The 144,179-nt window shown below is 40.0% G+C and overlaps 2 protein-coding genes and 1 long non-coding RNA gene across 3 annotated transcripts; 2 read left to right on the forward strand and 1 right to left on the reverse strand.

Moving 5' to 3' along the window:
• The first annotated feature begins 10,645 nt into the window (after positions 1 to 10,645).
• LOC138378137 (uncharacterized) lies at positions 10,646 to 106,619 on the forward strand. The gene is made up of 3 exons (XR_011231932.1): positions 10,646 to 10,709; positions 103,853 to 104,007; positions 106,028 to 106,619. It is a non-coding gene; the product is annotated as an uncharacterized lncRNA (long non-coding RNA).
• Positions 68,238 to 70,299, forward strand: LOC138378136 (testis-specific Y-encoded-like protein 1). The gene has a single exon (XM_069463438.1). The coding sequence runs from the start codon at positions 68,314 to 68,316 to the stop codon at positions 69,367 to 69,369; it is 1,056 nt and encodes a 351-aa protein (XP_069319539.1). The 5' UTR covers positions 68,238 to 68,313; the 3' UTR covers positions 69,370 to 70,299.
• An 851-nt stretch (positions 106,620 to 107,470) lies between the features above and the next one.
• Positions 107,471 to 109,003, reverse strand: LOC138378394 (testis-specific Y-encoded-like protein 1). Its single transcript, XM_069463744.1, has one exon. The coding sequence runs from the start codon at positions 108,948 to 108,950 to the stop codon at positions 107,751 to 107,753; it is 1,200 nt and encodes a 399-aa protein (XP_069319845.1). The 5' UTR covers positions 108,951 to 109,003; the 3' UTR covers positions 107,471 to 107,750.
• Between the last annotated feature and the right edge of the window lie 35,176 nt (positions 109,004 to 144,179).

Genomic DNA, 144,179 nt, shown 5'->3' on the forward strand with positions numbered 1-144,179 from the left:
TTTTAAAATCCTTAAATATGTATGAAGTACTCATCACAATATGAAATCTCCATTTAGGAACTACAAAAGCAACTCTATTCGACACACTTTTTGCACAGAAATCCTTGAACCATTATCTAAATACCACAGTTATCATTGCTTTCATGTAATATCTTTCCTGAATATAGGACAATTTTCAATTTTTAATTTTTTATTGATATATGATAGCTGTGATATTTCCCTAAAAACATACAGCAAAAGAGGAATAATTTCAGAACCAAAGCTAATGCTGAAACTGGTGGGCCTTAGCTATTCTCAGTGGTTTGCAACTTTGTAGTAAACCAGTCTTACATATACTCATACAAACACAACCCTCATAATTACACATTTCACCTAGGATTAGGTATCTTGGTATATCAGAACGTGTGTTACTCACTTCTGAAAACTTCCCAGGAAAGCTTAATCACACACAAACAAACACTTCTTTTCTTTAGATGTCAGGATTTCCAGCCTCGCCAAATTCTGGTGTTAGTCCTGGACCCATGGAAACGTCTTGTAACCTGTCTTCCTCTTCTGAGAATGTCTTGTTGTTACTGCCAAGTTTACTCCAAGATATTTTTAGGCAGGGAGAGAAAGTAAAACAAATTTGACACCCTTTATTATGCTCCATATCTGTAATGCTATCCACCTAACCCACACATGATTCCATTGGGATACAAGTCTCTAATAAGAGTGATTATGATTCACTTATAACTTCTGAATAGAAATCAATTGATTTTATTTTTATTTTTTTTTAAATTTTAGAATAGTATGAGGTTACAAACATTTTGGTTACAGATAATGCCTTTGCCTCACCCAAGCCAGCGCTATAAGCGTGTCCTTCTCCCATACAGTGCACTCCGCACCCATTAGTTGTGAGTTTACCCATCTCCACCACCCCCTCCCACCTGACCAGCAACCCATGAATATTACTTCCATGTGAGCACCTTAGTGTTTGCCAGTTAGTAACAATTTGATGGCGAGTACATGTGGTGCTTGTTTTTCCATTCTTGTGATACTTCACTTTGAAGGATGGGCTCCAACTCTATCCAAATATAAGAAATCAATTGATTTTAGATTAATGATCATCCACCACATTAGTTATTTATTGCCACATAACAAATTACTCTAAAACTTAGCAGCTTAAAACAAGAAACGTTTATTATTTCCCAATTTCTGTGCTTCAGGAATCCAGGTGTGACTTAGCTGGGTGCCTCTGACTCAGGGTCTTCCATGAGGCTGCAATCAAGGTGTCAGCCAGGATCACAGTCATCTCAAGGCTCTACTGGAGGAGAAGCCAATTCCAAATTCACTTATGTGGTTGCTGTCAGGATTCAGTTCCTTGTGGGCTATTGGACTGAAGGCCTCAGTTCCTTGGTGGCTGTTGGCTAGAGGCCATTCTCAGTTCCCTGTCATATGGTCCTCTCCATAGGGCAGCTCATGACATGGTGGCTGGCATCATGAGGGCAAGTAAGCAAGAAGAGCCAGAGAGAAAGTGTGAGCAAAGTGGAAGACACAATCTTTTTGCTCTAATTTCTGAGATTTCCTCATCTATATTTCCCAAACCTTCTACTGATTTTTAAAATTTTTGCTATTATGTTTTTGGGTTCCAATAACTTTTCATTATTGTTGTTTTCTTTCTTTTTTTTTTATTTCATCTTATTGTTATGGGGGATACAGAATTGCAGGTTACATACGTTGCCCATGTACCGCCTTTCCCCCCAAGTCAGAGCTCCAGGCGTGTCCGTTCCCCAGGTGGTGCACGTTGCACCCATCATGTAGGTATATGTCCCTCCCCCCCACCCCCCCCCCTTATTGTTGTTTTCTGAATGTTTCTTCTGTTATAGTATCCAAGTATGTTGTTTCATGGATACAATATTTTCTGCGGCAGAAAATGCCCATTTATGGTAGTCCCCATAAAAAGCCCAACACTTCTTTTCTATTCCCTCAGACCAATCAGTTGTCTGAGTAGTGACGACCCCCATCTCAGGTCCCATCCTTCTTCCTTGCTCTGTATTTTCTCTATAGTGCTTACAACCTTCTGACACATTATTTGTTTCACTGAATTATAATATTTGTCTTTATCCATTAGAATGTAAGCTTTAAGTGAGCAGGGAATTTTTCTGTTATGATCATTGTTATATCTCTAGAGGAAGCTGACTCACATATAATATATGTTCACTAAATATTTGTTGATTGAAGGTATAAATAAATCATCTACTCATTTCAAGGAGGCCACTTGTCTGCTAATAAATCATAGTTTTATTGAATTGAGTAAGGGAGAGAATGAATAAGATATTCAGGTGCTGTATTTATCCATGAGTTTAGATGTCATGAATGTTCTGAAACATTCTGTGTATTCATATTTTTTAAAAGAAATAATCCACAGAAACAACCCCAAGAAGCTTATTTTATTTCCAAGGGAAAACATAGAAGAATGCTTAGCTTGCTCGTTGGTGTTTTAACAGAGCACCAGTCCTCTATTGATTCTGGTTTTCTTAAAATTGTGAAAACTATTTCTAAAATATTATTTGAATCTGAACATACTAACATGTTTTTTTCAATTTTACTCATCATTTTTATGTTCCAACAGTTTCAAGGTTTATAAATAAGCTAAGGCAATAATCTCTGGGTACTAATTTGTATGAAAAGTGTAATTTAATGTCCTTTTCCCAAAAGCAGTTGTTCTGTGTTGCCAGCATGTGGTTCCAAATATGGGATTATTTAACCCACATAAAAGTAAGAACAACTGAGAAGGGGGCTTTAAGATTCACTAGGCTTTTCTGCAGAATCAAACAGCCCGCTGTTCCTCACTGTGCTAGAGACAATGCTATATGCTCACCAAATCCCATTTCATTTTACACTATCTGGATACATAGGAAGTTTATAGTCCTCAGATTCCCTTGCCTTGAAGTTGCAGCCATGTAACAGGATGCTGGATAATGAGCTGTGCACGTAAGTGGGTGGAGGTCATGTTTTCTGAATGGTATATAGCTTTAAGATGGTGGAGTTTCCATGACTTGGGTGACTGTAGTGCATTCTGTGCTGATTGTATAATGCGAGTCCCATTGTCTGTGCTGATTGTATAATGTGAGTCAAAAATTATCTTTGACAACAAGATTCTCAGTCACTGAGAATTTAGGGTTTCATTTATTATTGTTTCCTGACTAATCCATCCATCATTGATAAGAACCTGTGACTGAACTTAAAAATTCAGAACTTAGGTTAGAATTATATTCTGGTTCCTAGGCAAATATTTCAGAAAAAGCTACTTTAGGGCTGGGTGCCATGGGTCATGCCTGTAATCCTAGCACTTTGGGAGGCCAAGACAGGAGGATTGCTTGAAGCCAGGAGTTTGAGACCAGCCTGAGCAAGAGTGAGACCCTGTGTTTATGAAAATAGAAAAATTAGCTGGACCTGGTGGCATGCACCTGAAGTCCCAGCTAGTCGGGAGGCTGAGGCAGGAGGATGGCTTGAGCCCAGTAGTTTGAGGTTGTAGTGAGCTATGATGAGGCCACTGCACTCTAGCCCAGATGACAGAGTGAGACCCTGTCTCAAAAATAAACAAACAAACAAACAAACAAAAAACAAAAAGAACCCATAAAGAAATAGCTACTTTACTCCATAAAGTAGTAAATCAGGAGTGTGAATAAATAAATTCACTCCTGTGAATAAATCAGGAGTTTTCTAGGGTTTCTCCTCTCTTCCTTAGGAATCATCATTTGCTAATCAATAAACGTAGCCACAAAGGTTGGTCTTTTTTGTGTATGTTCTCTCCGGAACAATTGTCTTATAATCTTCGTTTTTCCTGCTGCCTCTGGCTTAACTGTGGGAAGCATTCCAGGACTGGAAATCATCACTCTGCTCTCTCTCAGAGATGTGGCCCATTTAATTGGCAGATGTACCTCCCCATCCTCCTTGGGAGCTGGGGCAAGGAATGGAGGGTAGTGGACAATAGATCCCTTTCCTCTGGCTACCCTGTCTCTGCACCCTGTTCCTAAACGGATAAACCATTTTTAGAAAAGAGGAATAGAGAGGGAGATACAAACAAAATTTCTAGCTACATTTGACTTCTCTTTCCATCTTCCTAGATATATGCCCAAAGACATAGATCTTCTCTTGGAGAGAGCCATTCTCTCAACTGCCCTGGACTCTTAATTGGCTTTTTCACCCTCAGGTTTGGCTTTTATTTGCCAATAATCCTTTCTTTCAAATCTCTCAGTCTGAACATTCTTTCCTCCCTGTCAGGGAAACTGCACACCATCCCACAGGGAAATAAATATCTATCTGGCTCTGTGTTAGACACAGAGGTACACTACCTGGATCCTCTTTCAAGGAAGGATTCACTACCCAGCTATGAGAAGTATAGTCAGCAGGCAGCCTCCAGCTGTCAGTTCTTCAGGGTCTGCCTCATCTTCAAACAGCAACCTTGTTGGAGGTCAGTCTCTTCCAGGGAAGCCCATATCTGATGACTGAGTGAGGCAGAGGTAAAAAGGCCCTGTTATTTTGGCCTGATGAGAACAATTCTCATGGGTGATCCTATCATCAGAGGTCCCCATTGAATTGAACTAGGCTGTATTGAGCCTGCACTGTAGTTCACCTTCTCTCTCCGCTTCCCCTTCCTTACAGATATGTTGGTCCCTAATAAGCATCTTGTACCCCAAACTCTATCACAGCATCTTCTTCCAGAGAGCCCAACCTGCAAGAGGGTCTCTATATCCTGTTTGGTTCCTGAAGTCATTACTAGGTCTCCTGCAGTTCCTGGGTAGACTTTGACATTTGTCACTGGTTGTTCAGAACAGTGGTGGGGGTAGACTATGTGTGGATGGGGATCTCCTATTGTCCAAGCAGGCCGCCAGCCATCTAGCTCCTTTACTAAACTACCTAATCACCTCTTTTAAATGCTAACATTCATTCCTTTTAGAGATTATACAATTCAAATGCATAATGATAAAAAATATTTCCCAAATTAGTGAAGGGCTGTCTCTATTTTTAGAGACAGTGTGAAATGTGGTTTTGCTGTATTATTTGAGAATAATACAACTGCTATAATTCATATTTCTTCTATAATTCAATAATTTAATTCTACTATAGAAAAGAGAATTAAATAGGATAGATTAAAGTCATAGGAAGTGTTAAGTATGAATAGCAAGTAAGCTAGAAGCTTATAAGATACAGGCAAAATTCATAGGATGTGTTAAGTTAGATAATGAGTATGTATGTAGCTTCTGAGACAGGCAGAATATATAAGAGGTTTTAAATGTACATAGTAAATTAGTGACCTATGAAATATATTAAAATATAGAAAGAATAAATGAAATATATAATAGAATAGAGTGTTAGTGTAGATCGAAAGTGATGAATAGAACAAGACCAAGTCATGATCATGTTACCTCTGGGCTGAAAATTATGTAGCCCCTAATTGGTCACCCTTTGGTGACATCCAGTAGGGTACAATTTGGATTTACATGTGTTCTTTCCAAGAAAAACAAATGAATCTTATAGTTTTTCAGCAGACCTATCAGCAAGCTACATCTATGTCCAGGTGTGCTTGTCCCTGCATCTCTCCAACAGAGCAAGTGTGTGCCATTGGTCCCAGGAATCTCTCATTTGTGGGCTGAGAGCTCACAATACATAGTTTTATAACTACTCCACCAGTGTGGCATAATGTGGCAGTGGGGGGTGGGCAGGAGAGATAAATAGAGAACAGAAGAACATCCTAAGCATTCAGGTGTGTCGTACTTCCATCCTGCTTGTACCCTATGTTAAGTATGTTAAGCTATCCCATCTCTTTCTTCTTGTTTCTCACTCTGTGTTCTAAATTGATTTAATAAACTGTGTGTGATCCAAACATCATAATTTGGTTTATGAACATTTCTGTTTCATAACCTCTGGGATAGCTTGCCTGATAGTGATCTGGATGACCACCATTGCATAAAAATGGTTTCCCACATAATACAGCAGGTTATCACAATTTTGTTTTCCTGCTAAGCAACTCATAACTCTTAGCTGGCAATCACAAGAAAGCACCACTAGCATTTAAAAGGAATTTTCTCTGTCTCATGGGGAAATGCACTAGTTTTTCAATTCAATGGTAATGGTGGTTTTAAAATAAGTTCACAAATTCTTTGCTGCTCCTCCTTTCAACAGGTAGAGCTTAATTTCCTTCTCTTTGAGTGTGGGCTAGACTTAGAGGCTCAGTTCTTATGAATAGCATATGGCAGAAGTGATGGTTTATAACTTCTAAGACTAAGTCGTATTGGCATTGTGGCTTCCTCCTTCCTTCTCTTTGTCTTGGATCATTTCCTCTGGGTGGGGGAAGAACTGTCATGTAAGGACACTCAAGCAGCCCTAGGTGAAATGACCCATCTGGTGAAGAACGGAGGCCTCTGGCCAAAAGGCACATGAGTGAGTTTGGAGTTGGATCCTCCAGCCCCAAGCAAGCCTTCAGATGACTACAGCCCTGGCCAACATCTTGATTATAACCTCATGGCACACCCTGAATCAGAATCATCCATTAAGCCATTCTCAAATATTTGAACCACAGAAACTATTAGATAAATATTTGTTGTTTTAGGCTGTTAAGTTTTGGGATAAATTGTTATTTAGTCATAGGCAATGAATGCAGTGATCCACCATGATGGGCAGGCAAGAGTGAGGGGTTCTTTTATATGAATATTCATGGAAAAAGGTCTTTCACTTCCTTCTGAAAGTCTGGTTTTATCTTGTGGCCCACAGAGAGCAAGGAAACCAGTAATTTGTAGAGAATAAAGAATCAACATTTCTAGGTTTTGTGGAAAGCGTTACAGGAAATCTTGCACTTAAAACTGTTTAATTTTCAGAAGGCTGTGCCACATTCATGATGTTAAAAAACCTTGGAAAAATTTGCTTTGCCCTTTCTGTGTTTGCATGATGAATGATATCTCCAAGGGCATCAGTGCCTCATCAGAGGCAAAAATCTCATATGGATTTAATGCCTTATCATTGCTCCTCAAATTTATGTTTAACCTAAAGTTGTATTTAATTTACCAAAATCCAAACCGACCCCTCCTTTCTCATGGAAAAAATATGTTTACTTAATTTATATTAGGCTTAAGCCAAGCTTCAGGAAACCTCAAGGATTCAATACTTAGAGCCAGAACTGTGATTCACATAGCTGCAGCAGAGTGATTATACAACACAATTAAATACACTTCCTGTTACCGTGCCTGTTTGTCTTGTGCTCATGCCAAAGTCATATTTATTCCTGGTGGATTTGATCCAACATATTAGGAGGAAGAAATATTTCAGCTTTCAGCAATTCTTTCACAGTCCTACATTTCAATCAAGGATTAGCTGAAAATTTGGGGGGATGATTGTATGATTTGATTTTCTCTACCAATGTACCCACAAAAACAGCACAGACAGGCTTTAGAACCAGACATATATGGTTTACATTCTAGTTCTACTGCTTACTAACAGCAGAATTCAGTCTGGTACATAATGTCCTTGAGCTTCAGTGTCCTCATCTCTAAAATGAACATGATGACTTCAGTCTCACAGTGGTCTTATAAGGACTCAGAAAAATAATGTGTGCTACAAACTTGTCACGTGCTAGACACACTTTCCCTTTCCACCTTTATTCATCACGGCAAACCATCACTCATGCCTCCCACCCTTATGTACTCAACATTCCATGGTGCCTTCTATAGTGCTTTTCAGTGAATATTTACTGAATTCATTATTATTTTCTTAATAGTATCAATAACACTTTGGAGTTCTATAAACTTTGGCAAAAATATCTGTTATTATCGACTACCCAAATGACTCTGTGTGTGTCTATATTAATAATTATACTACCTGGTATATCCTTACCAACACAAAACAAGTCAGTTCAAATAGAGAACCATGGGAGTAGAGATAATTCTTTCCTTTAGAAACTGCTACTTGCCTTTCTTCTTTCTCAGTCATTCAACTGATCTTTCAGAAACACATTTTGTTAGAGTATTCATGAGTTCTTTATCATTGTTATTTGACTACTATTTTTGTGTTAACCAGAAACAGTAGTTTCAATGAACTTGTAGGTAAATCTGATTCATTATCTATTCTTTAGACAAATTGCTATGTCTGTACATCTCATGTTTTTCTCCTTAAACAAATGGTTCCCAAACTTGACATCAGAACCCTGCATGCCCTGTTGTAAGAACAGATGCCTGGGCCCTATGTCTTCCCAACAGGGTTCAGAACTGGGATGGGGCCTAGGCATCTGTATCTCAAGGAAAAAAAAGTCTGTAACGGGTTCTAAAATACACGAAACTCTAAAAACCAAAAATATAAACCTTTATTTTTAAGAATTGAGATTGTAATCTGTTAAAAAATCCAATTTTTAAAAACTTAACTTTGTAATGACAACCCTATTGACCCTGTTATTAAAGTCATATTTGGTAGTTATCTTAGTCTCCTTCCTTTCCCTCACCCCATACATTTAATCCATGGGAGAGTCTAGCACTTTCTTTTTCCAAGATATATCCTGAATCTGCCCACTTTTACTACTCTCCATTGGTATATTCCTCATGCTGCAGCACTGCAACAGCTTCAAACTGGCTTTCCTATTTTACTCTTGCTCTGCTTTTGCGCATGATTCCAAATAGCAGCAAAAGTAATCTTAAAGTCTAAGACAGGTTATGTAACTCCCTGGCTTAAAGCTTTTCCATGGCTTCTCTCTACACCTGGGACAAAATACAACTTCCTTCCCATGACCTACAAGGCCCTATATCACTTGGCCCCTGCTCATCTTTCCAGTCCAATCTTGGACCACTTTCCCCTTGCTCAGTGTGCTCCAGCCCCACTAGTTTTCACTTGCTCCAACATACCCAGCTTCCCTACCCCAGGGATTTATAGAAACTGCTTCTTCTACCTGTTAGGCGCTTCCTTTCCAATCTTTGTGGGGCTGATTCTTTCCTTCTTTAGGTTTCAGCTCAAATGTTATCTTTCCAGAGAAGCCTCCCCTGACAACCCATTCCAAGGTAGCGTTCCCCTTCCTTTCCACTTTATTCCCTATCTCAGCCCCTACTTGTCTCCTGCATAGCATCTATGACAACTTATAACTATTTCATCAATGTGTATGTTTAATTGATTTTTATCTTTCTCCTCTAAGAGCAGGTAAGCTCCATGAAGGCAGGAAGCTTGCCTCTTTCCTCATTATAGTCCCAGAGCTCTTTGAATCTTACAGCAAATGATACAAAACATTAACTTGCTTGTTTCCCACCCCCTGGCCCCCATTCAACATATATTCATATTATCTTTCTTTCACCTAAATATAGTGGACAAAGAATGATACAAAGTTTTTGATAGACTGAGAAAAAGCAGTTGATTGAGTTGGTTTGAGATGTTTGCTTTTTCAGTGTAAAGCTTTCACTGAGTCACCTGGGCAGCTTAGTAATGGAGCTTGCAAATAAATAAAGCTTAACCTAGAGGCTTTAAAGCTCCTTGAAACATCAAGAAAAGCTGTAGAATATATTGAGGAAAAAGCACAGAGAATGTTAGCTTTAATACATACCAAACTTGAGGCAGAAGTCCTACAACAAAGAGAGGGTAAATAATCTATCATCTACAAGGAAGTAACTAGCTAAAAGGTCATCTAGCACAAAACACTCACACTGAGTAAAATACCCAGCAAGGTCTTTTACAGGGCTCCTGTGGTTATATTACCATTATGAATCCTCAGTAGGAGTGCCTCAATATGAGGTTGTCAAGGATGTTGCTAATCACCACTAGATTTGCCTAAGCAGACACTCCAGCCATCAAATCAGACTGCCAATGTGTGTCTATGGAGAACTCCCTGCCTACAAATTAAACTGGCAACATTTATCCCACATGCCAATGGAGTAGCAAACAAGCATTCTTGAAGACAGCACTTGCAAGAGTAAAGTGCCAACAGTCTGTCCAGTAGTGAAAGTTTTCCTGACAGTCACATTTTTTGTGAGGCCTTCTAGATGGACTCCAGAATCCAGTTGCTACCAGTGAAGGGGTGAGATGGGAAGGCAGTGACAAGTTCTGTGGAGTCCCTCATTCCCTCCCATCATGGACAGATCTCTGTTTCTAGAAATATCCCTCTTCTTTATCAAAGAAGTCACTGCTGCATGCTGCCTGGCAAGCTCCCTTATATTCCTGAATTAACTATGGAAGTTGTACAGCTGACAGAGTAAGAATATATCCACTTGTCAGAGGCCAGCCATTGCCTTATGGAGCACAATGCTGGCAATACAGTAGGATTTTTGGTTAACAAATTTTTTTATTTTGAAATAATTTAAGAATTAGAGAAAAGGATAATACAGAGAATTCCTGTATGACCTTTACCTGGCTACCCCTAATGTTAACATCTTATACACCATGGTACATTTATCAAAACTAAGAAGTCAAATAAAGTCTATTAAAAACAAACAAAAAAACCTAAGAAATCAACATTGGTATAATACTATTTATTAAGCCACAGATTTTGTTAGAATTTCATCAATTTTTTCCCCACATTAGGCTTTTGATGGCTATGATTTCCTAATAGGAATATCTCTGAGCCAAAAGATAAAAGGGAACACATGTTTGATAAGGTCAAAAATGAATCTCAAGTGTCAGTATTCAACCAGCAGTTCAGGAAGTCAGTCTATACAAAGAAAGTAGCCAAACATCATTTAAGTTTTCTGAATGTTGTCAAGGTACGTGCTCATTACTTCTTAATTGCTTTGGTTTTTTGGTTAAAAACTATAGATTTTTCTGTATTTTTTTTTCTGTTTGTTGTTTTCTTCCCTTGTCATCCCCTGGTCTTTGGAAATTGGCAGTACAACTGGGTAACGACGTGATTTGTTAACCATGGGATAGAGCAGAGGGCTGATTTTATTTTGTCCTTGGTCAAGATGAAACATGTAAATTTTGAAGTGTAGTCAATGCATGGGAGTTGTACAAATAACTGCAAGTACTAGCACAATAATTTAGCAGAGAGAACACTTAATACAGGCACTTTTGACTTTCTCCTACTCTAATCCATTTTATTCTTAAATGGGATTAAGTTTATATGTCTAAGTCTGGTGTTTGCCATTTAGCTCTAAACTAGAAAGCTCTGCCTAATTAACTCAGCTCCTTGGGCCAGAAGAGAAACCAGACATTAAAATTTTATTTGAGGTACCTTGTCTTTTAGAGACTATCACTGTATGAGACAAACATAGATCAAGGATTTGAGACACTTTTTACGTTCTTGTTTGTCTCTCTTTTTGGTTCCCTCCTATGTCAATTCTCTTTAGAATACAATTATATTTCAGTGCTGGAGCTGTGAGTTTAATCAAGAGGATTTTTCACAAAACACTCTAACAACTTCAGAAAGTGATTTCCTACTATATGCTTAGAGAGCTAAGGTGGAAATCTTAGGGATCCACCATCGGATTATCTCTGTCACAGTAGGGTTAATCTTGAAATTGGTGTTCTCTGGCTTTCTTCTTGGCATTAAAACTTGCCTCAAATGGACCAGAATCTTGGTCCATCAGAACTACTACTTTACATTGTGTGGTGCTCTGCAACTCACAAAGCATTTCCACTTTTGTTCTCACTTTGTCTTTAGGCATCTCCATGAGATCTGTGCTCCATGACTAACATAACTGACGCTTTGTATGTGTAGTTTCCCAAGGACACAAAGTTAGTGGGTGATTGAGTTGGGATGAGACTGTAACCATGGGACCAGCTCAAACTGATTAACCATTGCTTAAGTTGTTACAGGTGACCCAAGTCAAGATTTCCTGGGCATGCGCCGTAGAAAGAGCTTTAATCTCCTAATTGTTACCACCACCAGCCTGGCAGATTGGCTGCACTGGTATTACCTGGGAGTAATTAGAAAGTTTGACCCAACCCCAGGTCAGGGAGACAGATTTGAGGGTTGCCTCTGGTCTCCTTACCAGTTGACTAGAAATAAAGCTTTTTCTTTTCTCAAAAGCTGGTACCATAGTACTAGCTTCTATGTGCATCTGGCAGTGAGTCCATTGCTCAGTAACAATTTTGGCAGCCCAGATGGGACAAAGCCTGTCCGAGGTACTGTAGTCCCTTGACAGGGCACAGGTCCCTCTTCACTGACCCTGAGTGGCCATATAGATTGGTTTGTCTAGAGGCTCGGCTGTGAGGTCCTTGCTACTTCATTGTGATGCTCCAGGTTCCTCAGTGCTAATCTCACTTTTGAGAAAAGGAACAGCTTCTGGATCTGTTTGTGTCAGACACTTGGGTGAGTAACCTCATTAATATGTACTTACACCTTAAACTGACTTTGATCTCATCATAAGGATTATGGGTTAGAGTCCTACCCTTTCTGTCCAGGATTGTGGGTTAGAGTCCCAAAGGATAAGGGCAATATTAAAAAGCTGTAACCACTGCGGTACTCAAGTTTGATTCTGGTTTCTGCTTGCCTTTGATCTGTGTAACAATATTTGGCCTCTAGGTTGTGTTCTCTGGAATTGGGCAATATTTAGCTATGAGCCAAGGAATAGAGATAACAAATGAATATTCATAAATCAAGCAAATAAGCCCAAATGTTTTTTCAAGTTCATGCAATTTAGTAATCTTTTGGCAAATAGGACTAACATAATATTGTTGGTTTAAAATGCTGTGTTTTCTGAGTTATCAACAAAATATGAATGTATTTAAGATTCTTACTTTCATGACACTTGCCTGGAATGTAGTAATATAAAATTGGTTGATAGAAAATTTAGCTTGGGATGATGGCTGGATTTGTCTCTCATGAAAATGAATGAATTAGGTGGATGTGGACAGGATAAGTTTGTAAACGAACTTTAAGCCTATGTCTCTGGAAACTGTAAAATGTGTATTTGTGGATGGTTGGTTCATTGAAAATTAGAGTTGCTCTTTTTGACCTCAAACTATTTGGATATTAGGGCCTCTGGAAGCCTAAGAGACATATTATGCTTGTTTAGTATATTAAAATCATGTGGGAAGCATTGCCAAATATGAAATGGTGTTTAACTATTTGGGGTTATATTTGTACTATTTTACAGTGACCTGTGATAGCAAGTGTTTTAAACCTTTGATATCTGACGAACATTCCAAAATCAAAATCTCAAATTCTAAATTGAGAGATAACATTGTAACGTGCAGAAGCTTTTTAATTTAATCAAGCCCCATTTATTTCATTTATTTATTTTTGTTGCTGTGATTGCCCTTGATTAAACTAAAAAGCCAAGAGGCTTCATGAATTACAAGTTAAAAATCCAATCAGAGCTCTGGTGGTACAGGCCATATGTAGGGCTGAGCCAGGCTAGGATCACAATGACCATGGAGACTGGGCAAAGTTAAACCATTACAAAGAATACTTAATAACTGGAATGCAGAAGGGGGTCCCAAAACCTGAATAAGGTCCAGGAAGTATAACATGGACCAAAGAAGAATACTTCTGTCTTTCTTGAAGGGGTTTTTGAAGTCTATAGATAGCATATTGACATTGACTTGGAATACCCAGAAAGCATGAAACTGGTTGGTGTGACTTTCATCAGAGTGCTCCCAACATAAAAAAAATTATAGAGAGTGGAGAGGGGATTGGGGGTGTCAATGTCTTGGCTAAGATTAGCTTTAGGGCATCTGGTAGCTGTGACCAAGTCCAGGAAGAGACTAAGCAGTGTGATACAAAACAAGCTGCACTACTTACTGCCTCTTTCAGCTGTGATCAATCAAAACCCAGTTAAGGTGCTTACTGGAGAAAACAGTCATGGGTAAGACCTCCTGAGGCTCCACTGCTTGGCCAGAAGTGCTGTCCATCCTTAGGGCCACAACAGTGTATGTATTGTAAACAAGAGGGCCATTAGAAATGGAAGTGTCCTTAACTGTCCACGATGGGTGGAGGAAGGAAAGCCCCATAAATCAGCCCACCAGATGTCACAAGTTGTTGATAGTGATCAGGAATGATGGGACCTGGGGCTCCTCTAACTACTCATAGACTTTTTATAACCCAAGAGTGGCCAGTTTGTCTTTGAGCAGTAGTTGCAACCTGTGATCTCTCAAAAGAAGCTGAAAAATTCACTTTGGGCCAACCTACCATAGTGCATATCTTGCACTGTGTATGGCCTCCTCTTGAATAAAAAGGATATTGACTGGCTTCTGGGAGATGAGGCTACTCTATTTAACAACTCAAACATAAAATTAAAGGCAGTATCCACATTAAACCCAGCCACCCTGCTTCCAAACACTGCAGAAGACTGTATAACTTTATTCTAGCAGGCCTGACTTGACCGATCAGCCTTTGGAAAACCCAGACCTAGAGATGCTTACAGATGGGAGTAGCTTCATGGATCAGGGTCTCTGGAAAGCTGGATATGCAGTGGTAACTCACCAGCTTTCAGAAAACTTTGGAAGCTGAGGCTGTACCACCAGGTATATCTGCTCAAAAGGCAGAAGTTTTTGTGCTCACACAGGCTTTACATCTCAGAACAAAAACAGATAATCAATTGTTCTGATTGTGAGTATGCTTTTATGGTAGTATTAGTATATGCACATGGGGCCATATGGAAGGAGAGAGGCTTGCTGACTTCAGGGGAGATTAAATCAAGAAACCAACTTAACCTGGGACAAGGTCTTGGCTGTTATCCTGCTTAAAAGAAGAATGAGCCCTAGGAGCAAGCTCCAATTGAAACCCCTGTAAAATGCTATATGGGAGACCCTTAAGACTAACTATTGTGCTCTTAAACGATCATGTTGTAGGAGAGTTGGATACTATGGGGTGTGTGCCATCCCTGGGTGTGGCTTTGTCTGTTGTACATGAGTGTGCTTCTGGTCATCTGTTTCCTACACAAATATGGCCCAAATGGAATAGACCCTATGAAGTTCTCCTGGTGACTCATCCATCCGTGGAATTTAAAGGAGTTAAGCCCTAGGTTCACCATTCATGAGTAAAGATAGTACCTGTTAATAGTCAAGACGCTCCTTGCACCCTTTATAATCCCCACACAGGTTAAGCTTATTATGGGCAACAAGAAGTAGGAGGGCTAAGTCATTCAAATACCAGATGGCTGTGTAAGCCTACAGCTGATTTCTCCACCAAGGAATAAGTTTGTGAACTGCGAAATGATCACAAATTACTTTTCAAGAAAAAATAAGACAGGGCTCCTGGATCTCTGAATGATAAAGCCACTCCTGTATGTAAAAACCAGCCTCTGCCTGATCACACTTGGGAGGACAGAGGCAGATGGCAACTGAAGGAGACAGCTTAGTCAAGATACTGGACCAGGCCTACATTAATGCCACCTGATCTTTAAGCCTTTGGGAATAAGATCTATTTTTGAGGGTCTGGTTAAGTTAGGAATTACAGTTCTATGTATGTTGGGTTTTTTTTTTTTTGGTCAAGGTACAGATGGCACAGAGTTATCTCATATTTCAATACCCCCTGATCCAGTACAACTCATTTTTCAAAACCAGACCTGTTCCCCTTGAAAGCAGGAAGCAGCTGGACAGTAATTGCCCCATTTCCTTCACAATTGAATCCACAAGAAAAGGGGGGACTTTTAACCATGGGACCAGCTAAAACTGATTAACCATTGCTTAAGTTGTTACAGGTGATGAAGAGCCAAAATTGCCCATGCATGTGTAATAGAAAGGGTTTTAACCTCCTAATTGTTAACACCACCAGCCTGGCAGACTGGCTACGTCAGTATCACCAGGGACTGGTTAGAAAGGATGTAGAAGTTTGACCCACTTCCAGATCTGGGAGATAGATTTGAGCATTGCCTTCTATTTCCTTGCCAGTTGACTAGCAATAAAGCTTTTAAAAACTGATGCCATCATACTGGCTTCTGGGTGTGTCAGGTAGCAAGCCTATTGCTTGGTAACAACACTGCTTCTTTATTTTTCCTAGCCAAGCAATTTCTTGGTCTTAACTCAAAATCAGCCTAAGATACAACGGTACTGCCCTACATGTTCTGCGGAGTCTTGCATGCGTTCTCATCTCTGACAGTAGAAATGGCCTCACGTTTCAATCACATTCAAATATCAGTAACTTTCAAATGTAACTTGTTTTTGTCCCTGAAATCAGTTGGCCAAAATTCATAGTATGGGGCTTGCTTTCTTTAATGAAATCGTAAGAAGCAATAACAAAAGACTTTCTCATTGTTAGCAAGGGATTAACTTTTTCTTAATAACAGCTGTTTCTACTGGAAGTTCTTGCTACTGTAGAATAACTAGAAAATCTAGTTCTTTCTATTCTGGCTAACCTTACCTTTTCTAGACTCTTGCTCAATCAGTTGCCTTCATAGCTTTTCCCTAATCTAACTTTTATTCACATGAGTTCGCCTTTCTATTATAATATGGTTAGGACTCGAGAAAGCTCTTTATCCTGTTTCCTCATTTGCAAATCACTAGTGACCTTAGTTTTTCCTGCTTGTAGTACTACTAGAACTTCTTAGACCTAATGAGAGTTGAACAAAGACTTCATTTTATAAAGACACTTGGCAGATAAATCATGGGCAGTGGAAATGCCTTGCTTAGATGTGATATAGTAAAAATTAGCTTACATTAAGAAGGTAAAAATCTGCCTTGCCATTCATCAAGTTGGTACAACAGATACAGATAAGCCAGCTGCAAGTTATCAGGAAAGAACATTTCTTTCCAGGTTACCGCAGCTGTGAAGTGTCATGTGCACCACCTTCTTTCAGTAACTACTGTACTTTTTTTACTGAGAAACTTGTTCTCTAAAATCAGATTATCAGAAATGTAAGTGTTTGAAATTAGATCAGTAACATGAAATTCCTTATTGTTGCCTAGAGCATCTGAGTCACCGACAGAAGCAACCTGGGGGTTCCAACTCAGGTGCAGAAAAAGGGTTTCACTATACAATGTTCCACATCTATCTTAGCTTTGTAATCCCTAAGGACACAGGAGCTTGAGACTACTTTGCAATCTAGTCCTGATGTTGACCCCTTTAAACACTGAACTGCTTTGCTTTGAGCTCATCATTTACCTAAACTCCACCCTCCCCAAATCCTATAATAACTACATTGTTCTTTGGTGATAGTTGCTCCATAATTCCTCTGTTGTCCAGTCGCCCTTATTGTAATGGGTTAACACACCTGACTTTAGTTTTGTCCCTGGAGGTTTTAGGCTGTTGAACTAAGATGTGTGGCCAATGGTTTGGTTAGTTTCTCATGAAAAATTGTTTGTTCAAAAAGCACCAGTGTAAGATTTCTGAGGGGAAAAGAGCTGAGTTTGTTGGATATTGTTTTTTAAGTTGCTCATCCCTGTACACAACTGGCTCAGCCTTCCAGCTGAGAATAAGGAAGAAATTCATATACCTTTATGCTAGCTTCTAAACATAGTTTTCTCTTGGAAAATGGAATTAAACAAACTGCTCAGTCTTGGCTATAACCCGATAAGGATCTTCAGTAATCAAACGGGGTTAATCTTTGGAGGGACAGCTTTGTTCCTGACATAGAGGACTTATATAAAGCAGCCTGGCCTTTTTAAATTTTTGATGCAACAGCCTTACAGCCTTTCCTTGGCCACACACTCTTATTCCCCATGCCTGTGACTGTTAAAAGCTGACGTTACTGCTGGCAATCCCTCTGGTTTTCTATCTCTGTTCTGCCTTATTTCTCTTTTTCTTTTTTTTTTTTTATTTCATCTTATTATGGGGGATACAGAATTTGAGGTTACATACGTTGCCCATGTACCGCCTATCTCCCCAAGTCAAAGCTCCAGGCGTGTCCGTTCCCCAGACAGTGCGCGTTGCACCCATCATGTAGGTATATATCCCTCCCCTCCCCACCCCCCCTTCCCGAGTCAGCACCTTCAAGCGTGACCATTCCCCAAATGGTGCACAATGCACTCATTATGTGGGCATACACCCATTCCCTCCCCCCACCCTCCACCCCCCACCTCAGTCTGATATCCGATTGGTATCGTTCCTAGATGTGTATTTAGGTGATGATCAGGGAAACCAATTTTCTGGTGAGTACATGTGATGCTTGTTTTTCCATTCTTGGGATACTTCACTTAATATAATGGGTTCCAACTCTCTCCAGGAGAACCATAGAGATGTCGTATCTTCATCATTCCTTATAGCTGAGTAATATTCCATGGTATACATATACCACAGCTTACTAATCCAATCATGTATTGATGGGCATTTGGGTTGTTTCCACATCTTTGCAATTGTGAATTGTGCTGCTATAAACATTCGGGTACATGTGTCTTTGTTACAGAATGACCTTTTTTCCTTTGGGTATATGCCCAATAATGGGATTGCTGGATCAAATGGCAGGTCTACTTGAATCTGTTTAAGATATCTCCATAATGCTTTCCACAGGGGTTGCACTAGTTTGCAGTCCCACCAGCAGTGTATGAGTGTTCCTGTCTCTCCACATCCACTCCAACATGTGTTGTTTTGGGATTTTTTTGATAAAGGCCATTCTCACTGGGGTTAAGTGATATCTCATTGTGGTTTTGATTTGCATTTCCCTGATGATTAGGGATGTTGAGCATTTTTTCATATGTTTGTTAGCCATTCTTATATCTTCTGTTGAGAAATTTCTATTCATGTCATTTGCCCACTTTTTGATAGGGTTGTTTGATTTTTTTCTTGCTGATTTTCCTGAGTTCTAAATAGATTCTTGTTATCAGTCCTTTATCTGATGTGTAGTATGCAAAAATTTTTTCCCATTCTGTAGGTGGTCTGTTTATTCTCGTGACTGTTTCTTTGGCTGTGCAGAAGCTTTTTAATTTAATCAGGTCCCATTCATTTATTTTTGTTGTTGCTGTGATTGCCTTAGGGGTCTTCTTCATAAATTCTTTGCCTAGGCCAATGTCTGTAAGAGTCTTTCCTACATTTTCTTCTGGAATTCTAATCATTTCACACCTAAAGTTTAAGTCTGTTATCCACCGTGATTTGACTTTTGTGAGAGGTGAAAGCTGTGGGTCCTGTTTCAGTCTTCTACAAGTGGCTAACCAATTCTCCCAGCACCATTTATTGAATAGGGATTCTTGTCCCCAGAGTATGTTCTTTCCTGCTTTGTCAAAAATTAGGTGTCTATATAAGGATGGTTTTATATTTGGATTTTCTGTTGTGTTCCACTGGTCTGTGTCCCTACACTTGTGCCAGTATCTTATGGTAATGCTGATGAGGTTAATAGCTGGAAGAACCCAAATGCCAAGGCTCAGTAAAATAATCTGCTTATTGCTGGGTAGCTTGACAGGGGTGGTCTTGTGAGATATTGCTCCACCCCTAGAAGAGGCTATCCATCAACAGGTGGCTTACAGTTGCTGCTGGCCTGCTAAACCAAGGCTTTGTTCCACAGATATGCTAATTCTCTTTAATAGACCATCTTGTCAACTTGGAGACAGGTTTACTCCTCCACACTTCTCAGAAGGATGAAACCAGAGGATGAGGATGGGAGATAGAATGTATGGTCCTGCTGCTTAATGCCTACTACTGGGCCAGGTGCCTCCTAGCAGCAGGGGCGAAAGCTTTCTGGTCCTTGGGTGTAGCTGTGTGGCATCCCCCTTTGTATCTGCTGGTATAAACACAATTGGCTGCAGGGCCCCATCTCCTGTTCAGTGGAGGTAGATGGCAAATGTGTATGGAGAGGTGAAGGTAGCTGACCTCTAGTCATTCTCAAGTCTACTTATTTGAGAATGACCAGAGGTCAGCTACTTGGACATGTGCCATTGGGTTGGGTCACTGCCTCTTCCATCCCCACACACAGCAGGTCCTCAAATAACGTCATTTCATTTATTGTTGTTTCATTATAATGTTGCAGGGGAACAAAATCAATGCCAGGGCCACTGTCTGTGTTTACACACTTCTTCCCATGTCTTTGTGGGTTTTCTTAAGGCACTCTGTTTTCTTCCCACATCCCAAAGATGTGCACATTAGATAAATTGGTACATCTACATGGTGTGTGAGTGAGTGTGCCCTGTGACGGGATGGTGTCCTGTCCAGGGCTGGTTCCTGCCTTGAGCCCTGAGCTGCGGGGACAGGCTCCAACCACCTGCAACCCTGAACTAGAATCAGTGGGCAAATAATTCTTACTTGTCTTTATTAATCTTTAAGTGTATATATAGCTCACATTTAATTTCAGTGTTTAGTATTAGAAGTTTTTTTGGTCTCTAGTTTGTTTCTGAGACCAGAAATATGCCATAGGAACTCTTGTTTATATCAGTTAGCTTGTGGTAAGATTGGTTTCATTATACATCAATTTGCTTTAAGTTGCAGTTTCTACGAGCCTTTTGACGTTGAGTGAGGACTTACTCTACCTCTCTCTGGACTTAATAATTGGGCCAATGCCAATATGTTTGGATTCTTTCATCCATTCCACCAATCTATATCTTTCAAGTTGGGCATTTAGTCCATTTATGTTCAAAGTTAGGGCCGGGCGCGGTGGCTCACGCCTGTAATCCTAGCACTCTGGGAGGCCGAGGGGGGTGGATCGCTCAAGGTCAGGAGTTCGAGACAAAGTTAGTATTGATATGTGAGGTTCTATTCCTGTCATGTTAATTGTTACCTGTTTGCTTTGTATTCTCAATTGTATAACTGTTCTATAAGACCTGTGAGTCTTATGGTTTCATGTGTTTTTATAATGATAGTAAGTATTGACCTCTTGTTTCCATATTTTAGAATTCCCTTAAGCATTTCTTGTGGGCCAATCTAGTGATTATGAATTTCCTTAGCGTTTGCTTATCTGGGAAAGACTTTATTTCTCCTTCACTTATGCTTAGTTTAGTAGGATACAAAATTTGTGGCTGACAGTTCTTTCCTTTGAGAATATTGAAAATAGGACCCCAATCTCTCCTGGCTTGTAAGTTTTCTGCTGAGAAGTCTGCTGTTAGTCTGATGGGCTTTCCTTTATAGGTGATTCTATCTTTCTCTTTTACTACTTTAAAATTTTTTCCTTCATGTTGACTTTAGATAGTCTGACTATATGCCTTGGTGAAGTCTGTCTTGCCATGTATCTCCCTAGTGTTCACTGAGCCTCTTGTATCTAGGTGTCTAAATCTCTTGTAAGACCAGGGAAGTTTTTCTCCATTATCTCCTCAAATAATCTTTTCATACTTTCTATGTTTTCTTTTACTCCCTCAGGAATACCTATCATTCATAGGTTTAGACACTTCGCATATTCCTATATTTCTCAAAGACTTTGTTCATTTTTTAAATTGTTTTTTCTTTATTTGACTGGGATAATTTGAAAGATCTGTCTTCAAGCTCTGACATTTTCTTCTGCTTGGTCTATTGTGTAAGCTTTCAAGTGAATTTTGTAATTACTTCAACAAGCCTTTCATTTGCATAAGTTGTTTGGTTTTTTGTTAAATCTCTTCAGTGAATTTTTTCATTTATGTCCTGAGTTGTTTTTCTAGTTTGTGTTTTCAACTTTCTTTTGGATCTCATGGAGCATTCCTTACAATCCATATCTTAAATTCTTTACCTGTCATTTTGGAATTTTCATTTTAATCCATTGCTAAAGAGCTGGTGTGCTCCTTGGGGGTTGGTTTGTTATACTATTTATTCATACTGCCGGAGTTCTTATGCTAATTCCTTTTCATCTGGAGAAGCTGTCACTTATTTTTACATTTACTTTTGTTTGGATGTGACTTTTTCCCCTCTTGAGGGTGTAACTGTAGTGTATGTTGTGTAGGGTCTTTTGGCTTTGCTTCTGGGTGCTTTTAGGGGGCCAAGGCTTTGTATGAATTCCTTGATTATAGATAGCCATAGTGTAGTTTTCTCAAATGCTAGTTATTTGTAGGTTGTAGTAGCAATGTACAAGGTATGTGAGCAGACTTACTGCCTCCTGCAAAGATGGGGAGTTAAAGGTCTCTGGAAGTTTATCTCATTCCCGAGCACCATGTACTTCTACCAGCATGAATTGTATTGGGTTGTGCATTTCACCTTCCAGACAAGTAGGTGGTGCTTGCAGGTAAGAGCTGGCTGAGCGCTGTACAACTGTGTCAGCAAATGTTGTAATGAGCTGTGCATGTTGACCTCCTAACCAGTAGGTGGTGCTTTTAGGAGAGGCAGCAGCAGTGGTACCAGTGGGATCTATGCTTGGCCTTTGTTAATCAGAAGAAGTACTGGGACATCCCAGGCAATGAGTGTGGCCTTGGAACTCCCAGGGGTCTCTGTCTTATGTTTTGCCATCAAGAAAGGTGAATGGGAAAAGCCTGGTAGGGCTAGGTTGGGCAAGCCTGCAACTAGGCTCCCCAAAAGCAGGCATAAGGACTAACCCCCATGGGGCTTGAGGGGGCAGCTGCCAAACTGATGGAGTAAGCTTCTAGGGAGGGGCAGAGTCTCTTTCACCACACCAAAGAGTCTGCATGGGGACAGGGGAGAGGGGCATCCTGGAATCCACAGTTCAGACAGTAGTGAGGCCAACTCAGCTCCTACACCACTTACCTGGCAGATCTCCCCCAGCATCTGGCTGCCAGCAGCAGGCCAAAACAGGCCAGTCACAAACAGTCTATGTTCAGGTCAGGAAGCGCTGCTCCAGGTTGTAAGACTCCCTGCCTCAGGCAGAGAATGTGGCCTTCAGGAGACAGCCTTCCCTGGCCAGTCCTGCAAAGAGAAAGGGGTACCCAGCTACCACACTGCAGCATGAACTCATGCCACATTCTCCTTTCAGTTCTCACCACTGGGGGCTCCTTCCCCACTCAAGATCAGATCACAAATCTCACCCCTATGTCCCCGAATGGCATGATTAAGTCCTGGGGGCATGGGACCAGGCAAGCAGACCTGTCCTCAGGCCCCCTGAATTCAAACACTAGCTGTGATAGGGAGAGGCGGGCTGGTCTCAGGAAAGTCAAGGGAAGTTGCACTGTGGGCCTGCCATGGGAAAGGGCATGCCCCTGTACATGGGAGCAGCCAGGTGGGCTGGCAGACATGGGGCATGTGGTCAGAACATACTTTGGTCCTGCAGTAGATTGCAGCTGCAGCAGCAGGACTTATCTTTTGGTTGCATGAGAATGCCTAGGTTCCCATCTCCTTTCCTGGCATGGCAGTCTGCAGTGGCAGCAGTAGCTTCAGGGCAGGACTCAGAGCCTTGGGTTCCCAGAATGGTGCCATGCTGCAGTTGCCCAGTGCTCAAGGCCTGTGGAACTCCATGTGAGTTTGAGTAGTGCCTTTGCATGATCTCCAGGCAGCTCCCCATGCCATTCTGGAGGTCTGTGGATGTCAGGAAGATTTCCTGTAGCTAGGATTGTAAAGGTCCCTGTGAGGAGTATGGAGCACTGGGAGTCTCTCACTTACCTCTTACCTGGGTCCAGGGGCTTCTCACAGCTCCCAGCAATCCCAAGCAGGCAGCCCTGCTTCCCCTGCCTTTACCCTCGGTATTTCCTGTCATGCCTGTTATATTACAGCATTCTTTCCCAGATATACTCAAAGTCCTGGATATCTTCTTGATATTTTGGTTCCTCTCTGAAGAAGAGGCATGCCCCACCTGCAGCCAGGCAGCCATCTTTAAACCCCTCCTGACAATACATTTTAAGCACAGGCAAGTTAAAGTTCAAAGACATCAGTGTGAAGACTACTTAGCTTGAATCAGAACATTAAATTGGGGGTGGTCTTTGGAGAAGGCATCATTGGATACCTGATTAGATGTCTAAGTTCTGATTTTTTTTGTTGTTGTTTAATGGATGTAAGGGTTGAAAGATCTCAATTTCAACATATTGTTTCAAAATGAATTAAAACTTCCCTAATTCACATTGCAAGGCAAAAACACTTGAAATTCACCAAGGTTTTGAGTTAAATTCTAGTAGTTGTAAAGCATCCATCCTAAGATCAATAGGCCCTTTTATAACTCAACAGTAGAGAAATTAACCCAACTTAAAAATGTGCGAAGGATTTGAATAGACACTTCTCCAAAGAAGATATACAAATGGCTAATAAATACATAAAAAGATACTCTATCATTAGTCATTAGAGAAATGAAAATCAAAACCACAACGAGATACCATTTCATACCTACTTGAATGGCTAAAATACAGACAATGAATGTTAGCAAGGATGTGGAGAACTGGACCTTCACATGTTGTTGCCGGGAATGTAAAATGGCACCACTGCCATAGAAAACAATTTGGCAGTTCCTTAAAATCTTAAATATGGAATTACCACACAACCCAGCAACTCCACTCTTACGTTTTAAATTCTCTTGTGTATATACCTGTCTACATAAAAACCTTTATGTAAATGTTCATAGCAGCATTATTCCTAATAGCCAAAAAAGTAGAAACTACTCAAATGCCCATCAACTGAATAAACAAAATTTGACATACCTATACAATGGAATATTATTCAGCTATAAAAGGGGTGAACTTTGAAAACATTAAGTGAAAGAAGCCAGTTACAAAAGGCCACATGTTATGATTCCATCCATGTGAAATGCCTAAACACTCATTTTGTTTCTATGAATTTGTTTCCCCAGTTTCCAGGGACTGGGGAAAAGGTAATAACTGCTAATGGGTATGGGATTTCTTTTGGGGGTGATGAAATGTTTGGAAATCAGATAGTGGTGATGATTGCTCAACCTTGTGAATATACTAAAAAACTGAGTTGCACATCATAAGTGGGTTAACTTTTCAAGTATTAATTATATCACAAAGCCATTAAGAAAACCCTAATAGGTCATCTTTGGCGAGGCCAAGATCTTTTATACAGTTTTACGTTTCAGAAGATTATGAATCCACGGCTGAACTTTGCCATTAAAGAAAAAAAACTTTTTGAAAGACTTCTAAGTTATTTTCGGGTGTTAATAGCTATCTTTTGTCAAAGAAATGGGCAAAATTTTGACTTACAGCTTCATCTTGATAGAGCATTCCTTCCAGCATTGCAGTTATAGCTTTCTGTACCTTCCTAGAAAAATTATTTTCAAGTGTGACTGGCTTTTTTTCAAATAATAAATGTAAGGTGTTTTCACAGAATGCATAAATACTCCTCATAAAATAACCTTGTATATGCCTTTTTGCATGTCTTTATTTCCTAACATGGTACAAAGAATATAAGTAGAAAAACACCTAATCACATTTATACTATGCATGACCTACATCATTGTTCAATCTTTCAGTAGTAACTATTAAAACATATCATTTAAAGTTATTTCAACTGTCAGATGTGTCTGAACATGCCTGGTTCACCCTTCTAGTTCATGTTGTGTTACAAAAGTCATACTGCCTTATGGAGAGTTAAGAGCTCTTATTTGAGGGTGCTAGTTTTGCAAAAACTTAACAGGAATGACTCACCACCTTCGATGTGTGGGTTGAAAAACAACTTTAGACAGGGAGTACTGGAAAGCAACGTACAGAGGTGTCTTTGTTACCCATGAAATAACTTCATACTTCATTATTTAGTAGCTAAATATCCACATGACTCAGAGTTGGGCAACTGCCTTGTGCTAATACCTGTAGCACAAAGAACAGTCATGTGAAATCTAGTGGCTAGTCTACTTACTACTATAATCTTGAAATAGTGATAAACACGTTATAATTTGAGATATGAAACAAGGTAATTTGAAATGAAAATAGGTGACTTCTGTTGTGACAAAGTTGATGATTCTGCTAATGGTGCTGTGTCTTGAATGTGTTACTGTTAGTTGAAGGAAGTACTAAATTTAAGTTAGAGTCAGTAAAAATAAAGATGAGTGCTTTCTCAAGGAAGTTCAAAAGCTCATAGATGTTAGGCACCCACAACTTAAGCAGTATACTACATTAGGGGTTCTTTTGGCCTGTAGCTCATGGGTTGGGGTGATCCCTACTGTGGTAGCATATTTCATAAGGCTAGATAAACAAGTTATTCTCTCAGACCTGGGATCTAATTACAAGTTTTTAAAAGATCTATGACTTTGGGCAAGATCTCTGATACTCTTACATAAGTTTTACTTTGAAGCAATTACAGACTCCTGGGAAATTGCAAAAATAGTACAGAGTGTCCCTCGTACACTTTATTCATTTCCCCTGATGGTAACATCTTGCATAACTCTAGTACAATGTCAAAACCAGCAAATTGGCATTGGTACTTTTTTCATTTTTAAATTGGGATATTGGGCTGCGTTTATCTAAGGAAATCAATCGCTTAAGTTGAAGGTACACTGTTAATCCTAAGTACACTTCAATGGTTGCTTCTCACTCTGAATGAAGGAGTACTTGGGATTTGATATCATGGGCCAAGCCTTAATCTCCTGAGAAGGAATAGGATCCCAAAGTTAGGGGTGTTAAACTAAGGTACCCCACTTTTCAAGAGCCACACTGTGTCCACCTGCTGTAGCCTTGAGCTTTCCCAATCTATTGTGCAGTAACTTCACCCTCACCAAATGGCCTTCATGTGTTCTCCTTAAGTAGTTTTTCACTTTAAACAGAGGTCCATGGGGGCCTGGGAAAACCTGCTTCACACTCCTAAGATGTAATATGGAAACTGCTTAAATTTCTAGCTTTTCTGACTTAAGTTCTGGTTCCTATGATAGCCTGTGCCCCTATCTTGAGTATAAGTAGCCCGGTGAAACTTTAATACCTGGCAGCCTATCAAGAAATTCCCTCTGCTTCATGCAGCACCATCAAACATTTGTTTTGTATTGGCAAATATTTGATGTTCCAACACTTAAAATCCAATATAATAGAATGTGTCCTAGCTACTAGACACAATTCTTAAGATGCAGGGGACTGTCTTAGTCATCTCTTCCTAGTAAGTGAAAGCTACTTGAAGTCTGTGGAACGAGGAACTGTGTATTAGCAGAAAGCCAGAGTTTGACATTTTTTTTTGTCTCTAATATATTCCTATTTATAATAACTTCTTAAAAATATCTTCTGTGGCTGTTTGTTTGACCTCATTTTCCAGATACTCACCATCTGGAATCCAGTCTGTGGCAAAGTCTGTCACGTCCCCTTAGTGTGAAATATGGCTTTTTACCCAGCTGGAGAAACTGAAGTGTGGGGCTCAAAGTGTCAGAGTGGTGGCAACATAGTCACGATGTTTGAAAATAGCTGTACAGTTGTACTATGATAAATAGAACACCTGAGCACCACCTAGGACTAGTCTACCAAATGAGCCCTCATGTGATGACAGAGATTGGAATGATGGACCTGCAAACCAAGGAATACCAAGGATTGCAGGCAACACCAGAAGTTAAGAAAAAGGCATGGAACAGCCGGGCGCGGTGGCTCACGCCTGTAATCCTAGCACTCTGGGAGGCCAAGGTGGGCGGATTGTTTGAGCTCAGGAGTTCGAGACCAGCCTGAGCAAGAGTGAGACCCCTGTCTCTACTAAAAATAGAAAGAAATTATATGGACAGCTAAAATATATATAGAAAAGTTAGCCGGGCATGGTGGCACATGCCTGTAGTCCCAGCTACTCGGCAGGCTGAGGCAGAAGGATTGCTTGAGCCCAGGAGTTTGAGGTTGCTGTGAGCTAGGCTGACACTACGGCACTCTAGCCTGGGCACCAGAGTAAGACTCTGTCTCAAAAAAAAAAAAAAAAAAAAAAAAGGCATGGAACAGATTCTCCACTAGAGCCTTCAGAGAGAGCCTGGCCCTGCTGACACCTTTATTTCAGATTTCTGACACCTTTATTTCAGATTTCTGGCCTCCAGAGCTGAGAGAGAATACATTTCTGCTATTGAAAACCATCCAGTTTGTAGTAATTTGTTATAGCAGTCCTGGGAAGCTAATGGTTTCACTTAACGTAGGAAAGATAATGACCTTAATGCAGAACATGCCTTTTTCTGGTTTTGGTATCAAATAATATTGGCTTCATAAAATGAGTCAAAAAGTGGTCTTTCTGCTTTGATTTTTTTTCTGGAAGAGATTGTGAAATATCAGTGATAATTCTTTAAATTTTTGACTTCTTTAGTGAACCATTTGGTCCTGGAGATCTCTTCTTTGTGAGCTTTTAAATTATGAATTTAATTTCTTTCATTATCATAGAGTTATTTGCATTATCTATTCCATCTTGACTTTTAGTAGTTTTTGGTTTTTGAAGAATTGGTCCATTTCTTTTAAGTTGACAAATTTGTTAACGAGAAGTTTTTTGTAATATTTCCTCATCTTTTTGGTGGCTGTGTGATTAATATTGATATCACTTGTTTCATTTCTGATATTGGTGACTTGTATCTTTATTTTTATCAGTTTTGATAAAAGTTCACTTTTCATTTCTTTCAAAGAATCAGATTTGTTTCATCAACTATTTTCTCTATTTCTAACTTTTTCAATTTCATTGACTTCTGTCCTGAGGTTTATTATTTCCTTCCTTCTGCTTGCTTTGGTTTTACTTTTTCTAGTTTCTCGAAGTAGGAACTTAGGTTAGTGTTTTGAGACCTTTTCTCATTTCTGATGTAAACATCTAGTGCTATAAATTTCTCTTAGCATTTTAACATGTTACATTTTTATTTTTCACTAACTTCTGTATTTTATTTGCCTTAACTTCATATTTAACCCATGGTTTATTTAGAAGTATGTTTATTTTTCACATATTTAGAAACATTTGTGTTTTCTTTCTTTTTTTTGAGTTTTATTCCACTATGGTTGGAGAAAAACACTCTGTATGGCTTTGATTCTTTTAAATTTGTTCTATGGCCAAACATATGGTCTATTTTGGTGAATACTGTTTGAGCATTTGAGGATGGGGCGAGTACATTCCACTGCCGAGTGGTGGAGTAGTGTGTTTTATATTAGACATTATATTAGACCCTGTTGGTTGACTGTGCTGTTCAGCTCTTCCATATCTTTGCTGATTTCTGTCTAGTTCTATCAGTTTCTGAGAGAGGAGTGTTGAAGTCCACAACTATAGTTGTGAGTTTGTCTATTTTTCACTTTATCAGTTATTGCTTTATGTATTTTGAGGCTCCGTTGCTTGGGACAGGATTGTTATAGCTTCTGGATGGATTGATCCTTTTATTCTGCCTTTGCAGCAGCAGATGTTGCTGGAACAAATAAACAGTCACCAAGTCTACGTGGATTCCAATTTCATGTAGGTGCAACCTAATAACACCTCTATACACAAGCCACAGAGCTCTTTTTTAACTTTTGTTATTATTACTATTTTATTTCAAAATATTAAGGGGGTACAAATATTTTGTTTTACATGGATCATTTTTGTAATGCTTGAGTCCTGGCTATAGGTGTGTCTGTCACCCAAATCGTGTTCATAATACTCATTAGGTTGGTTTATTCCCCTTCCCTCCTCTCCACTCCCCCTGGTTGCTTTCCACTGAATCTTATTTCCTTCTCTGCACATGTGTGCTCATCAGTTAGTTCCAATTTCGTAGTGAGTACATGTGGCATTTGGTTTTTCATTTTTTAGGTACTTAGGAGAATGGTCTCAATCTATCCAGATTGTTGCAAAAGGTATCAATTCATCTTTTTTATGGCTGGGTAATACTCCATGGTCTACATATACCACATTTTATTAATCCACTCATGAACTGATGGGCATGTGGGTTGATTCCACATCTTTGCGATTGTGAAATGTGCTGCAATAAACATTCAAGTGTAGGTGTCTTTTTGATAAAATGACTTTTTTTTTTCCTTTGGGTAAATACCTAGTAGTGGGATTGCTGGATCAAATGGTAGATCTACTTTTAGTTCTTTGAGTAATCTCCATACTGTTTTCCATAGAGGCTGTACTAGTTTGCAGTCCCACCAACAGTGCATAAGCATTCCTTTCTTTGCATCCATGCCAGCATCTATTGTTTTTGGACTTTTAAATAAAAGCCATTTTAACTGGGTAAGGTGATATCTCATTGTGGTTTTAATTTGCATTATTTCTTATCTCTTGTTTTCAGGGCATACCTCTTGATGCTGAGGCATAGGAGAATCAGAATAATACAGGGGAGATGACACAGTGTGGGCTAAAATCTTAACCAATGAAAGACAGTTGGTAGACAAATTCTTCCTCTTTCCCCCATGAGCACACTATCCTGAGAAGCAGCTTTTTGTACAGCCTCTGAGAATACAGTTGCCCTTGATACCAAATAGGACAATCTCATAGAACTGATGGCTCAAATTCAGTAATAAGCCTTCCTTTTGGCTTTCCCTCCTTACCTGTCTTGCTGTGGTATGATACTTTCTTTAGAAGTGTGGCACAAGCCTTTGCCTTAAGTTTTTTTTTTTTTTTTTTTTTAAATGGATCTCTCTTAGCTTGGGTTTCCCAGAAAGAAAACTAATAAACCTTAGAATATCATCTTTCCCTTTTTCTTTCCTATTCATTCCCTCCAAACCCTTGAAGAGTCTTCTTTAGAACCACTTTTTTTATTTTTTGGAAAGTGACCTTTTCAGGCCTGTACAACTTAGATAGACAAGGTACTTTCTTCTTCTCCAAATATGGTATAAAGTGTAAAGGTCCTGCATGGTGATTGAATTTAGTTTGGAAACCAGAAACCCTGGGGAACCCAGGTTCTTATACTTCCCAACATGGTATCCCTCTAGGGGCCGACTGTTTCCATTATAATAGGGTACAGCCCCCACAACAGCCTGCGGTATCACTGAATGCTGAGACATGGCAGTCAGTAGTACAGTAATCTTTCTCTCTTCTTCCCGCCCCTTCTTTGGATAGGAAAAATTTCCCAAGAATGTAATCTCATCAGGTGTTGGAGATGTATGATTCAGAGTTGCAAAGATATACAGAATTTTTAGTGAGGCTAAGTGTGTTAAATGGAGAGAGGTGTCCATGGATTCCCTGCCCCAAGCTAACTCTGAACAATTGGCTTCCTCAAGATCTTTAAAAGAAATATACACACCAAAGAAAAATTCTTTATTCAAAAGCATGGCCGGGCCGGGCGCGGTGGCTCACGCCTGTAATCCTAGCACTCTGGGAGGCCGAGGCGGGTGGATCGCTGGAGGTCAGGAGTTCAAGACCAGCCTGAGCAAGAGCGGGACCCCGTCTCTACTAAAAATAGAATGAAATTATCTGGCCAACTAAAAATATATGTAGAAAAAATTAGCCAGGCATGGTGGCGCATGTCTGTAGTCCCAGCTACTCGGGAGGCTGAGGCAGAAGGACCGCTTGAGCCCAGGAGTTTGAGGTTGCTGTGAGCTAGGCTGATGCCACGGCACTATAGCCAGGGTGACAGAGTGAGACTCTGTCTTAAAAAAAAAAGAGCTTTCTACAAAAAAAAGACTAGGTAGCTGAGGAGCAGCACAGCTGCTGGCCCTCGGGCTCCCCTACTACATTGTTCTAATGTATGCTGGTTCCTGGGAGGTGCTGCTGGCTCCTCCAACTGGCAACTCTGGCTCCAGGACTCCCCACTGGCCTAGGACAGCCTTTCTTGGAACTGCACTGAGGTCTGAGACTCTTCTTAACCAATCTTTGCTTCCCCCTTTCCTTCACAGCTGTCAGATTTTTATTCCCGTCTGAATCCTTCCCATTTCCTGCTTCCTTCTTTATCCTTCACAGATGTTTCTCCCGGTAAATCTCTTGCATACTAAAAAAAAAAAAAAGCCTGCCTTCATTCCTCAATATTCACCGCCTTTTAAAGAGTGGTTGCTGCACATAAAATTCTTGGGTTCTACTTTATTTCCTTGAGTACGTGCCCTTTTTTAAATAGAATTTTGGAGAAATACCTATAAATATTTTTAAATGAACATTGTAGATCTCAGGGAATGAGCCCTTTCCTTAGAAACTATTAAATTCAATCAGATAAAATTACTGGGAAAAAGCTATGGTAAAGAAAAGAAATCTCATGAAAATCAAATGTCCTTACATATGATTGACTACAATACATTTGGGCATCCACATTCTGTTTTATAACTAAATAGAAGGAAAAGAAAGATACTGGAAGCAATATCATTCTATATTGTTAGAGTTTATAACTGTGCTGACTTCCTCATCTTTTATCACAGAGAGGTCACATTAATTGTTATTATAGTTTATATTTAATTTATACTGTTAAAGCTAAGAACAAGGTAATCGATAAATATCAGGTTCTTGGAGGAAAGGAAAGGAAAGAGGAAAGAACAGTAAATATACTAATTTGAGAAGTAAAATGTTAAACCATTTGTATTTCAAAATACAAGTCTAAATTAAAACAATCTTACTCAATAAAAGCTCACAAAACCTAAGAACATGGAAGGTAGATATATGCTTAATCACATTGGATTGGAAATGTTTGTCTTTGGGGGTTAATACTTTTTAAGGAATTCTTATTTTAATTTGGTTCTTTAAAGAAACAGGGAGAAAGAAGATGGGAGATGAGACAGCAGTGGAAAACTATCAACACATCTTTGGAATCTAGGAAACAAATATTACTAGCTCCTCTGTCTTCTTTCTAATAGCAAGTGCTGGCAGAGGGGGATGCCATGAAAAGTATTGTGACTTGAGCTGCTGACAAAATGCTCAGGACAAGGTACTGCACCTCAGATGAGCTGAGTGGTGGTGCTGAAAATAAAGGGATTGTTTAAAAAGTCTTGTACAATGAACTATTCAGCCCCAGTCCCCTTCCTTCCCTTATGAATCCTGGAGGCCAATCATCCCAGATCGATACTGGAAACTAGAGTCTTGTTGAGGATACTAGGGAAGCTCTAAATTCCAGGTCATCAAACACAGCAGGAGTTGAGGGAGACTACCATATTGAGAAGAATGATGAAGTGAATGTCATCCTAACTGAATCAGGAGACTCAAAATCCCTTCTCGTGCTCACCCTAATAATGCTGGCCATTGGGCTTATTTCTCTACCTTTCTATCTCACACTGGAGATTGGGCCAGTTCAATGTCTCTGAAGACAAAATTTCTAAAGAAACCTATTGAGGTGACACTTGGTGGGACTCTAACAAGCTCGCATGACCTTACCACATCAATGTCCAGTGAACTATAGAAGAAAAAGAGGGCTCCAGGAGAGATGGCTTCAAGAAAACCACAAGAATTTTTTTTTGCGATCATTTTTTAAAAATTTATTTGACAATTGCATATGTGGGGTATAATGTGATGTTTTGATATATATGCATTGTGGAATGATTAAATCAAGCTATTTTTTGTGTGAAGTGAATTGCTTTAATCCATGCATTCCTTTGCTTAAAAATATACTTTTAATTCTGAAATTCATTGGTTGTCAGAGTTAAATGCCTATCCTTTGTCTTAGAACCCTATTACACTATGGAGAGCTGTAATAAGTAGAAGATGCTTATGTTATAGCAGCCTTCTAAATTATTGTGTATTTTCTGCCAGCTCCTTTTTTTAAAACAACTTTTTTCCTCTCTAAATCATGAAAAGTATTTTTGGTGATCATTTGCCAGAATACAACATTATAATTACTATATATCTTTAGTCTGATAGATTACTCACTTGCTTATTGAAAATGACATGAAAGACCCTTCGTAGTCCAGGACTATGCCTTATTCATCTCTGTATCCTCTGCTCTGTGACCATAATTCTTTATACATGGTAGACACTTAATGGCTTTCTGGAATTGAAAAAAAAGTCATTTGAGTTTATCATTGAAGGATATTTTTAGTTTTTAAAATTTAACAAGATATGCATAAATTACTTTTTATTTTTTATTTCAGCATATTATGGGGTACAAATGTTTAGGTTGCATATATTGCCTTTGCCCTACCCAAATCAGAGCTTGAAGCATGTCCATCTCCCAGACAGTGCGCACTGCACCCATTAGGTGTGAACATACCCATCCCCTCCTCCCCCTCCCACCTGCCCCACACCCGATGAATGTTATTACTATATGTGCACTTAAGTGTTGATCAGTTAATACCAATTTGATGGTGAGTACTTGTTTTTTCCCTGTAATATGTTGGGGAAAAAAACCTGGAAAAAAATATGTATGCTTTGGCTTGAAGATCAGGCTAGAAGATTGCAAAACGAAGGGAAGGAGAAGGAAAGCACACAATTTAAATCTCAAAAGCAAAAGGAGCAGTATTGATGCCACAGGCTGGCATAAAGATGCTGTGAAGATATTTGCAAATGGCAAAGATGAAAAGTTATGGAAAGATCACAAATGGAAAAATGTGCTGGAAGTAAAGCAAAGAGTGGATCAAGTAGTTGCTAGTGTGGTTCAAAAACTGAAGATCCACTTGTGGTATATACACAAAAAGATGTATAAAAAGGCTTCAGATTCCCTTAGTATTTTGGCACTTGGATTCTGAGACTGTTAATAAGGAAAACCCAGAATATACTGGTATACTCAAGGAAGTGACACTGACCCAATACTCAGTAATGAGCAGTTATGGCAAACATCCACATTTGGAGAGCCAGGGAAACTGACATTTTCACTTGGGCACTTAGGACTATTGCTCAGAACGTCCACATCGGTCTTGATGGAAAAGTGAATGTAAGAAATATTTCAGATAGCAAAGAAGCATTGAAAATTATGAACTCCAGCAAAAAAAAAAAGCCTTTCCTTCCTTCTGTTCTTCCTCCTTGTTGACAATGAGCACACCATCAATATCTTCTGAAGATGTCTAGATTTGTACATTTGACATAAGAGAAATAACTTTGAAGTGTGATACATCAAAGAAAACTTTTGGGGACTTGGCAATTCTGGAAAGAATTGAATGTATAGGGATCTGTTCAAGACAAGGCTGAAACAATATAATAGTGTCTTAGTTCAAAAGTTTTCCTGACTAATGACTAATAACTAAATTGTATGTCTTACAAGATACTAGATTTCCAGAAATTATTTCCTTTGAAACTATGGAAATATTTAACTGATGATGAAAAAGAAAATGCAAATTCTAGGAATGGGGTAGAAGAGTATCAATAAGGAATGATATATATTACTTGGCTTAGCAGTGACTCATAGTAATCATAGTAAGGTAAATATTAAATAGTGGTTTAACCAGAAACTAAGAGAGGAGGGAAACTGGCATTATGTAAGAATGCTAAATACTCATCTTCTATAATAAGTAAACTTATGAAATATTAAAGTTTAGAAATATGGAGGAAAACCTATTTTCACTATAAGTCTTGCAGCCTATGTTCAGTTTTAATCATGTAAAATACGTCATAAAATATTTAGAATTCAAATATACATGCATGATACTCTTGTATATTCCAATTAAAAAAATATGAGAGGAAACCCAATACAAATTATTGAGCTGAGGGGTTGTGGGTGACTTGACTTTACCTCTAGTGCTTATTTTTGTTTGCTTTCCAAGTCTATCAAATATTTACTCCTATGTTTTAAAACAAAACAAGTTAGCTTGCTTTCTTCCAAGGTAGGGCAAGGCTGGGTGCAGCATTCTCTCTAGAGTCTTGCATGTTCCTTTTCATATAGGATTAGCCTGGTCCCTAATAGTTTGTGTTTTCCTGAGTTGGTCTCCGTGTTCTGTAAGATTCTGATTCTCTCTAGGTGTCTTATGCTACCTCTAAAGCCATAACTGGCTGCTGAATTGGTTTTGAATGGACAGAGCTAAGATTCTCTGGTCACTTAACATCTGATTCCTAAAGCCAGGACACAACAGGTGTTGGCTTTCCTCAGTGGGTCTTCTTTTTCTTTTGATTTTTTTCATTTGATTTTTCCCCTCCCCCATGTTTTGGTCTAAGAAGTTGCCTTCCTTAGGCTCATGTTCTTTATTTATGGATTAATTATACCATTTCAGAGATTGGATCTACACTATAAACCTCTTAAAATTTTCAGAGGAGAAGTAAGCCCATTTGTCTATTGGACAGCCCTGGTACAGCCCTAGCCACAAGCTGGTTAAGCAGCAAGTGCTTCAGTAACTCTAGTGATTCCAGCATGGGTGTGTAAACTTCCCTGCCTGCCTGAAATTTGAGAGTGGGATGTTCCTCTTACCAGAAGGGTCTTGTTCTGCCTGTGAGTTCAAGGACTTTCAATTAACATAAGACTGGTTGGTTATTCCCCCTGTCTCCTCTAGACTTCCTTATAAACATGTGGAGTGTCAGGGGAGCAGCTCGCTCTCCTGGGGCACATCCCATGGTGCATCCGATCATATCCATCCCAATAGCACATTTCTCTGGAGGTGAATTCAAAACAGTCTCTCAAGCTCCTATCAAAGCAGTAAGCAAGATTATAGCTTGGAAAGGTGACTTTATACATAATCAAGTTGGATCTGATATTAATGGGACCAGGGATATAAGTTGGGTCCCAGCAGACTGTTGCTAGCCGTGAAAACTGATCAAGAAAATAAATAAAATTAAAAAAAAGAAAAGAATCAGAAAAAAATAAATGTAACTGGATAATGGGCTTGGGGATACCTCTATTGCTCTTAGCTACCATACTAATGGAGAGGAATAGAGGTATCTTCACATTTAGATGTTGAGCCTAGGGGAAGGGAAACTCACAAATGGTACCTGCTAACTGTAACTTTCTACAATAAGTTTGCTTTAGACCTTCAGAGTCCCTGATTGAGGACAATCTGTAGTGCAGGTCAAAGAGTGAGGCCAAGCACATAATGGCCTTACTATGTTCATGCACACATACACACGTGTACATAGTTTTAAAGCTATAACAATTTAGGCAGACAAGACACTTGGGGAGTGGCTGATATACCTTATCTCACCTTCTCCCCCCAATAAGTCTAGTCCTCAAATGACTATTCTTACCTGCAGGGTACCCCAAAATTTGTGCACAGAAGATAACTACCACCAAGAAACGTATTACTCAGAGGCTTCTATTAGATCACGTAAAGCCTTTTGCCTAACTCTTCAGAAGGATCCCTTGAATTTTGTACAGAAGTTGGTTAGGCATCAGTAACCACCTGCCCTATAGGACCTTGCTACTGAACTGGGATCCATGGACTGATAGCATAGGCATCACTTGGGTGCTTCCTAGAAACGCAAATTCTCAGGCCTTACCTAGGACTTACTAAATCAGAATCTTCTGACAAGGTCCCCAGGTGATTCAAATACATGTTTGTTTGAGAAGAAGTGGTTCTCAAGCAGAAAGCCACTCAGGGTTCCTTGTTGCCTTATAAGGTGGAATGAGTCCAGAGATGGTAAAACCTCTCTTTGAGAGGATAGTGCCCTGAACTATGACTTGACTTTGCAAGGACCAGATGTGGAGGAGCTGGCCCTGTCTTCCATGAATCCCTTTAGAGAGAGAGTCTCTTCTTTTCCCTTAGAGTTCTGATGGCCAGTCAAGGGAAACCTTAATGGTCCTATCATTAGAGTTGTCATCATCACTAGATTCAAAATTATAAGCAACAGAAAACTGGTTCTCCATTTCCTGGATGGAGAGCAGGATAATGGGATGGGGGTGTGTGGGTGGTATAAGCTTGACTAATGTCTACTCCCTGCTGTGAAGGATCTCCCTTGTAGGAAAGATTTTTTCTGCCTGAAAAAAGGTTATTTTACTTCTTTAAATAGTAGAAAGCATGAGGGATAAATGTCTATAGTATTCAGCGTTCTTTAGAGAAAGAGAAACCAAAGGATGTGTATATAGAGAGATTTAAGGAATAGATTCATATGATTCAGGCTGGCAAGTCCAAAATCTGCAGTTCAAGTCCAAAGGCCATCAGGCTAGAGACCCGGGAAAGCGCTGATGTTGCATTTCAAGTCTGAAGGCTGTCTGCTGGCTGGTTTCTTCCTTGGTTGAAGGAGGGGAATCATTCTTTTGTTCAATTCAGTCCTTCAGTGGATCAGATGAGGCTCACTCACATGGAGGGAAATCTACTTTACTCAAAGTCCATCAATTTAAACGTTAATCTCATCCAAAAATGCCTTCAAAGAAACATCCAGAATAATGTCTGACCAAATATCTGGGCATTGTTTGCCCAGCCAAGTTGATACAAAATTAACTGTCACAGTATTTCTTTTTCCACTATCATCCTCTCTTCATGTTCTTCTTGAATGATGCTGCCTCCCATCTAAACTACCCCCAGCTGACTCTAAGAACTGTCTCGAGCCTTGCTTCAGAGCACTGTATTTTGCAGACTTGTCCATCCCACTGGTACTTCAGATTCACTATGGCCTTGATGTCTGTCTTTCTCCGTACCTGCTCCAATTCAAAAAATTGACTATAATGTTTTGTATTCAGGATCACAATCAATGATATCCTTATCCAACTCATCATGCAAGCCAGTAACTTGAGAGGATCTTCAACTTTTTCATCACCTCCCCTACCCTCCTCCTGCCCCTACCACCAAAGGAAAATGTTCCCCTCATAGCAGCACTTGCCTAGGAACTATCATAACTAAGTGTTGTGTGCCTTTACAACTGGCTGTAACTTGCCAAAGCTGGTTTTTTAAAAAACATGCTTTTTGAGCATGTTTTTAGTAGTGTTGTTAGTAAGCCAGCCATTCATTGGGCCTAACTGATGATGCTTTCCTCACCAATGAATGGTAGGAATTGAGGAAACTGACCTTGTCAGACCTATGGATCCATTCTATGTTATCTAGAGTGCTAGTTTGTAATCCTCAGTTACCATAACCACTATGAAACCCCCTTTCGGGCACTTAAAAATTCTCTATATTTTTTCTCTCAGTGAATAAATCAGTGCATTTCTTCACTGGGATGCTTTCCTTTGCCTGGGAAGTTAATAGATTCAACATCTTAGTTCGTTTTCTGTTGCTATAGCAGAATACCTGAGACTGAGTAATTTATAAACAGTAGAAATTTATTTGGCTCATGATTCTGAAGGCTGGGAAGCCCAAGATCAAGGGATCACCTCTAGCAAAGGCTTTCTTGCTGCATCATCCTATGGTGGAAGGCATCACATGGCGAGGAGAGGGTGAGAGTGCACAAGATAGAGAAAAAGAGGGCTGAAATCCCAGGATAACTGACCCACTCCTGTGATAATGACAGTAATCCATTCCTGAGGGCAAAGTCCTTATGACCTAATTTCCTCTTAAAGGTCCTGCCTCTTAACACCATCACAATGGCATTTCAATTTCAACATGAGTTTTGGAGGGGTTATTCAAACCATAGCACTCAAGTTTGTAGTTTTTTAACCTGTGTTGGTTTTATTCTTTGACATCCCTAATATTTGAATATCTGGTTCTATTGATTTTTACCTCCTAAATATTTATCAAATGCATCCCAAATGCCATTAACCTGGTTCAAATCCTCATCTTTTTAGGTCATGGTAAATTTTCCCTAACTGGTTTCAATATTGCTAACTCTCTGCCTTAACCACTGTCCCAACTCTCTAGGTTGAGTGGAAGCTATATCCAAAATTCTAAAACACTAAATTAATCAGTGCCTTTCAAAAACTACCTTTCTTCCTCTAACAAGAGTTTAAGATGCTGGGTGCCAGATCAAGAGAGTTTTATGTCTCATACTAACTCCCTTTCAGCTTCAACTGAACTGCCATGTCTAGTCTTATAAAATTTTCGGATGGTACTGAATTACTCATAGTCCTCCATGAAAGCATGTGAATAGCCTTCATGTAAACCGCTCCTGTTATTCTTCATTTTTATCTGAGCTTAGTTGTAGAGGATGAATATGATTTAGCTAGGTGTTGTATCAGGCAGGAAACAGATGGCACACATAAAATAGGATATTTTAAGGAGGGTTTATTTACAAAAGGTTTAATTAAAGCATAGGTGGGGTGGAGAAGGCTACAAGAGATAGTGCAGAACCCAAGACTAGAGGCAGCTGCCACTACAACTAGAGCAGAACAGATGAGAGGGAAAGAGTGGTGACTGGAAACTAGAATGAGAGAGAATCCTGTAGGGCAGGCTCCTTGAGAGGCATGGGGGCCTTCTGCAAAAGGGCCAGGTCAAGGCAACCTTGAAGGGAAAGAGTCACGGGAATAAAACCTGAGTGCACTCGCCTATTTCCTTCTGATCTCCCCACCACATTTATAGCTGCCTTTGTCCTCTGGCTTTCAAGCTACACAGATCAGCCTCTTCAGGCAGGTAGCAGTAAGAAAAAAGGGTAGAAAGTGGATCTGGAGGGCAAAGGAAAATACCCAGCGCAGGCATTATTCCGAAAACCTTGAGACTTGGTCTTTTTCTTTTTATCCTCATATAAGCACATGGGTCTTATCTCTCCCACTAGACTGTGTCTCAAGGGAAGAGATTGCTATCCCCAGCTTTGGGTCCACGGAGCCTAGAACATAGGTAGTGTTCAGGGAATTTAACTGGTCATGTTCACCTCTTTCTCTATCCTTCCCCTCCCTTTGGAAGTACCCTTACTTGAATTATTGATTCTTGACTGCCTTGTGCCTGGTGTGTTTCTCTTGGCCCCAGGCATGGTGTTACTACACTAGGCTCAGTACTGAATTGAGGAGGGGACCTAGCAGTCAAAGCCAACTTCTGCTGCCACCTCTCTTCTCTCCTGGGCATGTGGCAGGGCTTTCTCACTAGATGATCCTTTGCTGCCACCTTCTGGCATCCTGTCACCACAACCCAGACTCTTCAGGAAATTGAAGTTGGACCTCTTCTGCGCAGGTAGGTCCAGGGGGAGTGGAAGAAGTAGACCTTGCTCAAAAAATGCTCAAGTCCAGCTGGCCCCAGTCCACTGTTGGTCAGGAAACAGGCAAAGCTAGTATTTCAAGAAGAAATAAAATTGTTCTGGTCTTTAATTACCAAACCCTAAACTTTGGTTTTATCCTATTACTACAGCTCTAATGAAACAAATGCCAGTTCCAGCCATCTCCTTGCCTCTCCACTGACTTCTGTACTACAACTGGAAGCACAGATATGGACATATCATACTTCTCTGTCATACTTGAATGGTTGCCCAAAGTGCAGGAGCTGGCTTACGGGTTTTTTAAATTTTTTTTTTTTTGTGGTAAAGTACCATTGTAAACATTTTAACTGTGCAATTCAATGGCATTAAGCACATTCACATTCTTGTGCAACTGTAACCACTACCATCTCTAGAACTTTTTCATCATCCCAAACAGAAACTCTGTACCCATTTAATAATAATTCCTCATTCTTTCTGCCTGCCCTCCATGCCCTGGTAACTTCTGGACTACTTTCTGTCCCTCTGAATTTGCCTATTCTAGGTACTAAATATAAGTGGAATCATACAATATTTGTCCTTTTGTGACTGGTTTGTTTCACTTGGCATAGTGTCCTCAAGGTTCATTCATTTTGTAGCATGTGTCAGAATTTCATTCCTTTTTAAGGCTGAATGATATTCCATTGTATGTATATAAATATACAGAAAATTATTGAAGAACACAATTAACATCACTCTGTATAAAAATGCCAGAGAGAACAGGCAATTTTAAGAAATGAAATTGTAGATGTAGCTAATCTCCCTTTATTCCCCCTGCCAATCCTATCATCTTTCCTCCCTCCCCAAAAGGCAAACACTGTCCTAAAGTTGGTGAGTTTCCTTCCATTTTATATTTTCATATTATATACTTAGTTTTCTAAAAATAATACAGTATTCTTTTGTGTTTTTATGTTCACATAAATAGTATACTGTATGTGTCATTCTGAAGTTTGTATCTTTCACTCTGTTGTTTTCAAGATTTATCCATGTTGATATATGTAGTTCTAGTTCATTCAGTTTTACTGCTTTATGCTTTTAAGCACATGCATGACAAATTAGCCATCTTCCTATTACTGAGCATTTAGGATGTTTCCAGTCTTTTTTTCTATTATAAATAATACTGCCATGTATTGTTTATATCCTTATAACACATCTCCTTGAGCACAGACATTTCCTGAAGTCTAGAATATATACCCTGAATTAGAATTGCTGAGCTGCAGGCCATGCACATCTTCACTTTTACTAGATACTGCTAAATTTCTATTGGTGCAGTAAAACAGCACTTCAAATTTGGACAGCAGTGTTTGGGAGTCCCCATTTTTTCCACATTCTCGTCACCGATTGATATTATCAGATTTTTCACTATTTGGTAATCTGTTGGGTATAAAATAGCACAATGGTATCTGTTTGTTTTAGTTTTCATTTCTTTGGTTTTAGGGGTGATAAGCATCTCTTCATATGTTTATTAATCATTTGGGGTTTATTTTCTATAAAAAGCCTAAGACTGATTTATATTTTAGAACTTGAAGGGATTCTAAAACATAGCAGACCAATGAAGCCTTCACCTTCCAGAAGCGTTAAATGAGAAAACTGCAATGCCATGTTTCAGGGCTGTTTGCCACCAGATGTCAGCACTGTACTACAATCTTAGAGTCCTGCTTTGCTGGGAACTTGTTTTCCATATGATTCAAAATGGTGGGTCTTAATTACATTTGGTAATACAACTATGGGTTTTTGCACATTTGTGTAAGCAATTGTAAAAGTTACAATGTACTTAAGTAAATGATATTATTCTTTAGAACAAAATCTCAAAGCCAGATAAGTTCTGAGTCTAAGTATCTGAGTAAATATTAGATTTCTGATTTCTGTGGTGCCGATCTTAAAATTAAATGGTAATAAAATGTTAGAACATCTTTTGAGTGATTATGTCCCAAGAACTGTGCTAAGCACTTTCACCTATGGCTATGTAATTCTTAACACAGTTGTGTGAGGTAGGCATCCTTACCTCATCTGTCAAATAGGGATAACTGAGACCTAGAGAGTTTAAGTCAATTGCCCACTAGCACACAGCTAGTTAAATGTCACAGCCATGGTCTTTCAACACAGGCAGACTGGCTCCGAAGTCTGTATTCCCCACTATTATGCTACTCTGGTTCTCAACATATGCAATTCTGCAATCATCCCTCTTCCAAATCCCCTCGGCAGTTTGTGCTTAAGGATAAGAATAAACTTGAGCTAACAAGGGGGAATCCTTTCTAAAACTGTCTCCTGGTGGTGGAAACGCATCTGCTTATTTCTGAGGTCAGCTGTATCTTCTAGTAACAAGCCTTTTTTTTAAAAAAATCTTCCTTCTTTCAAAATCAGTTTCTAAAATAATAATCCAAATTTTCTTTCACTCTGCCTCTTTGCAAACTTTCTTTGAATTTTACAGTGCCCAACGAGAAAATACCTGTTTGCTAATGCTGCATGTGTCAGCGTATTTTCCAATATATCTGCCACCTTCCCATTAGTACCTATGCTCACAATATACTGTCACCTGGAAAGAAGGCATTGCCCTGTCTCTCTGCCTCTTACCTTTTGTAGTCACAACAGATTAGTGCTCTGCAGATAACAGATATGAGAGAATATAGTCTAAATGCTAGGGAGAAATAGAGACATGTAATCCCTGCCCTCGACTGGGATGCTTGCTCCTTATCCACGTTGTCCGGCCACTGTGTTTCATTAAACATGGGGCAATATAATCTCTACATGTGTAGTGACAGTCTCTCTGTGAGCTTCTTGCCTCTGCTTGGTGGAGCTGGGAGTCACCAAGTTTCTCCTTCAATGAGGGACCAAGAAGTCTCTTGGGAAATAGCTTCCTAAAACAAATTGGATTGTCTCAACTATCCTTTCTAATAACAATGCCCATGTTGATTGAAGTTGGGATAAATTTGAGAATATATTGACATGGCCTACTGCTCAGCCAATCCTCTGGTCCAATCCCCACTGACCAATGCGTAAGTTCTGGGGTGAGAAAACACAGGAGAAAACTGACAGAATGGTTATATTGAAGTGCCTGGACTCAGGATCTAAAATAGTGCAGCTTTATTTTCAAAGTAACATTTAAAATGCCAAGATGAGAGGAGAGGAACTGTCCCTGCTTCTGAGGAAAATGTAGCCCAGCTAAGTTGGGGCAAAGGCTCTGAATAACCCAGCGAGTGACCCTGTTAAGTTCTCTCAAGGGGTGGCAGTGCCAGAACCCTCACTTATGATGACAGGTTGTTATAAACTGAAGGACATTGGCTCTCGAGGGCATGAGTGGGCTGACAGCTCGGCTACAGAGAAGCACAGCAGGAGAAGAGAGAAATGGCTGATGCTGTGGAGTGGCAAAAGGAAATATTCCTGTGAGCTCAGACGAAGTGTCCCCTAGAGACTTTCAGAAATAGCGCTTCCCTCCTCTCCTCTCCGCTCCTTTCCCTCCGCCCCAGCCTGAAGATCTTGCTTTAGCAGGTGTGCGGAGAAATATTACCGATGATTGTGATGTGTACAATTCCATATTCAAACGGGATCTCCATGAATCAGGATAGGTCATATAAAAGCAAATTACAGTAATTTGCCCTCAGGGGTTCTTGTTGGGGGTATTAAAACACAGTTTTGTATATTAACGTTTTCTGAATCACATTAGATTCAGGGAAAAATAATGTCCCAAAGTACAATGCCTCAAGCTACTCTTGTCTTCCTACATTCATATTAGCAGTGAGTTTAGCCTGGTTCTCTGGGTTCCCCTCTTTGTAATGAGTACAAGAACAGTGCTTTAGCTAGCTCTATGGGTCCACCTTGCTGCACCTCGAAGAGGGGAAAAGTAAAGAACTTGTTTGGAACTCCAAAGAGTTGCACTTGTCTTCACGTGTAATTCAATAGCGTCTCTATTAAATGACCTGGCATGGTTGAGGTGCTGTTGTTGATCTGATGTTAGGATTTCCTGTGTTAGCCATAATTACAGATTATCCCAGACTTGCCTGGGTCTCTGAGTTACAGTTCTTTACCTACAAGGCTTTGTTAGTATCTCCACTCACAGGTACTTCTCTGGGGCTAAATCCCATGACCAGCAGGAGCTTTGGAGGAGAATCTTCAGTTGGTCTTTTCACAAACCCAAAGCCGTATTCCCCTTTAGCAATGTAAATCCTGGTGAGGAAGCCAGCATCCTGGTCCAGTCTCTTTCTACTTTCAGGAAGATTTCTTCATCAAAATGTGGCTATTTTTTCTAATACCATGCCTTAACCAGAAACATTTTCAACCACAAAAATTGGTTTCAGTAACTTTGATTATCAGGACATAGTTTGTGGTCTCAACTTCTTCCCTCACAGCAGAATTTCTTACCACTTTCTCAGAAAGCTTAGAGTTTTACTATTAGTGGAAATGGGCAGGGGTCGGGGTGCTGGTTGATTTTTCTGCCAACTATCACAAGAGCTGGAACTCCAATGCTGCTTCTCCAAATGGTGAGTTTCTATTTTTCTTGCTTCCAAATAACCAAAAGGGAGCATTGGATTTATTTCTTACAAAATAAAAAGATTTAATGTCTTCACTGCTATAAATAAAAAGGGTTCTTCAAGAAATTATTACTTATAAGTTATCTGGGAAAAAAACAATGCAAATGTTTGGCCTTATTGAGTGCCTACAAATTCTTTTATTGAGTAGAATGTGAAGGAGACTTTGGGAGTTAACTAATTTGTTCACTGTTGTTGGTGTTGCTTGTTTTAGGCTCTCCACTTTCCAAGTACATAGTAGGATTAAACTTCCTGTCCCTCTGTGGTTGGATGGGACCATGTGACCCATTTTGGCCAATGAATTGTGTGCTCTTATTAGTGTGAAACCTACAGAGCTCTTTTTCTACCACAGCTACTGGCAATGCTTCAAATGGTGGCTGCTCTCTTAGCTTGGGTCCTGAATTTGAGGACAACATAGAATCGAACCACAGTCAATCCACAAAGAACATGTAACGTTACTAAGAAATAAGCTTTTGCTATTTGTATTACGGTTGGGTTATTGTAGTGGCCGTGGAGGTGTGCTGCTTGGAACTCCTTTCAATAAAGAACTTGTCAGTTGCGAGATGAGAACGGCAGCTAGCTGACAGCCTCTATCTATAGCACCTTTGGGATCCAGTGCAGTGTTTGAGCAAAGGCCATGCTTTCCTTGGGCAGTCCCTACACAATCAATGAGACTGAGCATGGTGGTCCTATACTAGAGCCTGGCTGTTTCTGCCCAGTGTGTGACTCTGCTAATGGACACCCTTCTCTTCCATGCTCTCCATTGTGCTGTCCACACTTGTCACATCTGCATTGCGTTCTGAGGGCTCTGCCTGCCAGATTTTGTTTCCTTCCTCCTTTCCTTTTATAGGAATCTGGTTAGCATTGTGATATGAAGTCTTTCTATGCTGAATCCTGCTTTCTCCCCATTTACCTTTCACAGACATTACTCCCCAGTACATGTCTTGTACTCCTAACTTGTCCTTGGTGTCTGGTTACCAGAGGACCCAAACTGTTACCATTATGTTATGGTAAAAGTCATCTATTTTGTGTACACAGTGAGTGGAGCACATGTACTGTAGCATAGAGGATAAGGAGATGAAACTATAAGAAATAAGTAGAGATGAAATAACATCCATCTGGGAGTAATGGACAGTTACATATAAACCATCAGTGATTGAAACTAGCAGAGCGGTTGAGGGAGACTCTAAAACTGCTGGTTGAATAGTTGCCTTGTCCCTGAACATGTTTCCCCTTTTATTTGAAGGGTGATGCTGCAGCTTTTCTTTTCAAGGTCAAACCCAACCTCTGTTCCTTTCCAATGCATGCTCTGTCTGTGGATTGTGCTGTGCATTTGTCCACTACTTTCCACTAACTCCAAAGTAAGAAGGAGAATCATTTTCATAATTAACACAGAAAATTAACTCACGAGGGAAAGGAGAAAAACGCCTACACTGCAAGTTTCCTATTTAGAAAAACATACTGTGGACATATAACATTCCTTAATAATGAGGAGAATCATTTGTTTCCTCCACTCCAGAATGGTGGTTATTTAGCTGGAAAAGGAAGCACAAAATAGGTTAAAAGGACATAATCTACAGCTCCTGCACATGGCAATAAAAATAATATGCTTTGGGCTTTTATAATCATCTTAGGTAGCTACTGACTCATTAAGTATGATATGCCCTACAGGTTGTCCTTACTGACACTGAGCCAAAAGTTATAGCCCCATGCTTAAGTGTTTCACAATTACCTTCCTCAGGATGTTAATTATCAACTTGGATTTCTCTCCTGGATGACTCAGTGGGCTATAATGGCCTTGATGGTAAATACCTATGGCAAGGCTGCAAAGCAATCATCCTCATAAAGAGGGAGTGGGTCACTAAGATAGAAATGGTCCCATAAATACTAGTGCCTGACAGGTCTCAGGGAGGCATTCCCTCCAGCTAAGAGAAGCCATTTGGCATATTCAGCACAATCTGCTTTACTAAACTAGAATTACATAGCTCTACCACAGCTGCCTTATCTGTAGGAAAATATGTCTTGCAAAAAACTATTTTTCCTTGAATCCTGCTTCTCTTGCTCTTTCACTCACTGTTTAGTGTGCCAGTTGGGTCTTCCAGGAAACAGAAGCTGAGATGGAATCAAAAGTGCAAGTGGTTTATTGAGGGGTAAGTGTAGGTGAGAGGGAAAACAGAGAGGAAGCAGGATTGGGCAGGCAAAGCTTCAACCCATGATGCTGATCTGACACCCAAGGAAAGGGGGGACAGAGCAGGACTGGGCAAAAGAGCTTCAGACTGTCATAAAAATATGACAAAGTCTTGGCCAACCCAGTGGGGAGCCCCAGAGCAAAGATAACTCATTAGAGGAGTCCCACGGTGCACAGGAAATCACTGGCCTCTAGGAGCCCTGCTGTACTCAGGCATCAGCTGGGGCTTCCCAGGAAGCTGTAGCCTTGACTCAAAAGCTGGAAACTGTCAGATCATTGTGTTTCTTACAGCCAAATGACAAGTACTTTCTTGAAGAGAGAACTGAGTGATGCACTGCCATGGTTGCTACACGTAGTGTTTTCTTTCTGTGAGCACAGGATGGATTCGTTTTAGGGCTATTCTTGGGGAATATGTAAATGCAAAAATAACAAGATGGTAAATATTACCTCACGGAGTTTTAAGAATCAGAGTTTGAGATCAATGACACCTGGAGGAAGTTGAAGGCCTGGGTCTTTCTCCTTTTCCAGCCTAGTGTTTTGAGACCAGCTGTAGACCTAATGCTACTAGTTGCGCAAACTTTGACAAGTCTTTCCTAACTTTTCTGAGCCTTGGTTTCCCGATATATGATATGAGAATATCATTAAAAAATAATTGTGAGAGTTAAAGTGACAGTTTTTAAATTTCTCTCTTTAAAGCACCTGCCATATATTTTTTTAGTGTATCCTTTTTCTTTTTAGGTGAAAGTTGACCTTTAAATTAAGCTCAATTAGCCTGATTAAGACCAGTTTGGGAGCTGGAGGTTCAAGAAGAGAAATGTCTGATTATTTCAGGATTATTAAAATAAGATGTATTAATCAGTATTCACATGTTGGGTTTCTTTCACTTGTAACTCAAAATTAGATAAGCCAAAAGAAGAATTTGTTGGCTTATGTAAGCAATCTGTAAGAGGGCCAGAGATATTAATGAATTCAGGAATAATTGGAACCAGGCCTTAACATGCCAGTGGACCCTTGTTCTTCCCCTTCCTTCTCTGCTTTTCTCTTTGTTTCAGCTTTTTTCTCTCAGGATTTCTCCCCAAGGCAAAAATCAGGCCCATATGTTTCTGTTGGTAAAGCTGGGAAGGTGTGTATTTGTGAATCCTGGTGTTGCTAGAGAACTATATTTCTTTAATTCCAATTGAGAAAATCTTATTACGGGCAATCCTGACCCAAACCAATTTGAATGGGGGAGGATAGAGCTGTTTATATAAAGAATGTTTACTCAGAGCCACTTTCTTCAAGATCAACACCCCAAACTAATGAGCTCCACTATACCAGATTGGAGATGAAGCAACTATACCTTCTGTGTCTTCAGCCCTCTTATTCTTTCTCTATCCTAATCTTTAGCAGTCAGCTGTAGAATTTATAGTGGTGAGAGGCACAGTTGCACAAAAAGCTATTATATGATCAAGAATAGTCATTTTGTATTTTAAAAAAAGAAGAACATTTTTCTTAATTCCTTACTGTATATATATTTTTTGAGACAGGGTGTCACTCTGTTGCCCAGGCTGGAGTGCAGTACCTCATCATAGCTCACTGTAACTTCAAACTCCTAGGCTCAAGTGATCCTCCTGCCTCAGCCTCCTGAGAAGCTGGGACTACAAGTATGTGCCACCACACCCAGCTAATTTTTCTATTTTGGGTAGACATGGGGTCTTGCTGTTGCTCAGGCTGGTCTTGGACTCCTGGCCTCAAGCAATCCTCCCTCCTCAGCCTCCCAGAGTGCTAGGATTATAGGTATGAGTCACAGCACCCAGCCTCCTTACTGTATATTTTTTTTCTCCCATAATTTTATATTGTTTTAATAGAAAGGCTATCACTCAATTGTCTTGTGGTGTCTCAGGTTGGGTTACCCCAAAAGCAGACCCTGAGGGAAGGATTTGAGTAGTAGTATTTTGTTTGGGAGATGATGCCAGTAGTTATGGGTAGGGGAGTGCGGAAGTAAGATGGACATGGAATGGAAGCCAATAAAGTGTGCTTAAATGAGCAGGTTACTTACCTGTGAGCACCTGGGCCTCTGTTCTGTTGGGGACCTCTGGAAGATGGTGCTGTACATTTAGGGATAAGATGGCTGAAATGTTTATCCAAAAAACTCTCTCTGTCATTGACTGAGGGTTGTTTCTGGGGATGTTGACTCCCTGGTACTTCTTGCCTGACCCTACATGCTAGATGAGTAGGTTCCAGCAACTGGAGAACGCCCCTCAGGCACATAGTTACAAGTGCCTTCAGTGGGTAGCTGTTGGGTTGGCATGCACTAGAATAGTGAATATAATAATTATGTATTGGATAACAAGTAGATAACAAATTACCCCCATATTTTATGAGATAATGTTTGTTGTTTCTAAGCCACTGTTTCTGTGGATCAGGAAATCAGCTTAATTGGGTAGTTCTGGATTGAGGTTTCTGATGAAGTTGCATTCAAGATGTCAGTCAGGCTGCAGTCATCTGAAGGCTTGACTGGGCTGGAGGACCCACTTCTAAGATGGCTCACTTGTACAGCTGTTAGCAGGAGGGCTCATGTTCTTACCACGTGGGCCCCTCTTTAGGGCTGCTTGAGTATACAAGGCATAGCAACTGGTTTCTTCAGAGTGAGAAATCCAAGAGAGAGAGCAAGAAGGAAACCACAATGCCTTTTACAACCTGGTCTTGGCAGTCACATATCATTATCTAATTCTGCCATATTCTATTTTGGTTAGAAGCAGATCACTAATTCCAAGCCATATTCGGGGAGTGGGGGGAAGTTATCAGTCTCCATCTTGTGAAAGGAGGTGTATCAAAGAATTTGTGAACATATTTTAAAACTACCACATTGAATATGAGAAGGATATAGGTTGGGTACCACCAGCATTGCTAATGGTGGATCTATATATCCTTGTTCTACCTGTGGCTATTCTGGGTTCTTAGAGTTCCTGACAAAAGGAATAAAGGATCAATTTGTCAACTGCTTTTTAACACTCGATTTATCCCTTCCCAAATACATACACATTCTCTCTTGACTCTCTCCTCTTCATTACCCCATCCCCACCAAAAAGTTATTTTTTTACTACTAGAGAAGTTAAAAAAAAGTTTTTTTTGGTTTTTTTTTTTTTTTTACCACTAGACTAATGGATCTTAAACAAATTACTTCTCCATGTCAGAGTTTCTATATTGTACTACTCTGAAGGCACAATCATATTTTAAGCTAACAACTATGATGCTGAGCAGCTTGGTGGCACACTACCCCCCATATACCTTTGGCTAAGAGCTCTAAGTTGTATATGTGGTCTGCCTGAGGATTGGCCATTTAACTCAAAGAATATTGGCAACCTGGGTCTTAGAATATTTTGTCTGCGTATATAATTCCTTGTTGTCCCTTAGCATCACCACTTCTCTATTTTAATACTACCTTTATTCCCTCTGCCTCATAGATCTCTATACACCTTCTTTCTTTCTCTTAAATGTTATATATTGCTTGGCATTTTCTGGAAATAAAATAATTTAGGGGATAGAATAAAACATGCTACATGACTACCTTAGATTCTGCCTTGGGGAAACCCAAACTGAGACAAAGACTTCAATGCAAATGGTTTATTTGGGAAATGATCTCATGAAGCAAGAGAGAAAAAGGGAAAGTGAGACAAGGAAGGTGGAAAACCCAATATAAGGCTATGTAGTTGAGGTCATTGCTGTGATAAACAGGGTCTTTATGGCACTGGGGCCTCCTAAGAAATGTGAAGAAACTGACGGGAGGCTAGAGCTTTCATCTATTTATTCATTACTGCCTAACTGCTATTGTTTAAAAACCACCCTGGGGACATTGCTTTGCCACAATTTCAGGCTGTGCTTCTGTGTAGGCAGACTAAACTGCTAATACAAGAGGACTTCAAAAAGCTCATGGAAATTGCTTATTATGAAAAAGCTATACATGAATTTCAAATTTTTTTGCATCAAAATAAACTAGTACTAACTTATTATAACATGTCTGAACAGGATCTAGTTTGAGGCACTAAGAAGGATAAGACATTAGTTTGAAGAGTACCTATCAGAGCAATATGAATTCTGCTAAAATTGAAGCAAGAATGAACATCAAATTTATGGTAAAGTTGGGTGGAAGAATGATGAAATCATAGGTGCTTTACAAAAACTTTATGGGGACAATGTTTCAAAGAAATCAGCAGTTTATAAATGGATAACTTGTAAGAAGGGATGAGAGATGAGATGATATTGAAGACAAGGCCCACAGCAGCAGACATCCACATCAATTTGCAATGCAGAAATTAATCTTGTTCATGCCCTAATTGAAGAGGACTGACAATTAACAGCAGAAACAATAGCCAACACCATAGATATCACAATTGGTTCAGCTTACACAATTCTGACTGAAAAATAAAAGTTGAGCAAACTTTCCAGTCAATGACTTTCAAAACCATTGCACCCAGATAAGCTGCAGATAAGAGCAGAGCTTTCAACAGAAATTTTAAACAAGTGGGCTCAAGATCCTTAAAGCATTTCTTTGAAGAAGTGTAATGGGAGATGAAACATGAATTTACCAGTATGATCCCAAAGACAAAGCACAATAAAAACAATGGCTACCAAGAGGTGAACTGGTCCAGTCAAAGCAAAAGCAGAGTGGTCAAGAGCAAAGGTCATGGCAACAGTTTTTTGGGGTACTCAAGAAATTTTGCTTGTTGACTTTCTGGAGGCCTAACAAATGATAACATCTGCTTGTCATGACAATGTTTTGAGAAAGTTAGCCAAAGCTTTAACAGAAAAACATCCAGGAAAGCCTCACCAGAGAGTCCTTCTCTACCACAACAATGCCCTTGCACATTCCTCTCACCAAACAAGGGCAATTTTGTGAGCTTTTTGATGAGAATCATTAGGCATGTACCTTACAGTCCTGATTTGGCTCCTTCTGACTTCTTTCTGTTTCCTAATCTTAAAAAATCTTTAAAGGGCACCTATTTTGCTTCATTTAATAATGTAAAAAGGACTACATTGACATGGTTAAATTCTCAGGACCCTCACTTTTTTAGGGATGGATAAAATGGGTGGTATTATCCCTTATAAAAGTGTCTTGAACTTGATGGAGCTTATACTGAGAAATAAATTTTATATTTTTTATTTTTATCTTTTACTTCCATTTTTTTCGCAAACTTTTTGAAGTCTTCTTGTGTATTGGAGAAGGTCCTGGGGAAAAAGCTAAAAGAGGTGTGGCTTGAGGTAGGATAAAGACAGAAGTGAGTCTTTCCACAGAACTATCCACCATAGCTTTGGCTAAAATCAGAGGTGAGCCTAGGATATATGACTAGGGTACCAGAGACATCTGTTATAATGGCCAAATAGTGGCTATTGAGATACTCCTTGGGCTAAATAGAAATACACTAATGGCAGATAACTTCCAGAGGTGGAAGTTGCTGAAACAGATTGGGCTGTGAATTTACCTGATAGCCAGAAGTCTTGATTCAGAAAGAAAAATCATGACTCTATTGAAATAAAAGCATGAGTATACTGGCAGGGGTAACTAGAAGGCATACCTTAGCAAGATACAGATAAGCAAAGATGTAAGTACATAAATGCAAGTAGCTCTTGGCTAGGAGAATTGATGTATACAGATGGTTCCCCATGTCAATGGAAAAAAAGCCAAACTCTGTAAAATAATTTTAAAAAGATGTGCTCTGAGCTAAATTTGAGGATCATGACCCGGAGCCACGCCCAAGAAGCCTTGAGCAAGTGCACTCACTGTGGCTGGGTTATAGTTTGGTTTTATACGTTTCAGGGAGACAGGGGTTACAGGTAAAGTCACAAATCAATATGTGGGAGGCATACATTGGTTTGGCCCGAAAAGGTGGGCCATCTCGAAGCGGTGGTGGTGGTGGTGGTGGGGGGCTTATAGGTTATAGGTAGGTTTAAAGATTCTTTGACTTGTAATTGTCTAAAGGAGGCTTGGAATGTTTTAACATAAGGAGCTGTTTATCAGAGATAAGCCACTGGACATATATTTATTGTGTAAATTGAGGGCCTGCAGGTTTGTCTTGCATACCCTTAGGCCTGTTAATGGGTTACAAAGGATGTCCCTAAGAAGGGAGGGGGGCATGCTGAGACATGTCTGACTTCCCTCCTTGTAGCAGGCAATTCAGTTTTAGGATATTCCTTTGGCCATGAGGGGGTCCATTCAGTCAGCCGGTGGTGGGGGTGAGCCTTAAGATTTTATTTTAGTTCATATCCAGGAGGCCAGGTACCAGTCAAATGTACAGTGGGGCTGCTGACAGAGTTTGTACCTGGGGGAAGGAAGCAGGGCCAGGGAATATACTGGGGGTTACATAAAAGTGACATAGTCCATGAGGAGTCCTGTTCAATTGGGATTGTTGAAAACAAGAGTATTGAAGTGACACTGTGGTCATTTCTAGAGGAATCAGTAGAATTGAAGGAAAAAATATTGTGGTTAAAGGAAACGAAAATATATTTCTTTGACCTATTTTGAGATGACTCATCTCAAAGGGCTTACAAACAGAAGTAGCTCTGAAAAGCTGTCTTTTGTGGTAAAGGTTTGCATTTGTAGAGAAAATCTGCATTGTTGCAGCCATGCTTTTTCTGAGGGCCTTCCCTTGTCCAAATCTAGGAAAGATTAACTGAGAATCTGATGCCTTTAAAGGTCTAAAAGAAACATTTACCCTTTATTCTCTCTGAGGGCTGCTTCCTGAGGTTTCATCTACATAACAAGACCACCTTTGCTAGCCCAGATTCCTCTTCTCCCTCTCCCATAACCTGTTTTGCCAAGACCCAACCCCCATTCTTTCTGTTAACCTCAAGATAGTATATAAAGTTCTGTAGCCCCGTTGGAGTATTGAGGTAATCACTCTGTGGTTCTTTCAAGTGCACATTAATATATTTGGATGCCTTTTCTCTTATTAATTTGTCTTTGTCAGTTGATTTTCCATGAATCATCAGAGGGTGAAGGGAAAGTTTTGCCTTCATCTCTGCATGGTGATAGTAGAGCATCGAAATAAGATGAAGCTCTCTTCAGAAGGCAGGTCTAAATGGGCTGTGGCCACACTTCTGGGTATCATCCTTGAGAGGCATGACTCTGCATGAAGATAATGTATGGCTAGAATTATTAAGACCTGATAAGTCTATGTCTTTAATATCTCCTAACTGTCCATCTCTCCTGTCCTCCACTGTCATTTTCTAGTTTAGGTCTCCTCTCCATAGACCACTGCAACCATCTTTTTACCAGTCTCTGTCCCAAGTCTTGACTCTTTCAATCCTTTCTTCACAAGACTGCCAGTATAATAGTCCCAGTAAGTATATTTATCATGTTACTCCCTGCTTAAGGTAACTCCTGATCATTATTTAGTAATCACATTAGCCATTGTGAAGAAGTTTAAAGTTTTTGTCTGAAGGCTCAATAATTTGAGTCTATAAAACAAATTGATAATAGATTAACGAGAAAAAAGGCATGCAAATTTATTATGTGCATGTGTGTGCACAGGAGTCATGCAGAATATAAAAACTCTAAGGCAAGATGGTTGCTGCTTTGATACCATCCTGAGGTTACAGAAAGAGTAGGATTTCAGAGCATGGCAAAACAGGTTGTGGGAAGGAGAGAAGTGGAAAAGCTTGGCTAGCAAAGATGGCCTTGTTGTACAGATAAAACCTCACAAGTAGCAGCCCTCAGAGAGAATAGATGGTAAATGTTTCTTTCAGACCTTTAAAGGTGTCAGACTCTCAATTAATCTTTCCTAGATCCAGACAAGGTTGGGCTTCAGAGAAAGCATGGCTGTATCAGTGCAGATTTTCTCTACAGATACAAATCTCCCCCACAAAAGACAGCTTTTCAGGCCTCTTCTGTTGCAGGCTTTCTGAACAGCCATCTCAAAATATGTCAAAAAAGTATATTTTGGGGTGAAATACTTTAGTCCCCTTTTCTATCCCTTATTCCGGGAAGCCCTCCTAACCTCTGGGATGAATTAGTCTCCCTTCTCTTTTTATGGCACCTGGTTCATACCTGTACTATATTATCCAAAATATCCTGCAATTACATGTTTAGATCTAGAAACCATGCCTTATTTGCCTTTCTGTCTCTAGAGCTCATTATAGTCCCTGAAATAAAGAAAGCTTCACATTTTAAAATAAGGCAAATAACCTACTTGTCTCCTAAAGATGTTGAAAGACAGCTCCCCCCTTAATTTTCAGGTAGGTTTTTTTTTTTTTCCTTCAATTTTATGATAAAGGGGACCTCCCTGGCAGAGTGACTCATGCCTTGCTGGCACTATTTGCAGAAGCCACTCATGGCCCTGTTGGTATGGCTAAGACAGAGCAGGTACCCCTTTAGGGGCCTGCCAGGCCCCCTAATCTTGGATATAAAGGAAAATCTTGAGTCCCTTCAGGGGACGTTCTGGGTATCTAGCTAGTCGTGAAAAGGGAATGGGAATACCAAAGGCCCTCCAAACAAGCCAGTGTCAGGAAGTGTTTTTGTTCCCCATGGAAACTAAAAGATGACATCTGAACATATGTTCTTGAGTTGTTTTTTAGAAACACCCACCATATGGAAAATTCAGATAAGGGGGAACTGAGGAATTGAATTCTGACCTCTGTTCTTTGTTCTAAATTTCTCCCTGAAGTAACTGGGAAGAGTCACACCCATCTTAACATTCTTTTCTGCTTGCTATCCAAGAATCCATGAATTCACCTATGACCATGTAGGCCTCCACTTCAGAATATCCTGTCTTCTTGGTTTAGGCTAATGTATTAATATTCATATAATATCCCGGTATTGATTTATAATTTTGCCTGACTGAAATGCACCCCTGCCTTTAAAATCCCTGGCTTGTAAGCCATCAGGGAGTTTAGTTCTTAGGCGTTAGCTACCTGTTCTCCTTTCATGGCGTCATGCAATAAAAATGCCTCTTTCTCCTGCTTTAACTCTTGGTTTCAGTGTCTGGCTTGGCTGTGCTGGGCGAGTGGACCCCAGTTTGGCTCAATAACAGGGGCAAGGGAGGCAACCATCTAGGTGATGGTACTTGGGGCACATGGCATGGCTCTGCCTACCCCTAAACAACCCCCAATCCTCAACACATAAACTCTTATTTTTATTTTTTTTTTATTTTTTTTTTTTAAATTTCAGCTTATTATGGGGGTACAAAAGTTCAGGTTATGTATATTGTCCATGCCCCCCAATCCCCTGAGTCAGAGCTTCAAGCGTGTCCATTCCCCAGACAGTGCATATCATCTTTAGATAATTGAAGACAATATATTCTTGGGAGTTCCTCATAAAATATTTGTAAAGCTTCTGTTCTTTTGAATATAACAGGTTAAAGAGCTAATATCTGCTACCACATTAAGCTACTACCCCTCACTTTGCAGAGAACAAGGTTCAAACAAAGATAGAGGACAATGTCTTTATATGAGGGAGTGGAGTAGGGGAAGGATAGAGACCAGTGGTTCTCAAAGTATGATCCCTCGATCAATAGTATCAGCATTTAGAAGGAGTTAGAAATGCAAATTCTCAGGCCCCACCCCAGGCCTACTGATTCAGAAACTCAGCTGCTAGGTTTCAGCAATCTCCATTTTAGCAAGTCCTCCAGGTGAGTCTGATGCATGCTAAAGCTTGGGGACCTCTGATAAAGAGACATGCATGCATGAGTGCACGCAAAAGCTAAGCCAGATAGCCACCCCATTACTTTTTACCTTCACAATTCAGGACAGTGCTCCTGATGCACACTACTGATTACTCAGTTAGGTTTGTCTGCCCTTGGCTGTGAGGTGGGGAAGAGGATGGAAGTTACAAAAAGTCAATTACAAGAGCACACCCAGGTAAGCACAAGGATCTCAGACAGAACAAAGGCCTCCAATAGCTAGATACTTGAAATGTTAGCATGCCATTTTTCTGTTAACCGGGACTACTCAAACTTTCATCTGCATATGAATCTCCTGGGGATTTTATTAATATGCAGATTCTGATTCAGTCTGCCTAGGTGGGGCCCACATTCTGCATTTCTAACCAGCTCCCAGCTGCTGCTGCTGTTGCTGCTGCTGCTGGTGGTGATGGTCCTCAAACCATGATTTTAGTACCAAGCCTCTACACTTTGCCCACCTTACTTTTGTGAGTCCCTGCCAAAATATTTTTAGCAAAAATAAACCAAATATTAATATCATTTTACACAAAAAATACTGAAAGAAATGCCACCTGGTAAAACCTTATGAAGTGCAACTAACTGCAGTTGTGAGTATGCTTTTTCTGCAGCACTCAGTGACTGTCCCTGGGCCCCTGGTACACTCAGTGACGTGTACCGCAGCACTGCCAGAAAGAAACCCTTGGAAGCTTCTCACCTTTATGTCTGCTTGTTCTACCCATTGATTTCAACCTTTGCTTTAATGCAAGGTGGGAGCCAAAATGGTTAACAGCAATTGATGACTAATGACTTTTTCTTCTCTCTTCTCCCTTTTAAATAAAATCTACCTGTTATCAATTACTGAGTGTTTCCAGGCAGGATTAGAAATGTCACTAAAATCGGGTCAGCACCACTCTGGAACCTGTTCTACCTGGGATTCCCTTATATCTTAGCAATAATAATAAGTTTAAAGCCTCATCATCCTTTCTTCACCAACCTTCCTTTTCCTCTGTGTGTCTCTTCTTTCCCCCAGGGTTGCTTAAGTTATTCTATTAGTTCTTTTTCTTAAAAAAAAAAAAAAATGTTCTGTCACCATGGAGTATAGCCAGCTGTGGCAGCGGCAATCAAAATCCTCTTTGCATTAAGAAACAACAAACAAAACCTTTATGCTATTGTTTTTCTTCCCCTAAAATTCCAACTCATAAGGTATATAATAGAACATATTTCTATTTCTCTTCTTTTTTCCCTTCCCCCTCACTTTTTTTTCCTCTCGATCTCTGCCTTGGCCTCCTGTTCTTTTTTTCCCTTCCTCTTACCCTCTCTAGTTTTCCCCTCCCCTTTCCCTTTCTCTCTTTGTCCCTCTCTCTTTGCCCTCTGCTCTCTTATCTTTCCTCATAATTGTTCCTGGAATGTGTACGTATTGTAAAAAGCTCTCTGACAATGAGGTCAATGCACGTATCCAAAGTCTGTCATTGTGGAGTCACCTGATACTAAATACAATGAAGTCTGAAAGGGGTTATTTCAGGCTCCCCATCTAGTCATCACCTTTCAAATGAATGCTCCAATTGTTTGTTTTAAATTAATGAATTGTTATTAACCAATGACCTGAAATCAATACTTGTAGCTAGAACATAGAGTTTCTATTAATGTGGAACAAAAACGATATGTTTAAGGTAGCAGAATGTTTATTGCTTTTCATCTGAAGGAATTAGGTAATGAGGTGGGACATACAGCGTCTGCCATTTCTGTTTACAGCTTGTGTCCCATGATGTGAGACCAAGTGGTTCTGTCCAAGTGAGGGGTGCAGACATTAGCCTCATGCTCACCACCTGGAATGTCTTCTTGATATGATGGAAGTGTGGACTGTAGCTTCCTTGATGAGCAAATCCTGAGCCTCTGGTTGCTGCATGGATATGTGCATGACATCAGTCACAGCCCAACTAAATACTTCCACCAGGTCAGGAGCCTTTGGGTGATATTTTATCAATACAGTGGGGTAGCAGGAAATAGAGTTGTCAGAAACACTCAGTGCCTTGCCTTCCCACAGCAGCCTTGCTGGGAGGAACCCTCCCTGAGGTTCTCTCTCTTCCCTCTATCCTCCTGGCTGTACTTTTTCCTACTGAGCTCAGTAGAAGCACTGCCCCGCACCTTTCCAATTGCAGGAGGCTTCAGAGCTGCCTGCTGTTGACCAGCAGAAATTGTGTTTTGTAATTACCTACTGCATAGTCACAGCTGATTAGAAGCAACACACAGGCAGGGAAGTTGACCAGTGTACAGGCTTTAGGTCATTCTTATCCATTTCCTTTGTCATCATATTTCTGAGTACGTTGGAAATCCATAGACTTTGCCTTCTTTTACAAACAGTGGCCTGGCCTCATGTGCACGTTTAACATACATGAATTTTCCTGTATATATGCAGCAAACTGGGATGGAAAAGTGTTATGTAGCTTGGAAATTATTTTAAACATGTACATAGTTTGCTATGTGAGAGACATGACATCTTATCTGACCCCATATGTGAGAGAGTGTATGCTGTGACTGGGCTGCATTCTGTTGGCCACTTCTCCAACAGCTTGAGTTCACCCTATTAGCCTTTGAGCTTTGAAACCTTGCCCCCAACACCAGCACCACTCTCTAGCATCGTGGATCTCCATTGTCATGGATCTCTACTGCGCTGGATACCATCTCTCCCAAGATACACTTGTAAAAAAGAAAATAAAAAGTATACCTTAAACTTTGACTTTACTTTCCACAGAGGCCTGCCTCCTTCCTAATTGAGCAACTAGACATTAATAATTTTGGAACTCGTTTACTATGTGGTTAATTTACCTCATCTATTGAGTGTATTCCCTGTAAGATTTGTTCATGTTATTCTCCCCCTTTTTAAGCATTGTGAACCTAAGGGAAAAAAATCTCTTTGTATGGCAATAAACTGTGTGGATTTGTAAAATTCTACTTTGATCATCATCTTGTTGTAATCATACACAACACAAGGGATTTAAACACTTCAATAGATTCTACCCATCCTTTGCTCAATGGGCATGTGCCACAGGTTGACACATTCTGAGGGGATGGCAAATGCCAGGCTTTCATCTCATGCTCCCTGAAATTTTTTTTTTTGCTTCACTGAGTATGATTCTAGTATTTAATGATTCAGTATGTATTTTGAATATAGTGTAGCCCCTGTGCATTACTGGGCTATATGAAAGAATTCTGTTCCTCCAAAGTGAAGTTGTAGTGGAGTAGTTAAGAAAGAGCATAGAGACTGGAATTAGACTGACTGGTTCCAAATTCTGGCACAGACTACCAGCTGTTTTAGCCTCAATCTCTCTGGCTCAGTTTCCCTTCTGTAAAGTGGTGTTAGTGTTGTAGGGGACAAAAAACTTTTTCTCTACCCTCCTAGGTTCAGTGGCTGGGCCTGCAAATTAAACTGACAAAAGACAGGTTAACAGAAGAAAAGGTTTATTATGCATGCACACAAGAGTTTCACAGAAAAGAAGTTAAAAACTCAAAGAAATGGTTAGACTTGAATAGTTTATATACCATTTTAACAAAGGACAACAAATTATGGAGGAGTGACTAGACAAAGGAAGAGTGGCTTAGATTTTTAGAGGTAATAAATTGTAGAAAGGTAAATATATGGGGGAAACTAATGGAAGATAAGAGTTATTTAGTAAGGTTTGTTATGCAGACTCAAGCCAGTGCCATCTCCAGTGTCGTCTCTGGTGATTAGTAGTTCTCTTCTTTCTGGTACCAGAAAGTGTGGGGGGGGGGATACCTTCACAGAGGAAAATTTATGCCCTGCTTTAGGCAGAAAGGAGGAGGGCAGACAGTTCCTTTTGCCCTCTTGCTGTTTCTTAATTGCCTTTAGTTCAAAATAATTCTTATGCCAAAGTAGCATATTTGGGGGTAGCATATTCTGATCCTCTTCTGTGTAAATTGTAAAGAATAAGAAATTAATAGGGTTGTTATGAGGATTAACTATAGTAAACATTTTATAAATGTTCTTTTTCCCTTTCACTGTGATAGGGGAACAGGCTCTAAACCATGTAGCAGGAGAATTATGTACAGGCTCTTTGCGGGCCACTAGGGAAGTGAAGTACCTTCTCCAACCAGTTCCCCACAGAAGCCAAGGTGGGCAATCAAATAAACAGTCATAAGGAGCAAGGTCTGGCCTTACTAAAGGCCTTTCATTTACCATATGGCTTAGAGTGGGTTGGTGGTGAGAGGGCTTGGCTGGTGATCAGAAGGGGTTAGGCTGGACACATGAGGAATGATAATTCACTAAGTAATCTCTAGTAGCCACTCATTTTTCCCCCAATGCAAGCATTTAATCATAATATTCCTATGTTCTAAAGACTTCTACCCATAATCAGCTAATGAGCTAGTCAAGTTAACGGTCAGGGTCAGCTATAGGTAAAGTTGGTTTTCTTTTCTTTTTTTTTTTTTTTTTGAGACAGAGTCTCAACTCTGTTGCCTGGGCTAGAGTGCCGTGGTGTCAGCCTAGCTCACAGCAACCTCAAGTGATCCTCCTGCCTCAGCCTCCCGAGAAGCTGGGACTACAGGCATGTGCCACCATGCCCAGCTAATTTTTCTATATATATTTTTAGTTGTACACATAATTTCTTTCTATTTTTACTAGAGATGGGGGTCTCGCTCTTGCTCAGGCTGGTCTCGAACTCCTGAGCTCAAACAATCTACCCTTCTTGGCCTCCCAGAGTCCTAGGATTACAGGCGGGAGCAACCACGCCCAGCCTAAAGTATGATTTTAACCTACTCTGTTTAGCACAAAAATTTGGAGAATTTCTCAAAGATTGGTCCATGAGACACTCATACCAAGATAATGTGGGAACCTTGGATCTTAAGTCAGGGTTCCACGTAAGCACAGCCTAACATAAAAGATGTTCTTGTTTGTTTGTTTGTTTTTGAGGCAGTCTTGCTCTGTCACCCTGGCTAGAGTGCAGTGGTATCATCATAGCCTCAAATTCCTGGGCTGAAGTGATCTTCCTGCCTCAGCTGCCCAAGTAGCTGGGACTACAGGTATGTGTCACCACAGCTGGCTAACTTTTCTATTTTTAATAGAGATGGGGTCTCACTCTTGCTCAGGCTGTCCTCAAATTCCTGATGTCAAGCGATCCTCCTGCCTCAGCCTCCCAGAGTGCTAGGATTACAGGCATGAGCCACTGTGCTCAGCCGAGACAAAGGTTTTGATACAGATAGTTTCTTAGGGACGTGAACTCAGGGAGCAGGAGTGAGCACTTAAAAATATAGAAGGCAGATAAAAAAACACAAAGATGCATTCTCAAGTTGGCCCCTTCTACTGATGACTGGTGTTTAAATTTGAAGAGATCTCTAAAGACCTTAATGGAATGGGGTCTCAGACCTGTTCACCTGAAGATGAGAGAAAGAAGCTTTAATCCATTGGATCTCATCTTTTATTGGTCCAGGGTCACGTAGGGAGCGTTAACTTTTCCATCTTCTGAATTACTCATTTGTCACTGCTGAGTGGGCTCCAGCAGCCATTCCAGGCTATTGTGTCAGAGAAACCTGGGGTAAGAAGCAAGAAATATGAGGTGCTGACTTGGGGTGAGGTGCTATCCAGGTGCACCTATGTGAAACAGACCAAAATCTACTTAGAACTGTTTCACATCAAGGCTACTGGAGCCCAAGATGGGTCCAAAATTATAGGCAGAAGCTTCAGGGATTTTGATACAGCATTTGAAAATGCCAGTTCCTGGTTATTATCCATTGTTATGGGTGGAATTGTGCCCCCTTAAAGTTCATATGTTGAAGTCCTAAACACCCAGTACCTCAGAATGTGATGCTATTTAGAAATAAGGTCGTTGCAGATAGAATTAGTTAAGTAATTCTTAACTTACTTAAATTGGAGTAGGGTGGGCTCCTCATCCAATATGACTAGTATCCTTATAAAAAGGGGAAATTTGGACACGCACGCACACAGGGAGAATACCACATGAATGCTGGAGTTACACTGCCAGAAGCCAAGGAACTACTGCACATTAGGAAGGAGATCTGGAACAAATCTTTCTCTAGCACTTTCAGAGGGAGAGTGACCCTGCCAACACCTTGATCTTAGGCTTCCAGCCTCCACAACTGTGAAACAATAATTTCTGTTGTTTAAGCTGCCTAGTTTATGGTGATTTGTTAGAGCAACCGTGGAAAAGTAATACACCGGTGATCTATTGGATCCCAGTCCCTGGGGGTATGGTCTATACTTCCACACTCCTAACAAAGTTTGCAGGCAGTTCTATGTGCCCTCCAAGTTTCAGAAACCTGGTCTAGAGTGAAATAAATATTGTCGTATCTGAGCCCCAGGGAGAGTGACTCCAGAAAGGCATGCTTTTGTCCAAATACTCTTCTGAAAATCCAAAGCAACACATTGGATGCAGAACAACACCTTACATGTAGGGAAGGAATTCTCTTTCCGAAAGTCAACTCACGTAGCACACTTCAGGTTATGGTTGTTACGTAAAATCAGAAGCTGGAAAAGTGGTAGAGGAACAGGCTACAACTTCACCCCCACCCCAAAACATCTGTACAGAACACAGTGGATAAATGTAGAGAGACAATGCCCCTGTACTTTCTCAACCCCTATCAAAATATGGATATGTACATGCACATGTGATGCCTTATTGTGAAACAAATAGGAACAAAATGAAAACCAGGCTAGGAAAAGGTAGCACATTATTAACCTGTTATTTCAAAATGGAACAGAAGTGTTCAGTACACGTCAATGTTAAAGAAAATACAGAGGAAAGAAGATACAGTCGGGAACACTGAAAACGAAGCCATTGAAACCATCAACACCTGCCTATGCCACCTTTGCAAAGAGTGAAACCACTTAAGAGCAGGCAGCGGGTCTCTACCCCTCTCTAAGAGTAGACACATGGTAAGTGTTTGCTGAGTACAGAAACACTGAACAATTTCTGAGACACAGAGTTCCTGCTCTTAGTGGACCCAGATTCTTGCACCAGGCTAGTGATTCCTCTATTATTTTTCAATCACTCTGCACATTGATTGGTGTATGCTCCCATCTCTCGGGCGCTATGCTTAGAGCTGAGATACAACTTGAAAGGATGTGACTTTCAGCTTTGACTTTGGAAGCAGTCACCTGCTAGTGACTACTTCCAACAGTCTGTAGTTCCTGATATGCCAGCCTAGCCCAGCACCAATGCCAACTGCAGTGAATGAAGTATCTACCATTCCTTGGCAATTTTCCCTTGATCTCTGGTGTGAGAAGGCACTCAGTAAATATTCAAATGAACTTTCAAAGAATGAACAAATGGGTGAATGGATATGGCATAGGAGAGCACCTGTCATGTGAACTATCATTTTTAGAGTGGGGGTAATGTAGACTAGAAGAACATGACCACAGCTTGAGAGTTTTCAAAGCAATTTCATATACAGTACTGGAAACAGAGTAAATACCAAAGCATATACAAACTGAAAATATGGGGAAGCAGAAAACAAGAGCCTGCCTACAAGAGGAGAGGGGAACAGATTTGGAGGGATATGTAGACAAGCAAAACTACTTTTTTTTTTTTTTTTTTGGTGGGCAGGAGTTGTGGGGAGAGACATTGAGAGAGAGAAAGAGGAGACAAAGAAGAGAGAGGTGTAAGAGAGAGCCCACAGAGTAGTTGCTTGACAGATTTACAACAATTGAGAAGGATTTCTTACAAGCAATAGGTGTTTGGCCGGGCGCGGTGGCTCACGCCTGTAATCCTAGCACTCTGGGAGGCCGAGGCAGGCGGATCGTTTGAGCTCAGGAGTTCAAGACCAGTCTGAGCAAGAACGAGACCCCATCTCTACTAAAAAAAATACAGAAAGAAATTAACTGGGCAACTAAAAAAAAAACATATATAAAATTAGCCTGGCATGGTGGCGCATGCCTGTAGTCCCAGCTACTCGGCAGGCTGAGGCAGAAGGATTGCTTGAGCCCAGGAGTTTGAGGCTGCTGTGAGCTAGGCTGATACCACAGCACTCTAGCTTGGGCAACAGAGCAAGACTCTGTCTCAAAAAAAAAAAAAAAAAGAACAAATAGGTTTTTAATTCCTAACTTGAGTGATTTTCTCTTGCAACTAAATGACTCCTGACTAAGCTAAATGGCCACCAACAGAATGTAGGCTCAGAGAGGGCAGGGATTTTAGTCTGTTTTATTTATACAAAACAGAGCCTCATGCAAAATAGGGGCTAAATAGAGGCATACATAAAAGCACAAAGTTGGAGACACGACCCAAGCAAAAGGATGATTTTGTAATCTGCTTGCCCTCCAGCTTAAGGCTAAGGGGTTTCTAACTAATAGGGAAGGTGTACCAGGATATCATCCATTTGCCCCTCTAGACCTGTGCTTCATCTTTCTCCATCCTACTCTCTGCCATAAAAGCCTAATCTGTGTAAACCATATCAATGTCTTCCTTGACCTTTAGTTTTCAGTTAGGTCTGGCTTATGAAGGCTCTGGGTAGGAGACCAGGAAGAAAATAAAGTGAGGTCAGGGTATTTATTGCCATATCTCCCTCCCTGCCAGTTTGTCTTGAGCTGGATGGGTTCCTCAACCAAAGACAACCTTCTCTATGAGACTCTTGCCTTTTGCATTTCAGCAAGTGCTTTCTCATCTCCCTTCAGGCTGAGCAGTAGTAACATCTTTGCAGTTACCAGCACTAAGCTTTGAGGTTCCTGCAATATCTTTTAGGGTTCCCCTGTATCCCACTCACATCTTTATAAAATAGTGCCTTTATGAATGCCCCCTTGAATTATCCTAATTCAAGAGCATCATTTGTTTTCTGTTGGGGCCCTGACTAATGCAGGAAGAATTCAAATTAGCTTTCTTTTCCAGAATAATCCCTCTAATGTGCATCTTGGTTTCTAAAAATTACAGCTTATTCAAAATGGATTTTTATCTGAGATGATGTAAGGGGTGAAGGAGGCAAATATTCATATGAGAGGGAGGGTTAAGCTTGCTGATGTAGATGATGGCTACAGCAAAGGCAAACCAGTGACTTATCTTTCTGCAAACATTTCCTTGTCCTGCATGATAAATCAGTCCATAACATACTATTCTGAACAAGACCACAGATTTATAAACCTGGAAAAGATGCAAAAATTACCCAGCTTGTTCTTTGTATGAAGCCACCTATAACATTTTTTTTTCCTGTGTTTGGAATGAGTACATGATGTTGGAGGTGGAGGATAGGGAAACCTGAGAAATACTTCCCCTTAGCATTGCTTGGTTTTGTATATACTGAAAATAGTATGATTGTTTAATTATCTTATTTAGATGCATTTCAATGACTAGAACCTTAATTTGGGGTTCTATACCCCGAAAGAACTTGGAAATAAGAGTGAGAGAATTAAATTAGGAGAAACTGATCTCTGATATGCAAATCTATTATATTAAAAATATATTTGATTGTCTGTTTACTCTCTTGACAGTTTCTTTGGCTGTGTAGAATCTTTTTAATTTAATCAGGTCCCATTTATTTATTTTTGTTGTTGCTGTGATTGCCTTTGGGGTCTTCTTCATAAATTCTTTGCCTAGGCCAAGGTCTAGAAGAGTCTTTCCCACATTGTCTTCTAGAATTCTTATAGTTTCACACCTAAGGTTTAAGTCTATTATCCACTGTGATTTGAGTGGAGTTTTGTGAGAGGTGAAAGGTGTGGGTCCTGTTTCTGTCTTCTACATGTGGCTATCCAGTTTTCCCAGCACCATTTATTGAATAAGGATTCTTTCCCCAGAGTATGTCTTTGTCTGCTTTGTCAAAGATTAGATGGCTATATGAGGATGGTTTTATATCTGGATTCTCGATTCTTTCCACTGGTCTGTGTCCCTGTACTTGTGCCAATACCAAGCTGTTTTAATAACCACAGCCTTGTAGTATAGTTTGAAGTCTGGTAAATTAATACCTCCCATTTTGTTCTTATTGCCTAAAATTGCTTTTGCTAAACAGGGTCTTCTCTGGTTCCATACAAAGCATAAAATTATAAGAGAGGACACAACAGTAACAAAATTTGGGGAACTGGAAAGCTGATGGACAAGCAGGCGTAAAAGATGTTAGGAGATAGGAGAACACTGAATCTGAAGAGAGCAATAAGGAAAGAACACAATGTGCCTCAACTCACATAACAAAATCCTCAATGGCAGCATTATGTACCTCTAGAAGTGAGGGAGAATAGGGGAAAGGAAAGATCCAAAATAAGGAAGATGAGTTTAAAATCTATGTAGGAAGCAATTAGGTCCCCAGATACACTCCTTCATTCCTTAAGACTTTTTCCATTCACCCCAGAACATTATTGAAGATTTATTTTCTGGAAAGTTCAAAAGTAGGTTCTTTATGCTTGCTGAGCTCCAGGTCAGTTAAGATACTGGACAGAGTTGTCTCCACACCTCCTTCTCACACTGCTCTCAGAATTCCAGTCACCATGCCTTCACCCTCAAGGCAAGGTACTAGAAGAGTCTTCTCTAAGGAATATGACCAACTCAAGAGGAAAGTCCTAATCAACCCCCCCCCTCAATGGCCAGGTAGCTAACCCTATGGTGACATTCACAGTTGACAAATCCCACTCATGCTAAAAGCTTTCAATCAGCTTTCTAGTGTCCCTCTTGTAAACAGATAGCCAAGGATCACCAGGTAAGCAGAAAAAAAAAAGCAATTAGAGGAAACAAGTACTTTGTTTAACCTTTCTTCTTCCCACATAATCTATCAAGACCTCACAGAGCTGAAAATATAGTATAACCATGAAAAAAAGAATAGGACAAACAGGAACAGAGATTTACAAGAAGGAATTTTAAAAATAAAAAAATATAAACACAGGTATATATATCTATATAAAACATTATAAGTATACACATAAATGCATACATTCAATTATATACACCCAAGGTTTTCTCTAATTCTGTCCTTCTGGTCCATGCCCAGTGACTGCTGTATGATTAGGTACTTCAGGAAGTAAGATTGCTTCTACAAAGTCCAAGATGCGTCCTGTGTGTACTAAATTAAAGTCTACTAAAATAGTTTTCTTATGATGATACTATAATATACACCATTCGTTGAATAGCTACTAGGCACTAAGAATGAAGCAGGGAGTGGGCGGAGCCAGTGGCGGAAGTGGGCAAAGCGAGAGGCACGAGGGCAGGCAGCCCGAGGGGCGGAAGTGGGTGGCGCCAGCGGCAGGACGGTGGTTACCTCAGGGCGTGGCGGTTACCTCAGGGCGGGTATTACCTTTGGCCTGGTACCAGCATGAGCGGCCTCGGTGGGGAGGAGAAGCCCCCTCTCCCCCAAACCCGCAGCCTCACCGTTTCCGACCATGCCCCGGGAGACCCGGACCCACACCAGTGCCTGAGCCTCCGCGACGAAACCGAGGCAACACAGGTGATGGCGGAGGCGGGTGAGGGAAACTTGGAGACCGTCGCGCTCCCACCACCCCAGCTTTTAGGGGAGGAGGGCGTACCCCGGGATCCCGCAGACAGTGGCCATACTCCTCAGATCCCAGTCGGTGGCATTCGCGGTCGTATAGCCCTAGGAGCTGGGCGGGAACAGGCTCCGCCTCCCACAAAGGGCCCGAAAGCAGCCTCTGTGTTGGTGGCTGCTGAAAGCGGCATGAAAAATGGCTTTCAAGATGGAGGAAAGGCCCCAAAAACCTGTGGCGCAGAGAGGCTGTGGTCTGAGGTGATGGTGGGCGTGAAGGAGGAGGATGTGAGGTCTGAAAAGTGCGCCACCCTCTCAGTAGCAATGGATGACGAGGAGAGGGCCGAGGTGGTGGAGATAGAAGGAGTGAAGGAGAATGAGGTGGTGGAGGATCCAGTGGAGGTGGAGGAGAAAGCAGTCGGTGAAGAAATAGAGGTGGCGGAGGAGAAAGCAGTCGGTGAAGAAATAGAGGTGGCGGAGGAGAAAGCAGTCGGTGAAGAAATAGAGGTGGCGGAGGAGAATCCAGTCGGTGAAGAAATAGAGGTGGCGGAGGAGAATAGAGTGGTGGAAGAGGTGCAGGATGAGGCAGCGCCCGGGCACCTGGATGTGGCTCGCTGCATCCAGTCTCTGCAGGCCCTCCAACGGGAAATGGACATTGTGAATGCTGAAGGGGAAAGGGCCCTCCAACAGCTGCAGGACAGATTTGCGCGGAGGTGTCGACACTACCTGCAGCAGAGGAACCTCATCATTCAGAATATCCCTGGCTTCTGGATGACTGCCTTTCGGAACCACCCCGAGTTGTCCCCCATGATTACGGGTGAAGATGCAGAGATGTTAAGGTACCTAATCATTTTGGAGGTGAAGGAACTCAGATGCCCTAGGACTGGCTGCAAGTTCAAGTTTTTCTTTCAAAGAAACCCCTACATCAGAAACTACCTGATTGTCAAGAAATACGAGGTCACATTCCCCCGCCGAGTGGTGTGTGTTTCCACCCCAATCATATGGCGCAGGGGACATGAACCCGAGTTCTTCATTGGCAGAAACCAAGGCCTCGTCCACAGCTTCTTCACCTGGTTTTCAGACCACAGCCTTCCCGAGTTTGATAGAGTTGCTGAGATTATCAAAGAGGACCTCTGGCAAATGCCACTGCAATACTACCTGTTGGGTGAAGGAATCCCTAGACCCAGACGTGGCCCAATAAGGGAGCCAGTGGCGATCCCCCGGCCCTTTGGGTTCCAGTCTGGTTAACATCTGCCCTTGAGAATACTCCTGCACAAGGTCCCCTGTCACCACCTGCTGGACTTGTGCTTGGGCAACAGCAATGGGTATGCCTTCTACTTTTTGATTTTTTTTTTTTTTTGGCTGACCTTTCTGCAACCTCTCTCCTGGATCTTCAGTTCTCTCAACCTCAAGATTTACAGTCATGGACATTCTTCTACGCTTCACAAGGTCTTCGTGCTGTTCTGCATTACTGTCACATTCTGTGTGGCCAGGGTCCACAACCCTTCTAAGCCAAGCAAATAATGCTGTATATTGTACTGCCTTTATCTGCACTGCTTGGACTCTGTTTGTTCCCAGTGCCTCTGGTCTGGTTATTAGCACCTGGATGCCTGGCTTTTTTCTAGGAGCCCATTCTATCCATTCTGCTGGCTTCTGGCAGTACAGGCACATGGCCTGTGGACATTACTAGGCATTAATGACATCAAGGGAGAGCAGCAGTGGGCCACTTGTTCTACGTGATGTATGTTACTCCATTGCTGTTCCTGTACCTCTGGTCACCTTTTCCTATCTGCCGCTGGCTATGCCCACCCTCCTTGGCTACTGCCAAGGTCCCTTTCTCTCTCTTGTCTGTCCTCTTTTACTCCTATCTCATTATAAAAAAATGACAGCTTAGAACCTCTGCAAAAGCAAGCTTTTTGGTTTATTTCGACTCTATCATTTTCAGAGACAGAGAGGTTATCCTGTAAAGTACACTGTTCAAAGCTCTTTTTGTCCCCCTCTGCTCTCTTTCCAACTCCCCACCCTCTTTAGCAACTCCTAGAGGGTTTAAAGGGATAGAGATCTAGATGGAATAAAAGGTGAGATCTAGTTTATAATGGATGGAAGAACTAAAGAGATTATGATGGGTACCCTAAGGAGGCGGAAAAGTAAAGACTAGAGGCAGAAATAAGCCAGGTAAACATTGGGTCCAGAGTGAAGACTGAGCTGAGAACCTTCAAGAAAGGGGTACTTATCAATGGTGATGGGAGAAGAAATACTTCTCAGGATTGCTGTAGAATTGAAGGGGGTTTGAATATTAAAACCATTACCTAGACAAGGGTTCTTTAAAAGAAATGCAAAGAATGCAACTTTGAGTGTTTTCTCTCTCTCTCTCTTTTTTTTTTTTTTTTTTTTGGAAGGGGGCTGTCATTTACCTTCTCTGAGCTTCAGTATTGTCATCTATAAAATGTGGCTAAGTAAGAATTCTTGTTATGCAGACTGCAGATAACATGTGCAGAGCACCGGGAGTTTAGTAGGTGCTGAGTAAATGGTCACTACGATTGTTGTCATCACAACCACAGAGCGACTGAGCCAGCCTTGGTGCATTGTCTAGTGCGTGTTGCCTGGAATCGCAAGCTCGTGGTTCAGTAAAGGAAGTAACTGTGGGGATGACCCAGCTCAGCCTCCTGAGCTGGCCTGACCGTGGTGACATGGCAGGTATCAGTTGGAGCCTGGGCGGTTGTACTCCTGGCCTCTGAATCCTCCAGCCTCCTGTGCCTGCAGGGGAAGGGATGGGAGCTCTACTGAGGCTGTGCAGGAATCCTGTGCACACAGGCTGGGGAGGGCAGGCAGCAGGGTGCTGTCTCAGGCTTCACAGGCTCGGACATCACGGGACATTCTTCCCGCCTCTGCTCAGGGCTCATGGCTCAGGGTGCCCAGACTCACCCCTTGCCTTCTCTGACCATCGCGACAGACTTCGAGAACACCTGTAAACGAATTTATGTGGAAGATTGATACTGTGCTCTTATTTCACTAGTATGTAGTAAACTCTTGTTGTTTTCTGTTTCTGCTTATTGGAAAACCTGAGCAGTACAAGCTTGCTTTCAGTTGGTAACATTTAGAAGAATAATAGTCTTTACAATATAGAGACGTGAATGTAGATATATATTCATACCAGTTTTCAACTTGTTCTTTCTGTTAAACTATATTCTTAGAAACATTTTGAATAACTCCGTCTTGGTTAGGCTTGTTAAATTTTGTCATTGTGGAAAAATAAGCAACAAAAAAGTGTGTGGTTGGATTGTCTTACTTGGTAATTTGCCCTGGTAATATAACAACTTACTAACTGATGTGTCTTTGTTCCTAAATTGCATAAATAGCAAGAATTTCCTCTGACATACTGGAAGTGTACCATTGGCATATTTGTCTTCATTTATATGCATGATGGCAATTTTGCTAGATTTCTTATGTCTCATCCTGCCCATAAATGTGCTTGAATGAAATTGTTCAAGTTAATGACAGGTTATGGAATCATTAATGTTGTTAAATGGACACAATAGGCATTATCCCAAAGGTAAGAAAATAGGATACAGAACTGTACCTTCCAAGGTAGGGAAGGTGGTTACTGCTGTTATTTTGCTTTACAATGTTAAGAATTGCAGCTGCCTACTTCAGATGTCACTTTTTCCCACGTAGCTTATGTAGCATCACCGCCCCTTCACGTCCTCAAATCCTCCTTTTCTATCTCTATAAGTGATATTCTTAGTCATTTAGTCTCTTCCCTTTAGTCACTTGTGCATTTAATAAGCAAACATGCAGGGAATACCTATCATATGTGATGTACTCTTCTGTTCCCATACTTTTTCATCTGTAAAAATTTGTCATTCTTTTCTGCAAACTTCTCATCACTCTCTGACAAATCTTGCAAGGCTTGCCCTCGGTAATTCCTCTGCTTTATAGTCTAGCGTAGGGAAGATAAGATGTTTCTTTGTGTACTTTGTAGGGTCCTCTGTTCTAGAAAATGATACATAATTTTTCATTATAGTGAACGCCATAAATGTTTATTAAGGTGTTCTGTTAGGCCTTGGGAAGATGATAAAGTCCACTCTCTTCATTGTTAAAGAATTGGGGAAGGACTGGTATGCAAACAAATAATTGACACAGAGTGATACAGTAAAATAAAATACAGAGGCATATTTTCACATATTCTTCACATTTTCACTCCCTCTCTGAACCAGTTTGGAAACTTAGTGAAAGTGGAGATGGAGTGTACTTTACATCCCTCACTGCATCACATAGTGTTGCGTAGCACAGTTTTGCTCATAGTTAGCAGATAAATATTTATTGAATGACAGAATGAACAAGTCAGATGAGGAAAACAAATAATCTGGTGCTCATTAAGATATTTCATTATCTTAATGAGATAATAGAAAGAAGAAAATGGTTTTCAAGGCATTTGTAAAAATGTCAAAAAGATTTGCAAAACCATTTCTATGTAACAGCAAAGTTTCTCGTTTAGTAATTAGAAAAGGTCCAAATACTTTAACATTTAATCTTTCACTTGCCGTTTTAACAGAGCATTACTTAGTTTAGGATAACCTTTTATGTACTTTGTATATTTTAAGGTGATGATTACGTTGGAGATAGGGTTGGACTTTAGACATGTGCTGTCCAATACAGTACCCTTTAGCCACCAGTGGCTATTGAAATCTTGAAATGTGGCCAGTGTAGATTGAGATCTGCTGTAAGTGGAAAATTCACACTGGATTTTGAAGACTTATGGAAAAAAGAATGTAAAATATCTCAGTTATTTCCTACTGGTTGCATGTTGGTAATATGGCATTGGGTTAAATAAAATGTATTAATTTAAAAAAAAGGAATTAAGCTTGGTGCCGTTTATACATTTTTTTCATTTAATGCTCACAGTCCTGCAAGGCAGTATTATTAGAAAGGTTAAGTAACTGCCTGGCACTTGGCTGGTAAGTGGTAGAGTTGTGGTATAAACTCAAACCCGCCCAAGTCCAAACCCTTTCGAGTGCAACATGGGTATTATGATATCCAGTCAATGGCTTGCTCCATTACCAGCAGATTTAGAGTCTTTGCTTAGGTCCAGCTTGGATAGTCTTCCCTTGTCATATTCTTTTGTTCACTCTCTTCCTCCACAGTCTTTTGAACACAAAATATATTATTCTTGGTTAAAATAATGCTATCATTTTAACACACACACAAATACATGCATACATATATCTATGTATAATTTTTTAATTTATTTTCCTCAGTTTATTATTTCTCTTTTCCTCCAAAGACGTTTTTTCCCCACAACTGTGTCTAGGCACATAGGGCTGACAAACTCTGGCATGGATTTTCAATCCTATTATTCAGAGCCCATAGTTGTCATCCTTTCTGCTGAGCGGGCCATTCTGAAAATTGTTTGGCTTTTTAAACTGCTGAGTCAGCCCCAGAGAGAACTGGCCTTCTGTCAGCCTAGTAGCAGAAGCATAAAGTCCAGGTTAGGACCCCGGTTCAGCCAAGTTAAAGGCTATCATAAATCGGGCATTTATTCAAATAAAGCTTTCAGAGTGGTATAGGCTTCTCGGTGGCATGAGTCCTGTTTCCATGGAATATAGCAGGGAGATTACCACATCCTATTTGCCTGCTGGCCTTGCCACCTTTTGGCCACTTCTGGAGCCTCATAAGCCCCTGCTTCCTGAAAGGGTGGCAGTATCTTACCCACAGCTTTATAGGGCCTCAAAATAAATTTTCTCAGTGCACAGAGACAATGAGCCTTGGAGAATTGAGTCATATTGAACCACTGCCCAGATACCTTCTGAGGACAGACAGTACTAGCCATATTCTCTTGTTACTTGCTAGCTTCTGTCACAGAGTCTGGTTTGCTCTTCATTCTGAAATTTACTTTGATTTTGGACTTCTGCCCATATAACCCCTGACTTCAGGATCCCTCTTGCATGCTTTTGGGATTAGTGAGAGTGTTATAGGTAATGCCCTACTTAACAAACACATTAATGTATGATTTTATTTTATTTTTTTATATTTTATTTTATTTATTTATTTTTTTTGAGACAGAGTCTCCCTCTGTTGCCTGGGCTAGAGTGCTGTGGAATCAGCCTAGCTCACAGCAAGCTCAGACTCCTGGGCTCAAGTAATCCTCCTGCCTCAGCCTCCTGAGTAGCTGGGACTACAGGCATGCACCACCATGCCCGGCTAATTTTTCTATATATATTTTTAGCTGTCCATATAATTTCTTTCTATTTTTAGTAGAGATGGGGGTCTCGCTCTTGCTCAGGCTGGTCTCGAACTCCTCAGCTCAAAGAAAAATCTGCTCACCTCGGCCTCCCAGAGTGCTAGGATTACAGGCGTGAGCCACCGCTCCCGGCCAAAGTTGGTTTTCTTTATAGCATTCCATTTTGCTCTAAAATCAATGTTTTCTCCACCCAACCTCAAATACATGCTTCATGTGCCATTTATTAGTATTTTTGTTTTAACTCCAAACCTTCCAGAAACGCCCATCATTTAAACTGAATCCATTTGGAGTCCCTTCTCTAGGGGCTCAGCTCTAAATGCAGCTAATATGGTAAACTAAGGCCTGCTGAGATGTTAACAAGGGTTAATGACTTAGTTTCACCCAGGGTCAGCTTGACATAGTTAACCACCTACTAAATTATTTGATGGCACAATTTTTCCATTCTCCTTTCTCTGACCATTCCTACTGGCCTGCTGTAATTCTGAAACTATCCAGAATGAATCATTTATTTGGATTAATAAGCTAGTGTGTGTCCTGAAAGTTAAATCCTTAAGCAGGGATATGTTGGAACAACAAGGAGATCTTAACAAGGGCCCCTTGTTCAGGCAAAAGCTACTCAGTTTCCACGGATATGGTTATTTGGGGTGGGACAAAGAGAACACAGAATGTATCCCCTTTGTAATTAAGAAAGTAACTTTTTTCACCCTTGAAGCTGATTTCTCTCAAAGCTGCCTAATCATATCAGGTCTGGAACATTCACAGAGTACCTTACCCCAGGGTATATTCTCATGTGAAATATTTGGAATAACTAGAAGCATAACTTGTCAACTGGACTGCTAAATTCGAAGTATATTTTCTATAATATGTTGGAGGCACTTTCTTAAATCTTTTTAGTGTATGCAGCCTCAGACTTGCTCTTTCTTCTGGGCCTGCTGTCCACCTAAATATGTTTTAAGAGCAAGTTGGTGTATTCACAATTTTGAATGCTTATTTTGTAAAGCAAAGAAAATTCTTAGATGACTTTCAGAAACTCCAGATTTGGGTCCAGATGCCTCAGGACTAGGCAAATTGTCCTCTTATGATTTGTCATGAGATCTTCTTCTCAGTGGAGGCTTCCTTGTGTGGAAATAAACAAGGACCACCCCAAAGAGAACAAACAAAAGGTATTTATTCATAGCTTATTATAGCAAGGGAGTCAGCCACCATCACTTGTGTTTTGGCAGAGACTTTAAGGCAGGCAGAGGAAGCCTTTTGAAAAAAAGGGAAGGCTTCAGGTATGCCCTGATTAGAAGCCATTGGCATGGGGAAGGTGGGGGTGGGTTGCAAACTAGAGGTAGGGCATCCTATGTGATTGGTTAACGGTGAATATTTGGCTTTCTTTGGTTGGTCAGAAATTTCAAGAGGAAGCAAATATTAAGGAAGATGCAAAGTATTAATCAAGTCCTGACCATTTTGGGATGATTGTTACAGGGGTTACTATTTATCTTCCTGGGTTGTTATTAGAGATAGCAATCTGACTTTCTGTAAGTCTGACTTATAGATAACAAGCTGGCTTCCTGGGCTGGTCACTGTAAATAATGGGTTGGTTTCCTGGGCTCATTGCTCTAGGTTGTAGGTAAGAGTTCTATTTTTATATATGGTCTGGCCATTGTCCATTGCATATTCAGTCTCTCAGTTGAGAGAGATAACACTTCATTGTTTGTATGAATGAAGTCACTGATAATTTTTCACTTGATTTTTCATACATCTTGCTTATACTTCGGGAAATAGTTCCTTTATTAAACCCTGTAGTGGATGCTGTGCTGTGTTGTTAAGATCCCCCTTCGAGGTGAGAGGATATATTCAACCAGCTGCCTTCAGGTGTCAGTCCTGTCCTCTCTGGGAATTGCCCATTGCTGAGGTAGCTGCTTTGCCCAAGGTGATGCCCTTACCCATGCACAGCCAATATCCAGTGACTGGTCAATGCAGGGGGCATAAAGGCCTGGCCTCCTCAGCCCAACTTGGGACAATTCTGAAGGACCATCCCAGCTTCAGTGCTCCTGTTAGAGTCTGCCAACACCTTGGTTGAGATGGCATTACCATCCCAATTTCTTCCTCTGCCCAATTTTGCTTCCTTTTCTCCCCCAAGTTTTGATCCTCAGAGTACTGCACAATAAACTTTCTGTTTGCTAATCTCCATCTCAGAGACTACTTCCCGGGGGATATTACCTGTAACAATTCCTCTTTAAATTATCCTAATTTGAGTGTACCATCTGTTTCCTGCTGGGACCCTGACTGGCACAGAATATTACATTTATTATTTATCCCATTAAATGCAGGTTCATGATTCACAACAAAACTTTGTTTGTTTTTCACATAGACCAGGAATTTGGGGTGGTTCTGATTATGGGAATAGGGTGTTTTTAACATGTTTTTATTTCTTTTTTATCACTTTTTCTGGTCTGTCACATTTACATACCCACACAGACACACACACACACACACACACACACACATGCTGTCTCCTTTTAAAATGCCCAATGTATTTATTGAGGATTCAGAACTTCATGGAAATGAGATACTATACAGAGAAGGGACAGATGCAACGTATCTTGATTTCAACTTACACAAAGAGTGTCAGAGGCAGCAGGGGTGCCCTGATAGGGTGCAGAATTGACAAAACAACTCATTTGTTGCTATGCTACAAACTGTTTATACTGTGCCTACATAATTCTTTTGGAAGAACATACACCAAGAGTCTCTGTAGTTCAGTTTATGGCAATTTTCACAAACATTGGACTCTATTGGTTCTTGAGCTGAATTCAATACCTTCAAGGCAACATCATCACAGGGAAGAAAGCAGGGTCAGTACCCAGGTATTGGTGAAAAATATGTCCATATTCAACTTTCCTGTGCTCTGGAAAGATATTTTTCTGCAGAGTTTGGCTGTCTGAGAGGCAGTTATAGCACAATGCTTTAAAGCATATGCCCAGGAGCTAGACCGGCTGGGTTCAAACACTCCCTTTGCTGTTCACCTGCTGTGTGGCTTTGGGAAAGTACTTAGCCTCTCTGTGCATCAGTTTCCTTATTTGTCAAATGAGGAAAATGATGATAATATCTGTCTGATAAAGTAGTTATATGGATTAATAAATTAATCCGTATGAAGCCCTTAGCATAGTACCTGGCATGTAGGAAGCATCATATTGCTATTATGATGTGAACTTCATTGCTTGCCATGTAGAATTCTTAAGTTCTTAGTTTGTAGTTATATTTGTCAGTATTTCCTTTATATTTTTTCCTTTAAGGAAAGAAATTATAGAGGAAGAAAAATGGACATTCTGACCCTAATTCCATTAGCCTTCACCTATATTTTCCTCTAGCACATTTTTCTAAATAATTAAAAATATGTTATGGCAAAAAACATAACGTTTAAAGGCAAGAAACATATACTTTGTTTCCTCCCAGTCTATAAAACAAAGTTTTAATATTTATAATATGTAAAAAATACTATAAATTAATAAGGAAACCCAATAGACATGGGCAATGTGTATGAATTTATAGGCAATTTACAGAAGAAATATGAACATCCAATAAACATATGAAAAGTTGAATAACTTCAATAGTAATGCAGAAAATGCAAATTAAAACAAAAATAAGATCCCCTCCATCTATTATTTTGGCAAAACTTAAAGGAAATGAATGAACAAGATTTCTGCATTCTCCACTCCTGTACTCTTTGTCCCAGACTACCTCTAGTATTTTGGAAACTATACAACTCATATCCATGTTAGTGCTTGCTATTAAGGTGAAATATTTTTATTATGAATTAAGGTTTTTCTAACAACATCTAGAATTGCAGTATCTGTAACCTCCTCCCTTTAATCTGCTTTCATTTTCTGTCTTCACTTTTCCCCACATCTTTTTGCTGAATTAATTAGTGAACTGGAAGATCAAGCAGACTGATTCTCTTAGACAATTCCTTCAACTATGTCCATGCTGCTATTCAACCCATTTATTTGTATTGTCATAAATCATGTTTTCAGTTTCTGAGAACTGATTTTCTCTCTTTCCTAGCAATCTATTTTGCTTTTCCGAGTGAGGTTTTCTCTTGAATCTCATGAGCTGTGGCTGTTGTTTGGGACTTTAGGGGTTATGATATCTCTTTTATATTTCAGATAAGTCCTCCCTCTTAATTTAAACCATTAGAATGGGTTTCTACAATCTACAATCAAAACAATCTGTAACTAGGACAGGAATCTTACAGAGAATTAAAAGTGGGATAGATCACATCTTGTTAGTTGAATCAGAAAAGACTTTATGTGGTGGTTTATAAAGTTACTTTTCAGACGGATATAACTTAAACTACTAAGAATGGATAGAGTGTTCCTGGGTTGAAGGAAGAGCAATAACAAAAGCAGGCCAGTACAGAGTTTTCAGAGAGCAGAAAGCATTACAATTTGGCTGAATCATAGGGTAGATATGATGGTGGTGGTTAATGGAAGTTAGTGGAAAAGCTGGAAAGGTATTTTAGGGACATAATATTGAGGAATTTTAATTCCAGAGAAAAGACTTTGTAACTAGCCTTACATTGAGGAGATTCTGAAAGGGTTTGAATAAAACCATGGCATAATGAAAGGAGTTGTTCAGAAAGATTAGTCTGGCCTCAATGTGCAGAATGGATTGGAGTGGTGGCTAAGAGCAGGACAAATAGGCAGACTATAGAATTAGTTCAAACAATATGTAATGAGTGTCTGAACATGTGGAAATGGAAACATTTCATACTCTGTCTATACAGAATTTGGACGTCTAGATTAGAAGGTAACACATGCAAAGGAATTGTTGTATTTTTATATTCTAATAATCAAGCAATGCATGATAACAGATTGAAGTAATTAAATGCAGAGTGGCAAAAAAAATGTAACTCTTGTATTAAAAATGAATTCACTTGTTACCCCCTTTAAACATTCATTTAACAGTTTCTTATAATATTTCAACAAATTACATTGATAGCATATGTGAAATTAGAATTGCATCATTTGGTGAGTTCCTCAAAGATCTCATTTGTAGAAATGTGTTTCTTAAAATGAATTCCTAATTTTTCTTCTGCAATCCTCAGTTAAACAGTATTTACATTTCACTTTTAGCATGCTTCAGAATAACTGTATTGATCTTGCTCCTTGAATAGACTCCAGGAAAATCTGTGCTCTGAAGCTTTTCTTAATTTTAGAGACCCAGGGGAACTGAGACATAAAGAACTTAAATGTAAACCACCCCCTCCCCACAAACAAAGCAGGTAAGCCCAAGAATGCTAAAGTTAGCATAGAATAAAAGAGTTTAATTTGCTTGGTAAGAGCACATCTAACTGAATTTATTTTCTACATATCAGTACTACATGGGGAAAGTACATAGATTTTCAGAGTACAGTGGTTGTCAGGGTAAGCCACCCAGATCCATCTCCTCATCCTTCCAGGACTTATGCTCTAATTCCATTAGCCCCTGGGAATGCTCAGTCCTCTCTGGGAATTGCCCTAGACCGAAGGAAAAAAAAAACTACCTTGGTCAAGGTCACATCCTTTTCTGGGAGCAGCCTGGGTCCAGTGGATGGTCTATTTGGGGAAATAAATGCCCAGCCCATCAACCCAGTTTGGGAAAACTCTGAAAATTTCAGAACTCCCCAGTGGAATTGGTGAAGGCTTTCTATATTGGTTTCCTATTGCTAACTGTAACAAATTACCATAAATTTAGTGGCTTAAAATAACACAAGTTTGTAATCTTATGGTTTTGGAGGTCTGAAGTCTGATATGGATCTCACTGGGCTAAAATTAAAGTGACAACAGGGCTGCATTCCGTTTGGAGGCTCTTGGGGAAAATCCATTCTCTTGCTCTTTCCTGCTTCTAGAGGCCATCTGTACTCCTTGGCTTGTGACTCCTTCTGTCTTCAAAACTAGCAGCATGTAAGACATCTTATCTCTTCTCAGACCTCTGCTTTCATCCTTATGTCTTTTCTCCTTGACTCTGACCCTTCTGCCTCCCCCTTTTCTTTAGAAGGACCCTTGTGATTACATTGGGCCCACTTGGATAATCCAGAATAATTTTCCATCTCAAGATCTTTAACTTAATCACATATGCAAAGTCTCTTTTGTCACCTAAGGTAATTTATTCACAGGTTTCAGGGACTAGGATGTGGACATCTTGTGTGTGTGTGTGGGGGGGGTGAGTGCACGCAGTGTTCATCATTCTGCCTACCACAACTTTGTTGTGGCTGCATCAAACCCCATTTCTCCTCCTGCCTGATCCAGTTTAACTTACCCACAGGTATTGATCTTTTTTTTTTTAATTTTTTTTTTATTTCAGCATATTATGGGGGTACAAAAGTTTAGGTTACATATGTTGCCCTTGCCCCCCACCCCCAAATCAGAGCTTCAAGCGTGTCCATCCCCCAGACGGTGCACATCACACTCATTATGTATGTATACACCCATCCCCTCCCCCCACATCTGCCCAACACCCCATTAATGTTATTCCTAAATGTGCTCTTAGGTGATGATCAGTGAAACCAATTTGATGGTGAGTACATGTGGTGCTTATTTTTCCATTCTTGGGATATTTCACTTAGTAGAATGTGTTCCAGCTCTATCCAGGAAAATACAAGTGGTGCTATATCATCATTGTTTCTTATAGCTGAGTAGTACTCCATGGTATGCATACACCACATTTGATTAATCCACTCATGTATTGATGGGCACTTGGGTTGTTTCCACGTCTTTGCAATTGTGAATTATGCTGCTATAAACATTCGAGTGCAGATGTCTTTTTTATAGGTGCCCTGGGGCACAGAAGGGATATTTGTGAAAGAGCCTACTGAGTGTGTGTGCCTTCATGGGCAGATCAGTGTGCTTGAGGGACAACCCTCCTCTCACAGGAAGGCCATGTGCCCAGCCAAGGCTGCGATCCTGGGCAGGGAACCCTGGCCTGCATGACAGCCAGGGTAGATCCACTGGCTTGAGGTCCTGCCTGCTGGCAGAGGCCCGGGAGAAACTGCGGAATAGGAGGGGGTGGAAAGGAGCAAGGCCTGCTCTAGACTGTAGGTCTCAGAAAGAAATCACAGGTGTTGATCTTAAGAGGACACCCAGTTGGGCACGGTGGTGGCTCCTGCCTGTAATCCTAGCACTCTGGGAGACCGAGGTGGGTGGATCCTTTGAGCTCAGGAGTTCGAGACCAGCCTGAGCAAGAGCGAGGCCCCATCTGTACTAAAATTAGAAATTAGCTGGACAACTAAAAATATATAGAAAAAATTAGCCAGGCCTGGTGGTGCATGCCTGTAGTCCCAGCTACTCGGGAGGCTGAGGCAGAGGATCACTTCAGCCCAGGAGTTTGAGGTTGCTGTGAGCTGGACTGATGCCACGGCACTCTAGCCTGGGCAACAGAGCGAGACTCTGTCTAAAAAAAAAAAAAAAAAAAAGACACCCTACTAAACTTCCTGCACACAAATAGCCATCTCAAAGTCTACTCCCTAGTGAATGCAACTTGTTTCACAGAGCAGTCCAGGAGGTTAGAAGAAGAGGCTGATCATGGAGTTATACATTTGTAGTAGAGTTAAATTGTAATTACCCCTGAGAGCCTTGGCAGACCAGAGGCTGACTCCCAATTCATTTGGACAGCATCCTGTCTTTACTCCCTGAAGTAACATTCCTTAGCTTTTCATAGACTTAGATCTTATTTTATTTAATTAATTAATTTATTTTTATTTAAGCAAGGGGCTTAGTTTCTCCTTAGCTCTTTCATATAGGGGATTGTCCCATGTAATGTTAAACAAAAATGCCAGAGGCTTCAAAGAAGAAACTAGGCAGGAGGGGTATCGCAGGTTTGGTTTCCTGGGAAGCAGATCTGAAGATGAAGAGTAGCTGGCAGAAGGTTTCCTGGGGAGTACCCCTTGGTGTCAACACCTGTGGAGGAAAGGGAGAAATCCTGACTGGGCAGAGGGAGGAGTTGGGCTGCAGTGTAGTCTCTAGAAGCAACTCAACCAATCTCATGGAGGAGCTCTGGTGCTGGGATGGTCTTTCAGAGGTGTCCCACATTGGGCCAAGCAGTCTGGCTCTTTATACTCCTATGTTGACCAATCATTGGAAATGAGCTGCTCTCAGAAAGGGGAGGAAAAACTGCCAAAATGTTTTGCAAAATGACTGTATGAGCATTCCCTTGAATAACATATTGGACTTCCAGTTACTCCACATTCTCATCAGTTGGTATTGTCAGTTATTATTATTTTTAAAAATTCTTTTAGCCATTCTAGAGTGTATGTATCTCATTGTGGTGTTCATTTGCATTTTTCTAATGACTAATGGTATTGAATGTCTTTTTACATGCTTATTTGCCATCTGTATCTCTTCTTTGGTAAAATGTCTATTCAAATTGGTCCAGTGTTTAAAAATTGGGTTGTTTGTCTTATTGTTGAATTTTGAGAGTTCTTTATATTCTTGGTACAAGTCCTTTATAAGATATGTGTTTTGCAAATATTTTTTTTCAGGCTGTCAGTGGTCTATTCAAGAGACATTTTTTAAAGAATGAGTGATAGTAATCTCAACTTGGTGCCTAGGTTTTGAGAGTGGGACAAGAAAGGAAGGACCAAGGTAGGGAAAATCAGAGTAGTCTAACTATGCCACCAGGGAGTACATTCAGGAAAATTAGCCAGTTTTATAAGACACAGTTTTCTGCTTTTATTTCTATAGCACATAGCACTGATATAGAATTACCAAAAATAAATACAGCAAATTATAACAAGCTTGATTGTGAGACTTTAAGTTTCCTCCTACTGGGGAGATTCCTGCCAGTGGAAATAGCACTCACGTAATGCTAATTATACAAAACAGTTTCTTACTCTGTATGTAGTGAGGTAAATGGTAAGATGATACTCAATAAATAAAATCAACTTTAAAGAGAGAAGCTGCTGCTCTAAACATGCCTAGGTGTAGACAGCAAGTCTTCCTAGTTTTGGGAAGAGACTGCAAGCTGCTCCTCTTAGATAATATAAATGTGAGTTGGTGCCCATTATTCTGAAAAAAGTCCCACACAGTCTTTTTGTCTTCCAACAAAGTGCACATCTCCCATTGCCCCCTGCATGCTGAGCTCAAAGTCGTGTAAGAAGTGCTGGCTCCAAGGAGGCAGACACCTGCTGTTCTCAAACCTAACTCATTTGTGTTCCCTAGAAGGCAGAACCTCAGACAAGGCCTTTGGTATAGGGAGTTTATTTGAGAAGAGATCTCAGGAAGAAAGTGTGAAGGGATGGGGAGAGTGAGACAGGGAAGGAGAATATAGTGATTGGAGATGTAGTGAATGATGTTGCTACTATTGTCTAGATCCCCTATACTGACCTCTCTTTGCCCAATCTCCCAGCTTCTCTATTTTGCTCTTAATGGCTCAAACCTGCAGCCTTCATTATAGAAGCACTCTGAAACTGTTAGAATTGCCTTATCTGGAGCCATTGAGAACCAGGAGTGCCTGGAAATTTATATTCCCCTGGCCTCTCATGCCCTAGGGTGGCCCATTCATTGCCCATGGTTACTCCTGTAGGAGAGCCCAGCTCCCTTGCCTCCAGGTGGGACAAACTCTGTGGTGTGATTTACATTCCAGAATTCCCCAAGGCTGGGATTCACCTGAAATCTCATTCTTTGCTTGTTTCTTCCCCAGCCCTGTTCTGCTTCCCCCATATCCTTACTACTCTCTCCTGGCAATACTTCCATAATAAATCGCTCACACACAAATCCTTATTTCAGGGTCTGTTTCTGGGGATAGGACCAGGTCCTAAGGATGCATTATGGAGGTTGCCTCTGTGGGGAACAGGACCATTATTCTGCTAAGACTTTCTGGGAAGAATATAGGAAGCCCCTCACTCCTCCTCATTGTCTGCCCGAGGGCAGGGAGGCTGAAACATTTATCTCCTGCCTGCAATCTCTTATTGGTTGAAGTTTGGAACCTGGGGGCTCTAAATGCCTCTACTTCTTGGCTGTGGTATTGTTGCCCCTGGGTAAAGTAGGCTCCAAGGCATCAGAAAAGGCTCCCAGGCAGAAAATGGAAAGATGACTGTGGAAAGCTTAAGATAGGACCCCTGAGCTTGTGTGGGACTGTTCACAGTGATTGTGGGTGAAATCAGATGTGGGCCAAAGAATGTGATTTGAGGCATTAGAAGTGTGTGCCAAGGTGACCTATTGAAAATACCCTGAAGAGCTATGACCCTGTAATTCCCCCACATGGGGCATGATTGCAGCCTGTGCTTTAGCTAGTTGAGCAGTAGACAGAGATAAACAGTTACACCATGTACCAAGGACAGAGTATTGGCAACTGGAAACGAGGGCCAACCAGTCAAACTGGGGTGTGTAACCCCTAAAGATATATCAAGACTTTCCAAACGGTATGTATTAGTTTGCTTGGGCAGACTATTGCCCTAAACAACAGAAATTTACTTCTCACAGTTCTGGAGGCAGAAAGTCTAAGATCAAGGTGCCATCATGATTGATTTCTGATGAGGCTTCTTTTCCTTGCATGGAGATGGCTGCCTTTTCACTGTGTCCACACCTGGCCTTTTCTCTGTGCTTTTATACCTTTGATGTCTCTTCTTATAAAGGCACCAGTCATATTGGATTAGGGTCCCAGCCTTATGTCTTCACTTAACCTTAATTACCTCTCTAAAGGCCTTATTTCCACCTAGGGCCACATCAGGGCTTAGGGTTTCAACATATGAATTTTGGGAGAGGCACAGTTTAGTCCATAACAGGATACATGGGCATAGAGTTTTATGAGAATCAATTGCTAGACTCTAAATTCTAGTACGTTTTATTTGCTAAAAGTGAGAACATACATGTAGTCAGATGTCATGAAGATTCTCCTTTCCACCCCTCCTTTCATAGTTGTCCTTTTATCATTTCATGAAACACAGACTTGCCTCTCACCCATCCTAAATTTTACTCAGATGCATTGCTCAGGGATGTAAAAAACATCCTGGGCACCAACATACAGACAATTAGACATTAGACAATGAGACACAAGCTTCCTTTAACCAAGGTATCATAAATCTGCTATGAGATTTCATGTTTTACACTGATAATACACATTTCTCTTAAGGGTGAATTAAGGCATTGGAGTAAACTTGGAGTATTTTGGCTCATGTTAGAATAGTCTGAATTTAGTTATATATTTAGAGTGGAGAAGCAGAGGCAATGACAAATTTCTTTTGAGAATACTCAGAGGATGGAAGAGGCAAGATCTTTTATAAGAATGCATACATTATTCCTGAGGGAGAGTCCCTGAAACAAAATGGAAAAGAGTGTTGAAAAAATGACAGTGCCACGCCTTATTTCATCCAGGTGACAATTCATGACAAGGCTTCATACTTTGTCTTTCCTGGGATATGAATAGTCAAAAAGAATTTAAAGTGTTATGGGAAATATCAATCTTTTACAGAGCTTATTTCCTCTGTATTTTCAACATTCTTAGTAATGAAATAGAGAATGGAAAATCTTATTCATCTATGTTTTAATGTCTATTTTAAGCTCCAAGGTTTTGATGAAAACATTTAATTTACATTATAAGATAAAAGCAATGTATAAAGATGTAACAATATTTCAATTTTCCCAACACTTTCTGTGTATATGATATTGTATAAGGTGCCTGTAAGTGGAAGAGTAAAAGGAATAGTAAGTTACTATTTTATAAATTTAAGTAAAGTCTTTTTTAAAATATACTTCCCACCAGAAAAATGAGAAAGTGAATGACTGAATTGACTAGATAACAAATCCTTTTGCAAATCATGTTTTTCAAATTTTTGTTTTCGGGTAGTTTGAAAGAGAACCTAATTAAATTATCAACTGATATATCATTATGATGCTTTCTGATGATACAACCACTATTTGATTTTTGGCATATAACTTGGAATGGAGTGACTTTGCTATAATGAAACTATTTCTATTCATTTACTTACCTAGGTGAACAAGGTTTCTCAATTCTTACATTTATAAATATAATACAAATTTACTGCAACCTTTTAAAAATACCAGGCGTATTTTTTAGTCCTCTCATTAAAGGGCTCATTCTGTGCAAGGTCTGACACACTCTGCAAACATTGAGGGCTAGAGTGGGAAAAAGTTCCTGCCCTTGTACTCTACCTTTTTTTGTTTATTTTTCTTTTCCTTGCCATAATACAGGAAGACACAACCCAGGTTGTTTTTCTACTAAGTTTAAGTCTGGGTCACAGGGAGGCTGTGGACCTGTTCACTAATAACAAAAAGAAGTGGCAGGGAGTCGTTTTGTGACATTCTTTCTCTAGACAAAACAGCATTAGCTCCACCACTTTGAAATAACTCTTGGCAAAATGCTTTTAACACAAGGCCATAGTGTTTGCTATATAATTAGGGAGCTCTAAGGCACCAATGAAAATTTAGGAATGTATATATTTCCTTGATGGGTTTTGAGTATCTGACACTTTCAGCATCTTTGATTATACATTTTCTAGGAAAGCAGTCTTTAAACAACATACTGCCCATAATAACCAGCCAGACATTAATAGATTTTATTTATTCAGACTGGAAGTTGGCAGGATTTTCCAAGACCAACTGAACTTTACTTGATCCTTTTTGTTATACTTTATATAAATGAGAGCTTAATATCTTAACACTATTAAAGCTGGAAAAAACAGTGTGAAGTATCTTGCTGTTATAGTAAATTTTAATTTTGAAAAGAACTTGCAATCATTGCAAAGAAAATGTGAGAGTTGATAGTGAACCAGACTGTTTGATTTTAAGTGCTCCTGAGAGAATGAAGAGAGAAGAAAAAAAAATCATGCCACATTTGATTCCAGAAAATAAACAGCTTCATCATACATCAGTGCCTAAAATATATATGAGTGAACATTAGAATTGCAAATGAATGGAGGAGGAAAGAACTCTGTCTGCTTTTACATGATTTTGTTTTGCATTGGGCTAGGGGATTTTCTGCTGGTGGAAAAAGTGGAATCTAATGAAGCTGATTAATTAGAAAAAAAATAGCATTCATGGCAGAAAAACATCTTTCCACAAATATATGCTTAATTCCTGAAGCATGATGCCTTGTGTGCGCATATGTTCAGGCTACAAAGTCCTTGGGATTTACATTCAGATGAGGAGCCAGATCCTGCCTGATTAAATGACCAGGTCTTGAGAGCTGTCTATTTTAGGGAGAAAGAGACAGGGCTCTTCAGAGCTAATCACGCCCTGGCATGTGCTAGGAATCCCTTTCTTACCCGACAAGGTGATGCTCCCACCCATGGCTTGACCTGAGGCTATTCCCTGCCTCTTCCAGAATTCACAGGGTGCCATTCTACTGGGAAGCCAATGGCCCACAGCAGGGATACCAAATCTGTTACCGAAAGCTTGGCCACTTGTCCTCGAGGCTGCATCGGAAGAACAAGTGGTTTGAAGAGAAGGAAAAAGGAGAATTTTTATTAATTTGCTGACAAAGGAGGAAAAATGGTAGAACCTCTCATCTCAAAATCCAAATTTCCTGAATATAAGCAGAAATACAGAGTTTTTAAAGGGAGGGCCCCTCAGCGTCAGGCTATTATGGTTAACTATTCTAACTGTCCCATCTCTACCAAAGACAAAGCCCCACCTGGGCCCACCTGGCGGGGCTGGCACCAGCCTGGGGTGCAAAAACAAAAGGGCTTCTCCCTGCTCCACTGGCCTGAGGCAGGGATGCAGGTTTCAGTTCTCAGAAAGAGTGGAGGAAGTTTCAAAGAGACAGAAAATACTTTTGTCAGTTCTTTTTTTTTAAGGCCATTCCCTGTTACATATTCCCCTCTCAATTTTATGCTTCCATATCTACGGGAGGAGGACAACTACTCTGTTACAGTAACCCCACGTAAGTTGAGAAGCATCTGTATTCAGTAAGACGCCTATAATCAGTAAGCTGAAATGCCAGAAGAAGCCTCAAGGAATCCAAGGGCTGAGAGAGTGTAGGGGCCAAGAGAAAACTTCCCCTTTGCCCTCTGAAAGTTCACTGAAAATCAACTGTCAAAAGACAGACTAAATAGGAGGAAAAGCATACAAAATTTTAATGTGCATAACATGAGGGAACCATAGGAGGATGATTACCCAATACCTCAATGGGTAAGGAAGCTTATATACTCTTTTGCATAGGGGAGGGGGGAGATAGGGAATGTAGAAAATTCTTTTGAGGGGCAACAAATAATTATTAGAAAGAATAAGGGACAGAAATTAACTTGTAAATGATTCTCTTTGGAATTTGAATGAAGCTGAGAGGCAGGCATTATCTTTGTGAAAAAGTCTGTCCAGGTGTGGTTGCATTTCTCAGTCTTTTCTGAAATAGATAATGAGATTTCAGGGCGAGGAGAAAGGCAGTTGTGTTTCTTTCTGAAAGAAACTTTCTTGGTCAGAGAAAGAAATTCCAGAGAGAGTTCCTCCTTGAGTTTGGGGGCACAGCACGGGCAAGACAAAGTTAGAAGGACCTTGATTCTGAGGCAGCTTCTAAGGACTCTCAACATGTCAAAGCGCCAGTATTTGGGGGTATTGCTTTCTGAGCTACAAAAGAGATAGGAATGTTGGAGTGAATTTATTGTGTATCTTTCCCCTCCCCCCACCTCTCTTTCTCTCCCATTATTTCCACTGGAAATTGCACATGACATACTTCCTTCTTCTTAAGGCATTGAGAAATGCATGGGTGGGGGATCTTTAGAGGCTTTGCCACAGCTGTCTTCTTCTGGTTAGCAATGATGGTGAGAGAGATTAAGGGAATCCCAGGGTGGTACAGGCGAAAGGAAAGCATTTAAGCATTAGAGAAAAAGTGAGTGCAATTACTAAAATGGGCAGCAGAATGAGAGTGGCAATCAGTTTTGTCATGTAAGGATCTTTGGGGATGGTTTATTGATCTCAGTGTCCTTAGGACAGAAATAAATTATCAGCCTATTGTCACAGTTCAGGTTCCTCAGGACTTAACTCTGGGACAAGATTTGCAACATGAAATTTCACTGGGGAGTGCCCATGGGGAAGTGAAGGAAGCAAGATTAGGCAGAGGAAGCTGAGATGGACCTGTATAGTGTTTTTATGTGGAGCAAAGGTGCCTGGCTTTTATGCCCCTGCACTGACCAGTCTTTGGATATAGGCTGTTCCCAGAAAGGGGCATGATCTTGGGCAATACAGTTCTGTCTTTATTCTCAGGCAAGCTCCAGAGAGGGACTTAGCTGAGAACTGTTGCTGCCAATGCCCTCAACAAAGTGTTTCAGTCTTAAAAGAAGGGGTGGGCTTCTGAAAGGTACCAAAGTACCCACATAATACTGACTGAAGTTTTATGGGAGCTATATAATTAGGGGGAAAAATCTAGGTCTAGTGAAGAGAGACTTGACTTGAATTATTACAGTGAAAACCATGGTCTCTGTCCACAGGCCTGAGCCAGGTCACAGAATCAGTTCCTTGAGTAAAGGGGATATTGGGCCACCTGGAAAAAGGATCCCTGTGACATTGCCATGAACATATACCATAAATTTGCTTCTCAGCCTTGTTCCAGTGGATTTGGAGCCATTTATCAGAGTGACTATGGACTGGACAATGGGAAATAGTCACATCAGGGATTACCAGATAGAGGCTCAGAGTTGATGCTAGTCCTGGAGTTCTCAAATGCCACTGTGACCCACCAACCAGAATGGTGGCTAGAGGTTAGGTGACTAATAGACTTTTAGGCTTAGACTATTATTATTTCCCCAGATCTGGAATCATATGGGGTAGACATACTCAGAATCTGACAGAATCCCCACATTGGCTCCTAGACTCATAGACTGAGGGACGTTACAATAGGAATGGCCAAGTGAAAATTTCTGGAACTTTCATTCCCTACCAGGATAATCAATCAAAAGCAGTATTACTTTTCTAAGGTCACTAAAAATAGTGGTGTCACCATGAAAAATTGGAAATGGTGATTCCTATCACATCACCACTTAATTTGTCTATTTGTCTTCTGCAGAAGGTGGCTGAGTCTTGGAGAATGGCTGTGGATAATCACATGGTTAATTTGGCACTCATTTCAGCAATTGTTCCATATGTGATCTTTTCTCTAGATTAAATCAACATAGCTCTTGGAACCTACCTGGTCAGTAGAGGCTTCTTCCTGACCTCTGAGAATACCACCTGCCCCTTTTTTATTCCTCAGTCTTTCCAACACTTTTGTATCATAATTCTCTGTATGGAATCCCTCTTCTTAAAACATCTAAAGTGGGGTTCCAGGTTGAATTCCTGGGGAAGCAGTCTGAAAAGAAATTAGTATGCAGGGTATTTATTATATGCAGGGAAGGGAGGACCACAGAATTGGGCAGAAGGAGAAGTTGGGCTTAAATGCAGCCTCAACCAAAGTCTCAGCCAACCCCATGTGGACTTCTGAAGCTGGGGTGACCCTTCAGAGTTGACCCGAATTGTGGTGAGTAGACTAGGCCTTTATACTTTTATGTTGACCAGTTATTGAATAGGAAGGGGGGCCATAACCTTGGGTAAGAGGACTCTTTTAGTTGAAGCAATCCCTATAAGGGGCTGAAAACAGAGAGCTACCTACCATCAACACTCCCAGCAGCTGGAAAAATAAGTCCTTTAGTCTCAAAGTGGGATCTGGATTGTGCACAAATCACAAGATCCACTACAAGTGGGAAGCAGAAGGAGAGAGGGTGTTAGGGAGAGTGAGACAGTACAGATGACAAGGTGATTCTCCATCCTAGAGTCAACTCCTCTGGGGTAATGTAAGAGACCTGATCAGCCTCCACACTGGCCAATCCCATGGCATAAGGGGTATTTGTCCACACAAATGATCAGGTCTCTGTGTTTCTCAGCTGTGCAAGCTCATATTATACATAGCAAAGGAATATATAGAGCAATATTTATGCACACACATTACAAATTTACTATAAGCTATATGATTGCATTGTATTCTCTCTGTTCCCCATGCTATTTCAGAGGAAAAGCTTCCAAAGTAGCTCCTTTGTGGCTGCAATGAACATCTCCTTTGCAATTGCACTTGTCAGAACAGTCTGTCCCACATCCTCTCTCTCGACCCTGGCTCTTCTGTTTTGCAGGGGAAAAAATGAGAACTAATGAGAGAGAGAGAGTGATTGAGTGAGCAAGCACAGGGAATTGAAGTTCAGTAAAACAGCTAAAGGAATGCCTTGAAGACTCCTGAAAGCAAGCTTGACCATTTCACACCCTTTCTTAAAAATGCATGGAGATGATCCAATTAGTTGGAGAGCTGATTTTTTTTTCTGCATTTGTAAGAAGATGAACAGTGGAAAAACACTAATTAGAATCTTTGTTACTGAATATTAAGAGAATTCCTAGAAAAGGGAATGTTATGGATGATAGGAGGTAAATGCATGAGGAATTTGTCAGGAATGTTAGGACAGATTTCAATGACATGGTGAGAGAAATTTATGGATAAGTGACTGGGAGAAAGAAAAACTCAGGATGAAGAATAATATCAAATCTGCTGGTGCCTGAGCTGACAGAGTAATGGAGGAAGAAGAATCACGAATGTTTAGAGTCTGTATGAGACACATTGCCTCAGAACAGGAGTGGCAGATGAAGCTGGCTGCTCTTGTGACATTATTCATGGTCCCTGGGAAAGTTGCTCATACCTCTTTCCTTGCTGCACCCTCAAGTATCTCTGAAATTTCTGTTAAAAATTACTTCTTTATGTGATCTTTTCTCTATAACTATGTTTTGAAGCTTACAGCATCTAGCACAAGGCTGGGTTTGTCACTGTATTCTGTAAACACTTTCTGAGTATTTTGAAAATGTGAATCCTCTTAGGAGTGGAAACATGGCATTGCTGTCTAATGGGGAATGACTACATATCATGTATGCTTTCCTTAGCTATTTGAAAGCACTGAGCATGCACCTGAGATGTGGGACATTAGGAAGAAGGGTACTGAAAAGGGAGGAAAAGCCCACCAATGATCTCAAAAGACCAATCCTTCCTGTTTTCCCATGCATCTTCAGGGTATGGGAAAATTGTGTGGTAGAGTCAGTGTATGAGTTCAAATCCTACCCTGAACTTATTTTTTTATAATTAAATAGCATAATATTAACCACAAATCACAAGCTAAAAGATGTCTTAAGTAGAAAATCTCTCCCTGAATTCTACCATACTATAGAGAAGCTGCTTTCATTTTTGTTTTCCCTTCCAGTATTCTTACATGTATTTTAAATAATTATAATGGTAGCATAGATACTTTATATTTTGATTTTTCACATAAAATAATTTTTCCATGTTATTATACAATCTTAATAATTATAGACTTTGATGGGCTTCTGTGCCACGATTTACTCAATTGTATTTCCTCAAGACAGTTGTGCTAGTTTGTAATTTTGCACTACAGAATAGTCTCAAGTTTGAGAAAAGGAACTATTTGGTCAAAGGAGTATGACTATTTAGACAGCCTTAGAGATATTGCTGGATTGTTTTTCAAAATGTAGCAATTTATAACCTACCAAACATTTCCACCTAACTTGCCAGTGTTAATCATTTTAAACGATTCTATTATTTTAATTCAACTATTACTTAATTGGTATAAAATACAACCTTTGAAATGTTTTATTGTGTATTTCTTTGAGGATTGGCAAGATTTAATGGGTTCCCCATATATTTAAAATTATCTCAAAATAGAAAGTTAAATATATATGACAAAGTTACAGAGAAATTTCAAGAAGAATACAGAAATCTCTGTATACCTGTATTCCAATGTATCAAATGGAAACATCTTGCCACATTGTTTTACCATACATATACATATATATATATATATATATATTTTTTTTTTTTTTTTTTGAGACAGAGTTTCACTCTGTTGCCTGGGCTAGAGTGCCGTGGCGTCAGCCTAGCTCACAGCAACCTCAAACTCCTGGGTTCAAGCAATCCTTCTGCCTCAGCCTCCCGAGTAGCTGGGACTGTAGGCATGTGCCACCATGCCCGGCTAATTTTTTCTATATATTTTTAGCTGTCCAGATCATTTCTTTCTATGTTTTAGTAGAGACGGGGTCTCGCTCTTGCTCAGGCTGGTCTCAAGCGATCCTCCTGCCTTGGCCTCCCAGAGTGCTAGGATTACAGGTGTGAGCCATCGCGCCCGGCCTCTATATATATTTATAAATATTATTTTTCTTGAACCATTTGAGAGTATGCTGAATACATCATGCCCCTTTATCCATTAAATAACATTGCATTATATTAAATTTCCTTATTTGATAATAATTACACCATCATTATGTAAGAAAATATCCTTGTTGTTAGGAAATACACATTTGTTTTATTTAATTTATAGTTCATATTCCAGTTTTACAAATTGTTTTAATAATATCTTTGAGAACAATTTTTTTTCCTGTCCAGGAACCAATCCAAGATTATGCATGTACTTAGTTCTCACGCTTCTTTAGTTTCCTTTAATATGGGACATTTTCTCAGCATTTTTTGTCTTTCATTACATTGGCATTTTCAAAGAGTACAGGACAATTATTTTGTAGAATATCCAGCAGTGTGCTGGTAAATGTTTAACAGATGTCTCTCTGGAAAAAAAAAGTTCTACTGTGTAGCATTTGCTGATTTCCCTGGTGTAAACATTCTTATACTGGCTAATGTCAAGCTAGCAATGTGATATTGCTGAATGTGCCATTAGAAAGAACTGTGCATGGTTGGCTCTTGTGAGCTGGTATGCATGAGCCAGTTCCAGCACATCAGTGAATTTCCCTCAATTTGGGTTTGTTTGCTTGCTCTCTCATTAATAGAATAGGGACATCAATGACACAGTACTATGTCCTTCTTAGTGCATCATATCAGGAGGCACATGATGTAGATATATCCTACCTATACTTAGCCTGAGTATATGTATATACATATACCTGTGTGTGTATATGCATGTGTATATGTGTGTGTGTGTGTGTGTGTATTTATTTCCTCCTCCATATATGAAACAGATGGAAGTGGGGATGTGGGGATATTCTGATGTTCTGGCTAAAGTGGAGGAAGTCAGGTTTCCAAAGTCCCATCTTTCCCACATTGTGCCCCTGAAAGGGCTCTGAATTGTACAATTTGAAAGAAATCACTATCCCAAAGATTGGGAGTTGTTTTGTGCAGGCCTCAATGGTGGAGTATATAAGCCCAAAGTACTAATATCTACCAATAGGGAAGGAAAATCTAAATACACACACACACACACACACACACACACACACACCCTGTTAGAGAAACTGTGACTCATTCATAAGCATCTTCACTCAGAATAGAATCAATAAGAGGTCATGGAAGCCACAACACTAGACTCCAGCTCCAAGTTAGGCATATCAGTTTGCATTGAATTAAGTTGGATCTGATAATACTCAGGGAAGAAGAGTGTCTTAGATTGTGCTACCCCAAAAGAAGACTCAGAGACAAGAATTTGAGTGGTTTATTTGAGAGCTGATCACAGGAAGCACCAGTAGGGGAGAGGATGGAATGGAAGGAAACCAGTACAGGGTGTGGTGATGGGCAGTTAACTGCCCTAGGCAATTAAAATTTGATCCCACTGAGGACCTCTGAGAAACAGTGTAGGGCATGCTTCAGAGTTGTTTTACTGGAAATGCAAGGAATTTGGGTATTTATCCACCAGGTCCCATCCATCATTGTCTGAAGGCTTCTCACAAGGGCATCAGGCTCCTTGGAAATTCCAGCCTGTCCCACTTGTAGGTGAAGCCTGGTAATGTAGCCAGAGAAAGCCGCTTTTCAGTGGGAAGATGTCAGTATGTACAGGAATGATGAAAGCGGCAAGAATGTTGGTAGGTCACCAACAGCATCTGCTACAAGGGGTGAAAAGGTTTACCTACCTTTGGAAATGGGAAAGATGTACAATATAACCAAACTCTAACCTGGGTTGTACAATACAGTGGCTATAACATCTAGGTCAGTTAGGACTTGAATGAACAAAAGTGGCTCCTTAGGCAAGGACATAACTTTGTGGCCTCCAGAGTCTCTTTAGATTAGCTTCTCATGCAGGTCTTGGCTGCTTCTTTTAGATGAAAACAGGCTTTTACCATATGTATATGTGTCATGGATGAGTTTACTCTGCAATCCTCAGTTACAGGAAATAGCACATTTTTTTATTTCTTCAAATTAAGTTTCATATGTTCAGAACTCTGCCAATTTGGTTGTTAGGAAATTTCATCTCATGTATTACTAGAGCTCCCCAAAGCCCAGTTGTGTACATGGACCATACAGAGTTGAGGTTCATGTGGGGCTAGAGAACCATTGGAGAGACCAGGTCCTTGGCCCCTAATGATATACTGTCGTCATTTTTTCTATCACTGGTTGGTCATTCAGCATGGGCTGGGCTTAGGTAGGCCCCTCCTGGTGGCCGACACCTACAGAGACCCTTACCAGTTCTCTTCTGGCTGTACAGCACAGTTCTAAGGATCCCTTGCAATTGTTCATTAGGGTGCAGTTTCACATGGGGCTGAGTCTGTACCACATATGCTTCTCCCCCAATTTCCATACTTACCTCTAAGCACTGGCTTCTATCCTTCTCCCTCAGGGACTACAAATCATAATCCTTAGCAATGGGCCTCAAAACCCCTTTACTGCCTTATAAAAACCCTTTATTAGTTTGTCTCAAAGCCTGACACAAGAATGTGAGAACAGGTAGTTTAGTCCCGAAGAAAGGAATAAGGAAAGTGAGAGAAGGGAGGGGAAAAGCCAATGAAATGTGCATGAATGAGCTGATTTTTTTTCCTGGGCAACTGTGGCTCCTTCAGGACCTTGTGATTATCCCACCAGGCCTGGGACATTTATCTGTTGGTTTTCATCTTTCATTGTTTAAAGTTTTCCCTTGGGAAGTATGCAGACTCCCATCTCTCCAGGTTGTGCCTGTGTGGAGTTGATCAGCCTTCCTTGGCTTGGGAGAAAGCTCTGAGGCAGCAAAGCAGTGCCCACGTGAATGTGGAATACTGGTAATGCACAGTGACTTGTCCACCTATGCAGACATTGGGTGGGGTGAAGTTTTGTGGCATGATACATCATAAGTGTCTGTTAAATACCTGTTTTTGACGTGAACCTTGTGTACTTCCTCATATTCTCTTGACTGCCTCTCCCTTTCTGAAGGGGCCACCTGCTTCCCAGACTCCTCTACTATCACCGTCTTTGGTGAGAATCCCATGCTGGCTGGAGTCACATTGTATCCTGGGACCTGCATGACCCATACAACCCATACACTGAACTGATTCATGCCAACACCCCTTCCATTCTCGGACTTAGATGAGACACCACACTCTGGGGTATCTGGCTTCCTGAAAGGCTGCCAAGGGGCTGGATGACATAATCTAGAAGTAAAGGGGAGTTAGTTCTCCATGTGCTAAACCTTGGCCAATGGAAAAACAGGAGTCATGAGGGAGCTGATCAGATAAATTCCTCTTCCTTTCTCCTTTCCATGAACTGCTGTGACATGTGGTTTCTTCTTGCACCTTTCAGAGGAATCCTGATACACAGAGACATACATGCCACATTATCTGTTCTCTAGTTTCTTGACTTATGAAGCTGTGGCCAATGCAATAATGAATCACATCGCTTATCTTTACTTCCCTCTTTGTTCTTTTTCTTCCACACTTTCACTGTTGTAGGCTTATACCAAGTAAAATAGTAGCGCTATAATTCTTACCTCAGGTTCTGTTTATTAGAGCACCCAGACTAAGAAACTGTGCTTCTTATGACTCCTCCACCTTCACTTTGCTAGTAATGGTGCTGTAAGGGACAAATTAGACCACTTGAATCACATTCCTGGAGAAAAGGTATGAAAAAAGGTGCTGACCAATATCCTTGCTTTATTTGTTGATGTTAGAGGATAAATGACTATAAAAAAACTTATAAGAAACTTATTTCCCTTTACCTCTATTGCCCTTAAATTAAGTAATAGGTATCTTGTCTTAAAGAGAAAAATTCAGAACTAGTTTCTGGCCGGGCGCGGTGGCTCACGCCTGTAATCCTAGCACTCTGGGAGGCCGAGGCGGGTGGATTGCTCAAGGTCAGGAGTTCGAGACCAGCCTGAGCGAGACCCCGTCTCTACTAAAAATGGAAAGACATTATATGGACAACTAAAAATCTATATAGAAAAAATTAGCCGGGCATAGTGGCGCATGCCTGTAGTCCCAGCTACTCGGGAGGCTGAGGCAGTAGGATCGCTTAAGCTGAGGAGTCTGAGGTTGCTGTGAGCTAAGCTGACGCCACGGCACTCACTCTAGCCTGGGCAACAAAGTGAGACTCTGTCTCAACAAAAAAAAAAAAAAAAAAAGAACTAGTTTCTATTCCTAGATTATATCTGCGTGCCACAGAAAACTCAGACAACCTTCTAATCACACTGGTGCTCTTAAATCCAGAGAGAGGTAAATCATACACCAATTGGCCTCTGTCATGGTCAATTGTAAGCTAAATGGAGGACAAGGGTTTATTTTCAAAGGGCATGGGGATCTAATTATTCCTAAAGGTTGTACAGTGTTAATAGGAAGGATTAATGACTTATTAAAATCATGTCTGTCCAATGTGCTGACATAAATGCACAATGGGACACACTTCCATCTATAGTTATTTAATTCAAATATATTTTTAATTAAATAGATTTGCATATCAGAGATCAGTTTCTCCTAATTTAATTCTCTCACTCTTATTTCCAAGTTCTTTTGGGGTATAGAACCCAAAATTAAGGTTCTAGTCATTGAAATGCATCCAAATAAGATAATTAAACAATCATACTATTTTCAGTATATACAAAACCAAGCAATGCTAAGGGGAAGTATTTCTCAGGTTTTCCCATCCTCCACCTCCAACATCATATACGCATTCCAAACACAGGAAAAAAATGTTATAGATGGCGTCATGCAAAGAACAAGCTGGGTAATTTTTACATCTTTTCCAGGTTTATAAATCTGTGGTCTTGTTCAGAATAGTATGTTATGGACTGATTTATCATGCAGGACAAGGAAATGTTTGCAGAAAGATAAGTCACTGGTTTGCCTTTGCTGTAGCCATCATCTACATCAGCAAGCTTAACCCTCCCTCTCATATGAATATTTGCCTCCTTCACCCCTTACATCATCTCAGATAAAAATCCATTTTGAATAAGCTGTAATTTTTAGAAACCAAGATGCACATTAGAAGGATTATTCTGGAAAAGAAAGCTAATTTGAATTCTTCCTGCATTAGTCAGGGCCCCAACAGAAAACAAATGATGCTCTTGAATTAGGATAATTCAAGGGGGCATTCATAAAGGCACTATTTTATAAAGATGTGAGTGGGATACAGGGGAACCCTAAAAGATATTGCAGGAACCTCAAAGCTTAGTGCTGGTAACTGCAAAGATGTTACTACTGCTCAGCCTGAAGGGAGATGAGAAAGCACTTGCTGAAATGCAAAAGGCAAGAGTCTCATAGAGAAGGTTGTCTTTGGTTGAGGAACCCATCCAGCTCAAGACAAACTGGCAGGGAGGGAGATATGGCAATAAATACCCTGACCTCACTTTATTTTCTTCCTGGTCTCCTACCCAGAGCCTTCATAAGCCAGACCTAACTGAAAACTAAAGGTCAAGGAAGACATTGATATGGTTTACACAGATTAGGCTTTTATGGCAGAGAGTAGGATGGAGAAAGATGAAGCACAGGTCTAGAGGGGCAAATGGATGATATCCTGGTACACCTTCCCTATTAGTTAGAAACCCCTTAGCCTTAAGCTGGAGGGCAAGCAGATTACAAAATCATCCTTTTGCTTGGGTCGTGTCTCCAACTTTGTGCTTTTATGTATGCCTCTATTTAGCCCCTATTTTGCATGAGGCTCTGTTTTGTATAAATAAAACAGACTAAAATCCCTGCCCTCTCTGAGCCTACATTCTATTGGTGGCCATTTAGCTTAGTCAGGAGTCATTTAGTTGCAAGAGAAAATCACTCAAGTTAGGAATTAAAAACCTATTTGTTCTTTTTTTTTTTTTTTTTTGAGACAGAGTCTTGCTCTGTTGCCCAAGCTAGAGTGCTGTGGTATCAGCCTAGCTCACAGCAGCCTCAAACTCCTGGGCTCAAGCAATCCTTCTGCCTCAGCCTGCCGAGTAGCTGGGACTACAGGCATGCGCCACCATGCCAGGCTAATTTTATATATGTTTTTTTTTAGTTGTCCAGCTAATTTCTTTCTGTATTTTTTTTAGTAGAGATGGGGTCTCGTTCTTGCTCAGACTGGTCTTGAACTCCTGAGCTCAAACGATCCGCCTGCCTTGGCCTCCCAGAGTGCTAGGATTACAGGCGTGAGCCACCGCGCCCGGCCAAAAACCTATTGCTTGTAAGAAATCCTTCTCAATTGTTGTAAATCTGTCAAGCAACTACTCTGTGGGCTCTCTCTTACACCTCTCTCTTCTTTGTCTCCTCTTTCTCTCTCTCAATGTCTCTCCCCACAACTCCTGCCCACCAAAAAAAAAAAAAGTAGTTTTGCTTGTCTACATATCCCTCCAAATCTGTTCCCCTCTCCTCTTGTAGGCAGGCTCTTGTTTTCTGCTTCCCCATATTTTCAGTTTGTATATGCTTTGGTATTTACTCTGTTTCCAGTACTGTATATGAAATTGCTTTGAAAACTCTCAAGCCGTGGTCTTCTTCTAGTCTACATTACCCCCACTCTAAAAATGATGGTTCACATGACAGGTGCTCTCCTATGCCATATCCATTCACCCATTTGTTCATTCTTTGAAAGTTCATTTGAATATTTACTGAGTGCCTTCTCACACCAGAGATCAAGGGAAAATTGCCAAGGAATGGTAGATACTTCATTCACTGCAGTTGGCATTGGTGCTGGGCTAGGCTGGCATATCAGGAACTACAGACTGTTGGAAGTAGTCACTAGCAGGTGACTGCTTCCAAAGTCAAAGCTGAAAGTCACATCCTTTCAAGTTATATCTCAGCTCTAAGCATAGCGCCCGAGAGATGGGAGCATACACCAATCAATGTGCAGAGTGATTGAAAAATAATAGAGGAATCACTAGCCTGGTGCAAGAATCTGGGTCCACTAAGAGCAGGAACTCTGTGTCTCAGAAATTGTTCAGTGTTTCTGTACTCAGCCAACACTTACCATGTGTCTACTCTTAGAGAGGGGTAGAGACCCGCTGCCTGCTCTTAAGTGGTTTCACTCTTTGCAAAGGTGGCATAGGCAGGTGTTGATGGTTTCAATGGCTTCGTTTTCAGTGTTCCCGACTGTATCTTCTTTCCTCTGTATTTTCTTTAACATTGACGTGTACTGACTACTTCTATTCCATTTTGAAATAACAGGTTAATAATGTGCTACCTTTTCCTAGCCTGGTTTTCATTTTGTTCCTATTTGTTTCACAATAAGGCATCACATGTGCATGTACATATCCATATTTTGATAGGGGTTGAGAAAGTACAGGGGCATTGTCTCTCTACATTTATCCACTGTGTTCTGTACAGATGTTTTGGGGTGGGGGTGAAGTTGTAGCCTGTTCCTCTACCACTTTTCCAGCTTCTGATTTTAAGTAGCAACCATAACCTGAAGTGTGCTACGTGAGTTGACTTTCAGAAAGAGAATTCCTTCCCTACATGTAAGGTGTTGTTCTGCATCCAATGTGTTGCTTTGGATTTTCAGAAGAGTATTTGGACAAAAGCATGCCTTTCTGGAGTCACTCTCCCTGGGGCTCAGATACGACAATATTTATTTCACTCTAGACCAGGTTTCTTAAACTTGGAGGGCACATAGAACTGCCTGCAATCTTTGTTAGGAGTGTGGAAGTATAGACCATACCCCCAGGGACTGGGATCCAATAGATCACCGGTGTATTACTTTCCCACGGTTGCTCTAACAAATCGCCATAAACTAGGCAGCTTAAACAGCAGAAATTATTGTTTCACAGTTGTGGAGGCTGGAAGCCTAAGATCAAGGTGTTGGCAGGGTCACTCTCCCTCTGAAAGTGCTAGAGAAAGATTTGTTCCAGATCTCCTTCCTAATGTGCAGTAGTTCCTTGGCTTGTGGCAGTGTAACTCCAGCATTCATGTGGTATTCTCCCTGTGTGCGTGCGTGTCCAAATTTCCCCTTTTTATAAGGATACTAGTCATATTGGATGAGGAGCCCACCCTACTCCAATTTAAGTAAGTTAAGAATTACTTAACTAATTCTATCTGCAATGACCCTATTTCTAAATAGCATCACATTCTGAGGTACTGGGTGTTTAGGACTTCAACATATGAACTTTAAGGGGACACAATTCCACCCATAACAATGGATAATAACCAGGAACTGGCATTTTCAAATGCTGTATCAAAATCCCTGAAGCTTCTGCCTATAATTTTGGACCCATCTTGGGCTCCAGTAGCCTTGATGTGAAACAGTTCTAAGTAGATTTTGGTCTGTTTCACATAGGTGCACCTGGATAGCACCTCACCCCAAGTCAGCACCTCATATTTCTTGCTTCTTACCCCAGGTTTCTCTGACACAATAGCCTGGAATGGCTGCTGGAGCCCACTCAGCAGTGACAAATGAGTAATTCAGAAGATGGAAAAGTTAACGCTCCCTACATGACCCTGGACCAATAAAAGATGAGATCCAATGGGTTAAAGCGTCTTTCTCTCATCTTCAGGTGAACAGGTCTGAGACCCCATTCCATTAAGGTCTTTAGAGATCTCTTCAAATTTAAACACCAGTCATCAGTAGAAGGGGCCAACTTGAGAATGCATCTTTGTGTGTTTTTGTCTGCCTTCTATATTTTTAAGTGCTCACTCCTGCTCCCTGAGTTGACATCCCTAAGAAACTATCTGTATCAAAACCTTTGTCTCGGCCGAGCACAGTGGCTCATGCCTGTAATCCTAGCACTCTGGGAGGCTGAGGCAGGAGGATCGCTTGAGATCAGGAATTTGAGAACAGCCTGAGCAAGAGTGAGACTCCATCTCTACTAAAAATAGAAAAGTTAGCCAGGTGTGGTGGCACATACCTGTAGTCTCAGCTACCTGGGAGGCTGAGGCAGGAGGATCACTTGAGCCCAGGAGTTTGGGGCTATGATGACACCACTGCACTCTAGCCAGGGTGACAAAGCAAGACTGTCTCAAAAACAAAACAAACAAACAAACAAGAACACCTTTGTATTAGCCTGTGCTTACGTGGAACCCTGACTTAAGATCCAAGTTTCTCACATTATCCTGATATAAGTGTCTGATGGACCAATCATTGAGAAATTCTCCAAATTTTTGTGCTAAACAGAGTAGGTTAAAATCATACTTTAGGCCGGGTGTGGTGGCTCCGCCTGTAATCCTGGGACTCTGGGAGGCCAAGGAGGGCAGATTGTTTGAGCTCAGCAGTTCGAGAACAGCCTGATCAAGAGCGAGACCCCCATCTCTACTAAAAATAGAAAGAAATTATATGGAAAGCTAAAAATACATATAGAAAAATTAGCCGGGCATGGTGGCACATGCCTGTAGTCCCAGCTACTCGGGAAGCTGAGGCAGGAGGATTACTTGAGCCCAGGAGTTTGAGGTTGCTGTGAGCTAGGCTGACGCCATGGCACTCTAGCCCGGGCAACAGAGGGAGACTCTGTCTCAAAAAAAAAAATAAGTATATAAAAAAATAAAATAAAATCATACATTAATGTGTTAAGTAGGGCATTACCTATAACACTCTCATTAATCCCAAAAAGCATGCAAGAGGGATCCTGAAGTCAGGGGTTATATAGGCAGAAGTCCAAAATCAAAGTAAATTTCAGAATGAAGAGCAAACCAGACTCTGTGACAGAAGCTAGCAAGTAACAAGAGAATACGGCTAGTACTGTCTGTTCTTAGAAGGTATCTGCGTAGTGGGTCAATATGACTCAATTCTCCAAGGCTCATTGTCTGTGTGCACTGAGAAAAAATTTATTTTGAGGCCCTATAAAGCTGTGGGTCAGATACTGCCACCCTTTCAGGAAGCAGGGGCTTATGAGGCTCCAGAAGTGGCCAAAAGGTGGCAAGGCCAGCAGGCAAATAGGATGTGGTAATCTCCCTGCTATATTCCATGGAAACAGGACTCATGCCACCGAGAAGCCTATACCACTCTGAAAGCTTTATTTGAATAAATGCCTGATTTATAGTAGCCTTTAACATGGCTGAACCGGGGTCCTAACCTGGACTTTATGCTTCTGCTACTAGGCTGACAGAAGGCCAGTTCTCTCTGGGGCTGACTCAGCAGTTTAAAAAGCCAAACAATTATCAGAATGGCCTGCTCAGCAGAAAGGATGACAACTATGGGCTCTGAATAATAGGATTGAAAATCCATGCCAGAGTTTGTCAGCCCTATGTGCCTAGACACAGTTGTGGGAAAAAAAAAAAGTCTTTGGAGGAAAAGAGAAATAATAAACTGAGGAAAATAAATTAAAAAATTATACATATATATATATATGTATGTATGTATTTGTGTGTGTGTTAAAATGATAGCATTATTTTAACCAAGAATAATATATTTTGTGTTCAAAAGACTGTGGAGGAAGAGAGTGAACAAAAGAATATGACAAGGGAAGACTATCCAAGCTGGACCTAAGCAAAGACTCTAAATCTGCTGGTAATGGAGCAAGCCATTGAATGGATATCATAATACCCATGTTGCACTCGAAAGGGTTTGGACTTGGGCGGGTTTGAGTTTATACCACAACTCTACCACTTACCAGCCAAGTGCCAGGCAGTTACTTAACCTTTCTAATAATACTGCCTTGCAGGACTGTGAGCATTAAATGAAAAAAATGTATAAACAGGACCAAGCTTAATTCCTTTTTTTTAAATTAATACATTTTATTTAACCCAATGCCATATTACCAACATGCAACCAGTAGGAAATAACTGAAATATTTTACATTCTTTTTTCCATAAGTCTTCAAAATCCAGTGTGAATTTTCCACTTACAGCAGATCTCAATCTACACTGGCCACATTTCAAGATTTCAATAGCCACTGGTGGCTAAAGGGTACTGTATTGGACAGCACATGTCTAAAGTCCAACCCTATCTCCAACGTAATCATCACCTTAAAATATACAAAGTACATAAAAGGTTATCCTAAACTAAGTAATGCTCTGTTAAATGGCAAGTGAAAGATTAAATGTTAAAGTATTTGGACCTTTTCTAATTACTAAATGAGAAACTTTGCTGTTACATAGAAATAGTTTTGCAAATCTTTTTGACATTTTTACAAATGCCTTGAAAACCATTTTCTTCTTTCTATTATCTCATTAAGATAATGAAATATCTTAATGAGCACCAGATTATTTTTCCCCATCTGACTTGTTCATTCTGTCATTCAATAAATATTTATCTGCTAACTATGAGCAAAACTGTGCTACGCAACACTATGTGATGCAGTGAGGAATGTAAAGTACACTCCATCTCCACTTTCACTAAGTTTCCAAACTGGTTCAGAGAGGGAGTGAAAATGTGAAGAATATGTGAAAATATGCCTCTGTATTATATTTTACTGTATCACTCTGTGTCAATTATTTGTTTGCATACCAGTCCTTCCCTAATTCTTTAACAATGAAGAGAGTGGACTTTATCATCTTCCCAAGGCCTATCAGAACACCTTAATAAACATTTATGGCGTTCACTATAATGAAAAATTATGTATCATTTTCTAGAACAGAGGTCCCTACAAAGTACACAAAGAAACATCTTATCTTCCCTACGCTAGACTATAAAGCAGAGGAATTACCAAGGGCAAGCCTTGCAAGATTTGACAGAGGGTGATGAGAAGTTTGCAGAAAAGAATGACAAATTTTTACAGATGAAAAAGTATGGGAACAGAAGAGTATATCACATATGATAGGTATTCCCTGCATGTTTGCTTATTAAATGCACAAGTGACTAAAGGGAAGAGACTAAATGACTAAGAATATCACTTATAGAGATAGAAAAGGAGGATTTGAGGACGTGAAGGGGCGGTGATGCTACATAAGCTACGTGGGAAAAAGTGACATCTGAAGTAGGCAGCTGCAATTCTTAACATTGTAAAGCAAAATAACAGCAGTAACCACCTTCCCTACCTTGGAAGGTACAGTTCTGTATCCTATTTTCTTACCTTTGGGATAATGCCTATTGTGTCCATTTAACAACTTTAATGATTCCATAACCTGTCATTAACTTGAACAATTTCATTCAAGCACATTTATGGGCAGGATGAGACATAAGAAATCTAGCAAAATTGCCATCATGCATATAAATGAAGACAAATATGCCAATGGTACACTTCCAGTATGTCAGAGGAAATTCTTGCTATTTATGCAATTTAGGAACAAAGACACATCAGTTAGTAAGTTGTTATATTACCAGGGCAAATTACCAAGTAAGACAATCCAACCACACACTTTTTTGTTGCTTATTTTTCCACAATGACAAAATTTAACAAGCCTAACCAAGACGGAGTTATTCAAAATGTTTCTAAGAATATAGTTTAACAGAAAGAACAAGTTGAAAACTGGTATGAATATATATCTATATTTACGTCTCTATATAGTAAAGACTGTTATTCTTCTAAATGTTACCAACTGAAAGCAAGCTTGTACTGCTCAGGTTTTCCAATAAGCAGAAACAGAAAACAACAAGAGTTTACTACATACTAGTGAAATAAGAGCACAGTATCAATCTTCCACATAAATTCGTTTACAGGTGTTCTCGAAGTCTGTCGCGATGGTCAGAGAAGGCAAGGGGTGAGTCTGGGCACCCTGAGCCATGAGCCGTGAGCAGAGGCGGGAAGAATGTCCCGTGATGTCCGAGCCTGTGAAGCCTGAGACAGCACCCTGCTGCCTGCCCTCCCCAGCCTGTGCGCACAGGATTCCTGCCCAGCCTCAGTAGAGCTCCCATCCCTTCCCCTGCAGGCACAGGAGGCTAGAGGATTCAGAGGCCAGGAGTACAACCGCCCAGGCTCCAACTGATACCTGCCATGTCACCACGGTCAGGCCAGCTCAGGAGGCTGAGCTGGGTCATCCCCACAGTTACTTCCTTTACTGAACCACGAGCTTGCGATTCCAGGCAACACGCACTAGACAATGCACCAAGGCTGGCTCAGTCGCTCTGTGGTTGTGATGACAACAATCGTAGTGACCATTTACTCAGCACCTACTAAACTCCCGGTGCTCTGCACATGTTATCTGCAGTCTGCATAACAAGAATTCTTACTTAGCCACATTTTATAGATGACAATACTGAAGCTCAGAGAAGGTAAATGACAGCCCCCTTCCAAAAAAAAAAAAAAAAAAAAAAAAAAGAGAGAGAGAGAAAACACTCAAAGTTGCATTCTTTGCATTTCTTTTAAAGAACCCTTGTCTAGGTAATGGTTTTAATATTCAAACCCCCTTCAATTCTACAGCAATCCTGAGAAGTATTTCTTCTCCCATCACCATTGATAAGTACCCCTTTCTTGAAGGTTCTCAGCTCAGTCTTCACTCTGGACCCAATGTTTACCTGGCTTATTTCTGCCTCTAGTCTTTACTTTTCCGCCTCCTTAGGGTACCCATCATAATCTCTTTAGTTCTTCCATCCATTATAAACTAGATCTCACCTTTTATTCCATCTAGATCTCTATCCCTTTAAACCCTCTAGGAGTTGCTAAAGAGGGTGGGGAGTTGGAAAGAGAGCAGAGGGGGACAAAAAGAGCTTTGAACAGTGTACTTTACAGGATAACCTCTCTGTCTCTGAAAATGATAGAGTCGAAATAAACCAAAAAGCTTGCTTTTGCAGAGGTTCTAAGCTGTCAGTTTTTTATAATGAGATAGGAGTAAAAGAGGACAGACAAGAGAGAGAAAGGGACCTTGGCAGTAGCCAAGGAGGGTGGGCATAGCCAGCGGCAGATAGGAAAAGGTGACCAGAGGTACAGGAACAGCAATGGAGTAACATACATCACGTAGAACAAGTGGCCCACTGCTGCTCTCCCTTGATGTCATTAATGCCTAGTAATGTCCACAGGCCATGTGCCTGTACTGCCAGAAGCCAGCAGAATGGATAGAATGGGCTCCTAGAAAAAAGCCAGGCATCCAGGTGCTAATAACCAGACCAGAGGCACTGGGAACTAACAGAGTCCAAGCAGTGCAGATAAAGGCAGTACAATATACAGCATTATTTGCTTGGCTTAGAAGGGTTGTGGACCCTGGCCACACAGAATGTGACAGTAATGCAGAACAGCACGAAGACCTTGTGAAGCGTAGAAGAATGTCCATGACTGTAAATCTTGAGGTTGAGAGAACTGAAGATCCAGGAGAGAGGTTGCAGAAAGGTCAGCCAAAAAAAAAAAAAAAATCAAAAAGTAGAAGGCATACCCATTGCTGTTGCCCAAGCACAAGTCCAGCAGGTGGTGACAGGGGACCTTGTGCAGGAGTATTCTCAAGGGCAGATGTTAACCAGACTGGAACCCAAAGGGCTGGGGGATCTCCACTGGCTCCCTTATTGGGCCACGTCTGGGTCTAGGGATTCCTTCACCCAACAGGTAGTATTGCAGTGGCATTTGCCACAGGTCCTCTTTGATAATCTCAGCAACTCTATCAAACTCGGGAAGGCTGTGGTCTGAAAACCAGGTGAAGAAGCTGTGGACAAGGCCTTGGTTTCTGCCAATGAAGAACTCGGGTTCATGTCCCCTGCGCCATATGATTGGGGTGGAAACACACACCACTCGGCGGGGGAATGTGACCTCATATTTCTTGACAATCAGGTAGTTTCTGATGTAGGGGTTTCTTTGAAAGAAAAACTTGAACTTGCAGCCAGTCCTAGGGCGTCTGAGTTCCTTCACCTCCAAAATGATTAGGTACCTTAACATCTCTGCATCTTCACCCGTAATCATGGGGGACAACTCGGGGTGGTTCCGAAAGGCAGTCATCCAGAAGCCAGGGATATTCTGAATGATGAGGTTCCTCTGCTGCAGGTAGTGTCGACGCCTCCGCGCAAATCTGTCCTGCAGCTGTTGGAGGGCCCTTTCCCCTTCAGCATTCACAATGTCCATTTCCAGTTGGAGGGCCTGCAGAGACTGGATGCAGCGAGCCACATCCAGGCGCCCGGGCCCTGCCTCCTCCTGCACCTCTTCCACCACTCTATTCTCCTCCGCCACCTCTATTTCTTCACCGACTGGATTCTCCTCCGCCACCTCTATTTCTTCACCGACTGGATTCTCCTCCGCCACCTCTATTTCTTCACCTACTGGATTCTCCTCCGCCACCTCTATTTCTTCACCGACTGGATTCTCCTCCGCCACCTCTATTTCTTCACCGACTGGATTCTCCTCCGCCACCTCTATTTCTTCACCGACTGGATTCTCCTCCGCCACCTCTATTTCTTCACCGACTGGATTCTCCTCCGCCACTTCTATTTCTTCACCGACTGCTTTCTTCTCCACCTCCACTGGATCCTCCACCACCTCATTCTCCTTCACTCCTTCTATCTCCACCACCTCGGCCCTCTCCTCGTCATCCATTGCTACCGAGAGGGTGGCGCACTTTTCAGACCTCACATCCTCCTCCTTCGCGCCCACCATAACCTCAGACCACAGCCTCTCTGCGCCACAGGTTTTTGGGGCCTTTCCTCCATCTTGAAAGCCATTTTTCATGCCGCTTTCAGCAGCCACCAACACAGAGGCTGCTTTCGGGCCCTTTGTGGGAGGCGGAGCCTGTTCCCGTCCAGCTCCTAGGGCTACAGGACCGCGACCGCCACCGACTGGGATCTGAGGAGTATGGCCACTGTCTGCGGGATCCTGGGGTACGCCCTCCTCCCCTAAAAGCTGGGGCGGTGGGAGCGCGACGGTCTCCAAGCTTCTCTCACCCGCCTCCGCCATCACCTGTGTTGCCTCGGTTTCGTCGCGGAGGCTCAGGCACTGGTGTGGGTCCGGGTCTCCCGGGGCATGGTCGGAAACGGTGAGGCTGCGGGTTTGGGAGAGAGGGGGCTTCTCCTCCCCACCGAGGCCGCTCATGCTGGTACCAGGCCAAAGGTAATACCCGCCCTGAGGTAACCGCCACGCCCTGAGGTAACCACCGTCCTGCCGCTGGCGCCGCTGGCACCGCTGGCACCGCCCACTTCCGCCCCTCGGGCTGCCTGCCCTCGTGCCTCTCGCTTTGCCCACTTCCGCCACTGGCTCCACCCACTCCCTGCTTCATTCTTAGCACCTAGTAGCTATTCAACGAATGGTGTATATTATAGTATCATCATAAGAAAACTATTTTAGTAGACTGTAATTTAGTACACACAGGATGCATCTTGGACTTTGTAGAAGCAATCTTACTTCCTGAAGTACCTAATCATACAGCAGTCACTGGGCATGGACCAGAAGGACAGAATTAGAGAAAACCTTGGGTGTATATAATTGAATGTATGCATTTATGTGTATACTTATAATGTTTTATATAGATATATATCTGTATTTATATTTTTTTATTTTTAAAATTCCTTCTTGTAAATCTCTGTTCCTCTTTGTCCAATTCTTCTTTTCATGGTTATACTATATTTTCAGCTCTGTGAGGTCTTGATAGATTATGTAGGAAGAAGAAAGGTTAAACAAAGTACTTGTTTCCTCTAATTGCTTTTCTTTCTGCTTACCTGGTGATGCTTGGCTGTCTGTTTACATTTACAAGAGGGACACTAGAAAGCTGATTGGAAGACTTTAGCATGAGTGGGATTTGTCAACTGTGAATGTCACCATAGGGTTAGCTACCTGGCCATTGGGGGGGGGTTGATTAGGACTTTCCTCTTGAGTTGGTCATATTCCTTAGAGAAGACTCTTCTAGTACCTTGCCTTGAGGGTGAAGGCATGGTGACTGGAATTCTGAGAGCATTATGAGAAGGAGATCTGAGGAGGACTCTGTCCAGTATCTTAACTGACCTGGAGCACACGAAGCACAAAGACCTTACTTTTGAACTTTCCAGAAAATAAATCTCCAATAATGTTCTGGGGTGAGTGGAAGAAGTCTTAAGGAATGAAGGAGTGTATCTGGGGACCTAATTGCTTCCTAAATAGATTTGAAACTCATCTTCCTTATTTTGGATCTTTCCTTTCCCCTACTCTCCCCCACTTCTAGAGGTACCTAATGCTGCCATTGAGGATTTTGTTATGTAAGTTGATGCACATTGTGTTCTTTCCTTATTGCTCTCTTCAGATTCAATGTTCTCCTATCTCCTAAAATCTTTTATGCCTGCTTGTCCATTACCTTTCCAGTTCCCCAAATTTTGTTACTGTTGTGTACTCTCGTTTTCCCAAATGTCGCTTTATGCCTTTAAAAACGTTGTTTTGACATGAATTTGTTCAATCTGCTCTCTTCCTGTTCCTTTAGTATGATCCTGAATTATTTTTTTTTATTTTATTATGATCCTGAATTAGAGCTATTTAATGTAGAAGTTTTATCTTTTGTGATTTACATAGACAGTATACTGCCAAGGTCTAAAAACTGAATACAAAAGTGGAGTAACTAGGTAAAAAGGAAAAAGAAATAGATTTTGTGTCTTGGACTGTATACTTGAACCTGCGCTTTAGTCCTGCCATGTCCGTCGTCTCATATTTATTTATGACATTTATGAGTATTCTCTCTCACAAGTTCCTTGTATGACTAGTTTAATGAAATATGCATTACTTTCATCTGGTGTTTGCCCTCAAGAACATGGCATATGGGACACTCAGGTCCATATCCCAGCACTCTTCCCTAACTTTTTGCTACCTCTAAGAATGTTAAACAGACAAGTACAATGACCACAATCTAAAAGGCATTGATATTTGTGGGAGTGTGTGTGTGTATGTATGTGTGTGTGTGTGTGTGTGTGTGTGACATTTTTTTGGACCCTGGTATGGGCTGTGCTCACAATTCTCATTCTGTTTACTGACACGTCTTCAGTGGTCATAAATACGGCAAACTCACATTCCCTGGTGATGAACTTGGCTGTGTAATCTGATTCTTTTTCAGGCATATATGTTCCAGCTTTCCCAGAAAGCTCAGGAAATAGAGATTGTAGTCCCTTCCAAAACCTGTGATCCAGACGCTCCCTCTTTGGGATGTGCTGCCCTTGTTTCCCTTTCCCACAGTATATTGAAAACTCAGAGGACGGTAGGGCAAAAATACCCTTTTGATCTCTTCCAGGGGAGCTGCCATATCTTTCCGTTGTCACTGCCAACCTGTCATATAGCCTTCTCTTTCCTCACTTATATCCAGAAAAGAAAAATAATATTGCAGATATTTCTGAAGTATTAAACTTCTAAGGCTTGTTTACCAGTTCTCCTAGTGTGTGATCCAGTAAATTCCACCACACAATTCCTAGGTCCAAGAAGCTGTCATTGAACCCCTCTGGGCCTCAGTTTCTCTATCTATGACATAAGGAGATGAGAACCTATGATTCCTTCCAAACTTTAATAATTATTCTCTGTGGTTGGTTTGTACAGACTGTACCAGGGAAGATGTATATTTATATGGATTCCATTTTAGGAAGCAAATGGAGAAGTAAGATATCAAAGAAGCCCTCTGATTAGGTGCTGTAAATAGGGATGATTGTGAATCTGTTAATCAAGCAGAAAGAGAATGAACTGTTCTTTCTTCTTTCTTCTTTCATAAGACATTGGCTACTGCCTTTGGGAAAATAATCTATCTTAGATGAAAATGGGGATGAGCAATCCTGTGTCCAGATACATGGCTTATTCTGAGAGATACAGTAGGGCACAGGTAATGGGGAAAAGGAGAGAGAACTGGAGAAGGAAGCTGCTCTAGTTGATGAAATGACCAAGGGAAGTATGAGAATTGAGGTCAGGATAAACACACCTTACCCTGCTAGGAATGAGCATGGATCAGAATTAAAACTGAAGGAGGCTTTACCCTCTTTCTCTGGAGGAACCCTTAGAAAGGTTGAAAGGAAGCAGAGGTGTGGGCACTGGGAACACCCAGCGTGTGAGAGTTGCTTGTCAGGGAATGAGGCAGACCAGAAGTGAAATTAGACAGGGGTGGAGTAGTAAGAGCTGAGGGCTAGGAAGCTAGGCTTCCAGTTCTGGTTCCACAACTAACTGGATGGGTGATTTGACCAGGTCAAGCATTCAGATTTTTCATCTGTAAGATTAGCATTAGCAAATTGTATTACTACTCTCTTAAGATCCTGGAGTTTTAACATTTATATGATTCTATGAAATGGGGAGGGAAAGGCTCTTCTACAATCATGAAAATGTAATTGTTAAGTTTGTTAATAATAGTAATGCCAGTCACTAGCCAACTATCAATTTGTGCTATATGCTAGGCATTGAGCTTAGCATTTGGCTTATATTACAAGTCATGAGTGAGGTAGTTCTTTATCTGTAGAAAGAACAGATAGTTAAATAAACACATTAGTAAACAGAAGACTAGTAGTATCCTTGTCCCAGTACTCATTGCAGGTATCAACTTGAGAAAGTCACTCTCCTTTCTCAGTTTTCTGGGTCTCTAATTCTAAGTGTAGCTTTTTTCACAATGCCCTAGTCTGCCTTTCTCAAGAAAAATCGCCTCAAGCTGGTCTGCAGCTGTGTCTTTCAAGAAATAACCGTTTAGGGTACAAGGGAAATAACCTGAGGCCCTTGGAGAGAGGCAGCCTTTCAGACAGGCTGGGCTCTGTGTATCTGATAGGTCCTTTGCTGTGTGTGTGACTTACAGGATCTGATTGGATGTGACTTGCTGTTTTTTTTTTTTTGTTTTGTTTTTTTTAAATGAAACTCTGTTTTCTAGAATCTTATACTCTGGGCCTAACTCCATTCAAATTAGTATATGTAGTACCCATTTGTAGGGAGCAAAATTTGCCAAGTTATATCTGAGAAGACAATCTGCCTTGCCTTGTCAAAGTTTACACAAAGTGTCAGCATTGCCAAGGGCCTAACAGAGTGCCCTGCTTATATTTTTCCAATGTGCAAGTTCCTTGCCCGCTGTGAGCACTTACTGAAGGAGTCAAAGCTGGTGGCTTTGCTGTATTATTTAATCTTGGACTGCCCTAAACCATTTGTGGAGTGAATAGCAAAGCAATATGAGGGACAAAAACAGTTACCAAGGAAGTAAAGAGGGGGAAAGAAACATAATAAAACTATAAGCTTTCTTTTAACCTTGGATTATGTCTCAACAAATGTTCTCTTTAAATTGCCTTCTCCTCCTCACTTTTATTTTAGAATAGGATGTTAAATGATATTTTAATATTTGATGTAAAATAAATCAAAAAACCATAATACAAAATTATATATTATGGCTGCTACCATGCAACAATGAGCTTTCATAATGAAAAATCACTGAAAGGTGATATTTGAAAATAAAAATAGTTTTGAATTATTGGTGCTTATATCTGTTCTCAACATGCTTATTAATTGTTATATGGCTTTTTAATTAATCAAGCACAGAGATTTTAAATGGGTCCTCCATTAGAACAGTGGGCAAAGGACATAAGCAATTCACAAAATAAGGAAAAAAATGATTAATAAACATGTCAAAATTGCACAATTTTATTTATGTTAAAGTGCACATTTGTGATGGTTAATTTTACGTGTGAACTTGACTGGGCTCAGACATTTGGGCAAACATTATTTGGGTGTGTCTGTGAGAGTGTTTCTGGAAGAGATTAACATTTGTATTGGTAGACTTAGTAAAGCCAATTGTCCTCCTTAATGTGGGTGGGGCTCATCCAGCCAATGGAAGACCTGGGGGTTATTAAGAGGAACTTCACCTGCCTGACTGCTTGAGCTGGGACATTGATCTTTTTCTGCCTTTGAACTCAAACTGAAAAATTGGCTCTTCTTTGTTGATAAGCCTGCTGGCTTTCAGAATGGAACTTATACTATCAGCTCTCTTGGTTCTCAGTCCTTTGGACAAGGAATGAAATTACACCATTGGCTCTCCTGAGTCTTCAGCTTGCTGATTGCAGATCTTGTGACTTCTCTGCCCACATAATTGCATGAGCCAATTCCTTATAATATCTCTTTCTCTCTCTCTCTGTTTCTCCAGAGAAACAGAACCAATAGGACACATACCTATATATAAATAGATATATAAAGGAGGTACATATAGAAGATATCTATCTATTGCCTATTGGTTCTGTTTCTCTGGAGAACCCTGATTAATACAAAATTTTAACAATAATAAAATATTTTATGCCTATTGTATGCCTAATGTGTATTGTATTAGTACCACCCCAAAATTAATATTTTGAAGTCCTAACCCCCAGTACCTCAAAATGTAACCTTATTTGGAATTAGGATAATTGTAGATATAATTAGTTTAGGTGAGGTAATACTGAAGTTATGGTGAGCTCCTGATCCAATATGACTGGTGTCTTTAAAAAGGGGGGGAAATTCGGCGACAGACACAGGGAAAACACCATGTCATGTAAACAAAAAGACAGAGATGAGGGTGATGATTCTACAAGCCAAAGAATACCAAAGATTGCCAATAACCACCAGGAGCTAGGGGAGGAACATGTGACAAGTTCAACCATTAGAAGAAACCAACCCTGTCAACACCTTGATCTCAGACTTCTAGCCTCCAGAACTGTGAGATAATAAATTTCTGTTGTTTAAGCTAACTCAGTTTGTGGTACTTTGTTATGGCCACCCTAGCAAACTAACACACATGTCATGTTAGAAAAAGTTAAAGAACGGATACAATCCAGTGTTGACACAGCTGTGGAGAAATAGGTACTTATAAAGTTGGAGAAAGTGTGAATAAGTACCTCTTTAAAGCACTTTAGGAATAACCAGCAAAATAAAATTTCATGCATCTGCACAAGCACTTAAGACTTTAACAGGATTATAGTTACAGAGCTACTGGTAAGCACAAAAATTTCAAATGATCAAAATTTATATCAATAAAGGAATGGTTAAGAAGTTATAGTACATAAATAATATGAATGTGTCTAGTTCAAAGAATGAAGCAGGTAGGTCTGAGTGAGTTGGTAAGAAGGCTGTCCTTGATATGTTGATTAGTGAATAAAGTATTTTCCAAAAAGGCATATAGTTATGATCTCATCATTGTAAAAATCAAAATGAAATTTAAAAGTGTGTACATATGTTATATAAATAAAGGCTGGCAAAATGTGCACACATAAGTAGTTACCTTTGGGGACAAGGATTAGGAACATAAAAGTAAATCTCTTTCTGCTGTATGTTATTTCTTTGCTTATTTTACAATGAACAGGAATTCTTTATAGAGTTATCAAAAAATAAAGATAGAAAACGTTGTTTCAGAAAAAGGATCTGTTCATTTGAATTCCTGGCCAAAGACTCCTCTAGGAACGTACTGTTATAGAAATTCCTGCTGCCTTCCTTATCAGATCCTGGCCCCAGAGCACTCTTATTGCACTTACTCCAGGACTCTCACATTGTAAGATTGTGCTAGTAACAATGGTGCTGACCGATATTGTAGACAGCGGGTAGTGAGGGCCCGGTTGTAGGCTCCTCAACACATTAATTCCAAGAGATACCACTACCCACCGATTAATATTCCATATTAATTCAAGGCTCTCTTATAGCATGCCTTCTGTTCTTCCTTAGTTTAGCTCAAAGTTTTATTCTCGTTACAGTTTGGCTTCGAGGTGAGTTCCAAATATAGCTGTCAGCAACACTCAGCTGTCCTTTTCTAAACTCTGCATTTATGGTAGTGACACCAGTATTTTGCCAACCATTTATTTTTATTTTTCAATAGATTTTTTGAGGTATGATTGACATATAATAGCACATATTTAAAGTGCAATTTGATAAATTTTAACGTATGTATACACCCATGAAACTGTCACCACAATCAAGATAAAGAACATATCCATCCCCGCAAAAGTGTTCTTTTGCCACTTTGTAATGTTTTACTCATGCCTCATTCCTGCTCTTCCCCAATCTCCCAATCCCTAGACCAACATTGATGTACTTTCTGTCACTATAGACTAGTTAAAATTTTTATAAATTTAAATAAATGGAATCATATGGTATGTACTAATATTTTTGGCCTGGCTTCTTTCACTCAGCATAATGATTTTGAGATTTTGACCATTTTGTGTGTTTCAATAGTTGGTTCCTTTTTATTACCAGGTAATATTCCATTGTATGTATATAACACTTTTTTTTTTTTTTTGAGACAGAGTCTCACTCTGGTGCCTGGGCTAGAGTGCCGTGGCATCAGCCTAGCTCACAGCAACCTCAAACTCCTGGGCTCAAGTGATCCTTCTGCCTCAGCCTCCCAAGTAGCTGGGACTACAGGCATGTGCCACCATGCCCAGCTAATTTTTCTATGTATATTTTAGCTGTCCATATAATTTCTTTCTATTTTTAGTAGAGACGGGGGTCTTGCTCTTTGCTCAGGCTGGTCTCGAACTCCTGACCTCAAACGATCCACCCGCCTCAGCCTACCAGAGTGCTAGGATTATAGGCATGAGCCACCGCGCCCGGCCAATATAACACAATCTATTAATCCATTCATCTGTTGATGGGCATTTGGCTGTTTCATTTTTGCCTATTACAAATAAAGCTGCCATAAACATGCAAGTCTTTGTGAGCTTATTTCTTTTCATTTCTCTTGTGTAAATACCTAGAAGTGGGATGGCTGGGTCAGATTTTAGGCATAACATTTTAAGAAATTGTCAAAATGTTTTTTCAAAGTAGATATTACATTTTAAATTTCCATTTAGAGGGTATAAGAGTTTCACTTGCTTCACATCCTTGCTAATGCTTGGTACTGTCAGGATTTCTAACTTTATAGCCATTTTAATAGGTGTGTAATCTCATTATGGCTTTAATTTGAATTTCTCTAATGACTAATGATATTGAGCATCTTTTTGTGTGCTTATTTGCCATCCATATTTCTTCTTTGATTGTCTTGTTTTCTTATTGTGACTTGAGAGTTCTTCCTATATTCTGGACACATGTCTTTTATGAAATATGTGATTTGCAAATATTTCCTCCTAGTTTTCATTTATTATTTCATTAAATGGCTTTTCTAACTCTTTTGTTTGCTCTTCACCTTATGGGACTCCAAAAATTTGAATATTTGGGCACTTTGTGGTATCATATATGTCACATAGACTTTGCTCATTATTATTTTTTCCTTATTTTTATCTGACTGGGTTATTTCAAAAGACTTGTCTTCTAGTTCTGATATTCTTTCTTCTGCTTGATGTAGTCTATTGTTGAAGCTTTAAAATGTATTTTGTACTTCATTCAATGAATTCTTCAGTTTCAGAATTTATGTTTGATTCTTTTTTTATGAGATCTACCTCTTTGGTAAATTCCTCACTTGTACCCTGAATTGTTTTTCTGATTTCTTTGTATAGTTTTTTCGTATTCTCTTGTATCTCACTGAGCTTCTTTTAAATCAGTATTTCAAATTATTTTTCCTGGATTTCATAAATTTATTTTCAATTGTTATCTGTTGTTGATGAATTATTGTGTTCCTTTGGAGGTGTTGTATTTCTTTGCTTTTCCATATTTCCTGTGTACTTACATTGATGTCTGCATATATGGTGTAACAGTCTCTTCTTCCACTTTTTTGAATTTGCTTTCATAGAGAAGGACTTTTTCCTGAGATGTAGCTATACTGTTGGTTGGGTAGGGCACTTTGGCTTTGATTCTTGGTGCAAGCGATAGTGTAGTCACTATATGATTTCTTCAGCTGTAGATAGCATAATGGTATCTGTGATTTCCTCAATGGTTTAGTGTGTCATTCTTAGTGAAGGCTATGGTAAAGTTTTGCTGGGGACAGGGATGCCAGGTAGGCCAGTATTTAGGCCCTAATGGTAGCAGTGGTGAACTGAGCATGCCTGTTCTTGGGCCCCAGGGTGGCATATACTGATAGACATGTCAACAGGACCAGGCAGTCTAATTCTTGGGCCTCCAGATGGCTTGCTCAAATGCTGATAGTGGCAGTGGTGGGCTGGATAGATGGATGAATTTTGGAGCAGCTTGGAAGGAAGTATGGTGGAGGTGATTGCAGTAGTAGTGGCAGAACAACCCTCTGGGTCCTGAGTGTTCTGTGCTGATGTTGGCAATGGCTATAATGGGCTAGGTAGGCCAGTCTCCAGGGCATCATGTGATGCATGCAGGTAGGTGCCAACTTTGTTGGTGGTGGCAAGGTGGGTGTGCCCAACCTTAGTCCCCTGGGAGTAATGCTCAGGTGCCAATGGTAGTGGACTGGGCTGGATGATCCCCGGGCTCCTGACTACATGCTCTGGCATGGGGGGGGGGTAAAGCTGAGTGGGCATGCTTGTCTTCAGTCCCCTCAATGGTACATACAGGTGCTGGCTATGGTAAACAGAGGTGGGTTGATTTTCAGTCTCCTGGTAGAATGCTTGGGTGGGAGGCAGCAGCAGCTATGTTGTGGCCCTGCTACTGGGGAGGGTAGGATTGCTTTCAGTGGCAGCAGCTATATGCAGGGAGGTGGCAAATTCACATTTAGCTTGTACTTCAGCCTTGGTGGTATAGTGATGGCAGCTCTGGGTGGGGTACTCTGGATGCATGGAAATGTGCCATGGCTCCACTGCCTGGAGGCAGCAGGGTCACAGCTGGCATCCTGCTCTTTAGCCCTGGTGGCCATAGTCAGCCACAGTGGTAGCCACAGGGTGGGGGATGTCAGTGTTGCTCCAGGGATGTGGACATGTACTTGCTGTTGAGCCCCAGGGCAGGATACAGTCTGTTTGGGGATGGGTTCTCAAAATGGCACCTTACTGTGGCTTCTGAGGACTCGGGAGGTGTGTGGGATACAGCATGAGCTCCCTCTCTGAAGTAGTGCCATTGCATGGTCTCTAGGCAACTCTCTGCTAGTGTCAGGATCCACGAAGATTGAGGGACTCTATTGTGGCTAGGATTGCAGGAGTCTATGTGGGAATGTGGACTGCTGGGGGTCTCTCACCCTTTCCCTGTACTGGGGAGTCTTTCCAGGCTCCCAGCCAATCCTGGCCAAGCAGGTTGCCTTCAATTCCCTCTCCTTCCTTGCTTTAGGTGTTTCCTATCATTTCTTTGTTGAATTCCAGTGTTCTCTCTTGAGTGATCTATTCAAAGTGTCATTATCTATCTAGTCACTATTTAGGTTCTTCTTTGTGGAGGAGGCGAGTATGAGATGTCTCTAGTCAATTATCTTGAAGTCTCTCTCTGTGTTCATTTTTCAGTCTTTTTTCTCTGTGTATTTCATTTTTGATAACTCCTATTGCCCTATTGCAATAGTTTGGAGTTTAATGTTTTCTTCCTTAGTGCCTATTTGGCTGTTAACCCTATCCAGTGCATCTTTAAAAGTCTTTGACATTTAGTTTTTATCCATAAACTTTTAATTTGTCTTTTGTATAGCTTCTATGTCTCTAACATGCTCAATCTTTTTTCTGCCTTCTTGAACATATCAAATATAGTAAACATATCTATTTTAATGTCTTTATCTACTAATTCTAATACTTGTGTCATTTTTTAGTTGGTTTATACTAATTGATTTTCTCCTCATTATCAGTTTCATTTTCCTGCTGCTTTGCATACCTGGTAACTCCTAATTGGATGCCAGGCATTGTGAATTTTACTTTGTTCTGTGCCGGATATTTTTGTGTTCCTGTAAATATTCTTGAGCTTTGTTCTTGAATGTAGTTAGATTACTTGAAAATATTTTAATCCTTTCAAGGGTTGTTTTTAAGCTTTATTAGGTGGGACCAGATCAGCCTTTAGTCTAGAACTAATTTTTTCCCCACTACTGCGGCTATACCCTTCTGAATACTCTTAGTACTCAATCCATTGTCCTGTGAATTACAAGGATTTTCCACTCTGATCTGTAGAAACACAGCCCTATGTGCTCTGCAGGGATTTTGGATGGTTCTGTTCTCAGCCCCAGGCAGTTTTTTCCTTCTCCTATTGTGCTGATCAGTACTCACCTGAAGACTTGAGGAAGACCCTCTGCAAATCTCTGGAGCTCTGTCTTTATGCATCTATCTCCTCTCTGTTACTCTGCCCTGTGAACTTCACCCACCTTGGCCTCTTTGGACTCCCAATTTCATCTTCTTAACTCAGGAAGACTGTTGGGCTCCTCCTGGGTTCCCCTAGCTTGTGTTGTGACCTGTAAACTCTGTCTTAACAGTAAGCTGAAGGAAGTATAGGGTTTACATCATTTATCTCTCATTTCATAGGAATTATTTTCTTATACTATCTAATATCGAATGTCTGAACCATCTTATGGCATATTTTTGTCTGATATTTTAGTTGTTTCAGGTGGGAGGGTCATTATAGTCCTATTATTTCATCTTTCCTAGAAGCAGATGTGTCTTCCCAACTACATCTAATTATCATTCCCTAATTTCCACAGATTTTTTTTTAAACTGGGCTTCTTATTTCTAACATTTATTTCTGTCAATTTTGCATGGTTTTGAGACGAAACTGTCTAAAATATTTTCCTAAGAAATAAAGTCACCTCTTTTCTTAAAAATATTGAATGATCAGATTATATCCAAACTTTTTTTTGATGTTTAAGGCCTCCTAGTAGAATGAAAAGCATTTCATCCCTTTATTTCACTTTCCATTGTACAAAGAGAGGAAAAGAGAAGGAAGTCATGTTGACACCTTTCCTCTTTCCCTTTGAGGGATCTGCCCCCCTGGAACAGTAGCCCTTTTGTGTATAATCTATGATCCTAGGTGAGACTGAAGGTCGGTGTAGAAGTATGCAGCTGACAGTCAAAACCTATGATGGTAGTATTGTGTCTTATTTACTTGAATCCTTAGTGTGTAACATATCTGGTATATATTTGATAAAGATAAATCCTATATAAACCACAGTACTTGGAACAAAATAGTTCTATAAAAATACTTCTTGTCTTAGCAGGAGATAAATTAAGACTGTAAAAAATGTATAAAAACATGGATCACAGCTTTCTCCATTTAAACAATCAATAGAGCTTATTATCACTGGCATTTTCTATTGGCGATCAAGCCAGGGCTATCTCAGGCTGGGAAATCTGTTGTTGACTTAACATTGTTTCTCAGTCTCAAAAACTGAGATTTAACATAAAATATTTGGGAGGAGGAATTGGAAGGAAAAACAAAACCACGACTAGGGAAATGTTACTTGCTGTGTCCAATCTTGATTAAAAAAATAAGAAGGTGGTTTTCCTAGCATTTCGGTTTTTTTTTAAATTTCAGAATATTATCGGGGTATAAACATTTTGGTTACATATAATGCCTTGCCCAACCCAGGGCTACAAGCGTGCCCTTCCCCCATCCATTAGTTGTGAGTTTACCCTCCCCCCACCTGACCCATTGTCACTTTTATTTGTCAATAAGTGTGTTGGAATTTTCCCAGGTTATGAAACCACCAGCGGCAACAGCTGGGGTGGCAGAGGCATAAGCTGCTTGGCTGATTATCTCAGCACTGACCTGTAAGCAGCCCCCTCTGGGGTGAAATGCAATTGAGTCTCTCTATTAACTTCAGTCCTGAGTGCCTCCATAGCTGTCTTGGTTATCAGACTCAGAACACATTGAGTTAAGTAGGAAGGCGCAGGGTGGATAATAGTTTTGTGACGCAGATGACTATCAGCAAGAGACTAAGCTGAAAATTACTTCTCTGGAGCCGCCAAGGATGGGAAGTCAGGGTGAAAGTTGAGGTTCGGCTGCAAGGTTTGGTTTTCTATCCTCTGAAATGGCCTTGCTCTGTGGGTTAAAAGCTGCTGCTGTACTCCTGAATATATACTGTTTCTGGCTGCTGTAATTGATTAGCTACACTTTGCAGCTGGCTTGATGAGCCTGAGAGCTACTGTTCAAGGCTTTAGGAGCAGTACAGAATAGCATATCCATAGATGCTTTGAGTTATCCTTGGCCATGTGGAAACTGAGAGAGCAAACTCAACAGCAATAAAACATTCTTCACATTAAATGGATTAAATTTTGAACTACTGTCATACCAACACTGCCTCCATGTTGGTTATATCACTTTATATTTGACAGGAAATAAAAAATCCTCAACACTTAATTTTTCTTCAGTTTGCCTTTATCTTCATTTATGTATATATGCAAATGGTCTTATCTGTTGATAGAAATGAATTCAATATCTGACATATTATGGCATCAGGCTAAGCACTCTGGAGCAGACTGGTATTGAATCCCAGCATTACCTCTTACTAGCTGTGTGATGCTGGATAAATTACTTCACTTCTCTGTGCCTCAGTATCTTCATCTGTAAAATGGGCACAATAAAATGATCAACCTCATATGGTTGTTATAATACTAAGTAAGTTGATAAATATATAGCACTCACATAGTGTTTACCACATTCTAGACCCTTGTCTAAGTTTTAGTCATTAGTATTATTTGAAATGACAAAAGAACAACAGTGTACATGTATACCATATAAAACTTAGAATTTGAGCTAATGTTACTTTTTCACCCTTGATCTCAAGCCTATATCTGAAAGTCTTTCTTTGTATTTTGTTATGCACAAATGTTATTCTTCTCTTAGTTTTGTAATTGTGTTGTCTTACTTAGCTGACTAGAAGCTCTTCAAGTGGAGATTTTGTTTCTCTCTTCACGTACTCTGTAAATAAGGAGCAGCTAGCACACACACACAAAAAATGGGTATTTGTAAATATTACTCTTAGCAAGTGTATTTTTCACTAAATGAAAGCACTGGATTTATGTACAGCCTCTACACCTCGTTGCTGTGAGTGCAGAGCTGCATCTATTGTCTCCTTAAAAATCTAATATTATGTGACATGCCCTAAACAATACCAGCTACCATTTATTGAGTGGTTACCATCTGTAGGTCTCTATACAGATGCTTTACATAGCTTATCTTGTAAAACTTTCACAGAATCTTTATGAAGTGGATGGTATTATTCTCATTTTACAGATGGAGAAATAGAAGCTTGGAGGGCTGTAGGTACTTAACAGGGTCACACAGCTCTGTCAAACCACACAGGTGGTTTGATTTTAAAGTTTATGGGTTTGTTTACCGTAACACACTGCAATTCTTGCTGTTTTGGTCTCACACTTGTCCTCACTTTATATTCTATTTTTTTTATTTCTTTTTCTCCTCGTCTTGTGTTGCTTTGACGATAACTTTCATCAACAGGCACAATTCAAGAGACTCAACCCCGAGACTTTCTCTGTGGTACAAGTGAATAAAATCATCACCAACCTTTGATTAAACATCTCTCCAAGTCACCTGATGTGGCCACTGACAAAGCTTTTTTATCTCCGCCCATACACTCTGTTAACTGAGAGTTAACTGTCCTCTGAGCATAGTTAGTTCTCAGTGTGCTCAGAGGACAGCCACAATAATGGGATTTTTCACAACAGGCAGAAAAACCATAGGTTTCTCTAAGGCTTCTGGATTATCACAAGGGAGAAAGATCTGGAAATGGCTGTTCATCAAATCTATGATTGAAGGTGGGACTGCTTCTCCTTGCATTTTGCTGAGTGGCAGCGTAACACAGTGGTTCAGAACCACTGATGAGTGCTGGAGGCACGTGGCTGGGTTCAAATCACAGCTGTGTTACTTACTGGCTCTGTGATGTTGGGCAAACTGCTTGACTCATTTAATCTTCACAACGGCCCTATGAGGTAGGTACTATTATAATGCCCACTTCACCAATGAGGAGACTGAGGCAAAGAGAATTTATATAACCTGCCCTGAGTCATCTTGGTGGCATCTCTTAAAAGTCTTGAAATTTTGGTTGTCAGAATCAATCCTTTAGATTAGGACTTTGGTGTATAAGAGGCCATCAGTAAAACAGAAACTACAACTAAGGTTGTAAGGGAACAGCATGAAATCCATCCTCTATCTCTACCACAGTGATTTTTTGTCCCCTTTTCAGCCATATCTGCAAGTCCTTTTCCTTATTTGTCATCAGGGTAATTTCTTTTCTCTTGACACATTTCCCTCTTTCCATTCCCCTAAAGCTCCTCTCACATCCTCACAGCAGGAAGCATCTGTTCCCAAGCTGGTGATATGGATTAAGGAGAGAGAAGGATAGGAGAGTGGGGTGCACACTTGATGGAGGATTCTGAGAAGTACCAGGAACCATCCTCCTTAGCTCAGTGACACCACTTGTGCCCACCCTACTAATCTCCACTAAGTTCCTTACAAGTGCCTGCCCTGCCAGGGCTTCTCAAGCCCTTTTAGGTGCTTAAGAGCCACTTGGGAATATTGTTAAACTGAAGAGTCAAATTCCGTAAAAATCTGGGAAGAGGCCTGCATTTTCTAGAAAGTGCTATATCCTTTTATCCTTTTCCAAAATAAACTTAGTAAATATGCGGTGAGCATTTAGAAAATTTCAGGACTATAAAGAGGAGCTCAAGCAGGGTCTTCCTAGAATCCCCTATTGATGAGAACCATGACTTACCATGAGTCCTAAGGAGCCCCAGACCTACCAACAGTGGGCTATATGAGCAGTTGTTCAACTTTGTGAGTGAGCGTCACTGGGTGTAACTCATGTTCACTGAGCTGCAGCTTTCCCCACTAACCCAGTTTGTAGGCCTAGGCTTCTGCTATCTATCCCATTCCTGACTACTTTTATTTCCTTCTCAAAATTAAGTCCCTAGGATACTAGCACCTTGACTGGATCCCAGCCAACCTGTGTGGCCTTGCCGGACCTTCTTTTAAGGGTACATAACCCTGATCATATGCCCTTACACCCTGGGGTCCTCCCCAAAGGTAACCCTGAAATGCTCAGGCCTCCACTTGCCCAACTACAGCTATCGTTATTGACTTGTGATCTTTGCTGAATCAGATATTTTACTGGATGTTGCAGAATGGTTATTTTCTGTCATTTTATTAGTTGACTTTCATTTATAAAAAAGAGTTTCTCTCTTTAGCTGGAAATGAACTATAAGTCCTCCAAAAGCAGCAACTTTTTTTAAGTCATATTATTTTATCATTGTGGATTCATTTATTTAATTTTTTTCAGTGTTTTATAATCAGTTAATAGTCGCTAGTCTTTTGATGCTCAAATTTTCCCTGATTTGGCCAGTGTAATCCCTTTCATGCTGGCTCCTGTATCCTTTTGACATGCCGCCATTATTCTTAAGCCCTTCCTTGCTTGCTAGCACAGAATGTTTTAGGGTCCCCTTTTACTTTCCCTTTTCCTGGATATGGATTCAGCCATTTTCTTTATGTAGATTTTTTCTAGTGGGAAATGGTTCTTATGCATCAAGATCTGGGTGCTAGTTATCTTCAATACCACTGGGATATCATTGCTTCTAGTACCATTCAGGGACAAAACTAGCATATATTGATATGAACTAAATTGTTTAAAATATACCTCTAATTCAAATTTAATACCACAGAGTTTCTTTTAAAATATTTGATTTTACCTTTGTGTTCTTTTCTCTAACACTTAAAATTTTGGTCCCTAAAAAGTTAACTATTTACTTGTTTATCCTACAATATAAATACAATAGCAAAATTATAATCCCAATATTCCTACTGTTTAAATGACTGAGTTAAATTTAAGCTTTCTTTGCTGTTCTTTTTGTGTTAAAAAACCCAGATATAGGCCGGGTGCGGTGGCTCACGCCTGTAATCCTAGCACTCTGGGAGGCCGAGGTGGGCGGATCGTTTGAGCTCAGGAATTCGAGACCAGCCTGAGCAAGAGCGAGACCCCACCTCTACCAAAAATAGAAAGAAATTATATGGACAGCTAAAAATATATATAGAAAAAATTAGCCGGGCATGGTGGCGCATGCCTGTAGTCCCAGCTACTCGGGAGGCTGAGACAGGAGGATTGCTTGAGCTCAGGAGTTTGAGGTTGCTGTGAGCTAGGCTGACGCCACGGCACTCACTCTAGCCTGGGCAACAGAGTGAGACTCTGTCTCAAAAAAAAAAAAAAAACAAAAACCCAGATATATCTGTACATGTTTGTAAATGTCTAAGGATGTACAGGTATATATGCAAAAAATCCCTTGAAATAGTTATTTTCCTTGTGTGATTATTAATTTCATATAAAATTAGGTTTATCTGTTTCCATCTGTGCTCAGTTTTAAGTTTTGTTTATTTTTCTTTTTGATATAAATTTATTTTTGTATATTTAATACATTTACATGGTTCAAAAATCAAAACTTTATTTAAGAAACTATTTTCAAAGAAGACCTACTTCCATTTGTTAGTAGGAAAAAGTCAAACTCTGTAAAATAATTCAAAGAGGTTTATTCTGAGCCAGTATGAGTGACTGAGGCCTGGAGAAATAGTCTCAAGAGGTCCTGAGAAAGTATACCCAAATGTGGTCGGGTTACAGTTTGGTTTTATACATTTTAAGGAGATAGGAATTGCAGGTAGAATCATAAATCAATATATGGGAGGTATACATTGGTTAGGCCTGACAAAGTGGGATATATTGAAGCAGGGGATTACAGGTTATAGGTGGATTCAGAGATTCTTTAATTTGTAATTGGTTAAAGGGTAAGGGCCTGTCTAAAACTTGGAGTCAGTAGAAAGGATTGCTTAATTAAGATAAGGGGGTCTGTTATCTGATACCATGCCAACAAAAGAAGACCTGTTTCACTAGATTTTATGAATTGTAAAGTGTGACTTAACCCTTGCCTTGCATGGCCTTAGGTCTTGCTTATAATTTGGTATCTTATTGCTACAAAGAGTCTGTTTTGTCAGTCATATGATCTCTATTTTAATATTAATGCTGGTTAGTTGTTGTGCCTAAATTCCAAAAGGGAGAGGGTATAATGACGCATGTTTCACTTCCCTTCCCATCATGAGCAGGAACTCAGTTTTTCAGGTTTTTCTGGGGTCCCTTTGGCCAAAAGGGTGTCTGTTCTGTTGGTTGTGGGGCTTAGGACTTTTTTTTAGTTTATACATCTCTTTTATCAGTACTTCCTTTCTCCTACCTTTATAAGCAGCCATTTTAAAAATTAGTTTCTGATTTATTTTTCTAGTGTTTTTTTTAACAAATTATAAATGAATACTTATTTCCTCTCTTTTCTTAAGTATAGGTTGAACCATGAGATAGCTATTTTGATACATCAAAAATGGTCAACTATTAGTAATTTCATATGATTCAAACTAATATGTAACAACTTGGGTGAGATGACATTTGTATAATATTAAATCATTCTATCTAAAACATAACATACTTTTTCCATTTGTTTAAAATTACTTTTATTTCTTTCACAAGTGCTTTGCAAATTGCTTATGATTTTTCCATGATATTTTATTTTATTTTAGCTATTGTTAATGTGGCTTTCTCATTCATTATATTTTCTATTATTTGACTATATGTATGTCTGTATTTGATTTCTATGTTTATTTCATACCTTACTGAATTTTTATTGTTTGAATTTTTTAATGTTTCTCTTGGCATTCTAAAGGGATACTATAATATCATCTACAAATAGAGATTGCTTTATTTTTTCCTTTTCATTTCTTGTGCCTATAATTGTTTTCTCATGTCTCATTACACTGGAAAATACTTCCAATACAATGTTGAAGAGAAAAGGAGAGAGTGGGCCTTGTTTCTGATTTCAGCAAGAATGGTTCAGTGTTTCCGCATTAAGGAAGATGCTGGCCTTGAAGCTGATGGAAGCATCACATTGAGGAAGCATCTATCAAACCATTTTTATTCAATGTTTTTAGGGATAGGTGTTGGATTTTCATACTATAATTTTAGTGTCTTCTGAGATGATCATATAAATTTTCTTCTTAGATTTATTGATATACTGAATTGTATTAATGGATTTTCTAATATTGAACTGTTTTGTTATTCCTAAAATAAACCCCTGTAGTCATGGCATCCAATATTTAAGGTGTTGTTGGATTCAATTTACCTATATTTATTTAGGATTTTTGTATCAAAATTCATAACTTGTCCCAAAGTGCTTGTATTATAGATAAAACAAAACAAACAAATTCATAACTTGGTTTGGTTTGTAGTTTTCTTATTATTGTCAAATCATTATTAGGTTTAGGTATCAAAATTTGGTAGATTAAATAAAAACTATTTGAAAACTTTTCTTTTTCTGTGCTCTGCAACTTTTTGAGACTCATTGGGATTTTCTAGTCTTTGAAAGTTTGGTTGAATTCACCTATGAAAATATTTGGGCCTAATGCTTTATTGGGGAGCCCTTTAATAACTTGCTCTATTTAGTCTATGGAAATTGGCCTGTTTAAACATTTTCTCTCTATTAGGATGAGTTTGGTAAATTATATTTTTTTAGAAAATTATCTAATTCACCTAGGTTTTTAAATTTCTCTTGCATGGAGTTTTGTAATTCAATCCATTATGATTTTGTCAGAGTCAAATATAATATAGAGACAAATCTCTAAGTTTAAGGTATTTTATTTGGAAAGGAAGAATTGCAATTTAGGGCATATACACAGACTGAGTGATCTTTGGTATGTCCAAAGAACAAAGATTGAGAGTTTTATTAGAAAGAGAAATGTTACATATTGCTTTGAAAGGAAGCCCATTGGCACTCGAGAAGCTTTTGGGAGCTGGCCAGCTCTGATTGGTGAGTGATGGTGGTAGGTAAAACTAGTCTTAGAGTCAGAGCTGGTCGTTTTAGCAGCTACTAGGTAAAATTAATCTTAGGATTATAGCAGGCTGTTTCATCAGCCAGGCTTTCAGAGAATTACATTCTTAGAGCAATGTTATATACTGTGAGTGATTTTTCCCCCTGTCCGTCTCAATTTTGATGGAGTTGGGTATGACAAGATTGACCCAATTTTTATAATCAACTTTCACAATTTTAAAAAAAGATTCTTCTGTTTCAGTGGTTAGTTCTAGCTTGTCTTTTGTGTATTTTCTCTGTGTTTGTGTTTTCTCCTTTTTGTTTTTAAATTAGTTTAGACTGTAGTTTTCTGTTTTTTTAAGGAACTAGCTTGTGATTTATATATTAATTCTATTGTTTTTCTCTTTCCTAATTCATATATTTTACTTTGTATTTCATATTTCCTTCTTTCTGCTTTGTTGATTTTTTCTTTTTTAAGAAATTTTTTATCGATATCTAATATTTTACATATTTATGGGGTATATGTGAATATTTTTTACATGTATAGAATGTGTAATGATCAAGTCAGAGTGTTTGGAGTACCCATCACCTTGATTATAAAAAAAAAAAATTGGGTCAATCTTGTCATACCCAACTCAATCAGAGTTGAGAGGGCAGGAGAAAAAGCACTCGGCACACAACATTGCTCTAAGAATGTAATTCTCTCTGTTGATAACATTTCAGGTCCTCTAGCTACTTTGAAATATACAATATATTGTTGCTAACTATAGTCATCCCAGTATGCTATTGGACATTAGAACTTATTTCTTCTAACTGTTTGATTTTTTTTTTTTTACTTTTTGAATTGAATGTTTATTTTCATGCTTTTACCAATTTTAGTGTTTAAGGGTCTGACTATTCCTATTTATCAGTATTATGTGGGATTATTTTTTGTTTTTTAGAAATACTAATTTTCACTTTTCTCTTTCATCAAATGGAAAGTTTTAAAATATCGTATAAATTTCCCAGCCCGCTTTGCTGTTTTGTTGGCCATGTGACTTGTTCTAGCCAATGAATTGTGAGAAGAAGTAGTATGTTTCACTTCTAGGTGAAGGGCAGTGAAGTAAATAGTATGCCTTCCCCATATTCTCTCTCTTCTCTGGGTTTCTAAAGGTAAAAGACTCCATCATGGTGGAATCATGATTAAAGGAGCCTGGATTCTTGATTTGCTGCTTTGAGCAAGGGTCAGCAAACTTTTTCCATAAATGGCCAGGCAGAAATTATTTTTGGCTTGTGGGTCAGACTGTCTCTGTTGTAACAACTTAACTCTGCCATGGTAGCCATAGACAATACATAAATGAATGGCTGTGGTTATGTTCCAATAAAACTTTATTTATAAAAACAGGGCCTGGCCACATTTGGCCCATGAGTTGTAGTTTGCTAAGCCCCGGTTTAGAAGAGAAAGCTGCCCAGGATAGATGTCTGAACTGCATAAGATCCTATCAGAAATGAGAAAAAAACCTTTTATTGTGTTGTCACTGAATTTTGCAGTTGTTTGCTACAACAGATAATATTTTCACTGGCAGTAAATACAAGGAAGAATATGAGAATCAGATTTAGTGATTTACTCAAGAGCCATACCTAGTCCTTGAGAAACCTGAGATTTTAATAAGATCTGTGCAATTTCAAAGCTCATATTTCAGAGTTGTACCCTGGCAAAAAGGGATTAAGCTGAGCTGAAGCCACAGATTGAAGCAGAATCAGCCAGCCAAGTGCACCCTTGATTATCCAACCCACAGATGCATAAGTGAGAATAAACAACTATAGTTTTAATCTACTGCGTTTTAAGGTGGTTTATTACAGAGAATCACTTGAAAATAGAAAACTCACAAAGGCAGAGACTCCTCTGAAAAAAACCACAAGTTTTCTGAATCCTTGTGTGGTTATATTTTCTATGGAGTCATGTTTGATATGCTTTCATATACCCTTTAATTTAAAATATTTCAGTTATGAGTTCCTCATTCTTATCTATACTATACCTTTATTCACTGTGCTAATGGGTTATGTTGATTTAATTTTCTATACATTTTTACAGCTAGCAACAATTCACCTTTCCATTAACTAGAAATAAATAAGCAGGGTTGAAAATAAACTACAACCCACATGCTCTCCCATTTAAAACTCAGGTGGCATTTAAAGGCGCTTGTTTAATCCAAAAAAGCAACGAGTTGAAACCAATGATTAAAATGTCAATCTGCCCACTAACTATATTCTTAAATGAGAAGAAAATAGCATTTACCTCTCTTCTTTTTTCCCCTTTCTTCCATATACCCCAACAAGCCAAAGATGTAACTCTATACCATGATCCCCAGAATTGGTAGCAAAGCAAACAGCATTTGGTTAGTCTCATGCTTCCATGGAATAGATTTTCCTTAACCAGTACTCTTTTATAACAGGCAAAAAAGCACAGAATGGTTGGAAAATCCTTAGGAAGTCTGGAGGTTTGTGTGAGACAAACATTGATTGTGCTGAAGCCCGTAACTAGACTGATCTGTCTTTTCTACTTAAAGAGGATTATTACATAAGCAGCAATACTAGACTCATAGGCATAAAAATTGCATTTTAATACAGTATTGAGTTCTCTGACCTTCCTGTAAAAGAGACTGAAAAATAAACAAATGGTAATTTGTACTTGAACTCCATCATGCAATTCAATTTTTGCTTATGCTATCCATTTTTTCTTATTTCCAATGGTTCATTTAAAATAATATGCTTGGTTTATTTTAAAAAGAGTCATTATGTATTTCTTCTGCTCTGAACGTCTCTTAGGTCACCTTGCCACTAATTGAGACCACAAGACTATTCGCCTCTTAATTGTTTCTTTGTTTCTGCTATAGTTCTACATCACTTCTTTTCTTGTTTTTAATTATCAGGTTGAGAGGTAACAGATATTGTTTTGGATTGTATTAAAGAGGTCAGGTGTAATAATATGATCTTTTAATGCTTTTATTTGCCAAGTATTGATTTCTTGCTTGCAAATATTCTCATTCCTCTCTTTCTCTCCCTGGCCCTTCTTTATAAAGACCTCATTTTTTCTGAGGTGTCAGAATTTGCCTCTATGTCCCAAAATGAATTCTCTTGTCTCAGATCTTTATATATTTTAATTTCTTTTATGATGAGTATTTGAAGGGAGAATTGGATGCTCTAAGCTGCTGATTCTTTGTTCCCATGACAACTTTGATGACATCAGAAAAAAGAGGCGCCAATGCCACAAAGATTCCAGTGTAAATGAATGTTACAAATGCCTCTTAATTGTAATTTAAATCTTTCATATACTAAAAACAACCCCTATGCTTCAGCAGTGAAGGTGATGAATAAAAGTTCATTTCCCAAAGGCTGCCTACACTGTGCAATTCTTAGCTTTCATCCCCATCCATAAGTGTTTACTTCATAAAAAAAAAATCACCTAACACCACACTCACCTGTAACTTAGTAATCAGTCCATCTACAGATGGCTTTCATATTTGGCATGCAATTGAGATGAACTGAGTAGTACAATTCCTTCTTTTATTGGCCATGAAAAGGGGGGCACATTTCTAGGACTTATCCCTGGGAAACAAACAAGTGAAAAAACCCACCATGTCTGCTTCTATGAGTCTATGGAAGCTAAAGGCCACTGGGCCCAAAATCATTTCCAAATCTTCCAAGGAGCTGAAGTGAAACTCAGTCATGGCTTTTCTCACCTGGTCATTTTTATGTTGTACCATTTCCATTTTTGTCACAGCCCAGGACTTCAATGCTATGACTTCTTTAAAAATAAGTCATTTCCAAGTTCAGGGATTTTATCTCTTTAAATCTTTCATTGATAAATTTTTATTTAACCTTGGTCTAATTATGATAACTCCTTTGACATCCACTCCCCACTTCTACAAGCAACCCCCTCTTCCAAAATAACAACACAGTCATCTATCTCTAAAGGGCTATAGCTGGTACTCATAGATTTCCACAGACGGGTTTCTCTTAGCATACAAGAGGTCTTGCCTAATGGTGTTTGATGTTCTGCTCCTGCAGAAGTGGGGAACCTGTGGCTTTCTAGGTCCTTAAGTGTGGCCTTTTGACGGAATCCAAATTTTACAGAACAAATCCTTTTATTAAAAGGGGTGCAGCAGAGAAAGATGAAGCTTTACTTGCCTTCTTTGGTACTTAAAAAAGAACAATCTTGAAATCAGAAGGTCACAGGTTCCCCAACCCTGCATGATTCCTCATCAGATCTCCATGCTGCTGGCCCAAACGGGCCTTTGTCTGAACTCAGGCAACTTAATACACTCCTAGATCTGGCCTCTACTGAGCTACTAGCTCTTCTGCTCTTGTTTTGGACTGTTGTGTGAGGTTCAAGGTATAACTAAACAGAGGCCCTACTGCATCATTCCTTGTACACATCTCTCACTCTAATCTGTACTGACAGATCAATGGGTAAAATAAATATAAACATGTTCTGCCTTCTGAGTTCCACACATCACAAATCAAGCGATGTGAATTAAGTATTTGGCATTTTTGCAGTGCTGTTTCTGAAGTACTAACCACTTTGCATGAAAGAATTTTATTTTTGGCTTTGTGTATTCCTTAGCTGCCTAGAATAAGCAGGATAGAAAACCCACAATGTACAAGATGATGTATTTGGTCAAGTCACAGTTGGATACTATAAAGTACTGAGGAAGGAATTAACCCTTAGTTTCAACAATGGCTGTTGAATGTCTGCTAAGCCCAAATCACAGTGTTTGGCAAAGAGTGTGACAACCAAGGCATGCTATCTAAAGGCTTAAGACCAGAGGAGCAGGTGAGTCATAATGTACAATCCTCTTGAAATTTATCTTCAGAGAAGCAAGAATCATCCAAATTGAATATAACTCATTTATCTATAGTTGGCAAAAGTGATCAAATCTATACATCATTGTGAGTTGCTTATGACAAAGATGCATACTTTTTCAGGCAGAGGAATGAATAATATGACAATCACTTCCTTTCATATCAGGACCACAGATGTACATGATGTTTTGAGTACTAGGTAAGGAAAGCATAGATGGCATTTAAAACTTGGTGGCTAAAAAAGAACTGAACAAAGAAGGCAGTGATGTTATGTCTATTGTAATGGTTGGCTGAGATAATTGATGGGTATGCCTATCCAAAGGCAGATGAATGGACAAGTTGCTATCTCGGAGTGTCTTAGAACTCATTGCTTCCACAATTGACTATTTTCTCATCTGACTAGATTTGCTAGGGTCATACAAGCAATTAACTACATAAGCATTATTTAGGCTTGTGGTAGACAATTTTGATTCCCCTAGCCACAGTCCCCTGGCCTATCCCTGATTTCAAGTGCAACTATGTTGGAGAGTTTCTGTGTGTGTTGTCAACATTCCACCTCAAATACCTACTTTATTGCTCTAGTTTTTTTTTGCCTCAGAGTTTTCACTAAAGTCATAGAAGCTTATTTAGTCCTTAAGAAGGGAAGCCCCATAGTAAGAGGAAGTTAACACCCTCCGGTCCAGCCAACCACAAGAGGACAATTCTAAAGCACTCAGAGGGTTCTCAGTTGCCTCCTGCAGTTACCAGCAAAATAACCTAAACCTTTATTAGATTTTTCTTCTTCATTTCTTCACTCTCCACGCTCTTTCATGCTTTCTCTGGCATCAACTCCCAAATAAATGGGTTAACCCAAATATGTGTAATACATTCTGTATACATAGAGAAACATCTGGAAAGATACATACCAAACTGTATGGTAAAGTGGTTACCTGTGGGGATTGGAATTGACAGGTATGTGGGATAGGAATTATAGCGGATGGTATCATTTTCCTGATTATATCTTCTTGGTATTTATTGTTCTTATACATGCCTATAGTTTCTTACTGCAAGTACATTCAACTCTCTACGGGAGGGCTTCCTCTGGACACAGGAGTGTGCTTGTTCAGTCTACAGAGTCAGCCAGAAAGTCTGAGGAGTTAGCATCCTCAGCTCTTAGCCAATGAGGAATGATTGGTGGTAGATAAATACTTCAGCTTCTCACACTCAGGTGGAAGAACTCTGAGGCATGTTCTATACCATGGACTGGCAAACTTTTTTTGTAGGGCCAGAGAGTAAATATTTAGGCTTGGAGGGTAACACTGTCTTTCATCATTATTCAATTCATAGAAAACATGTAAACAAAACAGGGTGTGACTTTATTCCATTAAAACTTTACTTTATACAAATAGCCAGTGGGCCCGATTGGGCTGCAGTTTGCCAACCTTTGTTCCATCCCACACAGGAGAATAGAGCCCCAACTGTGACCTGAGAACCTACTCATTGACACATCATCATTTATTGACTTTCCTTCCCTCCCCTGTGTCATTTCGCAACTCCCTCACTGCGCTCCTTGGCCTTCCAAACAAACTACTTGTCCTTAAATCCTAATCGCAGGGTCTATTTGGAGGGAATCCAACCTAAGAGAGGAACTTTACTTTTTAATTCTGTATAGTTTTAATTTTATAAGAATATATTATTTTTAAATTCTTTTAAAGAAAAGATTAATAAAGGGCATGTGGGAGATGAATCCTGGTTCCTGGATTCATCTTAACCCTTAACCAGCTACTTTCAAAATAGTCTTAAGAGAGGGAAAGACAATTTTGGCACTTTGGGGAAGTAAGCCTGTGAGTCTCTGGGGGAACACTGCCCTTGACAATGGTCTGTGTTAATAAGTTTACCTTGATCTGTGCCAAAGTATTTCTGAAAACCTGGTGGTGAATCAGAGTATGTTAACCATCTACTCTCATATTTTCTATTTATATGCCTTACAATTTTACATGTGCTATTTCAATTTCAGATGAACTCAGTCAGGGCTCTACTACTTTACTTTCATTCTCTCCCCTTCAGTTTCCTTAAGGTTCTACTAGAAGGACCTTAAGATTTAAAGAAGTCGTGTATTCAAGGGAATCATTAACAATATTAATGACCACCAAATTCAATTTTTTTGAATTTGGGCAGAAGCTCACTTTAACATATTCACATGAATAATTAAAGTACCACCCAGAGAATCATAATGATAAAATCAGAATATTGGTTACTTTTGTGGTAAAAGGAGGGGTGGGTGGGACATGGAAGACCTTTGGGATGCTGGCAATATTCTGTTTCTTTATTTGGATGGTGGTTATGTGGCTGTGCATTTTGTGGTGAATTCTTGAGTTGTATATGTTTGTTTTGTGCAATTTTCTATATGTTATATTTTATAAGTTAAGGGTTAAAAAAGCCATGGTGATCATTTTGCCCATTATTATACACAGTACCAAGAAAGAAGGAAGGCCATGCTTCACAGCAATTTGCCTCTTAGGGAAAGTTCCTGATTATGCTGCAATATCTCTTTTTTTGGCAGTTGTAAAACTGTGTCACTCAGATCTCCCTTCAGAAATGAACTTGCCATTCAGCTGCAGCATCTTCAGGATCTACTTTAGGTTTTCAGTAGAGCCTACATTCTTCCTGTGCAGTCCCTGGCCAAAGACTGAGTACAGCTGGGCTTACTAGGGCTTCACCATTGCTGTCCAATATGAAGCTCCTCTAATGGATAATCTGCTCTGGAACTCTCTATTGGGTTGACTAAGACTTTGGTCTGACTTGCTATCTGAGATGCTCCCTGCCCAATTCTACTTCCTTCCCTTTTACCTTTCAGGAAGTTATTCCTCCAACAGACCTTTTATACTCCCAACTTAGTCTCAGCATCTGCTTCTTGGAGGACTATACAGATTGTCTATTGGGATATAAAGGTCCCCCTGCAAGGACCCAGGTTTTGTTTTTGCATTCATTTAAATGGGATTTTTTTTTTTTTTTTTTTGAGACAGAGTCTCACTCTCTTGCCCGGGCTAGAGTGAGTGCCGTGGCGTCAGCCTAGCTCACAGCAACCTCAAACTCCTGGGCTTAAGTGATCCTACTGCCTCAGCCTCCCGAGTAGCTGGGACTACAGGCATGAGCCACCATGCCCGGCTAATTTTTTTGTATATATATATATATTTTAGTTGTCCATATAATTTCTTTCTATTTTTAGTAGAGACGGGGGTCTCACTCTTGCTCAGGCTGGTCTCGAACTCCTGACCTCGAGCGATCCACCCGCCTCGGCCTCCCAGAGTGCTAGGATTACAGGTGTGAGCCACCGCGCCCGGCCTAAATGGGATTTTATTGGCAGAGGGTTTCCTTAAATTGGGACCCAACTACACTGTGAAAAGTGCTAAGGATAAAATGTCTCCATCCAAATACATAGAGACAATAGCTGCTTTAGACTCATCATGCTGTGTTGTCATCACAGGGACTGTGGTTCTATAATATGCTCTGTTATATCTGAATAGGTTCAACTTGTTGGAATGAGAATTACCTGATGCTTAGAGAACTAGAATACCAGGGGAAACGGCTACTTGGGGAGATGATTACCACTAATGGGTCTCATTGTTTGATAAATAAGAACCTGCCTAGTAAGGCTAGAGCTCACACATAGCGACTCTTGCAAGATTTTTTCTACTGCACCAACTCAACTCCTTCAGTTCCTCTTTCCTTTCATCCATCCAGAAAACAACAGCCTGGGTTATCTTTCTAAAGCACAAATCTTTTCTGTTTGGCAGTTCCAGTCATTCTCAGTTCTTTTTTGGCCTCAGGATAAACTCCAACCCTTTCAGTATTCTCAGGAGGGTGGTTTCCAGACTGGGGAATTTGTACTCCCAGGGATATATGAAGTTTTGCCTAGTAGAACACAGGGGATCACTTATAAACACTAAACCTCTGTATTTACTCTTATCTTTACTTTTTGTATGAAAAGGCACTTGGGGTCAAGGCCTTAGGCTGAGTTCCCCCACACCCCACTTTTATTTCACAATCTCCTTTATCCTATTTTACAAAAGAAAGGCACACTTCTCACTCAATCAAAATCCTATTATGGAACTTTGCCCTGAGCTATACCTCTTGGGTAACAAGCAGAGAGACAATTACAAATGTTGCTGTCAAAAACCCTACTTAAGGCAAAAATAACCTGTATTCTTCTCATTGCAATATGTATCTCTAAAAACTAATTGCTCTTTAGGTTTGATAATTATCAAATTGTATAATATATTACATTTTGATCAAATGTGTGTTACTAATAAAAATTTCTTTTGGATTGAAATATAATTATAATTAACAATTTAGCCCTACGGTCACAGGTAATTTTAAAAATTAAAGTTTCAATTTATATATACATTCTTATTGCAGGGTGGTATTTAGGGTAATCAATGGAACTTTACAGAGTAAAAATATATCTCAATAGGATAAAATCATGTAGGGTGTGAACTAAAATAAAATCTTAAGGCTTTTCCCCCACTGGCTGACTGAATGGACCCCCTCCTGGCCAAGGGGATACCTTAAAACCGAACTGCCTGCCAGGAGGAGGGAGGCCAGATATGCCTCATCATGCCACCCTCCCTTCTTGGATATATCCTTATCTTAAAACATTACAAGCTTTTAGACTAAAGCTTCATTTTTTAACCAATTACAAGTCAAAGAGTCTTTAAATCCACCTATAACCTGTAATCCTCCACTTCGAGATGGCCCGCCTTTTCAGGCCAAACCAATGTATGCATTCCATGCATTGATTTATGACTTTACCTGTAACCCCTGTCTCCCTGAAATGTATAAAACCAAACTGTAACCCAGCCACAGTGAGTCCACTTGCTCAAAGCTTCTTGGGTGTGGCTCCGTGTCATGGTCTTCAAATCTGGCTCAGAATAAACCTCCTTAAATTGTTTTACACAGTTTGGCTTCTTTTCTGTTGACAAGGAGAAGTAATTTGGAAATATAAGTTCGAGGAGAAAAAGGAATAATTTAATATTTCTGAGAAGAGAAGAGCTTGTTCATGTATTTTTTAAATTAAAGATCATGGTTCAAATTGCTTTGGTATTTATAGTCCTTTGAATATATTTAAAACAGTGATGTGACAGTTTTAATTTAAAATAACAATATTTATAATATGCTGAAAATGATATCCTTTGCAAATATTTAAACTTGTGATGAAAAAGTTTAGATGTCAACTTAAAAGTGCCTAAGGAGATACATATTTTTTAAATAAACTTTTTAATTTTGAATTATTTTCAGATTTACAGAAGTGTTCCAAAGATAGCATGGGGGATTTCTGTTTGCCCTTCACATTTGTCAAAATTAAAAATTTAACATTAACAGAAATTATAACTAACCTGCAGCAACCAGCCCAAGAAACCAACCCATTATCTACAGTAACCAGCCTGGGAAGCCAGCCTGCTGTCTTCTAAGTCAGACTTGTAGAAAGTCAGGCTGTAATCTCTAATAAATTTTAGGAAGCCCCAAACAGTAATCTCTATAATCAGCTCCACATGGCCAGGACTTGATTAATAACTGATGGCTTCCCTAATTTTTATCCCTGCTTCCAACTTAGGATCAACCAGAGAAAGTCAAGTCTGCTCCCCAAACTAGTCACATAGGATGCCTTGCTTTAGTTAGCCTGCCTCCAATATCCTTATAGCAACAGCCTCCAATCAGGGCATACCTGAACCCCCCTTTTTTCTAACATAAATCTTTCCACTCTTCTGACTGCCTTTGAGTCTCTGCCAAAACAAAAATGATAGCGGCTGACTCCCTTGCTATAGCAACCTCTGAATAAATAGCCTTTATTTGTTCTCATTTGGGTGTTCTTTGATTATTTTCTATAATATTTATTTTATACTGGGTCATAATCCAAGTTTTACATACATATATATTTACTTTATTACTCAAATTGTTCTAGTTTTAGCCATTGAGAGCTCTTTCAATTTTGCGACTGTTTTCTTTAAGCATCCTCTCATCCTTTTGTTTCTTTGAGCACTTCCTTAATTTCTGGCACTATGCTCCAGGCTCATCCTGTGTATTTCTTGCCCCAGTTCTGGAATCAGCCATTTCTCCAAGGAGCACTATCTCCTTTTATTAACTAATGACATTTAGAAATCAAATCTGAGCACTGGGTGTGCTTTATTGGTACTGGGGGTGTCCCTTCTTTTAAGCCCTCTCAGCACAACGAGCAAGGAAAAAAATATATACATACACACACATATATACACACATATATTTATACACACATACATATATACTAACCAATTTATATACACATATCTACAATTATTCTGTCTCTATTCATATGTATATTAAGATAAAGATGAATTAATACTTACTGTCTCCAACTCTAATCCACAGAATTCATTCTAGTCTTCTCCCTGGTTTATTTGTAACTTCTTTCATTGACAGTAAGAAAGATAACTCCATTATCTATCATTTATGTACTTATATGTTCAATCATATATATACTTAAAGTTTTCAGACATCTTTACTCACACCCTTTTGAGAAACAAATTTGCCAGTTAGAGTACACTTATTATATACAGTTCTTTTTGTCTTTCAGTATTACATTTTTTAGTCAGAAGACAATTTTCCAAAGTTACTCAGGTCAGCTCCTTTTTTCTCCCACCATTCATTGAGGTTATATAATAAGTTTATTATACAGGTATATTAATTTGTCACAGTTTGTATCACGTCAGAGATCCTTTGACATTCTGGTTGTTTTTTTTAATTTGTGTACTTTAAAGTTCACTCTTTGTGATGAACAGTTCTTAGGATTTTGGCAAATGCACTTAGTCATGTATATACCATCCTAGTACCATACAGAATGTTTTTCTCACAGTAAAAATTGTCCTGTGTATCTCCTTTATAATCAACCACTCCCTCCTTCCATAAATGCTGGTAACTTGGGCAAGCTGATCTGTTTTCATTTGTACAGTTTTGCCTTTTTGAGAATGGCATATAAATGTAATTATATGTATCATTTTGAGTCTGGCTTTTTTCATGTAGCAAAATGTATTTATGATTTGTTTATGTTGTGTGAATCAATAACTCATTACTTTTTTAAATCACTGAATAATATTCCATCGTGTGAATATACCATGGTTTGTTTATCTATTCACCCATTGAAGTACATTTGGTTGCTTGCAGTTTTTGGAGATTATGAAAAGCTGCTAAAACATTTGCATGTAAGTTTTTCTGTGAACACAAACTTTCAGTTCATTTGGAAAAATACCTAGGAGTCTGCTGAGTCCTATGGTAAATTTATGTTTAACTTCGTAAGAAACTGTCAAATTGTCTTCCAAAATGACTGTACTGTTTTACATCCCCACAATGTTGCTTTGCATTCTTGCCAACATTTTTTATTGTCAGTTTATTGGAGGTATTTATATAGAAGAGAGAGGGGGGAGAGAGAGAGAGAGACAGAGATTACAAGGAATTGGCTTATATAATTGTAAGAGCTGGTAAAAAGGGAAGATCACCAACAGGAAGAACCACCTGTTGTCCACAAGTAGAATTTCTCCTTCCTTCCTTCCTTCCTCCCTCCCTCCCTCCTTCCCTTCCTCCTTCCTTCCCCTCCCCTCCCCTCCCCTCCCTTTCCCTTCCCTTCCCTTCTCTTCCCTTCTTTCCTTTTCTCTCTCTCTTCCCCCTCAGCCTAGCTTTTAAGGGCTTTCAACTGATTAAGTCAGGTCCACACCAGCTGTCTGGGATAATCTCCCTTACTTAAAATCAACTGATTATGGACTTTATTTATATCTGAAAAGTCCTTTCACGGCAACACCTAGATTGATTGAATGACTGGGGACTATAGCCTAGGCAAGCTGGCATATCAAAAAAGCCATCACAATACCTAAGTACTTCATTTTTAATATTATTACAAATGGTATCATGATTTTAATTTCAATTTTAAATTTCTGGTATATAAAAATACAACTGGCATTTGTATATGGATCTTGTGCCCTGCAACCTTGCTAGATTCATTTATTAGTTATAAGGAAGGTTTATTTTGTAGATTATTTAGATTTTTTCTACATTGACAATTATATTATCTCAAATAAAGATAGTTTTATTTCTTCTTTTCCAATCTGCATACTTCTTATTTCCCTTTTCTGCCTTTTTGTATTGGCTAAGCCTCCCAGTACTTTGTTGAATAGGAGCAGTGAGAGAGAAAATCTTTGCTTTATTTCTCACTTTAAGAGGATTGCATTTAGTCTCTTGCTAATAAAGTATGTGTAGTTTTTTTCTCTAGACACCTTGTATTAAAATAAGGAAGTTGCCCTGTTCCAGTTTTCCAAGAGTATTTTTATGAATTGATGTTGTATTTTATCAAGTGCTTTTTCTTCATCTATTGATATAATCATCTGGCTTTTTTATGTGGCCTCTTAATATGGTGAATTACATTGATTGGGATTTTCAAATGTTAACCCACCCTTGCATTTGTGGGAAAAATCGACTTGGTCATGATATATTATCCATTTTATATATTGTTGGGTTTGATTTGTTAATATTTTAATTGAGTATTTTTGCATATAAATTCAGAGAGATATTGGTGTATAGTTTTCCTTTCTTGTAATGTCTTTGGTTTGGGTACTAGAGTAATGCTGGCTTATTATTACATTTCATCTAATTTTTTATTATTTTTTCTTATTTCAGCATATTATAGGAATGCAAATGTTTAGATTATATATATTGCCATTGCCCCACCTGAGTCAGAGCTTCAAGCATGTCCATCCCCCAGATGGTGTGCACCACATCCATTAAGTGTGAATATACCCATCCCCTCTTCCCCCCTCCCACCTGCCCGACACCCGATGAATGTTACCACTATATGTGCAATTAAGCATTGATCAGTTAATACCAATTTGATGGTGAGTACATGTGAGTACATGTGGTGCTTGTTTTTCCATTCTTGTGATACTTCACCTAGAAGAATGGTCTCCAGTTCCATCCAGGTTAATATAAGAGATATTAGATCACCATTTTTTTATGGCTAAGACTCCACGGTATACATATACCATATTTTATTAATCCACTCATGTATTGATGGGCATTTGGGTTGTTTCCACATCTTTGCAATTGTGAATTGTGCTGTAATAAACATTCTAGTGCAGATGTCTTTTTTATAGAATGTCTTTTTTTCCTTTGGGTAGATGCGTAGTAATGGGATTTCTTGATTAAATGGTAGTTCTTTTAGCTTTTTGAGATATCTCTACAGTGCTTTCCAAAGAGGTTATACTAGTTTGCAGTCCCATCAGCAGTGTATGAGTGCTCCTATCTCCCTGCATCCACACCAATATTTATTGTTTTGGGACTTTTTCATAAAAGCCATTCTCACTGGAGTTAAGTGATATCTCATTGTGGTTTTGATTTGCATTTCCCTGATGATTAGAGATATTGAGCATCTTTTCATATGTTTTTTGGCCATTTGTCTTCTTTTGAAAAGTTTCTGTTCCTGTCCTTTGCCCACTTTTTAATGGTGCTGTTTGATTTTTTTCCTGCTGATTTTCCTGAGTTCTATGTAGATTCTAGTTATTAGCCCTTTATCAAATGCGTAGCATGCAAATGTTTTCTCCCATTGTGTAGGTTGTCTGTTTGCTCTCGTGATAGTTTCCTTGGCTGTACAGAGCTTTTTAATTTGCTCAGGTCCCATTTATTTATTTATTTTTGTTGCTGTGATTGCCTTTGAGGTCTTCTTCATAAATTCTTTCCCTAGGCCAACGTCTATAAGAGTTTTTCCAACATTTTCTTCTAGAATTCTTATAGTTTCATGCCTTAGGTTTAAGTCTGTTATCCACCATGAATTGATTTTTGTGAGAGGTGAGAGGTGCAGATAGATCCTGTTTCAGTCTCCTACATGTGGCTATCCAGTATTCCCAGCACTATTTATTGAATAAGGATTATTTTCCCCAGTGTATGTTTTTGCATAGACACAGAAAAAGCATTCAACAAAATTCAGCACCCTTTTATGATAAGAACACTTAACAAAATAGGCATAGGCAGGACTTATGTGAAAATGATAAAAGCCGTATGTGACAAACCCATAGCCACCATCAATCATACTGAAGGGGGAAAAAGTGCAAGCATTTCCACTTAGAACTGGAACCAGACAAGGTTGCCCTCTATCACCACTTCTATTCAACATAGAAGTCCTAGCCAGAGCAATGAGGCAAGAGAAGGAAATCAAGGGCATCCAAATGGGGGCAGAAGAGGTCAAGCTATCATTCTTTGCTGACAATATGATCTTATATATAGAAAACCCAAAGATTCTGCCATGAAACTACCGGAATTGATAAACAAATTCAGCAAAGTCTCAGGTTACAAAAGCAATGTACACAAATCAGTAGCATTCCTATACGCCAGCAACAGCCAAACTGAGAACCAAATCAAAGACTCAGTACCCTTTACAATAGCAACTAAGAAAATAAAATACCTAGGAATATATTTAACTAAAGAGGTGAAAGACCTCTACAGGGAGAACTATGAGACACTGAGAAAGGAAATAGCAGGGGATGTATACAGGTGGAGTACCATACCATGCTCA

This window comes from Eulemur rufifrons, chromosome 30 (genome assembly GCF_041146395.1).
Source record: "Eulemur rufifrons isolate Redbay chromosome 30, OSU_ERuf_1, whole genome shotgun sequence".
NCBI classification, from domain to species: Eukaryota; Metazoa; Chordata; class Mammalia; order Primates; family Lemuridae; genus Eulemur; species Eulemur rufifrons.

Bases quoted from the DNA above. Each gene is read 5' to 3' on its own strand.
- LOC138378394 (XM_069463744.1), bottom strand. From the start codon at position 108,950: ATGAAAAATGGCTTTCAAGATGGAGGAAAGGCCCCAAAAACCTGTGGC.
- LOC138378136 (XM_069463438.1), top strand. From the start codon at position 68,314: ATGAAAAATGGCTTTCAAGATGGAGGAAAGGCCCCAAAAACCTGTGGC.